A 144,179-nucleotide genomic window follows, 5' to 3' on the forward strand; every position below is an offset into this window, starting at 1 on the left:
ACAGCTTGATGTCGTCCATGTAGAGGAGGTGACTTATGGTGGCCCCGTTCCGGAGTCGGTATCCATAGCCAGTCTTGTTTATTATTTGGCTGAGGGGGTTCAGACCTATGCAGAACAGCAGTGGGGACAGTGCATCTCCTTGGTATATGCCACATTTGATGGATACTTGGGCAAGTGGCTTCCCATTGGCTTCAAGTGTGGTTTTCCACAACCTCATCGAGTTTGCAATGAAGGCCCTTAGAGTTCGTTGATGTTGTACAGCTCCAAGCATTCAGTGATCCATGTGTGTGGCATTGAGTCATAGGCTTTCTTGTAGTCGATCCAGGCTGTGCACAGGTTGGTGTGTCGCATTCTGCAGTCTTGGGCGACTGTTCTGTCTACCAGGAGTTGGTGTTTGGCTCCTCTGGTATCCTTACCAATGCCCTTCTGTGCATCGCTCATGTATTGACCCATGTGCCCACTTATCTTAGCGGCGATGATGCCTGACATGAGCTTCCATGTTGTGGAGAGACAGGTTATTGGCCGGTAGTTGGGTGGGACAGTACCCTTTGAGGGATCCTTCATTATCAGGATCGTTCGCCCAGTGATCAGATACCCTGCGGGAATAATAAGGTGGCCAAAGGAAGAGATACAGACCACAGATGTTAAGACACGAAAGCTCCTCACCATGCATGGAGGGTTCCACCCCAAATCCAGCACCCTGAGACTGTACGCTAGCCGCAAGAAAGGAGGCCGAGGACTAGTGAGCGTGAGAGCCACTATCCAGGATGAAACATCCAAGATCCATAAGTACATCAAGGATAAGGCCCCGACAGATGACGTGCTGAGTGAATGTCTCAGGCAGTGGAGAACAGAGGATGAGATGCTGGAAGAGGGACCATCATGGGAGGACAAGCCCTTGCACGGGATGTACCACCGGAACATAACTGAAGTGGCTGATCTCAACAAATCCTACCAATGGCTTGAAAGGGCTGGGCTGAAGGACAGCACAGAGGCACTCATCCTGGCTGCACAGGAGCAGGCCCTAAGCACCAGAGCCATAGAGGCCCAGATCTACCACACCAGACAAGACCCAAGGTGTAGACTGTGCAAAGAGGCCCCTGAGACGGTCCAGCACATAACTGCAGGGTGTAAGATGCTGGCAGGGAAAGCATACATGGAACGCCATAACCAAGTGGCTGGCATAGTATACAGGAACATCTGCGCGGAGTATGGACTGGAAACCCCGAGGTCAAAGTGGGAAACACCTCCCAAGGTGGTAGAGAACGAGCGAGCCAAGATCCTGTGGACTTTCAGATCCAGACTGACAGAATGGTAATGGCGAAACCAACCAGACATTGTGGTGGTGGATAAAGAGCAGAGGAAAGCCGTAGTGGTGGATGTGGCAATACCAAGCGATGGCAACATCAGGAAAAAGGAACATGAGAAACTAGAGAAATACCAAGGTCTCAGAGAAGAACTGGAGAAGGCTTGGAAGGTGAAGGCCACAGTGGTGCCTGTGGTGATCGGAGCACTGGGGGCAGTGAACAGAACAATAGTCCACTGAGGTAAGTATGTTTGAGCTGTGAGGTCACTGCCTCCACATGCTTTTGTGATGTATTACCCAGTGGACAGGACAGGTTTATATACAGTATCATATATTTGTTTAGTGTCACATGTTTCTTTCACATTCTAATTCTGACTCATGTTTCTTCTAATTCTGCACAAGTACTACATGCCTGAGCTGTAAACATGTACATGTGTAAATGTAGGGCCGTTATTTTGAAACGGCCAACAGGTGGCGCCGCGGCTGTAGTGGGGCTAGGAGCGCGCATTGCCCTTCGCCGGACACCATACTCCCGGGCCCGTTGTATTCTGGGTGCCCCGGGAGTTTTCCTTACGTTTTCTGGCTTTCTGTTGAAAGGTGAGCACCTGCGCGGGCACCTGGTGTCCTCTTGTAAAATGTAAAGTTAGCTATTCGTCGGGGGCATGTATTAAGTGTTATATTTGTATAGGACATTACACCATGTTTTGTTATCTGAATTCATGCGTTTGCACTAATGAAGTGGATCAATGTATTGCCTAATTAGTTGTCGCACAGAGTCATCTGACCGTAATTTCCGGCAATAAAAGCAGGGCCGTATATCTGAATCCTCAACGTGTCTTTGTGCCGCCCACACACATCAACTAACGACCAAAAGACAGAGAGGCATGTATTGTTTTTTTATGCTTGTTTTTTTCAATCCTGCACAATTCCTTTGCTGTCTTCATGTGGATGTTCCAGCAGTTGAATTTTGCTGCTGTGGGATCAATAACGTTCATACATACATACAAACATACATACATACATGCATATACACATAAATGTTGTAACTTAACACGCAACGCATGTAAAGTATTTTAATTAGGTTTTTATTTAGAAATAGCCCGCATACTGTTAAACAAATTCTGAGTCTGCAATCAATTCAATTCGTAGATTCAAAGTGTTCCGTCAGAACATCCTTTCTTCCTCGCAGGCTCCACGTGTCTCCTATTTCACTTTCAATTAAACAAAATCGCCACCTAAACACACCACAAATCCTGTTAACGCTTCTACCCCTTATAACGACTTGCATCGGGACAGTGTTTCTGAAGCTCTGTTTTTTATACATGCACCGGAGTTTCAGTTTCAACCAGCCCATGGATACCAAAAGTTTCTGTCACTTAGAAACTCGGGAATCAGTCTTGTCATCCAACACAACACATATGGGGGGAACTGTGGAAAACACAAATGCCTGACTTTGTGAATGTGACATATATGTGTAAACATACACTTTGAATTGATCGTCTTTAACTTATAGACGTGCATAAGACCTATACAATCAGTACAAAACAAGAAAGAAAATCAAAATTAATAGCAAAAAGGAGTCTGCGAATCGGCGATTGATGGTGACCGGAAGCTGTAGATGAATCACTTTTCTGCTAAGCTATAATTACACGAGTAATAGTTTTGGATTTACCGTTCGTTCACAGCGGCCACAGCCTCATGAAGCGTAACACAGATGTGATTCAGCACCTGTGCACGCAGCAGCGGGAAGCTGCTCCTCCTTTCCACCATCAGCAGACACCTGAGGCACGATTCTAAGGTAGGCCCGTGTCTTCAGCTCCTTTAACTAATAGAACTATTTCACCTAAACTGGGTTCATCAGCTCGTTTGGCTAACTAATCTAGTTTAGCTAACCCACGTTCATCAGCTCCTTTAGCTAGTTTAGCTCATCTACAGTAACGAACTAATCTAGTTTAGCTAACCCACGTTCATCAGCTCCTTTAGCTCATCTACATTAACGAACTAATCTAGTTTAGCTAACCCACGTTCATCAGCTCCTTTAGCTAGTTTAGCTCATCTACAGTAAGGAACTAATCTAGTTTAGCTAACCCACGTTCATCAGCTCCTTTACCTAGTTTAGCTCATCTACAGTAAGGAACTAATCTAGTTTAGCTAACCCACGTTCATCAGCTCCTTTAGCTCATTGACAGTAACAAACTAATCTAGTTTAGCTAACCCATGTTCATCAGCTCCTTTAGCTAGTTTAGCTCATCTACAGTAACTAACTAATCTAGTTTAGCTAATGTTCATCAGCTAATATAGCTCGTCTAACTAACTAATGTAGTTTAGCTAATCCAGGTTGATTAACTCGTTCAGCTCAAAAATGAACCCACAGGTTGTTGATTCTTCAAAATCTTTAAAACGAGAAGTTGCAATATATTTATACCCCAGGTATTCTCCATAAAACATGTTTGTGACATGAGGACAATTGCATTGTTTTAAACAATTTTTCATTAATTTTGAGAAATTGCAGTTTTTGTATCACTAGCCCCTCTTCCACAAGTGGGGTCAAAAATGACCCCAAGCAGTTGCTATGGAATCTTCTATGAACATTTAATTCTTAGCAGCTCTGACTGTCCCACTTACATATCTGATGTGCAGTCTCAACACCCAGGGCATCATTTTTCACAGCAACATATATGTAGGTACTACCTCCATTTATGAACGTATTGTTCCATTGACCGATTATAATGTGTGATCAAATTAGTGACCAAACGTGAGATGTTATCAAATTAGCCCAAGTTATTGTTAGCTAACAGTGTTGTATTTAGGTACTGTATTGTGTTAGCTAACAGTATTAAGGTTAGGTTAGTTGTGTAGTGGATTCAGACACACAGGTTGCAACATTACCACTGACAACTTCCTCACCAGTGTGCCTCTCGTAGATCATCTCCTGGAGAAGGGTCTGACTATTGTGGGCAGAACAAGCCAGACATTCCTCCAGTCGTGAAGGCTTTAAGGTCCATAGAGGTCCACAGCACTGAATTTGGGTTCAGTGGCAGCATGACCGTGATCAGCTATGTGAAAAAAGGGAAAGGCTGCTTAGAACAGTGCACCACAGCAAGATGGTGGATGAAAGCAGCCCAAAGTAAAAAACAAGAGTTCCTCTTTCACAATCAGACCAAGGGAGGAGTAGATACTATGGACCAGATGGTTGGCAACTACACCTGCAAACCCCAGACGCAGAGGAGGTGGCCCATGGTGCTTTGCTACATGATTATTGTCGCCGTTTTGAGTGCCTATCCTCTTTTCAGGACCCCACACAGTGAGAGATGTTTGTGTGTGTACATATGCATGAACAGTGTTATGGTTGATGGATCTGATGAATGTTCTCTGTTCTTCCTCCAGACATAGGGACACACACACATGTTTTGACGCCTGATTGATTGATTGATTAAGTGCTAAAATTTGAATGAAAGGTAACCAAATGAAATTACTGTTTGAACAAAATATATTATCTTAACCAAAACAGGAGAAATGTTTTAGTTCAGTTCATTGCAAAAACACATACATTTTAATTGTGTTCATTTTTGACCCCACTTGTGAAAGAGTGGGCTAGAGATACAAAAACTGCAATTTCTTAAAATTAATGTAAAAAATAAATAAAAATGCAAATGGCCGCAAGTCACAAACATGTTGTATGACGAATACCTGAAATATGAAAATATAACAACTCTGAGTAACAACCCAGTTTATTGCAAAAACGCATTGATTTTAATTGGGGCCATTTTTGACCCGACTCATGGAAGAGTGTACGTACTGTATTGATACGTATTACTGTGCATCCAAGGGTTAATCAGATTTGAAGAAATAAATATTGCAGGTCTCCGGCGCTTAGCGATAATAAAGCTAACCCAGCTAAGGGTTTTGACGGTTTTAAATTCTGCAAGTATATCCACTGACAGATATGCTCAGTGGTACATTATAACGATCATGAAATGTATTATTTTCAATAATCAGGCGCATTGGTATAACAATGTCTTACATGAGTTTTATGTATAATAAATAAATGGATCCAGTTCAAATGGTTGAATTTACTTTAGGACCAAAGTAATACAGTAAATGCGCCTGTTGTCGATACGATGTAATTCCTCATGCTTTCCACATGACGGCGCTGTTTACGTTCAGTTTAAGGTGCAAACCAAAGCTGTTAGAAATACTAAAATTTTCATTCATTCAAGCATTCACTTCTGTCTCCACGTCTGTCTCCACCTGAGAAAAGATTCAACTTGTTAATGTTGTTTTAATTTCACAGATATAAACTGAGCTAACTTAATAAGTGGACGTCTATTTGTTCTGTCCACAGTTTTATTTAATTTGTGAGGGGAAATTGAATTTTAAAATGCAAGAAGAAGAAGACCACGTGGTTAAATGCCGTATCGTATCTTGTACATGCATATTAATTTTTAATGATTTTCCAAACTGACACAGCAAATTGTTATTATTATAACATTATAATTAGGCGGACTGAAGATAAAAGTGAAAAAAGTGAGCTTGTTCTCAGACTGAGCCTCGGAGGAGCTGTTTTATGACAGGTAGATGCACTTTTTAAATGCTATATCCTGTATCAGTGTAGCTAGAGAGTGAAGCACAAAACAACAGATCGCTTAACACAGGGGCTTTAATTAAAGTAAACAAAGACTATGTTTGGCTGCATATTTGAACAAATGTACAAAAACTAAAATACCTTTTTTACATTTACCTGGTGACACAAACACGTGTGGGTAACTTGTCCAGTTCTGATGCTCACATCGTGCTTTCATCAGTGGACAGAAGTCTTTGGATCCTCTGATCGGGCTGCTAATGGACCTGGCCCGCAGTACCAGGTTTGTCCACACTGGGGCGCCGTCCATGCATTTATATTTTCAGCAGCTCTGTCTCCTGTGCAGGAAAAGTCTTTTAAAAGAACCAACTCACATTAACAGAGCACACAGAGTGTTTCTATTTGTAAAGAGCCTTTCTTGGAGGTTCTGCTCCAATTAGAGAGCTCGTCTCAGGTTCCACCACATTATACTGGGCCACATTTTACATTGATGAGTCAAAACTTTGTATTTACAATCGAATGTTATTAGAATTGTCAAACCCTGTAATTGTGGAGCATTTCGTTATAGTGTTTACAGCTTTTGTTGAGACTTGAACCATGTGCTACAGCGTTTTTGGAGAAAGGTTTCGGTGTAAGACAGTATTTCATTCCCAGGATGGTTCTGTGAAAATCCTGTGTCTCTGGACCCAACAGTTCTTCCAGCAGATAGCTTGTTGTAGCTACTTCTGGATATTTTCGAAAGTTCTGAAAAATCGGGCTGCACTTCAAGGAGTGATTAGGAGGTTGTGGGGTGATTGGTCGATGAGGAGGTTCTATAACAGTTGTCGTAATTAACAGGATCTCCATGGAGACGACTGTGATGCTGAGGTGAAACTCAAGGACTTTTCTAAATCATTTGGCTTCTCGAATGGTTTCTAAGTTATTTCATAAATGTTGAAGAAATTCTTCAAGGATTTTCCGGATGGAAATGGAGGGTTCATATTTAACAGGGGTTCTGGTATAGGGTTCTAGGGGAAGGTTCTCGTGATGTTAAGTGGACGTGTGTCTGTAGTGCATTAAAATGTGAAATTGTTGTAATGCAGGTGTCCGTTCTGAGGTAAGGTGATTTCTAATAATCTCTCACGCGTTGTTATTTTTTTTTTATTTAAAAAATGTAATTAAATATTTTGTCGCTTATTTTATAATTAATTACATTTATTAAACGCCGAATGCTGCTGACTATCAAAATAATTTTGTAAAACGTGCGGAAGAGCCTGTTGCCGCCTGGTTTCTAATCAGGCCCTCTTCATCTTCCTCTTCATCGCCAACATATTTGCAGGGTCTCATTGACTTTTTCTCTCTTCGCATAGAAATATTTTTCCAGGCTTTCCAGACGTGTGTGTCTCCCTGGAGGAAGCGCCGCGGCTAAAGGAGGATAAATATTTAATCAGCGCTGCTCTGGAGTTTTTGCTTAATTAGAGGAATTCTGCTCCCGCCACGAAAATGAACAAAAATGACTGCTGGAGATGTCAAGCCCCAAAACATCGGAGCATCATCACACACATCCGCGGTTATTGTTATTAGTTATTATCAACAACCGCTGTTAGTGTTGGTGCAGCGCTGTGTCGCGGCCCTTTGGCTTAAACGCCCGTGTGGAGTAAAGCAGTTCCTGAAGCGCGGCCTATTAGCAGCTCTCTGTGTGCGCGCGCGCGCGAGAGAGAGACAGAGCGAAACCCAGCGCCATATGTCCGTGCGTAAAAGCGCAAATTGGTGCCAAATCCACGCGCTGCTTGTGTCAGTCAGACTGAACGCGGATGACAGAGGAGATTATTCCACATGAAACCAGTTAATCCCCGCAAATCTGAAGAAGTCTGTGAGGCTGGAGGTGTGAATACAGATTTGCGTTACTCATTGGGTTCAGTATTACAGTCGCGTAACGGCGAGAGGCCCGTTCTGCAGCCGTTCTGTCAACCTCAACAACTCATTTAGTCCCAAACTCGGCCACAAAACCACAGACTTGTGTCAGCGTGTCGACTTGTTCGCGGCGCGTAACAGTCGCTGCTGAATTCACTCGTGATCGACGCGTACGTCGGTCAAACTTGACTTGAAGCTAGAAGCGGTTATAAACTCGCCACAGCTGCGGGTTCTGACGAGGTTTCAGGGCTGTGAACCTGACTTGGACATAGTTCACTTCCGTCCTGTTGAATTTCACGTGTCAGTTCAGTTTATCCAAACATTTACATCTCATACATGGACCGTTTGTCTCATTAAGTCTAATGTCTTCGCGTTTTTATCCACTTTAAGGCATTTTAAAAACAATTTCACCGCATTTCTTACAGCGTGCACAGCCGAACACGCGGAAACCCTTATTTGGAGCGAGCGTTGGAAAAACAATGACGCAACGCGCGCTTTCGGCCAATGAGACGCCAGAGGTGCGAGCAGTATTCAAAGGAGCTGCCCTTATGTGGTCACGGGCCCGCCCCCTCCCGGTACGCGCCGGTCCTCTGGGAACTCCAGAGCCTCGGACCCCGGGAGAAGCAGCTCTCCGCCGGGACAGAGGAGCCATAAAGAGCCGGGGAGGGAGGGGATGAGATTTCTCGCTACCCAATCCCCCTTTTCCCCCGGGAGCCGCAGCCTTCCACGGTCCGTCCCTCCCTCTTGTTTGCTAATCATTTCATTTTACTCCTTTTTGAAGCCGTGGCTTGTTTTTTATCCCACTTTTCATTTTGCACAATCCGCGGCTGCTCGCCTCCCTCTGATCCCGGCTCTGTCTGCTCCGTTCTCCCGGCGTCAGGCACTTCGGATCCGGCTGATTGTCCTCCGCCTCGCTCTCTCGGCTCCTCTGAGATGCTCTCCCAGCTCCTCGCTTCTCTCTCCGCCCTCTTTTAACTTCACACAGACGCCAGTTTAAAGCCCGGGCCGCTGCGAGCCGGGGCTGGGATCTAAAACAACCCCGAGAAACCCACAGGGATCCGGGGCTCTACTCTGGATCAGGACCCGGTACTTTGGGGAAGCTCGCTCGCGTGTCCCCCCACCCCTCCTCCCCCCTTTTCCTCCTCCTGATTGCTCCTCTTTTCTCCACCTTAATCCAGGTGGTCCTTTGGCTTTTTGAGTGGCTGGTACAGGGAGGATTATTCTTCTTCTTTCTTGTTTCTGGTGAAGACAAAGCTCCCCAAAGGACACTTTGATGTTCTCCATCCAGGACAGCCTCCCCCGGGGGGCCCTGACCATGAAGGAGGAGCCGCTCCCCACCGGCATGACCCCGGTCCGCTCCTGGATGCAGGGCGCAGGGATTTTGGACGCCAACACAGCGGCCCAGAGGTAAACGCTTCCCAGACACGCTGAAATTAATCAGTGGATTAATGTCAGTTAGCGAAGGGTCCAGCGAAGGTAAAAGTCATGCTCGCGAACAGAGAAAGTAAAAACGTAAAGTTTGTGCAGAAATAGTTTCAGCAGGTGGAGTTTCTGTAACTAGGAATAAGCGAGACAGTCAACAGCGGTTTATCTAAAGGATTTAGAAAGAAGCGCCTAAAGTCAAAGCAGCAACAAAGCATCAGCTGGCGTCTAAACAGCGCGTTTACTCCCCGTCCCCTAAAAGAACCAGGATCCAAACACCGCGTGTCCAATGAGTTGCCTCGAGCAGCAGCGCCCTGCTGCCGTCTCCCCGTCTGAAGGACCCGGTCCAGCAGCTGCCGGTGCCGGCCCAAACAGACGCGGAGTCCTCGCAAGCAGCGGAACTAAATGAAACGTTCACTCGTGTCACTTCGTGGCTCTGATTCTTATCAAGCGAACGTAAGCCGCGGTTCGGTGCCGCGCGGATACGCAGCGCGCAGAAAGGCGACGGGAGCGCGGAGCGTTTCATTACATCTTCGTTAAAAGCAACGATATAGTCAACAAAATGTGAATTTTAAATTTAAACTGTTTCAGTGGATCCACTTTCAAACGCGGTGTTTTTTACTGAACAATTTGAGAGACAATAAAGTGGGTCACAGGTTCAGTGAAAAAGTTCTAGAAATTTAAAAAACAGGTTTGTGTTGGATCTCAGCTTCACTTGCGCACAATGAGTTCATTAATTTTACCATTCAAAAAAAACAAATATAAAATGAGAACAACAATCTATGAGAACAAGCGTATCCGTTTTTTTGTTTTCTAAGACGTGTAATTTAAAATAAAGCCACTATAATTATAGATTTTAAGCTCGTTCTATTTCTCAAATGTTTGGTTAATTTTTTGAGAGAGGAGCTGAAGTTAAATTTATACCCGCAGCGCAGCCTCAGATTTAAATCACCTGAACATGAATAGAGAAAATCCATCAACGCAGTTGGATTAACAACCAACCACGGCAGGTCCAGGTTCGTTCACAGGGTCAGAGTCTGAGTTACCCGAGACGGTGACGGTAGAAAAAGACGAAGCCAACGAAGTTCACGACACAATAAAACCAAACACGGCACAGAAATTAAAATACAGAAGTGCCAAAGTGTTGTCCTGCGTTTGTCCTTTAAATCTTAACTAATAAATGTAAAACCCGTTACTGCTGTTTTGTAGATAATATTTAAAAAAACAGAGATGTCCAGTTTTTATCAGGACGCTGCGCTACAAATACAATTTATAAACAATCTTCAGTTATTGGAAAAGATTTAAATTCAAATGTGTTTGAAACAAGAGAAGTGTTTCTCTGAAACGCGTTGAAGATGAATATAATGACACAGTTATTGTTATTAAATAATGTTTGTTACATTTAATACAAATAGTTCACTTAGGCCACAAAAGCTCACTGGTGGAAAAAGGACAAAGCTGCCATGACTGATGAAGAGTTGCATTTAACTTCTTGTTTCCTTATGTAATTCATGTATGTTTGAATAGAAATTGGCAAAAATTACAAAACTGAGGAAAAACAGAGAAATCAAAATTATAAAACAAAAACACACAGCATCTGTGGTTCATCTTCACTCGACTCAAGATGAAGAAAAACTCCACAACAAACAGACTGAAGCTGCCAGGAGCTAAAAATCAATAAGCGGGGTTCAGACATAAGCCGTGTAAATAATCGTGTTTGTTAGAGGCTGAGTTTCAGCTGCTGAGTGTCTGAAAACATTTAAGGGTTCAACCTGCTTTTGGACGTTGGTGGTGAATCAGTGAGCTGAAACGAGTCCGGCTCCTCCGGCTGCAGCCGGACGGCGTTCACACACCTGCAGATGAGCGGAAGCAGCCAACACATGAAGACTTTCTGCACTTTGTGCTTCACTGTGGTGAAGGTGTGAGAGATCACATTTAGCAGGTTTCCCACAGAAGGATTTCAATCTGTGCATCAGGTGCCACGCAGGCTCTCTAATAGGAGACCTGGTTGAAGTGAGGACACAGCTGATGCAAATAAGGCACGGCCACGACGAGAACGGTGGCGAATCTGTTAATCTGCAGTTTCTGAGGGAAGCTCAACGTTTTGTCTAACTCTGCTGAAGTTGGCTGATGAATCAAATCGGGTTTTTGGGTCGGCACAGCGCCAACCTGCTCCTGAGAGTCCACACTGAGATTAAAGAGAGCCAGAAGCTCGGTGTGTTTGTGCAGCCTGGAATCTCACTAGGATTTCACAGGAAGGTTCTGCTTTGTCTGGTTTCAGGAGCAGCTCAGTCGATTTGACTGGTGCGTCAGGTTTGACTCCAGCACAGTGATGCACAGTTAGAGAAACTCACCTGTGATGCACATGTGGGCAGTGGAGCTGGAACCTCCACATCCTCAGCACCAGGTTCATTAAGATGCACTCAACCAGTCGCGTGTTTATACTGAGGCGCGATCAGCACTGAGGACATGACAGCAGTGTGTGCGTGTGTGTGTTGTGATCTGGCAAAAGACAATGATTCAAAGGATTAAACACAAAATCTATGACATAAAAAATTATGTATAAATTGAAACATTTGAGAACAGTTTGTTCAAAAGCACAAACATTTATAGCAGCTGAAGAATATTTAGGTTTATTATGTGACGTCCAGTGCCACAGACGAAGATTTAGTTCAAACATCCAAGACTAAAAGATTTTCACTGATGATCAGCTTAGTATTGATGGTGGAACTAAAACGACCAACATAAATCCCAGACGTTATGTGGGGAAAAGTGTGGCAATAAAAACACAAAGTCAAAATAAAATAATTGTTTGACAGAATGATGTCGCACGTGCAGACCCGCGGGCTTTCCAACGGAACCTGAACACGTGGGAACATGAGAGCAGAGCAGCTGAACGAAGCAAATGTAAAGCTCCGTGAGCCGGTCCTTCCCTGACTTCCTCTGCAGTCGGTGACAAACACGCAAACACGCAGCTCAAACTGAATTCTCACATGATGCACACGACTGTTCTCAGGTCTGTGCGGAAAAAAGCACTTAGAACCCAGAAGAACTGGTCAAAAACAGGAACATGAGCGTTGGTAGAAAAGAGTCGGGGGTGTCAGGAACGTGTAAGTAGTTCCGGTTCTGAGGAGATGACGTGACATGAGTCCAGTCCTTCATATCTGACTCCACTGGATCGGGTTCGTCCTGAGGTGGCTGTGGTCACAGTTGGTTTCCCTCGCGCCGCGGACGGATCAGCTGATTTAAACAGGTCCATGAAGGAGGCAGCAAACGCATGGTCAGGAAATGAGCAATCCTAGAGTCTCCCAGTGAGGTTGGGATGCACGGTGTGTTTGAGGTCAGCCCGCTCAGACCCGTCCAGCACACAGGTTCTAACTGCGGATCGGTCTGGTGGTCTGTATTTAGGGGTCAAAGGTCAGTTTCACCCGTTCGGTGCTGTTTTCCTGGAAAGGCTGTGGATTATTTATCTTTAGACAAATAAATAATGGAACTGAGATCAAACTCCTGCATTGTGAGCACACGGTTAATTAAAGTTGCGGCATCTGAATTAGTTCATAGTGAAGTCATGACTGTACTTTAAATGTTTCAATGTATGAATCAATGCATGAAAAATGAAGGGCAATGTCTAAATGTTAAAATAAGGGTTGAGAGTTTTGCACAAATGCTGTAGAAATAATCCACCAAAACAGGGGAGGTGGGTGTGAGGCGCCGCCGGACCGAGGCAAACGCTTCCTCACTGCAGGACTCCACCTGAAGGATTTATTTAAGGGAGGACGAGGCATTAATTCACTGGCATCTAACCCGAGAGCAGCGATAAACATGTTGTGTTGCTTTTAACAGGAGAAGCTGTGGATTATTTATCTGAACACACATAAATAATGAAGCTCTCTGATATCTGTGTCTGTGCTGTTGTTACAACGCTCGGATTCACACGGTGAACTGACGACTGAGGCAAATCAGCATTTGTGTCTCCGTGTTCAGGGCTTGTTGTGCAGCTGCAGGGAAAAAAGAAGCCGGATCTCATGGGGATCTGGACGGACGCTCGGACGGATTATTTCCATTATTTCCTGTCCTCGTAGATTATCAACGCGTTTACTCAACCTGCATAAACATGAAACTGTGTGTGTTTACGTGTGTTTATGTGCGTGTACGCGCATGTACGTTTGTGTTCATGTGTGTACGCGTCTGTGTATGCGTGTTTACGTGCGTGTACGCGCATGTACGTGTGTGTACATGTGTGTGTACGCATCTGTGTACGCGTGTGTACGTGTGTGTACATGTGTGTGTACGCGTGTGTACATGTGTGTGTACGCGTGTGTACATGTGTGTGTACATGTGTGTACGCGTGTGTACATGTGTGTGTACGCGTGTGTACGCGTGTGTACATGTGTGTGTGTACGCGTGTGTTTACGTGTGTGTACGTGTGTGTACGTGTGTGTACGCGTGTGTGTACGCGTGTTTACGTGCGTGTACGCGCATGTACGTTTGTGTGTACGCGTGTGTACATGTGTGTGTACGCGTGTGTACATGTGTGTGTGTACGCGTGAGTTTACGTGTGTGTACGTGTGTGTACGCGTGTGTGTACGCGTGTTTACGTGTGTGTACGTGTGTGTACGCGTGTGTACATGTGTGTGTACGCGTGTGTACATGTGTGTGTGTACGCGTGAGTTTACGTGTGTGTACGTGTGTGTGTACGCGTGTGGGCGTGTGTGTACGTGTATGTGTACGCGTGTGGGTACGTGTGTGTGTACGTTGGAGTAGAAACAAGGCGCCTGTTTAAGGACGAGCTAAGTGTAAGACAGGGTTCAGGTTATTGGGTCGGACCCATCGCCCAACAGAAACATCCCGGTTCTACAGGTCTTATTCCTCCAGCTGTCGTTTCTTCAGAGTTAAAGCAACTAATAGTTTTAATGAATAAGTTCAACATTTAATGACAGACGTGAAGGAGTGAGATCATTTCTGTGGAGGCCGTTCAGTTGAAGGCAGAGATTTGTCTCCTAATGCTGGCAGCGGTGTGTGTTCAGATTTCCCTGGACCCTCCCTGACATGACTGCATCCAGAACCAAGTGACGGATCCTGAGTTCCACGCCCCGTCTCTGTCCACTGTGTGTGGTTACAGACTCCAGCTCCCACCTCAGGCTGCGTGTGGTAGGGTCAGGTGAGGCGATTAATGGCCAACTGGGGAGTTTGCTCACTTCATCGGTGGCATCGTTTGTCACCTGTTCAATCACGGAGACTTTGGTGTTTCAGCTGCAGCTCCCTGGTGGGTCGAAGGGGGAAACTCCTCTGTCTGCAGAGTCTGGCACTGATGGATGTGAGCACTGATGAGAATGATGTAGAGATCAGTCCAGTCTTCTTCTCCCTTTTGAAGACAAGTTGACAGATTTCAAATCAAAATTTTAAACCAGTCGCCGTATGTGTTTAGCTGCTGTGAAGCCCAAATCCTGTGCAAGTGATTGTTTTCTATAGGTGTGACCTGGAGACCACAGATGAGTAATGGGATGCAGTGAGAGACCAATGAGCAAACGGTTCCACGAGAAACGGAAACATGAAAAGAAAATGACTCAGATTTATACATTTTAAAAATAAACCCAGTGAAAAAATACACAAGATAAAAGGATAGAATAAAAATGATTCATAAAATAAACCCAGTGAGACAAAATCATCAAATGATCGCAGCTACTGAACCTACTCAGATAAAAACAGAAATCATTCAATATGACATGACGTGACCTCACCTGCAGCCGCTAAGTCCTCAACCCGAGCAGAGCGGGTGCCGGATCGGCTCGGTTCAGCCCGCTGTAACAGGCTCAAGGGTGTGTGCGAAACGGAGCGGCGTGTGCAAAATCCAGGCAGATTTACTGATGAGTAATATTGTTAATGACAGGTCCAAATGTGACGCTGTTCCTATCTCTGTTCTGTTTAACTCAAAATTTTGTTAAAAATGTGTTTTTGCAGATTTACAGATATTTTACACTAGAGATGCAACAAACCTGCGGTGCTGTCACCTGTTTGAACTGATCTGATTGCACCAGTGAAGCCATTCCTGGTCTGGGCCTCAGTGGAGCCAAGCCAACGGCAGTAACGAGGATCGTGGCCCGAGCCTGTTACAATTACTGAACTGTTGGTTATTGTGATGTTTCGCAGTAGAGTCGGCTACGGGTTGGAGTTTGACGTCTGTGAAACCTCGTCTGCGTTTACACTTGGATGCGTTTTCACGCGTCCAACACCTCAGAACGTACTAATTAGCACACGTAGCTCGCGCCCAGGAGCGCATGCAGCGGCCTCTGTCTAAAGACTAATTTGCTGGTAATTGCTGCATGACAGGAGCAGCCATTCCAGCATTAGGCCACCGCTTCCCCCAGCCAGTCGCCCTAATTAGGAATGACACACACTATTAAGGCGCACAAATGGAAATCAGTCAGCGAGCGTCTCCGCCTGGTGCCGCTGCCTCCGAGCAGAACCACAGCAGAGGATCGTCTGGCTGCACCTCCAAGCTCCTTACGCCATGTAGCTGTAGCACTGTGGTACTACAGTAATTTAGTGGCAGTACTGTAGTTGTAGGACTGTAGTAGTATAGTAGTAGGACTGTAGTAGTATAGTGGTAGGACTGTAGTAGTTTAGTGATAGGACTGTATTAGTAGTGTAGTGTAGTATAGTGGTAGGACTGTAGTAGTACTGTAATAAAGTGGCAGTACTGCAGTGGTATAGTGGTAGGACTGTAGTAGTACTGTAACATACTGGCAGCACTACAGTGGTATAGTGGTAGGACTGTAGTAGTACGGTAATATAGTGGCAGTACTGCAGTGGTATAGTGGTAGGACTGTAGTAGTACGGTAATATAGTGGCAGGACTGCAGTGGTATAGTGGTAGGACTGTAGTAGTACTGTAATACAGTGGCAGTACTGCAGTGGTATAGTGGTAGGACTGTAGTAGTACGGTAATATAGTGGCAGTACTGCAGTAGTATAGTGGTAGGACTGTAGTAGTACTGTAATACAGTGGCAGTACTGCAGTAGTATAGTGGTAGGACTGTAGTAGTACTGTAATACAGTGGCAGTACTGCAGTGGTATAGTGGTAGGACTGTAGTAGTACTGTAATACAGTGGCAGTACTGCAGTGGTATAGTGGTAGGACTGTAGTAGTACTGTAATACAGTGGCAGTACTGCAGTGGTATAGTGGTAGGACTGTAGTAGTACTGTAATACAGTGGCAGTACTGCAGTGGTATAGTGGTAGGACTGTAGTAGTACTGTAATACAGTGGCAGTACTGCAGTGGTATAGTGGTAGGACTGTAGTAGTACTGTAATACAGTGGCAGTACTGCAGTGGTATAGTGGTAGGACTGTAGTAGTACTGTAATACAGTGGCAGTACTGCAGTGGTATAGTGGTAGGACTGTAGTAGTACTGTAATACAGTGGCAGTACTGCAGTGGTATAGTGGTAGGACTGTAGTAGTACGGTAATATAGTGGCAGTACTGCAGTAGTATAGTGGTAGGACTGTAGTAGTACTGTAATACAGTGGCAGTACTGCAGTGGTATAGTGATAGGACTGTAGTAGTACGGTAATACAGTGACAGTACTGCAGTGGTATAGTGGTAGGACTGTAGTAGTACTGTAATACAGTGGCAGTACTGCAGTGGTATAGTGGTAGGACTGTAGTAGTACTGTAATACAGTGGCAGTACTGCAGTGGTATAGTGGTAGGACTGTAGTAGTACTGTATTACAGTGGCAGTACTGCAGTAGTATAGTGGTAGGACTGTAGTAGTACTGTAATACAGTGGCAGTACTGCAGTAGTATAGTGGTAGGACTGTAGTAGTACGGTAATATAGTGGCAGTACTGCAGTAGTATAGTGGTAGGACTGTAGTAGTACTGTAATACAGTGGCAGTACTGCAGTGGTATAGTGGTAGGACTGTAGTAGTACGGTAATATAGTGACAGTACTGCAGTGGTATAGTGGTAGGACTGTAGTAGTACTGTAATACAGTGGCAGTACTGCAGTGGTATAGTGGTGGGACTGTAGTAGTTGCCCACACACAGCTACTTGTTTAGCTTTGTTAGCTCTGATATGAGTGATTGATTCCACTGTGAGCTTCGCTCCAGTAGAGTCAGGATAATTCTGACCAACCTTCACACTGCCTTCTCTGATGTTCCGTCCTTTAGCGCTCAGAGGTCCAGTGGGTCAGTGTGAAACCAGAAGCTCTACGGTTCATGTAAGATGATGAGTGTCGACATAACCAGAAAATGGCAGAGGAAAGCTGGACTCATTGTTCTGGAAAATGGAAAATATACATCTGAACACATCTTCATTATTCAATAGAACCCGGTTCTGATTTCTTGTGGACGGGTTTGGGCCCAGTCGAGTGAGGTATGACCTTCCAGGCTGTGGTCGTAGTCTTCATGGGTTGAAGATGTTCACCCTCTGCCTGTGTGTTCTGCCATGAGATCCGCTACGTTTCACGTCTCTCAGAGACTGAGCTTCAGGGCTTCAGTAGCTGTTTGGGTCAAGTTTGAGCAGAACCAGAGGAAGACGCTGACTCCCACACCCGTTTCAGGCTCTGAACTGAGGCCTTGGGTCTGAGGTTTGGCGTTGGGTCGTTGGCTTCTCGTGTTTGTTCTCTCTGTGTGTTTTGTTTTTTCCCTCTCTGGCTGCTGCCGTGTGATTTACACTCCGGGCATGTTCGAGCGAGACGCGCGCCATCGATACTGTTTTTATTACACCTTGTGCCAAGTGCTAACAGCCGGATACGAGCCGTGGCGACGAGTGGATGCAGCCGCAATTAGCATAATTGAAATAATAATAATGCTAACGAGCTTTCTGAGTGGAGGCAGAGCAGAGAGGAGAGGATGAGGGTGGCGGTGGCTGCGTCGGGGTGGCGATCGATCGCTGTGTGTAATTGGGATAATGGGCTGCTTTAGTGGTAGAAGTGACGCTTTTGATGGCGTTCAGAAGGAAACAGGTGCCAAATTCACTAGTGTTTGTGTTTTGGACAATTTCAAAAACTACATTTTATTAAAATCCAGAGTCAAAAAAGCATCATCAGAACCGCCTGCTAGTGTCAGGCACTGGAGGTGGTAGAACGACACCAGAGTGGACCAGCACAAACCTACGACTAGAACATATAGACCTGGAAACTCTACCAACTACTAGTAAAAAGTGACACAAGCCACAAATAGTAAAATATCTATAAAAAAACAATTAAATGTTGAACCAATTTTAAAAAACGGATGTGACGCTATGATTGAGTATTTTAGTAAAAAGAGGTTTTTCTTCTCTGTGAGCAGAACAAAATAAAACTGATGTCTTTGTTTTTGTGCTATTTCGGTTTGGTGTTTTCTGACACTCAGCACTTTTCTGTCTGACCTGGCACACCTGAGCTTCCGGCCTCCTGCTGGAATTCCTCTACAGACTCGGCTCCGTGTTCCGTCCGGCCAAATGCAGCAAGTCGAAAGAATTAGCTTTCAACAAACTGGCCTACAAATGAGGCATTAAGCATCGGTAATGGGGGTGCAGAAAGGTCACGGCTGTATTAATCTGGCGTCGGGGGAATACACCCCTGAGCCGAGGCCGAGAGAGAGAGCAGGCGAGTCTCCAAAACAAACCCTGCATGAATAAATATTTCTCCTCACGCTGCCAATGCTATTGATCATAAAGTGTTTTAGGAAACAAAACCAGCCGCGAAATGAGATTGATGTAAAAATATTCGCCCGTTGTTTTGAGTGCTTCCTCCTCAGACACTGTGAGCTTCTCTGGCTGAGAGCGGAGGTCGCTTCCTGCACCAACATTGATTTTTCAGGATCAGCGAGGAGTTTTATTTGCTTTTAGTGAAATCAGCAGCTGTGATGATCTCACTGCTGCTTTTTTGCTCAGAGTTTAAACATTTAGAAACTTGTGATTTGGCATTAAATCAAGTGTAGGGTGACCTCTGACCTGCTTGTTACTATAAGTATAAATAATCAACACTATGAACTGACATTTATCTTCCAATAAAAGAATGATTTTCCTTTTTTCCTTTTCCAGTTTTAGATTAAACTTTAATCTGAACGTAATGAAACTAACAAGCTGATTTATTTATTTTAGTTTAAAGCCACTTGATCGTCAGCGTGGAAGTTAAATTCATAGCAGCTAAGCCCAGAGGACTCCAACGCTCACATATCTCTTCACATGCCTAACATCAACTCTGAGATAAGGTGCAGTCAGGCTGAACTTCTTTCATGTGTGTGGTGACACACACCCAAAATATATTTTTATGGCTTTAAGATTTTCTTTTGGACTTTTCGTGCACTTTAACCTTATGTAAAAATATTATAATGAACAATGGTGACAGTGATTGTAAATCAGACATTGTTTACGTATCGTGGTCAGAATCTTTTATTTGAAGCACTGCTTTAAAGTTCTGCATTAGTTTTAATTGATCAGCAGTGAAGCAGGTGATGACTTTTTAAATGTTATTGTTTGGCACTTTTTAGGCAAAAGCTTCACAATAAAGTAAAGCAAACAAGTAAAAAAGCAGTTTCTTTAAACTGTAAATACATTAAATGGAAACCTTTATTCTGAAAGGCCCAATCACTTGTAGTGAATATTGTAAAGCTGTTCTAGGTCAGTTTGCTTGTTTGTGACGTGACGATGAGAAACCTCCTCCTCATCAGCTGTGTCTGGACCTAAGGACTTGGCCTTTACCTAAATTCACTCATAAATAAGCTGATAAATTATTTTTACCAGATGTGTTGTGATGCACACAGCGTCCCCCGTGGTTTGCAGCTGTTTGGATCTTTACAAAGGTGTGTGTGTGTGTGTGTGTGTGTGTGTGTGTGTGTGTGCGTGCGTGCGTGCGTGCGTGCGTGCGTGCGTGTGTGTGCGTTTCAGTGGCGTGGGTTTAGCCCGAGCTCACTTCGAGAAGCAGCCTCCATCCAACCTGAGAAAGTCCAACTTCTTCCACTTCGTGCTGGCGCTGTACGACCGTCAGGGTCAGCCGGTGGAGATCGAGAGGACGTCCTACGTCGACTTTGTGGAGAAAGACAAGGTGAGCTCTTCGTGTTTGCTTTGAAGCACTGATGTGAATGCACAAGGTTTTGCCTCTTTCGTGTTTGTCTCAAAGCACAATGAAGATCTTCTCATGGCACTGTTTAAAACACTCAAACCTAGATTTAGTCTTAAGTAACAAGTTCAGTCCGTCTTTAAATATTTCCATTTCTTGTGGTCAGATTTACTATTTGCTCTGAAGATAGGATGAACCTTATTTATCCCACAGTGGGGAATTTATATATATATATAGTTATTACGGTCTGACCGACTCGTGTCCTGGCGCAGAAGCTGCAGCCACGTTGTTTCTAGCAGAGTCTCCTCCTGCTGCTGCGTTTCTGTGTTGCTCAGAGTCCGGCGTCTTTTCTCAGGCCTCGTTATCTCACACTGTCCCTGTTGTTTACCATGACATACATGTAAAGCAGCGATGTCCTGAGAGAAGCATGTACGATGTGAAGAAACATCAGACTCGTCCTTTAATCATCTCATGGTTTAAACCTTTTTCTAATGAGGCTGAGAAGAACAAAAATCTGCGGCAGGTTTGGGGCTGTTTGTTCTTTGATCAGTAGCCAGCTGGCACTTCATCCTCGCCTCCACCCACTCACTCAGCTCACCTCTGCTTTGACCTCTAGTCTCTCGCCCTGATACCCCCGACAACACACACTGGGACTGAGCCAACACTCTCAGGCACAGTTGGCACCGAGCGGCCGCCCGACGGAGGCTCAAACTAGATGAAGAGAAGGCTTGGGAGGAATGAAAGGTTGAAAAGAGACAAACAAAGATCTGTACAATTAAATTGAGTCCAACGTCAAGCAACAGCAACAAATGTGTCTGAAGCTTTAAGGAAAGTAAGAAGCATCAGCAACAGTTTACTGACACCAGACTCCCAGAAACAGATGCTGCTGTGCCAGAACATTTTCCAGAGATGCTGATTTTAGTTAAACCTTGAATATAAAGATATAAGAGAAAAAGACGAAGTGATGACAGAGACTTATAAGAGGTGTTTTCTTGTTTTCTGACCTTGGGCTTTTTTTCCTCTTTCCTGTTTTCTGGCTCATAAGGACAGTATTTAGTACTTTATAGTTGGTATTGAATGATCTGTCTGTGTGTTCGTGTGACAGGAGTACAACGGAGAGAAGACCAACAATGGCATCCACTACAGGCTGCAGCTCCTCTACAGCAACGGTGAGGAAAGCACATTTACAACACGTCATTTAACAGGTTAAAGTCTCTGAGCCGCTGCTGGTGGAAACCACCCGCTGCAGCCGTGGGGACGTCTGATCTTGGCTGCTTCCACTGTAGGTCAGAAGACGTTCTAGTGGCTAGGAAACCCCTGGAACAGACCCAGGAAGCACCGGGATCATATATCTGGCCTGGGAACGCCTCAGCTTCCCACCGGAGGATCTGGAAAATGTCGACGGGAGGAGGAGTATGAAGGAACTCACTGCCGCCACCACACGAGTAGCAGAAACAGTCTCTGACTGGTCCGACGCCTGAATCCTCGTGTTGCTAGAAGTCGCTGTTCCATTTCCTACCAAACTGATTTGTTTGAGTGCAGAGACAGTAGCGTCCACGTCAGCTTCTGTTCAGTCAGACCAACTGACAGTCGGCTGGCTGCACAACAAGGCCCTAAAGTATAGGACAGCATCGGGGGAATGACGGACAGGAGCAGGTCTTCGTGTCCTCTGGTCACCATGACGACCTGAGCACAGAAAGGAGGACGGAAATGCTGGTGTTTTGCTTCTGGCTCTTTGAAAAACAGGATGAAAGACCACTGCAAACACGGAAACGTGCATCAGCTACAGAGATGTCCCACATAGAATCATTAACGTCTCCATCATTCCTGCTGGTTTAAATCTTCTCGACGCTCACGTCCCACTGACAAAGGTCCAGGTTCTCTTACAGAAGGTCTCCGATTTAGAACATGTTCCTGTTCCTGCAGGAAGGAGGCTCAGTCCCAAACCTTTACACAACCATGTCTTATTGATTGATGCAGCTGAGCTAATGACGGTGTCTCCCACAGGTGAAGCCGGCTGCGGCAGCTTGCAGTTGAACTTTCAGAGCTTAGAATTAGCAGGGAAGGAATTTATATTAAAGGTCACCTCGCTGGAAAAACTTTTTCATTATGAGCAGAGGGAACGGCCGAGCTGGCTGCAGACATCTGGAATATTTGACAACTAGCCGACCCCGAACTCTGTTTTGTCCATCGGGGGGGAAGTGAAGGGCTCTTTAGCTGATTCAAAACACACAGCTCTGCTTTGTGTTGGCAAGAGTCCAGAGCTGCAGGAGGGGGCGGCGGTAATGCTCTCCGACCCCCGCAGCAACACCAGATAAAGTGGGACATAAAAGAGCGTTTTCTTCTAAAGGGGGATAAATCTCTCTAATATGAGTCGGCGTCGTTGGATTAGCATCGTACGGAGGTAATTGACCTCATCTGCAACCAGGACGAATAGCCGCCATTTAGTCTGCACACCGCTCAGCGCTCAGCCGCGGAGCTCGGAGTGAATCATGTCAATTAGGAGCAGAGACGGCAGCGAGGAAGCGGCCTGAAACCCACAGCATCCAGTACAATTAGAGCTACTCCGCCACTAACAGGTGCTCGCTGCAATTTCCTCCACCCCATGTCGTGTTTGTGTCACATTTACGCTCCACTGCATAGCTAATAAAGGACAAGCAGCCCTGATTGATATTTAATTTGTCAGAGAATGAGGATTCCTCGTTATCCTCCAGCAAAAAGGCAGCGAGGGGAGGAGCGCTGCAGCCTATGAATAATACACAGCTCGTGTTTGTTTTCGCTGAGGGGCAGCCACACAAACAGGAAGCATTGGTTCATGGAGCAGCGTTAGGAATCAGTCCGTACTAACACAAGCAGCTCACGCCCATCCCAGTCTCAGCCCGGAGCAGCAGCACCACTCCAGGACCAGATGAAGGCTGCGTGTCCACAGGAACAGATGCCAGTTCAGTTAGAAGATGCCCAGCTGATTTCCCTTGAGATGTTTCTGTGACGACACGCACTGGAATTCAGATTTTGACTGGTCTCAGCGGATGAATAACCAGGAAGTAGAAGTCAGGCTCCAGTTTGTGATGGTACTTTGTCTTGTGTTTTCCAGGCATCAGGACAGAACAGGACCTTTACGTTCGGCTCATAGACTCAATGACCAAACAGGTGAGGCACAGACACAGTTCAGTTGCAAAGGGCAGAGACGGGTGGAGCAGAGTGATGACAACGCTGTCACAACCTCCGCTGCCTGATGACTTCTCCTTTCTAGCTGTGCAGCTCCTTTCACTGGATGCAGGTCCTCCCCTTCTTCCCACGCTTCCGCTTTGCACTCACTCAGAACCTCCTCTAGATCTAAGTCTATGTGACTCCTCTGCCAAGAAAAGCCCTCAAATATTTCCAAAGAGCCTTTGAGCCTCAGTCCTCTTAGTCCTCTCTGTAGAAATGTTCTTCTTTCTCCCACCTCTTCTTAGGAACGAGTCCCTCATACCGTGTAGAGTTGAATAATAATGAGTTTTGCTGATCGATCGAGGGCGTGTTAGTGCATCATCACAGCTCCAGCGCCTTAACTGGCAGCTGCAGCGTCATGTGTGTAGCTGCCTGTGGCTGCGATGACCCAACATGGCACCAGCCGCCTGAGCTCAGCACCACTGGAAAGAGGAAAACATGTGGACCCGGAGCAGGTCCTCACTGAGACGGACAAGTGTGTGTGTGTGTGTGTGTGTGTGTGTGTGTGTGTGTCTGTGTGTCTGTGTGTGTGTGTGTGTGTGTGTGTGTGTGTGTGTGTGTGTGTGTGTGTGTGTGTGTGTGTGTGTGTCCCTGTGTGTGTGTGTGTCCGTGTGTGTGTGTGTTGCGTTTACATGTATGAGCGTGCGTGTGTGTAAGTGTGTGTGTGCGTACGTGTGTGTGTGTATGTGTGTGTGTGCGTGCGTGTGTGTGTGCGTGTATGGGCCCTGGTCAAAGTGGAGCATTTTAATCCAGAGCTAGAATCAGGATCAATAATGCAGAAGTGGCCGTTATCCTAAAAGTATGGTCCCCCTGGGTGGGTGGGGGTTTTGGGGGGGTCTGTTTTGACTATAAAGGTGGATGAGGTAGTGGGAGGTTGTAGCTGCACAAAGGGAGGACACACACACTCACTGCAGTTCATTTACAACCACCAGGGTATTACAGCACACGCCTCTCAGTGCTCATCCGTCATCCGGACGCTGACATGACAGCTCAGTGGGGGGTTAGAGGGGTCGGCACCAGCCTGGAGCGCCGCCCACCATCTGGCAGGGGATTCTGGGAAGGACGGAGGAGGCGCTGGTTGGAGGCCATGTTTGCTGTCTTAAAAAGCACCTGCATGAATTAGCTCCAGGTGCTTTCGTTTAAACAGAACCAGATTATAAAAGTTTATTATTGGCCATCGGTGTCGTATGTGGAGTATTAATTACTATCTCATTACTGTATGAAACACCACTTGTACTAATAAAGATGTAAACACCTGCGTCTGTCCCGGCAGCCCATCCTGTACGAAGGCCAGGACAAGAACCCGGAGATGTGCCGTGTCCTGCTCACGCATGAGATCATGTGCAGGTGAGATGCTCGCGTGTCCTCCCCCCTCATCAACTCTTTGGGCTCTGAAGCACTTAGAGAAGTAGAAACTCAATGGTTCTGATTGTTAGTTTCTCTGTAAAAATGGCTGCAATGACATGAGCTGTGAAAGACTGGGGATCTGAAGAAATGAGCTTCAGCTGCCCGGTTCCTCAATAAACGCTCGTCTGTTCTGAGGATTTAATAATAGTTCAGTGAACTGCTTCCAGCTTCTGTGGTGACTTCACACCAGGTAGCGTGGAAACGTTTGTGTTTGTTTTTGTGTGTCAGTAAGAGAAAGAACGTGCAGCTGTTGGTTTGTCGTTCACACCAATCAACACGTTTCCTGCCCTGCTTTTACTGGTTTACTGGAGCTGAGAGTGAAGAAGAAGATGGAGCCAGGATAAAAATAGCCAACACACGAAGCCAGAGTGGAAGCGCTGGGTCCACATGTTTGTGCTGGGATGTTTAGGTCAGGTGGTCGAAGGTGTCGGACTTGCTGTGTGGAACGCTGGATTTGGATGGGGAGGAAAGCAGTGACCCAAGAAGTGGACGCGTTCTGGATTACTAGAACAGGAAAGTTGTTTTGTGTCTTCGCTCTTTGCTTTTGATCCCAGTGTTGATGCACACGCGGAGGTGAGACCGGTCTCCAGAATCAGAACCAGGTCTGACATGTTAATCCTTCCTGTAGTTTGACCTCTGTTGGTTTATCTGCAGAGTCCAAACTTCCCTGAGGCTCATTTCCCCGTGTGAGATTCCTCCGAGTCGAGCTTCATTTGCATAATGACGACTGGCTGTCTGCGTCTCTGAGCCTCAGTCATTATGTGATTGAGTGTGATTATTAGGCAGCTTCCCCCTGATGGATGCTGTGTTTCCATTTGCTAATGAGTCAGAGAGCGGTTGGCTGTTTCCACCGCTCCGTCTCTTCTGCCTCTTCCCAGGTGAGCTCGTCCCTGTTGGTTTGTGGGCTGCACCTTCGGGTGCAGCACCGGGTTCAGTCTCTTCTATCTAGAGTCTTTGTGTTTGACAGGAAGAACCCGATTACACTCCTTCAGATTCATTGAAGGTGATCTGGGGCCTAGGGCTTCTGTGCGGCGACAGGTCTGTGTTGGTTTTATGCACAGGTCAGAGGTGGTTCCGAGCAGTTAAACTAGCGTTGGTGCGTCATATCACTGGCACATCTCCGTCCTAAACGGGATCCGCCTGGTGACAGCAGCTAGGTTGGCTCAGCAGCACGCCAGCAGGCTCCAGGGGCCCGTCGCTAGCTCTGGCCGTGCCCCCGCCTCGCTCGCCCGCCCGCTCGCTCGCCCGCTCGCCGCCGTGCTGGAGGAGAGGAACCCGCTCTCGGGCCAGATGGCGCCGGCTCGCTGCTGCCAGGCTGGAGCGTCCTCCGGCCCGGCCGCCGCTGCTGAGGCGTTCCAGGCCTCGGGCTAATTACAGCGCTTACCCTTTGAGAGCGCGGCCCGCCCGGCTCGGTCCGGCTCGGTGCGGCGGCGCTGCTCCGTCCTCGGGGAGGCTTTGAAGGAGGACGTGTCCACACGAGCCTGCTCTTTGTGCTGTAAGTAGACTCCACTTGTGGCGGCGTCTGAAGTGGCTGCTGAGCGGCGAGGTGGAGCAGCCAGCGGTAATGATGCTTGTGTGGCCCGGCCCGGCCCGGTCCGGCTTGGCCCGGCCCGGCCAAACTGGCTCCTGTGGCCGAATTATTTCTGGATCCTGAGTGTGAGCGTTTGTGTGTTCGACCAGGGACGAACACTCGGCCAAAACGAGTGGCAGCGGCAGCAACACTCACACACGCTTTGTTTTCTTGTTGCCAGGTTTCCACTCGCACACAGACGGACACACACTCCTCTCAGGTCTGCGTGTTGTTGCTCTCAGTCATTAGCCGGCCGTGGTGTTAGCCTGTTCGCGGCCCGGGGGGAAACGCCATTAAGGCGATATTGTGGACGCTCAGCCAAGGTTTGTTTTCGTCTTTGGAAAGGGGCCCCGGGTCCCTGGAGGGGCCCCGGCAGTGCTCCTGGGGTCCAGTTTGTTTATAACACTTCTTTGGCAGTTTGGAGGAGGTTGTCACCACAGCAGCACCAGTGGGTTTCCAATGCTAATTGGTCTCCTGGAACTTTCACTAATGGTTCCAAGTAGCTGGGGGAATAAATTATGGTGGCGCATTCTATGGCAACAGTCACACATACACATCCATACAGGCACCGGGAGGCAGCGAGGACACAAACACAGCGCTTAGTTTATGATTTTTCTGTACTTACAGATCAAACGTCGTGATAAATGATTCATAGCGCTTCTCATTTGGCATTCGCTGCCTCGATTTGACGCTTGTTTGTCAAATGGCAATTTGATTCAGGACAGCATGGGGCGAATGCAGGAGCGTAATTGGACGTCACGGGTCATATGCAATATGATTAATTTTTAAGAATTACCGGAAGATATGTTAATGACCCTCACAGCGATAAGAGGCGAAGTTGAATGTGCCGAGCAGGTCGTCAGCAGTTGTTTTTAGTGATAGATGGATCAGTTCAGTTTCAGCGCACGCTGGTGTTTGGTGACATGAATTAATTTAGACAAATATTTTTTACTTCTGACTCTGACTCTGATTCTGGAAAAAGAGATTTTCTGGACCACTGCAGTAAGAAGGAAAAGTGTGAGCTGAGTGTGTTTACTTTGTGTGGTTCTGGTCTAACTGTAGCCAGAGTTTTAATACTCTGATGCTACCACACACACACTTTTGCTTCTACTGTAACACTCAGTATACCAGTGTTTATTATATCGAGCGGTGCGTTCACTGACAAGCTGCGTCTGTCTGAAGCTGAAGACTCGCCTCCTCCTGATGGATATTAATGGGCTGGACTCAGCCTGCTGCTGTTCAACATGCCAAACTGAGCCACAACACCAACAGCCTCATTTGGCTCCACCCGCCCCCTGCAGAGCTGAAACTGAAACCCAGCGCTCCCCCCTCCTTCCTCCGGATGCTTCCACAGGCTGTGGACCGGCTCCTGGTTGTTGGATCGGACTCGCTGGACGGTTTGCCCTCTGGCTACCTGGTCGGCTGCTTGGCGAGCAGTGGCCCGTTCGGCTGGCTGCTTGTCAGGGGCGATGGCGCTGGGGCTCATCTCAGGGTGGGGTGGGGGTCAACACCCTTGGGCAGCGGCCAACTGTTTTTGACCTTGGCTTGGCCCCCACCCAGCTGGACACTGAAAGCAGCCTGTTTTTCAAAATAAAGCCCACAGATTTCTAACAATTAGTGGAATGAACATAGTAACATGTCGCTCTTTTAAGTCTTATTTTAAGTCCTTCTACACATTTATACCACAAACAAACAACGGCCTGACTCTGCATCTGTTTCTCTTGCAGCCGGTGCTGTGACAAGAAGAGCTGTGGAAACCGAAACGAGACGCCATCCGACCCCGTCATCATCGACAGGTAGGAGGCTCCCTGGCTTCTTGTGTAGACAAGTGTTTTATTGAGATCTTAGGTCATGAACTGTGATCATGTCTTGAGCTAGTTTTGAACTGGTTGTGTTGGAGCAGATGATTCTTTGAGTCTTTGCTGATCGTTTCCAGTTTTTCCCGCTGTTCAGCAGAATTGAGGGTAATAAGGGTTTTAGGGTAAAGCATTCTTAACATGCAGGATATGTTCACATCCCAGCGTTAATGATATGGTCTTTAAACTGCCAGTGGAATAAAAAGCAAATTTCAGATTCTATACCTTGACTGGTTCAGTTATGGTCCAAGCCAGAGACCGCCTGCAACCTGGGTTAATAACCAAAAACCGCAGCCATGCTTTTCTTACGTACACTGGTTGAGTCTGAGGTTTGGTAAATGCTGTACGGACGTGTTGATGTGCAGCCGTCTTCTGTACCACCATCCCTCTGCCTTCTTTTGTTTCTTCTCTTTTCTGGCGTCTCACTTGTTTCTCACCTCTCACTTCCGACATGAGACTCAAATGTGTGAATTGTGTCATCAACACCAGACGGAAAAGAACGTTTACCCGCTGCAGACGGAGCTCAGTCTGCACGAACACTCAGGCTTGAACGAGAAGGATTTGATGCGAAGAAGGCTCCGTTTACTTCCTGCACTGTTGAAAGACTCGTGGGTGGACTTCTGTTTTCCTGAGCTTTGCCTTTCAGGCAACTTGCAGACTCCTGGAGTTGATTGAATAATCACACTAACCCTGTCTGTGTCAATTTTAGGGAGAAAGAGGTTTCCTTGAACAGATATAATATGATCTGGTTTAATGGGACGTGCATCACATTCCAAGGATCCTGTGACACCATCATATTTGCTCTTTGGTATCACAGTGTTTTCACATGTTTTTTTGTTTGGGGTTAAATTGTGTAGATCTGAGCTGACTCGCCTCTGGCTCTGACGTGTGACTTGGATGAAACGGTGAAATGTCTTTTAGCATGAGCAGCTGATAAAAAGTGAACTGGATCAGCTGGTGTCTGACCAGGGTCGGAGGTAGTGTGATCTACCTGTGGACACTGCAGTGTAGCTCTACCCATGATGCATCATGATGCATAGAACCCATCTCATGTGTGACACCAACACACTGAGGGGTGACAACACCTCTAAAATCACCCATCAAACACACACACGTAGCCTGAGGTGAGATGCGCACGTGTGTGTGTATGTGTGTGTGTGTGTTGCGTGGACATGTATGAGCGTGTGTGTGTTGCGTGGACATGTATGAGCGTGTGCGTGTGTGTGTGCGTGTGTGTGTGTGTGTGTGTGTGTTGCGTGGACATGTATGAGCGTGTGTGTGTGTGTGTTGCGTGGACACGTATGAGCGTGTATGTGCTGGTAGGTTCACGCCTGCTTTAGTGTTGGGCTTAAGAGCGCGCGTCCCCACAGAGACAGAGCTTCACCCGGACGTGTTTGACTTTGATTTACTGCAGCGAGATGTGAACGCACAGCATTAAACTGCTTTACAGTAGCTACTGAGCGGCATCATTTGCATGATGGGTTACTAAGCGCACTAAAACACACTGACACATGCGTAACCCTGTGTGTGTATGTGTGTGTGCATGCGTGTGTATTTTTGAAGGTTTACAGTCATAAATTATGACTTTCTTAACAGTCGTTAAAATGCAGAGAAACAAGCAGAGCAGCAGCAAATCAGCAGTGTGTCACATACATGTTACAGTGTGTTGGTTCCTGTTGGTGTCACATGCATGTTACTGTGTGTTGGTTCCTTTTTGTGTCACATACATGTTACTGTGTGTTGGTTTGTGTGTGTCACATACATGTTGCAGTGTGTTGGTTCCTGTTTGTGTCACATACATGTTACTGTGTGTTGGTTCCTGTGTGTCACATACATGTTACTGTGTGTTGGTTCCTGTTTGTGTCACATACATGTTACTGTGTGTTGGTTCCTGTTTGTGTCACATACATGTTACTGTGTGTTGGTTCCTGTTTGTGTCACATACATGTTACTTTCTGTTGGTTCCTGTGTGTCACATACATGTTACTGTGTGTTGGTTTGTGTGTGTCACATACATGTTGCAGTGTGTTGGTTCCTGTTTGTGTCACATACATGTTGCAGTGTGTTGGTTCCTGTTGGTGTCACATGCATGTTACTGTGTGTTGGTTTGTGTGTGTCACATACATGTTGCAGTGTGTTGGTTCCTGTTTGTGTCACATACATGTTACTGTGTGTTGGTTCCTGTGTGTCACATACATGTTACTGTGTGTTGGTTCCTGTTGGTGTCACATACATGTTACTGTGTGTTGGTTCCTGTTGGTGTCACATACATGTTACTGTGTGTTGGTTCCTGTTGGTGTCACATGCATGTTACTGTGTGTTGGTTCCTGTTTGTGTCACATTCATGTTACAGTGTGTTGGCTCCTTTTTGTGACATACATGTTCCAGCTTCTAGAATCCTTTTTGTGCAGTAGCTGGGTTTCACTCTGGGCCGGTGTCTGAGAATTTAAATGTTCTTCTCAGAGGTCGCTTTGTTTCCTCCGTTTGCCAGTTAATGGGCGAAATCCTGCCGAGGCAGCGGAACGCTGCGCTGACGGATCGCCGTAACACTGCTGTTATGACACGCTAATATTGCAGTTAGATGGGGGCCCAGTCGCCTGAGTGAGGCAATAAATTGCCTCAGAGTGTCAGAGTGGACGAGGAGGCCGGACTCTAATTACCCTGAAGACACCTCCCCCGCTCGCCCGTCTGACCATCACCCTCCTCCTTTAATGGTCGGATCTAACATGGAGGTCGCGACCCGGCCCACGTCGCCACTTCCTCTAACGCGTTTTGCTGCTCAGATGTCCTGTGTAGAAATGTGAGTGGAGAGTGATGGAGGCGGATACCCTCATCCCCACGCATGTGAGGCAACACCTGGACCACATCCTCAGTTGTCTGCAGCTGATTCTGCTGCTGCTCTCCCAGAAACCAACGCCTTGAACTTTTAGTTTTAAAAGCTGACAGTTTTGAAAATTAATCATCGTTTGCACAAAGAAACTCCTGCACGACGCCTCGGTCTCACAGTTACGATGCTTTATTGTCCCCTGAGAGCTGGAAATGCAGGCGGAGCTGCAGAGCAAGCATCAGGCCTGAGGAGGGGAGGTTTGATTTAAAGACACCATTCAGGAGGAAACACGCAGCGTTTTAGATAAGAGTCCCTTTTAATCACTCACATTTCATTCTTTCATTTTTGTTCAGGTAAATAGAAATCCCAAGATGCATTTGGCTAACTAAGTTCAAGTTAAAGTCCAGCCTCAAAGTGAAGATGTGAAGTCGTGATCATCTGGAAGCTCCACAGGGAAGTGTTGGGCTCGGGTGGAGGTGGTGAAGCTGTTATCTGCCCCCGCGGACCCTTCCCAGCAATAGTAGCACATTGATCGAGGAGTGAGGCCCATCGGAGCCGGACAGATTAACAGTATAGATTTACAATAAAAGCAGGACATTACAGAAGCAGGGGGGTCTGAGGCACAGAGGCTTCTGGGTGAGGGTGACATACAGTACATGCAGGTCAACTGCTGCACGGAGGCTTGAGGTTTATGCTGGTTATTGAATTAAACGGATGTTTCAACAACGTGTTGGGGCAATGCATCATGGGTAAGATGCATTAAGGTGGTTTTGTATCAGACAGCTCGTGGTTAGTGGTCTGTAAAATACAGAAGAACTGCAGAGAAGGTGCTGTTTAGTTCCTGATTTAAGACAGAGATGCGTTTTTTTTCTGTGTACTGATTTATGAAGAATCACACAATCATGCTTAAATTTATGAGTCAAACAGCTGCTGTTGCTTTTGATTAATACTAATTAATCCTGCTTGTTCATGCTGCTCCTTCGTGTTTCAACCAGAGGCTTGTTTGGTTGCAGATGTTTTTGCATCACTTTAAAACTTCACTGAATTAGTATTAGGTCAAGTACCGTTCTGTTTTTAAACTCATGTTTACGTTATGTGACCAAGATGAGAATAGCACAGAGGGATCACTGCCTGTGTTTAAAGCTCTGGGATCAGCTCTCATGACGGAGGCGGAGTCTGTGCTTCTCATCGGCCTGTAGCCCCCGATTCGCCCTTTCCACGTTTGTGTGTGTCCATTAGGCTTGAGGGGGCCTCCAGGCTCAGTCAGGTTGGATGTGTTCACTGGCCCCAGGTGCCACCACAGGGGAGGAGGTGGTGGTGAACAGCTCGGTTTGGGTGCTGTTTCCACACCGAAGAGTCAGAAATCATGAATTAAACACACATCACTGTGTTGAACTATAAATTCAAGATTCAAAAAACTTTATTATTCCCAGAGGGAAATTATTTTCACTTTGATCGCTGTCACAGATGGAGGTACACACAAGAAGGTAGGGAGATTAAAACTAGAATGCTAACACATCTACACACACTCACATCTAATTACTAGCTTAAGTTTTATCATACATGTTATTGCCCTGATGAAGATCAACCCTTCCAGACAGAGCAGGAGTTGTACAGACTGATGGCACCGGTAGGAAGGTTCTCCGCTGGCGTTCTGTGGAGAACCTAATACTGATCAGCTGTGGCTGAAGGTGCTCCTCTGTCCAGCCACACACTGTGTGGGGGTGGAGGTGTTGTCTATAGAGAGGAGTTGGACCAGCATCCTCCTCTCAGCTACAGCATGTAGGGGGTCCAGCTCCACCCCAGAACAGAACCAGCCCTCCTGATCACTTTGTCCAGTCTGTTACTGTCTGCTACATTCATGCTGCTGCCCCACAGACCACAGCGTAGAACACTGGACCCACAGACTCATAGAACATCCTCAGCATGGAGCTGCAGACGTTAAAGGACCTGAGCCTCATCAGGAAGTACATCCTGCTCTGAGCCTTCTGGTTCACAGCTGAGGAGTTCTTTTTCCAGAATGAAATGAAAGCTTCCAACCCCTGCACAGTGTGAAGTGCTCGACCACAGGCATGAAGACAGGTACTGTCTAGGTCTCTGTCTGTTTCTTTGTGTCTGGATGAAACCAGAGCAGGTGTTTTTAACACTAACAGCACACAGTGGTTTGTTTGTGTTTCCAGTTGGTCCCTTAACCTTTAACCTCTGACAGCAGCCACACCTAAATCTGAACACTGAACCTGAACATGAGTCAAACACAAATGAAGGCATCACCAGAACCCGTCAGAGTCCTGGTCCAGGCTCGTCCCTCACGTCTCCCCTTCCTGTTGACTTTAATTGGACTGAGGAGTCAATGTGATTACATCACCACCTGCAGCTTCGTTAGCCGCCTCAGTGTCAGCATCCAGCGGTGCACAGCTGGAAGCTCCCCCCTGACCCAGGGCACTCACCGGGGGATCATGGGAACTTTGAGAGTCCTCCCCACTCATTCTCTCCTTCTTTCCTCTGCAAACCCCCCTCCCAGCATGTACCCCCCACCCCACCCGTTAATCTGACACGCACACACACACACACACACACACACACACACACACACGATCCTCATTGAGTGATGTCACTTACACTTCCCCCCTTCAGTGTTCAGTGTGAGAGAAAAGTTATCGATCTCTGTTCACTGATCCCCTTGTTGACATCCAACATCAGCAACAACTGCTGCTGCTTTCACAGAGGAAGGGGGAAGGGGGTGTAACCTGCTGCTGCGAACACAAAGCCAGGTCCGTAGCACTTCCTGCTAATTACTGTGTCGTCCCACTTCTCCCGGTTCTTTTACTGGCTCCTGCAAACTTTAGAGTTGGGGCTGATCCACTGTAGCGTCTGATACAGCGTCCTGCAGGTGTTGCAGGTGTGGGTGTCACCTGTGGGTTCTGGTGCAGGTGAGACCCTGGAACCAGTTCAGAGTCTGAGTGTACCCTGCACTCTGCCTTCCTTTAGTTTGGATGTGGAGGCCTGGCTCGTGGGACGGTGAGAGGAGGTGAGCAGCGTTGAACGTGTGCCTGAACAACCTCACTTATCAACTCACTGGGTTGTCAAACAGACTCAGGACCGGAGCTCAGGGAGGAAGTCTTTTTGATGGAGAATCCTGTTTAGAGTCCTGATGGAAAATGCTGTTTAGAGTCCTGATGGAAAATCCTGTTTAGAGTCCGGGGATAAATACTTTCTCAACTAAAATTTTCCAGACAGGACTTTTACTGCAGTCTCTGATCTTAGTTGTGTTGCAGAGCTGAACAAGTGACATGTGTGATCAGAGCTGATGGTATTCAGAACCTCAGCATCTCCTCACGCTCTCTCTCTTTTTACCACTTGCTCTCAAGCTCGCTCGCCCTCCTCCCTTCCTGCTAATCACTCAGTGTTTCCCCAATTAAGAATGCAAAGATAACCTTCCATCACACACACACACACACACACACACACACACACACACACACACACACACACACACACACACACACACACACACACACACACACACACACACACACAGACACACACACACACACACAGTGTGGTGTTTAATCAGGAATATGAGAGCGGTGTGGCTAATTAGGGACGACCATCCGTGGGCTCCTACTTCGGCAGCAGACGTGGGGGAGGTGAGTGTGTGTTCTCTGCAGCTGCAGCCATGTTGAAGCGGTTCTGGTTCCTGTCAGATCACTGCGCATTGGTTCCACGCAGTAGTGTCTGTTCATTTTGTTATTAAAGCACCATTACTTAATGTTATGCTGTTTATTTAAACATGTATTTAGCTTCTGTAGTCGGATGTTTGGACCAGAGAGAACAGAGCAGTGTCATGAACGGCTGTAAATATTCTGGAAGACAGAAGGATTATTAAAAATAACTAATCAATGCAGGTTTATTTTCCAGTCCTTTATAAATAAAACATGATTTTCAGTTTTTGCTCGTTTAACCTCAGAAAACACAAACACACAACCTGAGGCGGAACAACCACAGCGGCAGCTCAGTGAAAGGAGAGTCTAGTTTCCTTCTCCTGCAGAGATAAATTAATAAACCACTGTGTGCGTGTGCACGCGCAGAGTGGGTGAAATCTGAGGCCAGTCCAGACATGACAACTGGAGAAAGAAAGATAGAGAAGACGGGTGAGGCTGGTGCTGGTGGGAAGTGTGGAGGTGGGGGAGGAGGTGGGTGATGGAGGGGTGAGAATGCGATAGTTGGGGGATGGGGGTGTTGAAGAGAAGGAGGGCAGATTAGGAAGGTATCGATTCTATAAAAAGATGGAGGGATGTGATAGGAGAGGAGGCCTCTAGGTTACATAACGGCTAGAACACTGTCAACCCGTCTGTAACTCCACATAGCCCGACTCTGGGTTAGACAACAGCTACATGTTGTGTAGTGGCAGTAGAGGATGAGGACTGTAGTTTGCTCAGATCATCTTAGATCACCAAATAACCCAAGTCCACTCAAGCTGCCACAGTGAGGTCAAGTTCACACTGTTCACTGTTCAGGGTTCACAGCAAATGTCCTCACAAACATAGTATTACGATTAAATTTGTCCACACACTCATGGAAGACGCTGCAGTGACAACTCATCTGGACCCGGCTGTGTGTGGAGGTGAAGTTGATGGACGCCTGCTGTGGTGTGAAGGGATTACACAGCTCCATACTCTAAGTATTCACACTGTGTCACACTAACTCAGTGGGGGTTTTAACGGGCTCTGATTACACCGAATGAGAAACAAACACAAGAAGTTTACTAACAGACTGACATCATGTAAACTGGGCTGTTTCTGTGCTAAGGCTAAGCTAGCTGCCTCTAGCGGTCCCTGTGCTAAGGCTAAGCTAGCTGCCTCCAGCTCTGTCTGTGCTAAGGCTAAGCTAGCTGCCTCTAGCTGTCCCTGTGCTAAGGGTAAGCTAGCTGCCTCCAGCTGTGTCTGTGCTAAGGGTAAGCTAGCTGCCTCTAGCTGTCCCTGTGCTAAGGGTAAGCTAGATCCCTCTAGCTGTGTCTGTGCTAAGGCTAAGCTAGATGCCTCCAGCTGTCCCTGTGATAAAGGTAAGCTAGCTGCCCACAGCTGTGTCTGTGCTAAGGCTAAGCTAGATCCCTCTAGCTGTCCCTGTGATAAGGGTAAGCTAGCTGTCCACAGCTGTATCAATGCTAAGGCTAAGCTAGCTGCCTGCAGCTGTCTCTGTGGTAAGGTTAAGCTAGCTGTCCACAGCTGTATCAATGTTAAGGCTAATCTAGCTGCCTACAGCTGTGTCAATGCTAAGGCTAAGCTAGTTGCCTGCAGCTGTCTCTGTGGTAAGGGTAAGCTAGCTGTCCACAGCTGTATCAATGCTAAGGCTAAGCTAGCTGCCTGCAGCTGTCTCTGTGGTAAGGGTAAGCTAGCTGGCCACAGCTGGATCAATGTTAAGGCTAATCTAGCTGCCTACAGCTGTGTCAATGCTAAGACTAAGCTAGCTGCCACCAGCTGTCCCTGTGATAAAGGTAAGCTAGCTGCCCACAGCTGTGTCTGTGCTAAGGCTAAGCTAGATCCCTCTAGCTGTCCCTGTGATAAGGGTAAGCTAGCTGTCCACAGCTGTATCAATGCTAAGGCTAAGCTAGCTGCCTGCAGCTGTCTCTGTGGTAAGGTTAAGCTAGCTGTCCACAGCTGTATCAATGTTAAGGCTAATCTAGCTGCCTACAGCTGTGTCAATGCTAAGGCTAAGCTAGTTGCCTGCAGCTGTCTCTGTGGTAAGGGTAAGCTAGCTGTCCACAGCTGTATCAATGCTAAGGCTAAGCTAGCTGCCTGCAGCTGTCTCTGTGGTAAGGGTAAGCTAGCTGGCCACAGCTGGATCAATGTTAAGGCTAATCTAGCTGCCTACAGCTGTGTCAATGCTAAGACTAAGCTAGCTGCCACCAGCTGTCCCTGTGATAAAGGTAAGCTAGCTGCCCACAGCTGTGTCTGTGCTAAGGCTAAGCTAGATCCCTCTAGCTGTCCCTGTGATAAGGGTAAGCTAGCTGTCCACAGCTGTATCAATGCTAAGGCTAAGCTAGCTGCCTGCAGCTGTCTCTGTGGTAAGGTTAAGCTAGCTGTCCACAGCTGTATCAATGTTAAGGCTAATCTAGCTGCCTACAGCTGTGTCAATGCTAAGGCTAAGCTAGTTGCCTGCAGCTGTCTCTGTGGTAAGGGTAAGCTAGCTGTCCACAGCTGTATCAATGCTAAGGCTAAGCTAGCTGCCTGCAGCTGTCTCTGTGGTAAGGGTAAGCTAGCTGGCCACAGCTGGATCAATGTTAAGGCTAATCTAGCTGCCTACAGCTGTGTCAATGCTAAGGCTAAGCTAGTTGCCTGCAGCTGTCTCTGTGGTAAGGGTAAGCTAGCTGTCCACAGCTGTATCAATGCTAAGGCTAAGCTAGCTGCCTGCAGCTGTCTCTGTGGTAAGGGTAAGCTAGCTGGCCACAGCTGGATCAATGTTAAGGCTAATCTAGCTGCCTACAGCTGTGTCAATGCTAAGACTAAGCTAGCTGCCACCAGCTGTCTCTGTGCTAAGGCTAGGCTGCTTCTAACTGTGAGTTTAACAGTTTGGACCCGATGTCTACTGGACTTCAGTCTGAACCTTCTGCAGCAACGTTGCTGAAAACAAACATAAGGAACTAAGCCTTACTCTGGCATCATTTACAGACAAAAGTATAGTAGATAAGAGGCAAGATAAATGTTTATGCATCATACAGTGGGGAGTATTGTGCTTTTGTTTGTGTGTGTGTGTGTGTGTGTGTGTGTGTGTGTGTGTGTGTGTGTGTGTGTGTGTGTGTGTGTGTGTGTGTGTGTGTATATTTATATATATACCTCTCCTGTCAGCTTCAAACTGTTGCCAGACAAGCAGCTCCACATTTTTTATCTTTAAAATTGTGAAAACAATTGAGCAGCTGAACTGAGCTGTATCCTCTGCCACACACACACACACACACACACACACACACACACACACACACACACACACACACACACACACACACTGAAGCTCACTCAACCACAACACAAATCAATACCAATTTATAATTCAGGATTGCTGGAGTTTGGGTTTTAGGGCAGCCTGGCTTCCAGCCTTCATAAATATTACAGTGTTATTGACTTGATCTCGATGAATTGGAGATTTTCTTCTTCTGCGTTTTTTTTCCTCCTCTTCCTCCTCCCACCCCCTCTTCTTCTCCTCCCTCCTTTTCTTTTGGGTGTTTCTGGAATGAAGTCTTCTTTATTTATTCTCTTTGAGTTGGAGATGAGACGACTAACAGGCGATAACGTGATGGCTAATAGCTGACGGACAAGCTGGACCCCCCAACTGACCGCCCAGACCTTCAGAGCACACACACAGTAGGACCCAGTAGAACATAGTGGTATTCTGTAGTGCTCAGTAGTACATAGTAACACACAGTAGTACTAAGTAGTACAGTGGGGCTCACACAGACAGACCTGTCTTTGAGATGATCTCACGGGGATGTAGTGGACGAACGTCGCCAGGATCACTGACGCTAGATTAACAGGTTTAGCTTGTACAGTACACACATCTTAATTTAAAGACACGGTTCTACCCAGAATTCTCCACCCCTGTGTCTTTACTCCCCCCCATGCAGTAAAGATGGATGTATTGATTTTCCTCCAGACCACCAGTACAGTTTTCTTATTTTTCTCGCAGCTGATTCACCTGCCAACAGACACTAATGACACAGTGTGTGTGTGCTGAATAGTGATTTGGGACTTTTAGCAGAGTGCAGCTGCAAAAAGCATCTTAAAAAATGTTTTCCCCTGAATTTATAGAATGGACCAAATCAATACACCTCCAAAATATAAGCAGAGCAGACTGGGAACATTATTTTGAAAAGCATCAGAGGCTGTAATTGGCGTAGACACTGGTCCTGGAGGAGGAGTAATATTACTGTGAAACTAGTCGACTGTACGTCTGTGTCCTCCACAGTGTTCACACCTAGTTCATCAGTAGGTCTGTCTTAAACAAAGACTAAAAGTGATGACAACATGGCAACACCGCAGCAACGTACAGGTCTGTTAGACCTGTACTGGTACCTGGTTACAGGCCTGCTCTTACCTGAGGCAGCAGAGTTGGTTTGGGCCTGCTGATCCTCCGGTTCTGCCCTTTTGGCTGATAACAGATCATCTGCTGCAGGATAATCATGACTGAAATATTGAAGCGTTGTCGCATTGGAGGAGAGTGGAGCTGAAATTTGGCTCCTGGCATAGCAGGAGGAAGAAGGAGGGGCAGGTTTGAGTTCATCCTCTTCCTTCAGCCCGCAGTAAAACCCCTCTTAGTGGGTAGTGCCATCTGGCTGGGGGCCCCTGGTGGAGGCGTAACGGGGCCCAGAAAACTCAGGGTCGCGATGCTTTACTGCCCAAGCCTGCTGCCTGCAGATGGCAGCGGGCGTGCCGCTGGAAAACGCCAAGGTCGCAGAGGCATGTGGTGTGGTGAGAGGAGAGCTAAATGGCAGAGGGGACGGGTGGTGGGGGGCGGGGGGGGGGACCACTGGAGCCATAGCAACATCAGGGCCACGCTATGCTACATTAAAGAGCAGCGCTAGCTCGCCATATGGGACGGCTGCTGCTATCAAAGCTAATAGCTATGTCAGCTTCACAAACACAGGCTGGTCCTGCTACAGCAACGAGGACGCTGATGGACGCGATGCCTTCAGGCACCGTCCGGCACCCTGACCCCGGCGTGAAACCACGGCCCTCATAACCATGCTAATAAATAAAAGACACACATGTTCGGTGAGGTGGCAGCTGGTGGGTGAACAGACCCAAGTACAAAGGAATTTAATTAGAGAACTGAAGCGTGTCTACTACCTGTCTGTCAGCTCTTCATCGCTAGTTTATCACACATAAGCGTTCTTCTCACATACGACAGGTAAATGTAATCAGAAAATTGGCTGGATTTTATTGATCCAAACTCTTTTTTGCTGAAATGTACGCGTCTGTGGACGCGTACATTTCTTATTCTCATTGTCCCTGAGTGAACCACAAGTTGGACACATTTGGTTTCAGAGCTCACTTCATGACAGTGAACGTGACATGTGGTTGATTCAGGTCAGCAGTGTCTGCCTGGTCCTACCTCCTTTGTTTACTCCTTTGTTTTAACGATCATTAATATGTCAGTCTCCAGATGAACTTACATACACATTTTGATAGTGATCACCGTTAACCTAAAGACTGGATTTACATATTAAGATTAAACTTTAATTTCATGAGCTGATTTTATTTACAAACTGATCTAACAAACAAATGTTTTACTTCTGATTGAATGATGTTGTTTAAATACAGTATAATAACCACACTAAATAAAACATTTTTTAATATGTTAAAGTGTTATGTTGCCCAGTAAACGCTGAACTGAATTCAGGTCAGTTGTTGCACAAAACCAAGAGTCTGTTTTCAAGGAAAACAGTGGGGAAATTGGTTCTCTGCATTTTGACCCATCCACCTGAGTGGCGCTCGGGGAGCTAGCGCAAAGTGTCTTGCTCAAGGACACACCTGCTGCCCAGACGGGGGATCGAACCGCAGCCCTTTTGCCTTCTGAGGCTGACACCCTACCAACTGAACAGGCCAGACACACACACACACACACACACACACACACACACACACACACACACACACACACACACACACACACACACACACACACACACACACACACACACACACACACACACACACACACACACACACACCTACCTTGCGGCGCTATAAAAGTGGGGCCCCACCATATCACAGATAAAGGCAGACATCAAATCTTTGCTCTAATACAAACCAAACCTCAATTCTAACCTTTGCCCTAAAATCACATCTTGAAAAAGGCACACCCCGTTAATCTGACGCGCGCGCACACACACACACACACACACACACACACACACACACACACACACACACACACACACACACACACACACACACTCTCTCTCTCTCTCTCTCTCTCTCTCTCTCTCTCTCTCCCCCTGTTTTTGGATAAACCTCCGTGTCTCGGCGCCGCCCGTTCTCTCGCTTCTGGACTCTCACCTCCTCAGGTAAATTGAGTTTTCAAGGTGAACGTCCCATTACAGGAGAAGGTTGACAAATTAATTTGGTGGGCGCCTTGTTGCAGTGTGGGTAGCGATAGTGACCAGCCTGTCAATTTGAGAAATGAGGTGTAGCTCAGACAGCCAGATGGGAGAGAAATTGAACAGCACATTAGCTAATTACTTATGCAAATCACCGCCACACGCTGCACCTTAACTTAAGCAGGCTGGATGACACTCGGGGAGGCTGTGGAGAGTTTTAGCTAATGCTAATCCAGACGTACACACCCCCAGCGTCTCCCCTTGTGCAGTCGAGCAGGGACCAGGTCTCAGCACCTGGAACCAGCCCAGCAGAGCGTAGAAACCAGGCTGAAGTCAACCTGTCAGGAGGAGCTTGGACACAGTCTAGTGTGTGCAGCAAGTCAGTCCAGAGAGAATCCAAGTGCCACCGAGTCCAGTCGGCTTTTTATTAATAGAAGACTTTTCTGACTGACAATAACACAGAACATGAATTAGGGTAACAATGCACTTCATTCCCACAAAATGGATCAGAGAGAAACTATTTGAAATGATGAAAGGCACCGATCGCTAAACATCACATGCAAACAACTTTCTTGGGGGTCCATTAGTTTATTAGCTCTCCTTCATTGACCATCAGGAGCCTCCTGTGAAGCTGATCCCTCCCATCTGCAGCCTCACCACCACCCAGCATCCCGGCCGGAGCCGCGGTGGCCAGGTGTTCATTTAACGCCTAACGGCAGCTCGGTGAGGACGCCCCTGAGTCCGCTTCACGCTGCTGCCAGCCGAGCGGAGACCGGGCTCTGCCAAAAGTCCCCTCTTCCTATAAACCTCCTGCCTCGCTCCCTCCATCCTTTCCTTCTCCTCTTCCCTCTTTCTATTGTTCCAATGCTGCTGTGTTCACCTCCATCCTGCTGCTGATGAACCCACATGCAGCAGCTGGAGCTTTACAGGATGCAGAACCAGACGTTTCCTGCATGAAATGACTGTTAAACTGAGGAGAGGACGACTTCAGATGTTGTTAAAGTCGGCTGCAGGTTCATGTCAGGTTCTGCTCAGTCACACTCTGTGACTGCTGAAGGCTGCTAATTTGGCCTTTATTTATTTAGTGACAGATTTTGGTTTTAATGGACAATAACAAGAAAATGAAATCTGCTCAGACACATGAATGTAACACAAACTGCTTCTGATTAATTAGTAATAATCAATAATCACTTTATGTGCAGATTTAGTTTTTCATGACAATTTAGCCACTTTTTTAAGAATCTTAGCGGTTCTGAGTCAGAAGCATTGAAGCAGCGCAATGGGTCACCGTGGTTACAGTTGCGGGGTGCATCCGATGATCTCTCTCCCAGCATGCACAGCATCCCCTCCCCAGGCTTTACAGGGGGGCTTAGCGTTTTGTACGTGGATGGTCTTCCTAGTCACACAGCACTAATCCAACCTGTCAGAACCAAACCTTATGCTCCAATCAAGAGCCTGAGCCCCCCCCCTCCCCGCACGCACACACACACACACACACACACACGCACACACACACACACACACACACACACACACACACACACACACACACACACACACACACACACACACACACACACACGCACACACACACGCGCACACACACACGCGCACACACACACACACACACACACACACACACACACACACACACACACACACACACACACACACACACACACACACACCTCGCCTCCACCCTCCTTTAATTAGCTCATCTAGGCCTCAGCAAGAGGATGCTGGGAAAAAAGTGAGTGAAGGAGACAGAGTAAGTGTTGGAGTCTCCTCCTGGTTCCTCTGGAGGCTCCGTGTCCGTTAAAATCGAGCTGAGCCAGGGGCGTCAGGCCACCTAGTTCGGAGGGCAGGTGTGTGTGTGAGAGAGTGGAGCATTGATCCATCGACCGGTGCCGGTGCGGCCCCTGAGCGCCGCCAGGCTTAACCGTTATTACTGCTGTGGCCGTTTAGCCGTCAGTCATTAATTAATGCACTCACGCTAGTAGCTCTCCCAGCTGTCAGTCACACACAGCCGTGAACTGGACTCCCGTCGGTACTGTCTAACACCAGAGGAACCAGAGGACCCATGTACCTTTACTCCAACTGTACACTGGTATGTACTTGCATTAAGCTGATGCAGGTCTTTAAAGAACCACATAACCACATGCTTTCTCATGATGTTTGTGACTCACCAACGTAAAAAGCATTAAAGAATCCAAAGCGAGTAGTTTACTTCAGGAACGTCTCACAGCTCCGCCGGAACCAGCTTCTACTTCACTCGGTCCGTTTAAGTGTGATATGTCCGTCCTGGTTGGGACCGAAACTCTGTCCCCGCTTACTGAGACTGGTCCAGTTCGTTCAGAACCTTGAGGCATACTGTGTTTTCACAGTAAACGAGCGTGTGCTCCAGACTGAAGCTCGTCTTCATGTCACATGTGGAAATCCCCTGGGACGTCCCGACCCGCTCGGGGGGAAAACGTGTGCTTCTCATAGACACAGCTCAGGGAGGCTCGCCCCCGTGTCCTGGTCCTGCTGCACCACGTGACTGGCGACCTTGAGTTTCCACCCACTTCACATCCAGGCTGCGACCTGCAGCCGAGTGTGAACTCGGCTGTGACCGACCTGCTCCCTGTGCTGATGTCAGCAGAACAGATACAGAACCAGAGGCTGGTTCCACTTGGAGCTTGGTAGCTGAAGGCTCTGCCTTCCATTACACATAGAACAGTGTGGCGTAATGAAAATCCCATAGAAGGACTCCTACTGTAACCTCATTGTCCTGATATGTTTTTAGTGCTGAACGCCCATCAGGAGCAAACGTGAACCAGCGCCAGCAGAGAAACCTGTCAGACGAGCTCGTGTGGGTTCAGAGCCCCACCCTCAGCAGCTCTTCTGCGTTCTGGCATCGCCCCTCACCTTCAGCTGGGTCCCGATGACATTTAGCTGATCCTCAGGCCTGTGCAGCTTCCGCTTGGCGAAGGAGCGACATGTGTTCTCTATTTGACGACAGTGAGAGGAAGTGGATGATGGGAGTTTCTCTTGGGAAACCTCGCTTCTTCCAGCTGCTTATAGATGTTGCGCCACTCGTTAAATGCCCCCTACCCCTGCTCTCCCCCACAGCCTGCGACCTCTTGACCTTTACACAAACTGTCGACTGCAGCTTCTCTTGCTGTTTGTCTCAGACACTAAAACCCGTCCAGCGAACATTCACGTCCCAAAGCAGTTGATTCGTCCCAGATGTGGAAAGTCATGCAGTGAAGAAACGCTTTGCTCCTTTTTCTGCATGTGGGATAAATGGAGCTATGGTTTTTGAACCTTCTGTTGGGTTCGAACAATCAAATGTGTAAAAGTACCACTGAGGTCGGTTCTGGGTCTGTCTGCATATAGAACACAGTTCACACTTTGTTTTTGTTTGTGACTAGTGCAGAAACGGGTGACTGACAGCCCAGTTCTGGTCCAGTGGACCTGTTTGTCCTCGGTGTCCTCTCCCTTGGCTGCCAGCTCCTTCTCTGTGGGCCGGGTCGACCCGCCCTCTAAGGCCCGGGTCACACAGGTTCCCTGCCAGCTTGCTTTGAGCAGCGTGCAGTCGTGTGAAGGTTTTAGGTTGTGGTTCCTGCTTTGTCATTCAGGGAATCGTGAGCTACCTAAAAACCGGTGTCTCTGAGGAGGACGTGTGGCTGTGATCTCAGTTCATTAAGTGACTCTGTCCTCCAAGGTGTCACATCGCTCTATCACACTCGGCTGCTTTTTAATTAATCTTTATTTTTCCTCGGGACCTTTTCTTCCTCAGCGTGGCTTTGGCCTCATGGCTGCTTCTCTCGGTGCCTCTACTTGGTTGCTGCTCATAAACGTGTTTCTGTGAAACCTACGTTGCCTCAGAAGTAATGGAGGCAAAAAGATGTTTCCTTCAGGATGTGTTTGTTGTTATCTGTGGTTAAATCAGACGATCAGAGCGCTTTGGTTTAACCGGTGACTTCACCTGTAGCGCTGAAAGTTGATTATTCCCTCTAATGTGTCTGAAGGCGTTCATTTCAAACAGAAAGACTAATACACTGTAAGTGAAGTTCATTGTTGGCCCCTAGACGGCAGCGCCAGGCTTTCATCTCCTTGAACGGGGGATGGAGCTGATCTGAGACCAGCGCAGCTCCTCCAACATTAAAAGGCCCAACTGTCTAAAAGCAGACGTACAAATTTAATGACACCTATTACCTCAAAGCAGATAAATGTGCTTTGTAGTTCACCTCCTCCTGCAACAACACTTCATGTGATAGTTCTCTCTGGACCTGTTTTTTCATTGAGTCCTTCCTGTTGAGGTCAATCTCAGCAGTTACCCATATACAGTACATGTGGTCTAGTTAAAGTCTAAATATTAAAGCGACCTGTTACGTAACTGAATAGATCCACAGCTACATCTGTGCTGCAGGTCCGTGTGTTGATGGCAGCGGCCGAGGTGCGCTTGTTTCCCGCCGTGTCACACTCCTGACGCTGCAGTGTCACCGCTGACGGCTTGTGGCCAAAGGAGCCGTGAACAGAGGCGTCCACGTAGCGTGCAGCGCGTGACGAGCGTCCGCGCTCAGGACGGTTCTCACCTGCTCCGGCAGCAGCCGCGCATATGGCCCGCCAGTTAAAAATAAAGACAATGTGCATACATTAGCATACGTAATGTGGAGCGACCCCCATTTAATATGCAAATTCCTTGAAATATTACTGAACACCTTCTGTTCGGAGCGAATACATTTGAATTTGCAATTAGAGTTTTCCTGTATAATTAATGAAAAGCGTCAATTTTTGGCTACAAGCTAATTTGATTAAACATGTTGATGAGGCGTTTAGAGGCGCCGCCGGATCGCAGGACAACAGAGATGTGGATCAGCTGACCAGGTGAGCTCGACTCCCTGCTTCTCGCTTCCTTTGATCCCTGTTACAAACATTTATGATGCGTAGAGCACATTTTTCTGGTCTGTACGCTCTTAGGTCTGTGTGTTGGTGAAGGGACTGTTGTGTGTGAATGCTGCTTCCTCACAGGTTCTCTGGAGAACATACATGTATAAAAATAGCTTTTGAGGTCATGTGTGTTCTGTGATTCAGAACTGACTTCTCTTTGTGGACTCCAGCATCATGACCCTCTGAGGCAGATTCTGGAGCTCCCAGGATCTTCCTCATCACTTCTGCTGACGCGGTGGGAAGCTTCGTCTGTGTCTCCATTAACTGTGAATGAGTTCATCAGTAATCCACTTACATGAAAAGATGGATGCTGACGCCAGGCCTCTGCCTGGATGAGGTGTCGCTGTCGGCTACTTTGGGGATGACAACGATGAATGATGTAATGACGTATGTGTGTTAATGCTGAGCTCGGTCCCACTGACAGCTTGAGGTTTGAACTGTGAATCCTTGTGATGCACCAGGCTTGTGTGTTTGTGTGTGTGTGCCTGCGTGCTTGTCTTGGGATGGGATATATTGTTGAAGGGGCTTCAGACCTTTATCGTCTCTCCACAGTTTGCAGACCATTGTTATGTGGTGACAGTAGATGGTTTTCCAGCGGTTGTGCGTCGAGTGATGACAGACCTACACAGCATGTCACAACTGAACTGTTGCACCACAGAAGGATTCAGGTCAGAAGCTGCAGATTTACCAGCTAACATACTTCTCTGCTCCGTTCTCCCAGTTCCTGCCTCAGATATTAAAGCTCCGCCGGTGGAGTCCGGCCCAAGGTCGGGCCAGATGGTGCGGCTGGCTTCACCTTGCTGCTGACCGCTGGTCCCAGAGCAGCAGAATGGAGCCGCCGCCAAACAGATGGAGAATAGCAGCGAGCTTTAAAACCCCGAAATCTGCAGAGGAGATTCAGCACAGTCCACATAAAACGCTTTCTCTGAGCTGTTTGTGCCAATTAGGTGGATTTTATTCCTTCAGTTGTGTGTGTGTTGAGTTTGGCCACAGCAGTAACGCGTTTTGGTGTCGACTTCAAAGCAGAGTAAATTACATTTACTTTGTAATGCTTGCATCATTATTCCTCGTCTTTATCAGCAACCAATCGTGTGTGTGTGTGTGTGTGTGTGTGTGTGTGTGTGTGTGTGTGTGTGTGTGTGTGTGTGTGTGTGTGTGTGTGTGTGTGTGTGTGTGTGTGTGTGTTAGTTCTTTCTTCTCTCCATTAGCAACAGATTAGGCTTTGACCATGTTCAGTATCAAATGTTAACATCTCAGACTAGTTCCATCCACACATGTACTACGTGTTTCACAGGTTGGTGTTAAAGGCAAATAGTATTAAATCATAACTGCTTGACAAATGTGCATATTTAAATATTCAGTAATGTGCTTTTTGTCACTAATACTGTGTTTTGTTAGTCCAGGCATTTGATGCTGTGTTTCCTCGTGTTTGTCTCGGTAATGAATGAATCTGTGAAGGTTCCTGTTCAGGTGATGCGCTGCTGCTTTTCTCTCTTCACTCTGAGCTGCAGCAGCAGGAAAGGTTAAAGTGGCGTGAGGAGATATTGAAATGGAATGGTTGGAAGGCAGGCCCCAGGCGTTTATTCAAATCCCCCCGTTTTTTCTTTAATTTGGCTTCAGTAACGCTGGACGTTGAGTCATCAGCAGTCAGACACTTAATTAAATACTTCAGCAGGAGAACGAGCTGTGTGGAATAGTAATGGACGCAAAGAGAAACATTTGTCAGACTGATGAGTGAGAGATAAACGTGATCCCATAAATAAAGCAGGAGGTTCCAGCTGCAGCACCTTTGGTAACTGACGTCGGCTGTTAGTTCTGTTATGGACAGAGCTGCAGTAATGATGACGGCAGGACGATGGAGGAGCGAGCCTCCGCAAGCCTCATCACAGGATGGAGCAAACGTTCCAGTGACGTTAAACTTTAATTAAGATGGTACTTTTCTCTCTGTGGTTCGACCACAGCAATAATTAAATCATGTACAGATTAAGAATTTAGACTTAAATGAATCATAGAACTGCAGACGAACACATTTCTCGCAAACTATTACTGTCACTTTAAACCCGACCTTCGGGTTCATGTAGCAGCAGATGTGGTGATGTTTGCTTCTCGGCCAAAACAGCTGCTTGTCAGGTCTGCTTCCTCAGACGGTGGTTGGATGGTTCCATTCCCAACTGTGCCCTTGGGCAAGATACTGACCCCTGCGTTGTCAGGAAGCCTTTGACATGAGAGCAGCTGGGGTTAATCTGCTGCTAATCTGGTCTTCACTCTGACTCTATTATTCATTCTTTGCAGCTCAGCGGCGTCGCTTCTCGTTTGTTTTATGAAGTTGCTATTTAATAACTCGCTTTCTGGCTGTTGTCTTGTTTTAAACATGAGCAAAGCTGCTCCTGCTCCACTTTTGTTTACTGGAAAGCCTGAGTTGAGTTCCTGAGCTGCCGAGGTGCTTTTGAGCAGCCGCGGTGAGCCTTGTGCTACAGTAACGTGTCAGGATAGAGCTGGCTACAGCGTTTAGCTCGTAGCTTGAGGCGCTGTACAGTTTATCTGTTTGTCTGCAGTTTGTTCATTAGTCTTCAACTGGAAGGAGGACAGAGAGACAGAGAATAACGGAACCGGGAGGAGGATTTCACGTGACGGTGGTGATCAGATCAGGGTTTCTGCAGGATTCACAGAAGTACCTGGAACTACCTGGAACAAACACCGAGCAGGCTGGCTCTGACAGGGACTCGGCTCAGCCCAAACACACGCTGCCAACAGCCGACTTATTAAAGTTAATAACTTAATGAGTCCTGCCTTGTGGCCAGCGCTACTTTGGAAAAGCTTTCATTTGTGTTGTGATGGACCTCACTGATGCTGTAGCTTAAACAGTAGCTGGCAGATCAGCCAGGATAATCTTTACGTTGCTGAGTAGAATTCTACAAAGATTTAAATGAACATATTGAGCCCCTGGAAATCCCTGGAAGACCCTTGAAGCATGCCTGGAGTTTGCTGGACTACAGTTCGAAAGCCACCAATTATATTTGCATATTTAATAGAACAAATTGCAGGTGGTGTTTATAAAAGAAGCTGCAGAGTCAGTTTTAATTTAGGAGTCATGTTTGAACATCAGATGTTTTCTAGATGCTCAGTTTTAAACCGAAGCCGGAGACGACTGCTTTTCCAGGATGTTTCCAGACTCGCTCTCCCATATGTTGATCAGGTGGCAGCTGCTCACTCGACGCTCCCTCTGTTGACAATATGCTGCCAAGCTGCCCACATATACTGCTCAATGTACACTACATCTCCCATGATCCCCTGGGGCCTCAGCTACTACTGAGTGGTGGTGCCTCAGTAAACACAGGCTCTTTGTTTACTGACACACGGATGGACAGAACAATGTCGGGCTCCTGGTCATCCTTTAGGTGGTAGCAGCTCCTGTTCTGCCGTCGCCTGATTCATTCCATGTGCAAGTAGAGACCCTACTTTAGTAGCTAAAGTATTGTTGTGGAATCTGACCCAACCACAGTTTCAGTGTAACACTGATCACGACCACAAGCCTCTGTGTCTGCCTCATTGTCTCAGAACATCCTTGTTGAGATTTATGGTCCCTGACCATCCCGCATTCTGGTTCTAAGTATTCTGGTTCTGAGCTTCCTGATCCCCGAGTGTCTCCTGGTTCTGAACGTCTGCTGGTCTCTGAGCATCCTGGTTCTGACTTCATGCCCCCCCCGAGGATCCTGGTTCTGAACATTCTGGTTATGAGCTTCATGGTCCCTGAGGGTCCTGGTTCTGAGCTTCCTGGTCCCCTAGCATCTCCTGGTTCTGGGTCTCCTGGTCTCTGAGCATCCTGGTTCTGAGCTTCATGGTCCCCCGAGAGTCCTGGTTCTGAGCTTCCTGGTCCCCGAGTGTCTCCTGGTTCTGAATGTCTGCTGGTCTCTGAGCATCCTGGTTCTGAGCTTCATGGTCCCCAGGGTCCTTGTTCTGAACGTTGTTGTTCTGAGCTTCCTGGTCCCTGAGCATCTCCTGGTTTTTGAATTTCTGCTGGTCTCTGAGCATCCTGGTTCTGAGCTTCATGGCCCCGCAAGGATCCTGGTTCTGAACGTTATGGTTCTGACCTTCACGATTCTCCGAGGGTCCTAGTTCTTAGCCTTCTGGTCCCCGAGCATCTCCTGGTTCTGAACGTCTCCTGGTCTCTGAGCTTCATGGTTTCTGAGCGTTCCTGGTCCTGAGGGTCCTGACACTTGGCTGTGAGTGCGTTATCATGTCTGTGATCGACAGCACACCCGTTTTCCACCTCATTGTGAAGTCATGATGTCAGACCGGCTGCAGCGTTGCATCACAGATGATCACTGAGACAAACAAGATGGTTGTCATAGCAACGCAGCTAAAATACAGCTGGGGTATGACCATAGTTTACATTATGGGGAATGAATGAAGATGAATGTTTCCACGGTCACCGGCAACATCTCGACGTCAGAGGTCAGACTCAGAGTCCGTTCATGAGCTGTAACTGGAACTTCACACGTCAGAAGGCGTCAGTGTAAAGAGCCAACAAGCGCTGCAGCTGAAAGAAATGCCAAGTGTACTGTACGTGACAGAATACGAGTCATTGTGTATAAAACCCAGCAGACGTGGATTCAGCCCTTTGTTAAAACATGACAACTTGCGTTTTTGTGTTGAAACTGGTTCAGTAGAACAAAAATCCCCCCCCCCTCTCTCTCTCTCTCTCAGGCAGTATGAAATAATTATGGGATGTTCTGTTCTTCTCTGTGCTCCAGGAATTCAGCATGTGTTCTTTTATATGTGAATACACAACATTTGTCTGACCCGCAGAAATCAGGAAGCAGCCGAACGGCAACAGGAAGCGTCTCGGAGACTTTCATGTTAAAAGCGTCTCTTCTGTCGGTGGAGCTGCGTCTCAGCCGCCGGCGTCGTGACGGAGACTGCGCTCGCTGTGTTCTCATCACATGGAACACGTCTTAGTTTATGGGCGTTTGTCACATAAACTGACTCAGGTTTGAATCTGTCACCTGCTGAGCTCAAGCACTGACTTTTTACGGGTGATCAGGTCAGACGCGACCGGACGTGTAACTGGGTCGTACCTGCGGGGTGTGTTTTCAGGCCCGTCGTGCGTCAGCATCGGACCCGTGCTGATGTTCGGATCACAGCGGCTCCAGACCTCGCGCTCCCTTTGTTCAGTGCCACGGCCTCCTATCCTTTGCTCTCGTCACTAGCGACGTGCAGCCTCCCACAATGCAAAATGACGGCGCTTAATATTTCAGATGGAACAAATGAATTGCACGGAGCTCTTTTAGCAGAATAAACTGCTTTTGCGTGTCAAGACAAAGTCTGGGGAATAAGGGAGCGAGGACCTAATGTGTTGTGACAATAGACAGTGGAGGCTGTGTGTGTTTGAGACAGAGGCATATCTGTTCCAGGGACTGTTTTAGTGCCTCATCAAATATTTAGCTTGATTGTACATGGTCCTGTAATTGCCATCTTGGCTTGTGAATTATTGATGGTGTGTAGCAGAGCCAAGGAGCGTCCTCACACACACACACACTGACACAGAGGCAGACAAAAGCAAACACACACTGGTGCTGGGGCCAGTGGATCATCATGTGATGGTAATGGCCATGAAGCTGCTCTTGTTTCATATCCTAATTAGCTTCAGTGGAGCATCATCTGAATTCCTCAGTAATTATTCGGAGTGTTTCAGCAGCGCGGCAGAGTCAATATTAGGCTTTACTCGACCTTCTAATGAGGCGGCGCGTCTCCTCCTCCTCCTCCGGCCTCTGATGTTCTGCCTGCGAGCCGCTGCTCCTCCACGCTCTGTTCGTTAGCCGCAGACAAACGAGATGTGACGCGCGGCGGTCGGCGGCTTAACCAGGACGGATCGGCGGGAGCGCGGCGGTGGCCTCGGCTCGACACGCTTGCTTTGCGCTTTATTCCACTTTTGTCACCGTGCGAGGAGCCGCTGGAGGTCAGGTGGTGAACAGGCAGCGGTGGCTCCTCGCAGAGAGGCTCCAGCTGTGAGGCCCGACGGCGGCTGTAAAAATACCCCTGCTCAAATATTGATCTTTCTGCTTTTCAAGCCTAACGTAATAAGTGAGAGACTCCAGGGAGAGAAAGAGTGTGTGTGTGTGTGTGTGTGTGTGTGTGTGTGTGTGTGTGTGTGTGTGTGTGTGTGTGTGTGTGTGTGTGTGTGTGTGTGTGTGTGTGTGTGTGTGTTTATCAGGGCCTTGTAACTTGAGCTTCATGTAATTGCTTCCCATAGTGCACTGGGTGTGGTCAGGGATGACATCATTTTAAGTGGCCACAGAAAACAGTGATCCCTCCTCCTCCTTCTTCCTGGACCTCCTCCTGCTTCTCCTTCCTGGACCCCCCCCCCCCCCCTCCTTCCTTCCTGGACCTCGTCCTCCCCCTCCTCCTTCCTGGACCTCCTCCTGCTTCTCTTCCTTTCTGTACCTCCTCCTCCTCCTTCCTGGACCTCCCCCTGCTCCTCCTTCCTGGACCTCCCCCCCCTTTTTTCCTGGACCTCCTCCTCCTCCCTGGACCTCCTCCTGCTCCTCCTTCCCCTCCTCCTTCCTGGACCTCCTCCTCCTCCCTGGACCTCCTCCTGCTCCTCCTTCCCCTCCTCCTTCCTGGACCTCCCCCCCCTTTTTTCCTGGACCTCCTCCTCCTCCCTGGACCTCCTCCTGCTCCTCCTTCCCCTCCTCCTTCCTGGACCTCCTCCTCCTCCCTGGACCTCCTCCTGCTCCTCCTTCCCCTCCTCCTTCCTGGACCTTCTCCTCCCCCTTCTCCTTCCTGGACCTCTTCCTCCTCCTCCTCCTCCTCCTCCTCCTCCTCCTCCTCCTCCTTCCTGGATCTCCTCCTCCCCCTCCTCCTTCCTGGACCTCCTCCTCCTTCCTGGACCTCCTCCTCCCCCTTCTCCTTCCTGGACCTCTTCCTCCTCCTCCTCCTCCTCCTTCCTGGATCTCCTCCTCCCCCTCCTCCTTCCTGGACCTCCTCCTCCTTTCTGGACGTCCTCCTCCTCCCCTCCTCCTCCCTGGACCTCCTCCTCCTTCTCCCAGGACCCAACCCCTTTCTCCTCCCTTGGTTCTACACTCTGAGTTTTAGCCTGGATCACTGTTTTTATCTATTAAAAGTCTTTATACTAACGCTTCATAATGCAAAATCCATGAAGCCATGAAATAGCAAGGCATCAGCTCAGAGACCAGAACCTGAGACAAATCGCATCTGTTCACTGAGGGAGGTTCCATCTGGATTCAGCTTCACTTGTGTGGATGGTCTCAGTAGCCCTGAGTGTACTCTGTGTACTTTGTGTACTTTGTGTGTACTGTATGTTCTCTGTGTGTACTGTGTGTGTACTGTATGTACCGTCTGTACTGTGTGTACCCTGTGTACTTATTGTGTACTGTATGTTCTCTGTGTGTACTGTGTGTGTACTGTATGTACCGTCTGTACTGTGTGTACCCTGTGTACTTATTGTGTACTGTATGTTCTCTGTGTGTACTGTGTGTGTACTGTATGTACCGTCTGTACTGTGTGTACCCTGTGTACTTATTGTGTACTGTATGTTCTCTGTGTGTACTGTGTGTGTACTGTATGTACCGTCTGTACTGTGTGTACCCTGTGTACTTATTGTGTACTGTATGTTCTCTGTGTGTACTGTGTGTGTACTGTATGTACCGTCTGTACTGTGTGTACCCTGTGTACTTATTGTGTACTGTATGTTCTCTGTGTGTACTGTGTGTGTACTGTATGTACCGTCTGTACTGTGTGTACCCTGTGTACTTATTGTGTACTGTATGTTCTCTGTGTGTACTGTGTGTGTACTGTATGTACCGTCTGTACTGTGTGTACTCTGTGTACTGTGCCTGTACTGTATGTACTGTGTACTGTGGCAGTGTGTGTGAGCCTGGTCTTGTCTCCAGCTGGCTTTTAATTCAATCCGTATCGATCCATATCAGCTCTCTGAAGGACTCGGTATCATCTGAACGGAGCTGCTCCACATTATTCTGTTCACTGCCATAAAGGGCATTAGAGGCTCCAGAGCAGCAGATCAGCTTTCAGTCGATATGGACACACACACAGCGCCTCGCTTTGTCTCTGTGAAGGCTCAGCTCACCCACAAGTGTGAAAACTAAAACATCAGCTCAAATAAGGAAAATGTGAACACATTGTGAATGAAATCATCAAACGTGTCACAATAATAAATCTACATTAATCAGTGAGTGGCGCTGAGTTGGGCGGTGATGTAGACTTAGTAGTGATGGATGATCTCTTCATGTCAGACGTTATTCTAGTCACAGGTGGAACCGGTTTAAAACCCTCAGGTTTAAAACCCTCGCTGTGCCTTCACCAGCTTCAGTGAATCGTCAGGCTTTGCTTTGTTAACCAACAGAGTTACTGTGTGTTTTAAAAGATACTGTTACTGTCTTATTAGGGAGCAAATCGATGCGGACCTCGGCGAGGCCCCCGGTCCCAGCATGCCTTGCACAGCGGTACAATGGGAGCCTGGTGTGGAGGTTATCCCCTGGTTAATGTGACATGTCTGTCTGCGACCTTGTCGCTTGTTAACTGCCCGGATTATTATTGTGATAATGTGGCAATTAAAAGGGAACGGGACGAGAGGGGGCTTATGGTCCGAGAGATGGATGTGCACAGATTACAAGGCAGTGGGAAATGCATTAGAGGAGCCATCCATCCTGACCCCCCTCGTACTAAGGTGTGGTTATTACTGCCGCCCTCATTGATATCCATTCCCAATCAATACTTTTCTGCTGCCGTAAAAAATGCTGTAAATCAGCGCAGCCGGTGAGAGATGGGACAGGAGGGGAGGGGAGACGCCATAAGTCTGCAGAGGCGCCCACCGCCACCGGAGGATTGGAGGCGTGAGGTCACACGCTGGAACCCGGAACCTGCCTGGTGTCTCTGTTCACATCCACTGGTTTCCTATGAAAGCGCAGCAGTCGGCACGCCCTTGAGGAGCCTTCTGTGTAAACTACTGCTCACAGAGACGCTTGAGCAGCCGCAATAAGTTTCTTTACTGTTTTCTTTACCGTTGTGTAAGTTGGTTCTGAGCTGCTTTAAATGAGCTTGATGAAGACCAGTGTCCTGAGCCTGGCTTCTCTTAGCTCCACTCCTCCCTCTGATCCAGGATCCTACGGAATTGGATCTGGTTTAATCACCCTGGGCGTCTGCAGCATGGTCAGACCCAGAGGAACGTGCTCTGCCACTAATCCACCGTGTCTTTGTGTTCTTCTGCTTCCAGATTCTTCCTGAAGTTCTTCCTCAAGTGCAATCAGAACTGTTTGAAAAATGCAGGAAACCCTCGAGACATGAGGAGGTTTCAGGTGAGAACGTGTATTGATGAGTGGACACCATGGAAACCATCACACAATCCATGCTCAGATGTGTGTGTGTGTGTGTGTGTGTGTGTGTGTGTGTGTGTGTGTGTGTGTGTGTGTGTGTGTGTGTGTGTGTGTGTGTGTGCAGGTGGTGGTTTCCACTACAGTCAACGTGGATGGTCATGTGCTTGCCGTGTCGGACAACATGTTTGTGCACAACAACTCCAAACACGGGCGCCGAGCCCGACGCCTGGACCCCTCTGAAGGTAATGTCGTCTTCGTGTTATCCCGTCCACTTAAACATCGTTTTCCAAGCGACGAGCGCTTTCCAGCAGCTCGGGCTGCTCACACTCCACCTGAACAGCTTCTCCTTCTGGTGTGGTGTGTAGAAGCAGTGGAATGACCCTTTAATGAACACCTGAAATCCAATCTGACGGGTTCTACATGTTTGTAGAGTGGCTCTCCACCCGCCCCGTCGGGAGGCGATGGAGAACAAACGGAAAAAAGTTTCAATGAAGTTATAAACTTTTCCGTGTCGCTCCAACAACTCGGCCGACAGCAGCACGTTTCCAAGACCCGTGACATCAGCCTCTGGTTAGATTCGTTTTAGGTGGAGAACCAGGAGGGTGGAGCTGTACCAGCACCATGTTCCTTACATACACATCTTCTATTCTTCTTTTAATGGAGGCTTGGCTGGATTGAACTTACTCTTTCGTCGTTTTAGTGTAACAGTTGAGTTTATTAAACAAACTTCAAACGCTCTTTGTCTGAACTTCATGACCAATTTTATTTGCAGGTTGGCTTAACTAAACCCCACCCTGCTGGGACGTACTACATAGTAAAGGAAATCAGATTTCAAAACTTCCTCCAAGTTTCCTTTGCAATTTCCATCTGGGACTTATAAAGTTTTTTTACTCTTGAACTGAATTCTCTGGAGTTCTGAGACGTTTTCAGGAGCCAGCGATGTCATTGTCTTATTTGGTTTAACCTACTTGCAGCACCAGACGGGTGGTGTTTATCACAGTGGGGCCCATCACACAAGATGAGGTAGATGATCAAAGGAAAAACAGAGGAACCCAAACCTAAGTGACTCTCCTGTTCTGTAGCAAACCCCACCCGTCTGCGCCGCCTGAAGGGGTAAAACAAATACTGTCTGACACAGATCTGTCATTCAGCAAACAAAGAGGTTCTTTCTCACCTGTGAGAACATCTCGAGAAGGATCAAACTTCATCAAATGAGCATTTAAACATTCATGGTCCTGCAGGGCGGCAGGCCCTTGTTTCGGCTCCTTATCTCAGCCGCTGAGGAAAGCTCGGGGCCTTTCATGTCCTCCAGCCTGGGATGTTTTCAGAGGCGATAAAAAGCCCCAACATCTGCTCCCGCCTTTGTCACCAGCCCTCATGCCCACGTCTCCTTGATAAAACTTTCCACCGCCTGCTCCTCGCCTTTGTGCTCTATTCATTTGATTGGAAAGCCCCCCCCCCCACTCCCCCCGACCCACTGGACTGTTTGTTTACTGCTGCCACAAAAGAGGAAAATTAATAAGGAGATGACAATGGACTCCTCTGAGCAGGAGCAGCTCGACCCGCAGCCGCTGCAGGGTTCTGGGAGGCCGAGCCGCGCTTCGCTTTTATCTGGAAACTCGCAGCGACTTGCAGAAGTTGACGCTGTGACTGGAGGGGCCACGAGGCCGCTGGAGTCTGTGGCTTAAAAACTTTCACTTTGTTCCTTCAGCCGCTGACTAATTAGACGCTACCGTCATGGGTCATGTGCACAGCAGTGTGAAGCGCCAGGGGCTTTTGGACTCTGGTGTCCGAGTCGTGAAGCATCCCGTCGTGATGTTTGAGTGCGTGAGCGCTATAAATAAAAGATCCTCTCGCCCTCTGAGCGTTGGCTGCCAGTAACTTTGCTCTGCTAATAGTGGTGAAATTTGTACCTGGAATGTTTAATAGAGCCTGAACGCAGCTGTATAGATCAGATCACATGGTAAACAAGAGGAGGCTCTGAGCTCTGACTGGAAAATCCAGCCGGTCCGGGAAGACGCTGTAAACCTGCAGGGCTCGTCTAGCGTCCGACGCCGACTCTGTCCGGATCCAGTCTAGTCCACGAGTCGCTCAGTGCAGAGCAGCTTATTGATCTCTGTGGCATCAGGACGTGAGGAAGAGGCTGTGCATCGGACAGAAGCTACATACGACGGCGCGAGTGTTGACAGTGAAGCTCTGACACGTTTAGTCTGTTTCTAACTGAATGCCCGTGTTTCCGGTGTTTCTCATGTTTCCTTGCCTGTGTTTCCGAAGCAGCCACTCCCTGCATCAAAGCCATCAGTCCGAGCGAGGGCTGGACGACCGGCGGCGCCACCGTCATCCTCATCGGGGACAACTTCTTCGACGGCCTGCAGGTGGTCTTTGGCACGATGCTGGTGTGGAGCGAGGTGAGCTGCCTTTATCGGAGGCTTCCTCCGTGCTGATTGTGAAAGCACAGCTTCCACCTGTGTCTTACACACAAACATCACTGCGCTCAGCAGCTGCACATGCTGTTCATCATGGTCGCAGTGGTAGAAACACCTGCGTCTGTATCTGTCGCACGGCCCCAAAAATATGTCGAGGAGGAGCCGCGCACGTGGTGCAGCATGAAATATTGAAGTGGGTCCAGAGCAGCAGAACACCTGGTGGGGAAGGGGGAGAAGGTGTGAGACAGACAGATCCACCTCACTCCTCCTTTGATCAGCGCCGACCTAGATTGGAGCATTTCATTACATTCATCATGTATTCATCCAGTCGCCTCAGTTTGATTTATATGGCACCAGTCCACAACCAGAACCCGCAAACCTGTGATGATGTCCTGCTTCTTTTTCACCTGAACATCTTGTCTGTTGCTTCAGCTGATCACCCCCCACGCCATCCGGGTCCAGACCCCCCCTCGCCACATCCCTGGGGTCGTAGAGGTCACGCTGTCCTACAAATCCAAGCAGTTCTGCAAAGGAGCTCCGGGCCGCTTCGTGTACACGGGTAAGACCACGAGCAGCGCCCACACGGCTCCACCTGCTTCTGATCACCTGCTGATGGACGACTTCAGTCCTGACCTGCTTCAACACTTTGGTTTGCACTGGTGCTTTCAAACAACAGGCTAACGGGTTGACTTCCCTTTAGCAGCGTTTCAACTTACACAATATGTCTTCGGCATCAAATCAAATATTCTACACGTCTCTTCTTCATCTCAGACATTTGATGCGTTGGAAAACCAGCGTGAGTTCATTTTGTTTCTGGGTTTCTACACAAGATTTAAGAAAAGGTTTAAGGTCTTTAGAGTCGAGTCCTGTTGATGCCAAAGGGGTGAGGTTTATTTGCTGTAAACAGTTTTCTACATGCTGAAGGTGAAGCTGCAGCAGTTTTTGGACCAGCAGAGCCTCATTGCCTTTGACTTTTCAAAGTTTACTTTGTAACTTTACTCATGACGTCGTCTGTAGGCCGGAGATGATGCAGCGAAGGTTCCAGTGTGAGGCTGAGCAGCCGGACAGGGTTTGCTTTCTGTAGTGGTCACTGTTTCAATCAGCAGCTTCCTCACGTGGCAAATCATGACCAAGGTTTCCAGTAAACTAAATACAGAAGTCTTAGCAGACAATGAGCCATGCGTCACGTGTCGCCCCATGTATCATATCTGTCTTTGAATCAGTGCTTTTACTGTCCTCGATTATTCCGTCATAATATCCAGATGTCATTCAAAGTAGCAGAAAGGTCAGATTGGAGACACTTCAGTGCGATAAGTAAATGTCATGAAGGCAGCGGCGTGTTTCTGTTTAACACCGCTTTATCGCCGCCTCCTCCTCCGCTCTCGTCTTTGTTGGAGGCGCTGCCTCCTGCGTCGTGGGCCGAGTCGGACCTTCACAATGGATGGCCAGGCCTCCGCCTCCTTTTGCAATGCTAATATGTGATCCCGTTTACAGATAGGACTGACAACGTGGACGTGTGATGTGAATAGAGCCTGATGTCAACCTTCATGTCCTCATCCAGACACACACATTCTGAGGCAGGTGTTACATGATGGGACCCGAAGAAGGAACAGGAATCAGAAAATAGATGTTGGATTAAATGGTTGGAATGCTGCCGTAGTGACATGATGTGGATGTAGGACAAGCCTCAGCTTCATCCTCCTCTTCCTCTCATGTTGGAACCCAGATTTCAGAGCATGTGGGAGGACATGAACACCCTCCTCAGGCTGCACAGAGCTGACGGCTCAATGTGGACAGGGTTTTCTTCTGACGAAAACTCAGTCCCACAAGGTTCTGCTCTCATGTTCTTTAACAGCACCAGACTCGTCATACGTCACAACTGTGTGGTTCTTTCCTGAGGCACCTTTGAATCACTGATGTGGGACTCATTGCTGGTTTCTGACCCTGGTCCAGTTGAGGTCTGACAGTTTTTCTGAATCCTCATCCTTAGTTGGTCCTGATACCGTAGGACCATGAGCTGCTGTAAGTTCACTTCGAGCTGCTTGTGGTGATTGTGAGCAGGTTTCATTGTTTTCCAGATGCATAATGAGCTTCTAGAGGACTACAGGAGTTAGTCCAGGTACTTAAGGAGGCCCTTGAGGAACCGTAGTGGTTCTTCGTGGAAGGCCTGAAGGTCTGAATGATGTTCCCTGGAACCTTAACGACTGTTCAGGGCCTTCAGGAGTTTCTTTGACAAGCTGTGCTCTCCGGAGGGTTTTAATGAGGTTGGTGCAGCTCCTAAAGTGTTTTCCAGGTTCTCTGTGAGTCACACTTGTGACCAGCTGACCAGCAGTTTAATAATTTAGCCTGATTTAGAAGCCAGGTTAAATCGTGGCCCTGAACCCTCCAGCCTGAGGAGGAGGAGGTGCAGCTGAAGGTGAAGTGACGAGCAGTAGGAGCTGAGTGTTTTCCCAGACTTCCTCTCAAACCTCCACTCTGTGGCTTAAAGCAGCTTCAGGATCTGATCCCAAGGCTTCGCTTCCAAAAACTGGCCACAGGCAAGAAACGCTGAGAGGAATGACAAAAAGCCTGCGAGGAGGCAGAGAGGGCTGAACCCGCCTCTCATGATCACAGCTGGAAACAAATGGGAGTCGTCCTCCACAGGCTTTATTCATTTGGCTGCTGAGGACTGAGTGACGGGTTGGGGGTTGAGTCATAAACCCGTTGTACTTTTACATCTTTCCAACATGTGCCACTGTTTTTTCATCACCTTCTCTGGTCAGCTGTTGGTGGTGCTGCTTGGTCCACACCGGCGGCCTCACAGCTTGTAACACACGGATCAATACGGCCTGTTCAGAGGGGGGGGGGCGTTGTGGGATCGATGGGTGCTGGGGCTTATTGCGGCGCTCGGCCACTGATTTTTAGAGAGCTGTGTTTTCCCAGGAAAGTCAATACCTCCAGGCTCCTCTCATTAATTTCAACCCCTCCTCCGGCAGCTGCACCTGGGATCAGAGGGAGAGAGAGGGATAGGATGAAGTCAGAGTAGAAGGGAATGACGGCGATGAAGAGGTGTGAACAGGCCGCACTGGACCAGTACCAGTACCAGACGGCTCCGACTCCACAGCAGTTCTGCTCCTTCCTGACATGTGAGAACATCTCAGCTCTAGGTTCCACTCTGTGACGGCGCAGCTTCTGTCTCCAACCTCCAACCTCTCATGAACCCGATGCCACCCCACTCACCTGGTCAGAGACACTGTGGAACCGTGACGGATCCGTGGAAGTCATGGCAGCTCGTCTCGGCCTCGTGTGGATTCATCTTGGTCTCTTTCGAGTCGCTTTGTCTTTTTCACATGTTGATTATTAACGGTCCAGGTTCTGTGGGTTGTGCTGTTTGGGCATCCATTCCTCCGGGAGCATCTCGTCAGATGACGCTGCTCAAAGGCTCCAGGTTTGGGTGTAATGACGGGGGCGTCCGCTGGATTTGGGGGTCACGCTGTGTTTTCACTCTCTTCATCAGGCATTTTACCATTGAATCATAGTCAATTATGTCATGGATCATGGTTGAAAGTTCATTGGTTTATGTGTCTCACTGTCAAAGTTAAAACTATTTTAATATTGATCATAGAATAAACATTTTTACAAGCAATAGCACAAAATGTTAATTAATTAATTATAATAATTTTAATTAATAATTAAAACAACAATAACTGACATTATTTAAGAGGTTGTGTGCCAGCTGGGTCTGGCCCTCTCTCAAACATCTTGGCATCAGAACACAAACTTACACTCAATGATGTTATCATTTATTGTTTTATGAACAAACTAGCGGCTGAAACGCTTCAGTTCGTTCCTCAATAAAACACTTTTCTTAGGGAACCATTGAACCGGAGCCCATTGCGTACGAGCAAACTGGTCCTGAGCCAGTTCCCTTTGGCTTAGGGAGCACCACACAGCGCGGCCCATGTCTTCAGCGGAACCAGACGCTTGGCTGCGTTTGAGCGTGAGCCTTCAGGAACCGAGGCAGGTTCAAGCAAGTGACTGGAGTTTAGTTTGCTAGCGCTTCTAATAATGAGCAGAGGTGTGTTCTCATTAAAGGTGCCGTGTTGACGGCACCTGTCCCACATCTGTCTGAGGAGATAAGTCCATCAGACCGGCTCATCGCAGCTGCTTAAACTGTGATTGACAGGAAGCTCAGACCCTGAGGAGCTGGGCACCAAAATGTCCCGGCTCCTTGTTCAGGACTGGATCAGAACTGTGGGTCCGTCTGGCCCATCATGGTGCGATACAGAGGCCGGCCCTTCGTGTTAACACCTTTAATCATGCACTTTCAGTACTTCTTGAACCCAATCTTTCAGCTTTTATTGACCTTGAAACATTTTGTTGTGACTGCGAATGGTTTGAACCTGAAGATGAGTCTGGTCCACTGTTCAGCATCGACCTGTCGCCGGCGGTAGAACAGCACCCGTGGGCTCTCGCCTTTTAATAGACAGCAGAACCGTGTCTCCACCGGGAGACGCACATCCCACATATCAAAGCCACAGCGGCTCACTCCACTCAGGGAGCGGCCACTTGTGGAACTAATGTCGGGTAATTAGCTGTTTCTGCGGGGGCATCTTCCACCGACACTTCACAAAATAATAACTTCTCAGGTGGGGGCCTATTTCTTTGAGGCACTCTGAGCTAATTATTCACTGATTAACGCGCTCTAATCACACGGCTAGTTGCGTCACGGCGACTCTCGGAGGAGGAAGCTGAAGGGGAGTGGGCGTCCTCCTGTCGTTCATCTGGGTTACGGAGGAGGAGGCGTCTCATCTGGAGCCGCGGGCCTGACGAGCCACAGCGGGATCCGGCAGAGCCGCGGCACATGGACCCCTCATCAGGAGCTTCACATGGTGTCTGCATGAATTCTCTGCTCGAACCTTCAGCAGCTGCACATGAAATGGAAGAAAACATCGAAGCCTCATTACTGAAGTAAACCTTGATTTGTCCCACAGTCGGGTTGTTGAGTACAGTACTGAAATGAAAAAGGAAGGAGCTCGGCTGGTACAGGACAAAGCTATACTTAAAAAAAACTCTTCCTATTGTTATTACTATCGCAGTGTCTTTAATCAGCTGCTAGTTAAGCCTCGTATTTTAACCATGGACTCGTAGACGTGTTTGAATGTTCAGATGAACAGGCTGAAAAGTTGGTTTGGATCAAAGTTTGAGCTTGTTACAGTCGGACTGGCTGGATGTTGACTGACTGATGAATTGGACGTCAGAGGAGCAAAGCAGCCGATCGATGAGACGCTGAAAGGAAGCATCCAGGGTGCTACGGCTGACGCTGGTCGGCCACTTGACAAGCAGCCAAACAAATGAGCCCGTCCACTTCAGGCTGGGCTGATGTGCGTCTGTCAGCGCGTCCGGCCCTGGAGGGGAGCGCTGATGTGCAGGCGGCGAGGCCGAGCGCTCGCTGACCTGCGTCAATCACGCAGCCGGAGAGACGGCAAATTGTGACACATGTTGAAACGTGTCGGGGGAGTCGGCGCCGCTTCATATGGAATATAGAGTCCATTTGCTGTGATGAGTGTCATACAGGAGGAAGCCACGACTAAAGGTGAGCAGGGATCCCCCAAGTGCAGATTCCATCTCCGGCTGGTAAATATGTACAAAGCAGCCACGTCTCGGTGAGAAGCAGCAAATGAGAAATAAATGTAAACAGCGGCGAGGAGGAGGATGTAAACAGAGGCTGTGCAGGCTCCTGTGAAGCGTGGAGGCCTGCTGGATGTGAGCGGGTAATGAGCCTGCAGAGATGTTCCACTAATCCAGCGTCCTCCCTCCAGAGCGCTGATCCTCTGATCTGATATCAGCCGGCATCTGAATTATCTCAGCCTCGCTTCATCCGTCCGGTTTCACTGGGAGCCGTGACAAACGCGTCGTCTGGAAACCTGCAGGAAAGTCTGCAGGAACCGGGACGCTGTTGCGTGGAGTTGGAGACTCCTGGGATTAACTGCTGCCTTTCCTCGTCATGCTCGGTGTCATTAGACATGTCAGAGGCCCCGGTGTCATTCGTTTAGAGACTCACACACAGGGACCCGGACGCGTAGATGTACAATGACTGTGACCAAACTAAGCTCAACTGTTCAACATTAGTTAAATAAAGTAAATAATGCGCCTGCTTCGAGTGGACCTTGGTTCAGTGTCATCCATCAACTGTTGCTTCAGGGTTTGATACTGAGCAAAGCTGGACAGGATTGAAACGTGTCAGGTCTGAGACACCAACCCACAAACAGCAGAAACGGCTCATTTGGCTTCAACACATTATCAGCCTTATATTCTTTGCTCATTTCACCCAGAACAGAACCTGAATCTTAGGATAGTGTCATTTCTGGGTAGAACCTGGATTTATTACCTAATAGTTCAGATTCTTCAGGCGTTGTTAATTAAAGCGGAGCTTTTCCATCACGACTCCAGATGTTCCAGTTTCCACATGTCACAAACGCAGCTGAACAACACGAGGTCTGACCTGCTGTGAAGCTGGCGTCAAATGACTTTTCCTTCTTCCTCCCCTCAGTCACTTAGTCGCCTAATCACAGAGCGCCGCCATCGGCAGGACGCCGAGCGACCGTTTGATCAGCCTCACAGCCAGCGAGAGAGGAGCCAAACAGGGGGCGATAAATACTTGATTAAATATAGAAAGAAGCTTCTCTTCCTTCTGTGCCTCCTTTCACCTCTGAATTATCCTCCTCTCCTTCTTCTCTGATTTATAAGGAGCATCAGACAGCGGGAGAAAACGTCCTCACACGGAAAGAGAGAGAGAGAGAAAAATCAATACAAATTACGATGGAGAAAGTGGCACTGATGCCTGGAATTGCAGCATATGTTTACACTAAATCAGGCAATCTGTCTTCATATGGGTGGTGTAATGTGTGTGTGGGGGGGTCAGGGTTCGCTCTGCCAGCCGCCGCTCTCCAATTACTCGGGCTCTTTGCAGGGAGGCAGCCGGTATCGATTGGCTGGGAGGGGCGCGGGGCCCTGCAGGCAGCCAATAGGAGGCCGGGTCGAAGGGCAGAGATTTTAATAACAGGAAGTAATGGGTGAACAAAGATCTCACTCCTCCGTGCCTCTGACGAGGGTGCTGGTTCAGATCCCAGCAGCTCACAGCAGCAAATCCCATTGAGTGCTAAGAAAGGAATGAAGCAGGAGATGTGTGTGTGTGACTGCTGGTCCTGCTTCCAGTAGGCAGGACTCAAACCACACCAAGATACAGCAGCTGCCAACAGATAGAGGCTAATTATCAGCCGCAAGACAATGACCACACCACAGTTATGATCTGATCGCACGGCGTCGCACGGTCGGCTCAGCATCAGACCCGACTCCTTCCTGCTGTAGTCAAACACGTGTAAGTGGGTTTTATTCAGAGCCTTTGACTTGTTTTATAGCTTGGGACGTATGTACGCATTGGGAGGGAATCCGGTTTGGGATTCTGCTGATTGCTGCGCGTGTCGCCCCGGTGCATTATCTCCATTCATCCTCTGCTGCTCTGCATCCCCCCAAAAGGTCTCCTTGGGATCCAGCAATGAATCCCTCTTTCATTGACGGCGGGTGGAGGTAATGGATTCAGGCCGCGCGGCTCTTTGCTTCCTCTCAGGGAGGCGGGAGGCAGCGAGGGCCTCGTCCCCTCCAGATATCAGCCCCACCCCTGTCGCAGTTGAAAGCCCTTTTCTCCTCGCTGCCGCTGCTCCAAACTGGCTCCGACAAATTTGATTTAGCAGCTCGCGGTCGCCGGTTCCCGAGGAAAGAAAACAAATATTGTTATAATGGTAATAACATCTATTTGGAGCGCGGGCAACAAACGGCGGCGGGGCCCTTTGAAGGAGACCCCTCTGTGCCGCCTATAGCTGCCTTATTCTTATTCATGAAAGCCACGGTTATGCATATTAGCACAAACTAGCTATTCTACTCACCGGCATTTGGTGTGTCAATCATCCTTACAGGATACAAGAGGCAACGGTGACAAAAGCCGAGTGGGCAAGATCGGCTGACAAATTGTCCCCAAAGTCAAATTTGACAGGCTTTTATGATTAATGGGCTTGATTATGGAGAAGTATCTCCTCCAACTCATTTCCGGGTGTTTCTCCATCTCTGCTGGTCGTGTATGGAGAGCAGAAGAAGAGGAGGAGGAGAAGAAAGGGCTCAATGGATTGAATTAGCGCTGAAAAGGCAGAGCGACGGGGACAGGTGGAGTGTGCGGTCTCACACTTAATGAACAGCAGCTCTCTGTTGTGTGTGCAGCCAAAGCCGCCACGGAACCATCAGCACAGCGTGACACAATAGGTTCAGTTCATCCTATGCAACCTGAATTCTGACCGCTGTCCCTCTGTGTGCTTGTCCCGCAGCCCTGAACGAGCCCACCATCGACTACGGCTTCCAGCGGCTGCAGAAGGTCATCCCTCGCCACCCCGGGGACCCTGAGCGGTTACCTAAGGTCAGTGTACGGTCTGGCAGGCCCGGCCCACAATGCACCTGGCTGTCAGAGTCGTCTGAGCCTTTAATCGGGTTTTACAGCCGCATTAAAGGCTGATTTCAATCTGAAGTGGCTGTTTGTCCCTCTGTGGCAGCCGTACACCACCTGCACCGCATGAATTTCAGGGTTTCTTGTGGTATTTAATGCAGCACAGGACCAAACTTGAATTGCCTGATTGGATTTGTCGGTTCTGCTCGGCACACTCTTGGCACAGCTCGGCCCTGCTCGCTGCCAGCCGGCCAGATTGTTCCTGATCCTTCAAACAGGAAACAGCTGTTTATGGGAGCAAATTCTGCCGCCGCTGCTCTGGCTGCGCTTTGTTTCCCCTTGGCTGCTGAGGAGGTGGCGCTTTGTGGCTGGGAGGTAAAGTCTGACCTGACGGAGCGTCGGCTCAGTTCCTGTTTGTAAAAGTGAAGCAGCTAAAATGCTGCAATTAAGGAAAGCCTGAAAGTCAGAATGAAGCCGACGTGTGGACTGTGTGTGAGCGGAGGTGGGGAAGGAGCCGAGACCAAGTGCAAGCCGTAGAATAATAAAATAAATAATAAAAAAATAATAAAAACAAAGGAAGTCAGCAGCTAAAAGTACAACTGTCGTTTAAATATTTCTGTTAATACTGAATTCTCATCAGAGGAATAAAGTTGCTCATTTTGGACGTGTTTAGTTGCCGCCAGCGAAAGGCAGCTGTGTGACACGGCCGCCGGCATCTGCATGCGCGCTCCGCTTCGTATGAAGAGATTACGGCGGCGGCTGCCGGCAGCGAGGATAACTGAGGCAGATCCTGGGAGGCAGCGAGCGGCGGCGGCCGCGAGCGGCGGCCGCGAGCGGCGGCCGGCGCCAGCGTCAGATGGACCCTGACACTCCAAAGCAGCTGCCAAATTGAAACCATTTATCAAAATCTGACATCGGAGATCCAGCCGCCAAAAAAGCAGTTTATTTGTAAATTGATACTAATAGTGAGCAGGCATTGTCTGCCCCCTTTGATGCCCCCTCCCAGTCTGCCTCTTAAATATTCATTTATTCAAAGAAAACTCAATAAGAGCCCCGTCCGGACAGCACAGGAGCATGTGACCGAGCAGACGGGCTAAAGCAGCCTGTCACTTCACTTTTGTTTTCACCTGCAGCCGCGGGACCACGGGTGGAGAGAGATGTTTGGACGCGGCGCTTCTGGTTTGTAGACAGGGAGCGACACACAACAAATGGATTGGTTGTAGAGCGTCGGCTGGAGAAAAACCAGCAGCTTGATTTAAACTGAAAGATGGAAAACTGGGTTCCAGCAGTTTGAACAGCTGAAGATCATTCAGATAAACACTTAGATTTAGTTGTGGATCGTCAGGTTTAATAAAGGTGAACCCACCGCCCACTGCCTGACCCTTTAATAACCATTAGGGTAAATGTTATTAACATTACTTTAATAAATGCTGTTGATCTTAATAAGCATTTATTACTGATTAACCTGTAGTTCTCATAGTAATAAACGTCCTGGTGATTAGTTGTGACCGCCCACCTGGACCCAGTCCAACCCGCTTCATGATGCATGTACTCTCTCTGCACCTCATAGGCACTAATGTGGGTCCGGTGAGGAGCCGCCTCCTCCCGCTGCTGCTCGGGTCCATCCATATTTTATGGGGATCAGCGCTGGTGCGGGGGGGTGGGGGGTTCGGGGGGCTGCAGCCCTGCTGCCGGTGATTTATCATTGTTAAGGTCGCTGTCTCGTGGCTTCTCCTCCAGGGTCACGCTGATCCCTGTTCGCGCTGCACCTCCTCAGCCCGGGCCCTAATTAAGCCCCTAGAAACCCACGGAAGAAAATAGAAAAGAGAGGGGGGAGAGGCGTGTGAGAGGATGATCAGGAGGAGGGCAGGGGGTGCGCTCCTAAGAAGTTATCTCTGTTTCATCTCATGAGTGAAGATACAGCAGCAGGTCTGGACATGGACGCGCTTAGGGCCCCGATCGGATCCAAACGGTCGCCTGCTTTTGGCAGCTGTGTAAGGTAACGAGCGTTAACTTACACAGCTGCCAAATGAGCAGCGTTTACGCAGTGGGATGTTTGAAGTATTCCTGACCTTTAACCTTTAACCTACAGCTTACGGCGCTGCTTGTACTGAAGGAAAGAAGGTTCTACAGTATGTAAAAAAAGTAGTACCATCAGTACAGTAGTGGTAGACTTACTAGTAGTAGTAGTAGTAGTACGATTTACTAGAACAATTTAATCCTGTTGAAAATGCCAATCCAAATAATATTGAGCATAAATCATGATGACGGTGTTTCTCTGAGTCAATCACAGCTGAGCTCCTGAGCTCCTTGAAGGAAGTCATCCAATCAGCTGCCTCCATGGCTGAGCCGCTGTTGTCCCTCCTCCCCCGCCTCCACCCGTCTCTCCCAGCTGATCCCTGCTCCATCTCCATATTCTCTGCCCTCCCCTCGGAGGTGTGGGTCAGTGATAAGAGATGATGATGATAACCGGGAGCCAGTGCATTACCGCATCGATCGGGTCAGGCCTTTCAGCGCCGCTAAAGCGCCCGGCGCTCTGATTGCCGGCACTCGCTCTGACAGGAATCCGATGGCGCTGTCTGTGTGTGATGGTGTGAACGGGACGCATGGCGTAGCAGCAATTAGCTGCTCTGACACGCAGCAGCAGAAACTGGATCCGAGGCATAAAGACACACGCCTCCGTGTTTGGTCAGAGCGGTAGTCACACACTGGACCTGGAAGCAGGAATTCAACCAACAACCTGTGACCGCTGTAGGCTATGGTGGCAGGATCATGATGAGGGGGAAGTTCTTCTTCACTGTATGTTTTATCATTTTTCTCTGCAAGTTTCACTTTCTCCACAAATTAATCAGTAGCCTCATTTGAATAAATTCATCCATAACCTAAAGAATCATCTTTTACACTTTAATATGTAATAGATGCAGTTTTTTCATTAACATATAAGAAGCAATAGTATGCTTTTTTTGTTTTTCTAGTTCTGCTGAGGTTTTCTGTATTTTAGGTTCAGGGCCTGAAAATATGTGGTATTTTGTCCGTTTCTGGTTCTGCTTCCTGCTGTGAGGCTGCGTAAATCTAATCACACGACACATCGGGGACAGTGAGTGAAGCGATCACAGCTAATAAGCCGATCAGTTATTCGTGCTCTGGCCTCAGCTGATTCCGTGTGTGTGTTTGTCGTTGTAGTGACGTGTGTGATTCACAGATCAGAGCGAGAGTCCAGCGGCGGCAGCGAGGCCTCGGAGGCGTCATTAACTGGAGGAGACTGTTGTGTCTGTCAAGACCTAATGAAAGTAGAGGGAGCGTGTGTGTGTGTGTGTGTGTGTGTGTGTGTGTGTGTGTGTGTGTGTCTGTGTGTTTGTGTGTGTGTCTGTGTGTTTGTGTGTGTGTTTGTGTGTGTGTGTGTGTGTGTGTTTGTGTGTGTGTTTGTGTGTGTGTGTGTTTTTGTCTGTGTATGCGTGCATGTGTTTGTGTCTGTGTTTGTGTGTGTGTATGCGTGTGTGTCTGTGTGTTTGTGTGTGTGTGTGTCTGTGTGTTTGTGTGTGTGTATGTGTGCGTGTATGCGTGTGTGTGTGTCTGTGTGTATGCGTGTGTGTGTGTCTGTGTGTATGCGTGTGTGTGTGTCTGTGTGTATGCGTGCGTGTGTGTGTGACAGGCAGCTGCTGCCTCGTGGCGTCTCGCTGCTGCAGAGCGAAGGAGACGTTAACTAACTTCTGTTTTCTAATGGAGATTAATGAAGCCAGAGCAGAAGCACACGCAGGAAGACACACAGCACAATAATGGTTCCACTATTTATTACCACGGCTCAGTGACAGACGGAAAAGGAGCAAACGGCCAGCGAACGCATCAACGTTCCAACAGTGGCTCCGTCTGGGTTCGTTCAGAACCCAGCTTTGATTGACAGCAGGCTGCTGTGGCTGAACACTGGGTTAAATGTGGCGCTGTTGGACCTCGAAGGCATCGCCTGTTGTGGGGAGTGGGAGGCTGAGGCTGCTTCTCCTCTGACTCTCAGAAATGTGGTGGTGAAAAGTGTGATGGCCACTTTAGAGACGGAACCGGTTGATTGGGTCAGTGCAGGCTGGTCAGGGGAGCAGAGGCCTGTGCTGCCTACTGTGCTGTGGTACCGTTAGGTCATGTGAGTAAAAGGACTCACTCTGTGGCACCCCCCCCCCCTTTCTCTCTCTCTCTCCCTCTCTCTCTCTCTCTCTTTTCCTCTCTCTCTCTCTCTCTCTCTCTCTGTCATCCTCTCTTTCTCTCCCTCTCTCTCTCTCTCTTTTCCTCTCTCTCTCTCTCTCTCTCTCTGTCATCCTCTCTTTCTCTCTCTCCCTCTCTCTCTCTGAGTGAGGCGGCGTGTGAGAATCGTGAGTGTCGACGGAGCGATTAACTGGGTTTTGATCTACATTCGACTAATAATTTACTTTTTGCTCATGAGGGTGTTTTCGGTGAAGGTTGGTTTATTGTTTTTGTGTGCACATATCGAGGGTTGGGGGTGTTTTTGAGGTTTTTTCCGTGTTTTTCGCCGCCAGCGTCTGCAGGTGCAGACTTCCGGCCGGTGCTAGCATGATGCTAACCGAGCTAACGCGGAAGCACGGCCTGAGGATCGCCGCTGCTTCTCGCTTTTCTGTGGACGAGTGCGCGGTTGTTGTGGCTGCGGTGGTCGGTCCGCTCAGCCTAAAATCAGCTGCAAGAATGCAGGAAGCGGTGGTCATTTTTCTGGACAGTGTTGACAAAGTCCACAAAGTCATCGAACACGGCATTACTATCAACGGTGATTCCATCTCCGTGTCTCCTCTCACGCAACCTGCTAAAAAGGTAACGGTGTCCAACGTTCCACCTTTCATCAGCGACGAACTGTTGAAAAGACAACTGTCCAGGCACGAAAAAATAGTCTCTCCCATTAAAAAGTTGCCATCGGGCTGTAAACAGTGGGAACTGCGTCACGTGATTTCTCACAGGCGTCAGGTCTACATGGTCCTTAACAACAAGGAGGAAGAATTGAATCTTGGCTTTAGGCTCAGAATTGATGACTACGACTATGTTCTGTTCATAACGTCAGAGACTATGAAGCGCTTAATATGTGGCAAAGAGGCACATTTAGTCAGAGCCTGTCCAGACAAAGCTGGGGGCGACTTCCACTCGGGTGCAGATGGCCGTGCAGCCGCCTATGGAGGAGAGGCCCAGCGCGGAGGAGAGGCCCAGCATGGAGGAGAGAGATGGATGGGAGGACGGTGGAGGAGGTGCAGACCAGCAAGAGGAGGCCGGTGGTGGTGAAACAAAAGTAGTGAGTGGAGACACTGTGGTCGAGACTGACAACGAGCGGTCTAAACAGGCTGAAGTTGAGACTGTAAATGGAAGCGAAGTTGCTGCTATGTCAACTGTGGGAAGGCAGAACAGAAATGATATAGAAATGTGTAATCAGGACCCAAATGTAAACAGTGCTGTAGCTGCAGAGAAGGCAGGGATGGGTGATGGTAGGAAAGAACATACAAAGAGAAAAAGCGACACTACTGTTGATGACACAGATGATCAGTCAGGAACTGGGAAAAAGGTAAAGAGCCAAAAGACACACAGACGACCTGTGACTCAGACCTCAGTGAGGATGAGTTTTCTCTCAGCTCTGACAGTGAAATGTCTGACTTTTTTAACAAGTTTGTCACCATGCTGCTATGTTTTTTGTGTGCTTTGTTCCTGTGTATTTTTTTGAGCTTTTTTGAAAATTATTATCTTTTTTTCATTTTAACCCTGTGCTGTCATTGTAATTTTTTAAACTATTCTAGTCATACGTCTATTTAAAACTGACTAATAAAGTCTTGTGAAAAATCAAATCTGTCATCCTGTCTTTCTCTCTCTCTCTTTTTCTCTCTGTCATCCTCTCTCTCTCTCGCTCTCTTTTTCTCTGTCATCCTCTCTCTCTCTCTCTCTCTGTCATCCTCTCTTTCTCTCTCTCTCTTTTTCTCTCTGTCATCCTCTCTCTCTCTCTCACTCACTCTGTCAACCTCTTTCTTCCTCACTCTCTCCCTCTCTCTCTCTCTCTCCGTCATCCCCTCTCACTCATCCTCTCTCTCTCTTTTTCTCTCTGTCATCCTCTCTCTCTCTCTCTCTTTTTCTCTGTCATCCTCTCTCTCTCTCTCTGTCATCCTCTCTTTCTCTCTCTCTCTTTTTCTCTCTGTCATCCTCTCTCTCTCTCTCACTCACTCTGTCAACCTCTTTCTTCCTCACTCTCTCCCTCTCTCTCTCCGTCATCCCCTCTCACTCATCCTCTCTCTTTCTTTTTCTCTCTGTCATCCTCTCTCTCTCTCTCTGTCATCCTCTCTTTCTCTCTCTCTCTTTTTCTCTCTGTCATCCTCTCTCTCTCTCCCTCACTCTGTCAACCTCTTTCTTCCTCACTCTCTCCCTCTCTCTCTCCGTCATCCCCTCTCACTCATCCTCTCTCTTTCTTTTTCTCTCTGTCATCCTCTCTCTCTCTCTCTGTCATCCTCTCTTTCTCTCTCTTTCTCCCTGTCATCCTCTCTCTCTCACTATGTCAACCTCTCTTTTTTCCTCTCTCTCTCTCTCTCTGTCTCTGCCTCTGTCTGTCAGGGTCTCTCGCCCTCCGCTGTAATTCCTCAGGGAGCTCCAGCAGAGGCCTCCACCTCCCCACTGCAGCTCCTTGGGGACCACGTGCCCCCTCCTCCTCCTCCTTCCTCGTCAGCTGATCAGGCTCAGCTTTCTGTCTGTGATGTGTTCGCACCTGAGGCTGTGGTGTGAAAAAACACCTTCATTCACACTCCTGGGATTTTATCTGCTTTGGTTTTTCTCCCTCTCTCATTGTTGCAGTATTTCCTTTTCTCTTTATATCCTTGTTTGTCTTTATTATTATTCTTCCCCCATCTTGTCCTTTTTTCATTTGACTCTGTTATTCCGTCTTCATCTTTTTATTTCTTCCTTTCACTTCCTCGCCTCTTTCTGTCTTTTTCTTTATTCCTTTTATTCATCTTTTGTTTCCTTTTGTGATTCTCATTAACTTCCTTTTCGTGCTTCCTTTTTGTTTCCTTCATTCTTCTGTCCTTCTGTCATTAGTTCTTCTGCTTCCTTGTTTCCGTTTGTATTTTCCTTCCTTCCGTTCTGTTTATTTCCTCTTCATTCTCCCTGTGTTTCATCTGATTCTCACTCCTGTTATTGTTATGAAGCTGTGGATGCTGCTCAGACCGGTCGTTTCCTCTCCTGTGGGCTGTTGAGAAAACAGCCCCAGGGCATCACACCCGGAGGAGGAGGGGGGTCCTGCTTTATGTTTCATCCTGTGATTCTGACGCATTCCCCTCATTTACACTTCTGTGTTCACGTTTCAGGAGGTGCTGCTGAAGCGAGCCGCTGACCTGGTGGAGGCTCTGTATGGGATGCCACACAACAACCAGGTGAGTCACCTTTGACCTCTGCTCTCTTCCTGGAGGGAGGAAACTCTCCAAGCTGTTTAGCTGTTACTAACAGTTGTGTCCTGTGGTTGACCCCGGTGATCTTTGCTCTCCATCCGTGCAGGAGATCATCCTGAAGCGAGCGGCCGACCTCACCGAGGCGCTCTACAGCGTTCCTCGCAGTCACAACCAGCTGCCGTCGCTCACCGGCTCCGCCGCTCACTCAGGGATGATGGGAGTGAACTCCTTCAGTAGTCAACTTGCCGTCAACATCTCTGAGGCTTCACAGGCTGATCAGGGTAAGAGCTCGTCACCGGACCCAGACACCAGGACTAATCTGAAACACAGTACAACAGCTGATCTCACCTGACCTCATGTGGTTTAAAGGACAACACGCCTCGAGCAGCATTGGTACCGCAGAGTCCAGTAGGCTGTGGTCCAATCGAGATACAAGGAGAACAAGAAGCATAGTACAACTACTAGTGTTTCACTAGATCTGGATCTTCCTGGTTCTGGTCACTGAGGTGTGAAGTTAAAGACTTTGTCTCTTCTTGTGGTTCTAATGGTTGTAACTTTTCACAGGTAACTGGGTCAACTGAGTGTTTGTTTGCGTAGCTTGGACTCAGCCGGCTTTTGTTCTGAGAGAGCTGCCCCGTCTGGAACATGAGGTCATGGGAGCTGAGGCTGCAGGCCTCCTGCTGCCGTGGATGGTGTGGTGATTAAAGCATTAATAAAAGCAGCGGCTCTGGAGTCTTATCAGACGGACGAGCCAGGTAATTTATGGGACTAATTCAGCATCGTCACGTCATCGGTTTCATCCTCTGGACTTTGTTCTGGTTCCTCTGCTGGTCACACAGCTAAGTGATTGATTGTTACCTCAGCGAAGCTGGACTCAGAGTTTACGTGGCATCTTCCTGTAGCGGCCTCTGTAGGTGGAGCATCTGGTACCAGGCGTGTCTGTGAGCAGGACTCTTCCCACTAGCTGCCCTGGTGCCACCCTCCCTCATCCTGAGGGGATGGGTCAAATTTCCCCAAGGGGATCAATATAGCATGTATCCTGTCTTATGTATTCATAGCAGATGATGAGCTAACATCATGCACTGGTGGTGCAATGATTGTGGATCAGGTGGAACACGTGGTTGTTTCGGGTGGGAGTGAACCTCATTGCCGGTACTGAACTGAAACGTGTGGCTCAGACCCGCGAACCCACAGGACTGTGCTGGTTTGTTCTTTCCAGGTTCTAGTTCCAACACAGGTTGTTCTTCTGTGAGGCTGCAGTAAAACCCAACTCCCTAAATCAAACACACGTTTCCGTTTGTGCCGTGTGAGGTCGGAGGATGTGATCTGCATTAACTGCTTCCCACGCTGCTGGAGCAGCAACACACCAGAACAAATAGGACGAGATGCTTTTTATTATTAAAGAACAGTCGGATCATTGAGCGACGTGCTGCAGCTCTCGACCACTCACGCACTCTTCCCTTCACATGTGTTTCCCATCGCCAGACTCCTCGCCCTCATCCCGGGCAGTGCTCCATCAGCCGCTCCTGCTGGGAATTGCGTTGGCCCGAATCAGGAAACGGGGGAAAGTGGACGCGGGAGGAGAGGGGAGGCTGTGCTGGTGGTGGTGGTGGTGGTGGTGGGGGGTCTGTAATCTGCTACTTGGCGCTGTTGGCTCCGCTCAGCGCGGTCGGTGGGAACTAGGGAGCCTCACGAGGGGTCAGAGGTCAGGTTGAGTGCTGCAGGGAACATTGGTATTCAATGCATCTTGGATGAGGGTCAATTCAACAGGGCATGAGGGAGGAAGGCCGAGCAAGGTAAGTAGAGCCGAGATGTGAGGGATGAAGGTCAGTAACAGGGCAGCTATGGCTCCGCTGCGGACGTGAAGAATTGATCAGAGCTCAGATGAAAACTTTATGGTGTTTGCTTATTGTTTCAACCATCTGTGGCCCAGCTGATTAATCATCAGGTGCTTCTCTGACCTGTCCTCCTCAGGTTACTCCCGTAACTCCAACAGCGTGTCTCCACGCGGCTACGTGCCCAGCTCCACGCCCCAGCAGTCCAACTACAACACCATCACGTCCACCATGAACGGCTACGGGGCGGGAATGACCAACCTGGGCGTCCCCGGATCCCCCAGCTTCCTCAACGGCTCCAGCGCCAACTCTGCCTACGCAAGTGAGTACGAGTCAGACGAAGCACAGCTCCTGAGACAGTGACGGTGCGTGACTGCGCGTCAGGGCAGCGTTGACTCCACTCATCCATCAGACCCTCGCCTCCATCCAGTGCAGACGATGCTCTGGTGGCTCTGAGCCCGTCCACGCTTTGTCTAGCATGGATCTCCGCTCATGGCTGTCACTTAGGCCTCTGCAGTGGATGGACTGTGTTGTTGCTGCTGAGCCTCTCGTTCATAATAACAAGTGTTGATGCTTCAGTAGTTTTTAGTCCGGCTCGTTGTTCCTCTGCTACTGAAACTTCCCGCTCGGCTCTGGTGAACACGCCTGGAGTCGGAGCTGCTGCTTGGAAGCGCAGGTGTGTTTTGCAGAGCGGTAAAGTCTAAACTCGCCCGCAGGGAGCGCTCCATTGTTTTGGCTTGTGTATCAAAGAGCTCAGCGAGTCTCAGCGAGACTCGTTTAGAAGGTAGCAAGCTCAGACCGCGTCTCGGTGCCAGGTGATGTTGTTGTCCCTGGCGACTAAACAAAAGGTGGGCTCACATCTCGCCTGGCTGAGCTACAGTTTCCCTCCATGGAGGGATGTGTGTGTGTGTGTGTGTGTGTGTGTGTGTGTGTGTGTGTGTGTGTGTGTGTGTGTGTGTGTGTGTGTGTGTGTGTGTGTGTGTGTGTGTGTGTGTGTGTCAACTGAGCAGCACCGTGCATTGTTCACCTCCTCCTCTGTCCCCCTGTCCATCCTCCTCCTCACCTCCCTAATCCTCCTCCACTAACCACACTAACATCCTGACTGCCTCCTCCATGCATTCACACATTCACGCTTTGGGCCCAACCCATTCATATCATCTGGAAAAGAAACCGTAAAACAGGCAGAAGGAGCCAGAAACGGCCCCGGACCCAAAGATTTACCCACATATCAGACACAGTTCTAGATCAGATAATTGATCTGCTTGTGAAACCCAGAGGATGGATCTGAACACACGGACGTGACGAGTAGTCTGTTAGTGGTCGCTCTAGATCCTTTGGTTTTATTTGGTTTCATTTTTAACAAATAATTCCACTTTAAGCTCCGTTTAGTAGCTTCTTCCCTCCATTCCTAATCCAATACAGAGTCATCATTGGGAAATGATGCTGATGTGGATGATGATGATGATGATGATGATGATGATGATGATGATGATAATGACAATGATGACGATGATGATGATGATGATGATGAAAAATCAGAGTCACCTGCGGTAATAACCGTGTCTTCAGCTCAGATCAGGTCTCTGTCAGACGATGGGTTGATTATAGTTGAAGCCTCCTTCAGGTTATGGATCAACTTTGCCAGATGTTTGTGCTGGGAGCATGTCTGTTCCCCCAAAGCTCGGCCCCATCCTCCTCCTGCATGACCCACCTCATCCACGATCGCTCACCCTCTGTGCGTCTGCCTGCTCGTCGCGCCACCGCCTCCCTCCTCTCCCTCGTCTTCCTCACCTCTTCTTCCTCTGCTCCCTTATTCATTCTCTCCTGTCCATATGGTTTCTGCAGTCAAACAGAAGAGCGCCTTCGCCCCTGTCGTGCGGCCACAGACCTCCCCGCCCCCCACCTGCACCACCACCAATGGCACCAACCTCCAGGGTGAGCATCCCACCCCCCTCCTGCCTGTCAGCATCCCCGTGTCCTGCCGTCCTCGTACGCAGACGTCCAGCGTCACTGTAATGATCAACATTCATCTGTTTGTTACATGTTTAAACCAGGTTTTAAACATTTGATGGTCAAAGTTGATCCATAACTTCTGGCACTGTTCAGGGTGGAGGGTTAGAGCCTGGGCTTTACCTCCAAGTAATGTTTGTCTAGTGTCGGCTCCTACATTCAGAATCTTAAACACCTGAGTCACACAGTAAAGGTAAAGTGACCAGCTGGTACCAGAGAGGATCTGAACGCGGTGCTGCGGAACCCATTTGACCCGACGGGCTGAAACTTGGCAGGATTCTCCCGTACGTTGTTGTGACTGTGTCCTTGTCTGGTCGTCTTTCAGCCATGGCAGGTCTTATCGTCCCCCCCATGTGAGGACCACGCTCGACCCGGCCCGGCCCGGCCCGGCCCGGCCCGGCCTGGCCCGCCAGCCAGCCCAGCCTCCCTGGAACCACCTTCCCATCATCCCTCAGTGTGACTAACCCAGAATTCACCACAGCTACTTGGCAGACGTTCAGCAGGCAAAGGTGAAGCCACTGCAGACGTCACCTCAATGAAAATGTTCTGATGTCTGCAGCGGCTCCATGTGGAGGCGGCCCCGCCCACAGAGGTCAGAGGTCAGAGGTCTGGAACCTGAACTGTGGGTGGGAGGGAAGGTGTCCGCGCTACTACGCAGAACTACCTGGTACTACACAGTATTACTTGGTACTACACAGTATTACCAGGTACTACACAGTACTACCAGGTACTACACAGTACTACCCTGTGATTGAATAGGTCTCAGATCAGTGGAGCCACCGTCAGCGTCTTTCACTCTCCTGTTTGTTCCACCTTTAATTGGAAACGAAGCAGAAGACGTTAACGTTAGCGCTAAGCGACGGTGTCCAGGTTTGTCCTGGGACCCATCGAATGGCTGAGGCCGATCAGTGGACACAGAACATGAGCTGGACCAAGTCCAGGAACCGTCAGACGGTTTCCTTCCTGTACCATAGCTTTGACATACGTCTGAAGACAAGGAGCTGCAGACGCCACACTAACACGTGTCTGAACAAACTCTAGGCAGTTTGGTTCATTTGGTTGTTTTTCCTTTGGTTCTGATCCGCAGGTGTCGTGTGGTAGCAGTTTTACTCACATTAGGAACCAGATTTTTTTTGTTCTTCTTCTGATTGTGCTTCTTTTCTATGTATTTATAAAGGATGTTTTGGTTCCTTTGGTGATTTAGGCCTGAATATACATGTAAACACATTTGATGTCTTAATACATTTTAGATATTGTAAAGAGAGTGAAGTGAGAAAAATCGGCCCTTTTGTAAAAACCAAATACATCATGATACTTCACCCTGTTTTTAAGAGCAGGACGCAAAACGCTTTGCTCACTTTTGTATAAAAAGCTTTTCCGATACGATATTTAACTTTTTGTAAAGCATCATTTGTGTTTCCCCTGGTTCTACTTGTCTTTTGTGTATTATTGTGAAAGTATATTCATGGTTATTACTTACTGCACTATTTTATTTTATGGGGCACTTAATAAGAGCAAAAAAAGACAAACGCTAAAAGTTAAAAAAGATTCAAGTTGAGACAATATGCACCCGTATGTTTCTGGCAGAAATCCTCGTTATGTGAATTTTATCTTTCAGAGGCTTCTCTTACTTTTGGACCGAGTGTTTAGAAGGGAGCATTTTCTCCACCTTAATGTTGGACCCGAACCGTTTTTCTTTCTCTCTTCTGTTTGTTTGGGTGAGTTTTTGGGTCACGAATCTCAAGGAAACTTCCATCAATGTCGGTGTTGTTGTTGATGGTGCTGTTCTCCTCATTTACTTATGCAACTGTTGTGTAACACGAGCTCGTGGAAACGTTTGGGACCTTTAAAGAACCAGTAGTTTGATGCCTTACGATTGATCACAGTCCAACAAAGTCTGCTTATTATCTCAAAAGGCTTGTTTCATTTCGTTTTTCCAGCTGTTCTTCTGTTTGTCCCTTGACAACAACCTAAAGTTTCAATCCTACAATGAAATGAAACACAAGGTACGACCCCACAAATCGCTGGTCTGGTCCCACTGCCCAATAGTCAATGGGCAGGAATCGAACCGATTCAACTTTATGCAAATCCAGCAGGAGCGACAGAAGCTTCCCCTGAACATCTGTGCAGTGTCTTTGGGAAAAGCCATTTTCAGCTGAACTAGTCAGGTTCAACACGAATCCGTCTCCGCTTGCTCGATCCTTCTTTCTGTCACAGTTGTAGAAAGTTTTCTTCACACTCGGGTTTTTAGCCGAGCTTTTAAAAATTTCAGCGTCAACTTTGTTCGATGTTTTACTTCAATGTGAAAGAGGCAGAGGTCCTTTGTGAAATATGAAATATATCATCAAAGTATATCAAAGCACAATGTTTAATTAATGTCTTTAGAATACGAACGGGTTTCTTTGTGTCTCGGGCCATGCTGTACATAGGTGCATGTTTCTGTTCCGTTCTTCCTGTGATCCAGTGCTTTTTGTACAGAAACGGTCTAATAAAGATACATTTGGCTTGAGCTCTGTCGGTTCCTGTGTCTGTGTCTGTGCTGCTCTCTGGGCTCATAACGCCTCGGCTCTATGTTAATGTTCTTTCCTCATTGTTTGGTGTCTTTGACTCACAACACGTTCACTCCTGCTTCTAACCTTGACACAGAATGACGATCGAGAACAGCTCAGCTCCAAGGCCCCAGACTCTTAGGGGAGGAAGCGAGAAGCTGGTTCTGTAGGTCCATCTGCCAGAGAGGCAACGCATCACAGTCAAGCTGCAGAACCTCTAAACTGGGCCCAAGGACGACTGAGGTTTGAAGTTTGAAGGAAAGAGAAACATATTTTGAAGGACTGGTTCATCAGCAGCAACAGCATCTGAGCAGTGATGGAACTGTTGGCACAGGATCCAAAGCAGCAGCTTCAGTCACACCTGGAGCAGGTAAACAGTTGGTGTCTGACGGTTACAGGTGATGTTTTCATCACGGTGCCGTGAGAGCTGTTCAGGTTCACATTCATAACATCCAACACATATTCCACTAGAACCAGCTCAGTGGCGGCACTGGTCAGTTACTGTGTTTGAAATGAAGGAAGCAGACAGATGAGCATGTCCAGAGAAACAATGGAGCAACAGCAGCATCTACACGACGGCATCACAGAGCGACAGACCTTCACATCAGGCCAAGACGGATTCTACAGTCCCGGGTTCAACAGGTAAACTCACACACCTAATCATTAATGGGATAAATGAACTTAATGTGGTGATTTGACCTGAGTCTTAGCTTGGTTCTGGAGGTTCTGGCTCAGACCACAGTGATTCGGGTTGAGCAGGAAACCTGGTTTCCAAGGAGGAGGACTACAGAGACCATTAACTCTGTCTCTACCGTCAGCACCAACCTTGATGAGCTGAGAAGTCAGTTCATCAGATGCACAGCGCTCGCTAGTGCGGAGCTGCATGACTTCACAGATATGCAAATGATTAAGCTGAACGCAACCAGTGTTCAGATGACTTATTTGGATATTTTAGGCCAGTGTAGGAGAAGCAGTGTGGAGGTAGTGCAACTCTGCTGCAGATCCAGTGTTATTACAAGCAGGGCTGAAAGAACCGGATTTGGGCCTCGTGATGACACCGGAGAATTCTAGCCTCGTAGTGGACACAACACCAGAACCAATACAAAGGTTTCTTTATCTTAGCTGTAAGTGCTGTCATTTATTATTATAACTAATGTTTATGCTTGTGATAGATGCAATATTGTACATCACAACTGTTATTAAGTATTATTTGATTATGTGTAATATATATGCATCGGTGTATGTATATGAATGCATTTATATATGCACACGTTATCAGTATTAATATATTTATTTCACACCATTACTGCAATTATTTACTTAATGATGGGTTAATTGTTTAACTACAGTAAGTTGCATCTTCTTTTTATTATATTATTTTTGTTGTGGCCATTTATAATTTGTTATATTGGTTGCACGCACACACACACGCACGCACACACACACACACACACACACACACACACACACACACACACACACACACACACACACACACACACACACACACACACACTCAGCCTGTTCACCAACTCCCAGGCTGATATCACAAGTATTTAGAAAGGACTGATAAAATAACCATTAGCCAAGAGCAATATGTATATTATTTACACAGTCCCCTTGAAAAAGCAAAACTGTCCTTCAAAATATGACATTCAGTCTGATACTTGCTGATTAACAGGACAAAAAAAGAGCTGCAAAGAATCTTTGTACAGTAATTCACTGGTCTGAAGGTGGAACGAGCTGAGTTTGCTGGAGAGGACGACGGTTCCACGTCTGAGGAGAAAAGTTTCACAGGTTTCAGGTTATGTGTTTCAGGTGTGTGAACTGGATAAGTTGCCACTGCAGCGAGGACCACGAACATCTGATGGAACACTTCCAGATGTGTTACAGGCTTTAACACACGAGTCAGCGCTCTTCAGCCTTCTCGAGAGAGGCAGATGACCCACATTCTGCTCTGTCCATGAATGCACCAAAGAGGTTCTGATGTCATCCAGTGGACACCAGCGCTGAAGTCACACAATCAGACTGAATGAACAACCTGAAGGTTTGACTCCTTTAGGAACAGTGAGCTCTAGGGGTTCCTTAGCGTCTGTTTGATGCTTTTATCACATTTGTGCAGCAGCAGCTTTATGAATAAATCAGGAAATGTTGCTTATACAGACTTAACAACTTCAACACGGTGTCTAAACGTGTGTGGCAGGTGTTACAGGATCCTTCTCAATGTTCGTCAGGTTCAATAGTGGCTTTCACAGTTTGACTCAGTCTAGTCATGCTGTCAATCAGAAGCCTCTACAGCTGCCGAACCAGATGTTTCTGCATGTGCCCAACAACACTTTGGACCATATTAATGGAAAGAAGAACAGAATAAACTGTTACAGTAGCTTCAATCCAGATTCACACACCAAGGCTGCGTTTATTACAACGCAGACGGATCAAAGCTCCCCAATACAGGTCCCAACAGAACCGAGTCACATGACCAGGATCTTTCAACACAAAACATGACAAACTGGAGGATTTAATTCTGGATCTTGGATCAGGCCAACTGAAAACTTTCAAATTCAGGCCTTTATTTTGAAAGGTCATTTCCATTTTTTTCACATCCAAAGTTACTGTGCTCTGATTGATTTCACCTGTGCCTGACGTCCTGTTCTCTGTTTTTTCTCCACATCCTGGCATCTTTCTTGCCATGTGGGTTTCCTGAAGTTTTCAAGTAAGGAAGTACTGTAGGTCTGTAAAGTACTGACATTTGAACCGGCAACCTCAGCACCATGTATCTCTCTGAAACAGCTTCACTGTTTACTCATGAGCCACCTGGTCCATCAGACAGGAAGGGGGTGCGGGCGCTCTACTGTCTCTTCTGTCCAGTGCGATGGTTGGGTTTCTCAGAGAAGCCCAGGACGCAGACTCTCCATCTTCAGCCATCATCTGCTCCATGACCACCTCATTGATACTAATCACTGATTAACATGAAGTATAAGACGACTCTGAAGCGACAAAGAAACCAGATTCCCTGTTACATCGGTCCATGTTTGTAAAAGTCCCACAGCCTCAGAAACAGTGGAGCAGCAGAGCTGAGATGCTGGTTTACATTTTACACCTGCTTCCCTTCTTCATCTGTCTTCATTTTTCTGGAGGACGCAGGATGTTTGGCTTGGCTGCGACCTGCTCCGTGACTTAATCTCTGGGTGCTATTGTTCAATTTTTGGAGCAAAACCATAATGAGAACCAAATGCAGTGGAGGGAGCCAGTGTCAGGTTTCAGGGCCTGCGCTTTAACAGCAGACGTTTCCAGCTCATCGAGGCCAAAAAACTCACTTATGTTTCCCTTGTAATATTAGGCCAAACATGAGATCTTTACTTTGTCAAATCTGGTAAGTATCAAACCAACTGTATCAATAGGAAAACAGTTTTAATAAGCATTCCCTGGCGAGGGCTGAGGAACACCTCTCACCTGGAAGCTATTAGAGCCGACAGGAAATGGAGGCAGAGATCGAGTGCTTCCCAATAATGTGCGTCCCTCCGGACGGAGGAAATATGTAGATTCATCATAAAACATATCTGAGAGCTTGGACTGTAACAGAGGAGAGAAAATCAGCAGAGACAGCTGCTACCTTCAGCCTCCAACAGAATATTGCACTAACATCTGTGGATGCAGCGAGCAGATAGCGTTTCATCGCTCATGTCCAACCTTCTCTCCTGACAGTCAAACCGTAAACACCTTCTCCAGATGGACGGCGCTCACGAACGGAGCCACGCTCGGCGTCACAGGGATGAGATGCAAACGTTCAAACTATGGAGTAAAATCTTCACCTGAAGCCCAAGTTAGGAAAAAAAAAACACTTCATAATAAGCTGTGATGAAGTGAAAACTAAAGACATCAGCAGTAATGTTAAAATTGTACAAGGTTTAAAAACAAAAATTTTGTAAAATGTATGTCAAAGTCCTGTTTTAGGATCCCTGCTTCCGTACAGTTCTGGGGGTTCTGACTGATTAACGTCCATCTCGTAGTGAAGTGAATCCTGAGACAGACTCATCATTGGGTCGTCAGCTGTGATAAATCACTCCCCAGTCTGAGTGAGGCCGCATCGTTCCCTCTTGCTAAACAAATGGGTCCAGCATGTTTAATCAGGATGGGAACGTGGAAGCAAACATTACCTGTAATGATCTCTGCAGACTGAAACTCTGGTGCCTGTCCAGAACCACCGGTCAGGGGTGTTTGGACGGTAGCATGGATGAAGATGCTCCTCTTGCGGCAGGATTATGGCTTCGCCTCATGTCATGAATTAGTGAGGCGGTGCAGCAGCATTACAGGGAACCCCGATGGTACAGTTCCAACAGAGGACTACTCAGAACCCGCTGCTTTGCTTCCTTCGAATACCTGCCAACACATTAATCCCCAGCTGCTCTTTATATTCTGTATGGGACACACTGGGGAGAGGCAAAGGGCCTCTAATCCATAGGGTTAGAGGGTCCTACCGAAACAGTCTTTGTATGAGGTTGACCAACGCCTCTGGAGGCCATTGACCAGCAGCAGCCTCCACTGATCTGACGTCAGCAGGAACAGAACAGACTGGAGCCACAAGGAAAACCCTAAAGCCACCTGGAAAACGACAAAAAAAAGATCCAGATTTCCAAATCTCAGAAAAGGTCTGGGAGTTTTGCTACAGTCGTCATTAGTTGTATGCATTTTTGAATCATTTTTACCTTTCTGTTAAGACCTCGCCTTGTTGTACGCCACCAGTGGTTGGTCATGTACGTTCGCGATCAATAAAGGGGTAGTTCACCGCTGTTTAAATTGATGGTCTATTTCAGAGGTCCACAGCCACATGCGGCTCTTTCATCCTCATACTGCGTGGCTTGGAAACATAACTTGAAATTTATGTAAAATAAATTCTTTCATTGCTAAAATTCGCATCGCTGCCGCTCCTTCCTAGTTCACGCGCCTAACGTGTCCTCAATGAGCGCGATTCCAGAATGACTGGTGACCGACTTCTTAATGCTGCACTGGTTGCTCTTACAGTACTTGTTAGAACTGTTTAATGGTCTCAAATATTGTGAAATTAGGAAAAATATTTATGGCATTTGACCCCACTGCCAGTGCAGCAAAATAACATTACACTCATGGCCTTAACCATCGCACCACTGAGACCTCACTACTGAGCTGACATCATGCAGGAGATATGACGTACATAAAGACGCTTTTTCTAAACAGTAGCAGACAGATCACCCCCCCACCCCCTCGTGCAGCTCCCAGTGTTCTTTTTTCTGTGGAAAACGGGTTCAAATTACTATTTTGGTGTTTTAGGTTGCTGGCTGAAAAACACCCAGAATGCACTGTGATCTGATGAACATCGCAAGCTGCAGTGATTGGACCTACCTGATCCATGGGGTTACTCCTTCGCTTTACAGACAAAGGTTCGGACATTGCTTTATGTTTTTAACAAAATGTTATATTTTAGGCCTAAACCCTCTTCTTTTCTTCATCTGCTGTTAGTGGCTGGCAAAACAAGACGATTGTCTCTTCCAAGAGTCTCCGATATTACCTACGAAAGGATGAAATGAATTATTGAAATAATATTGGGGTTGCTGCCAGCCAAGCTAACTTTAGCAAAGGAAGCTGAACGCTACTGTACCCCAGACAATGAAAACACACAGGCATCAACTTTACGCAAACTTCACGGCACGAGTTAAATGGTCGAATATATTACCTACTCAGTGCTCACTTGACCGTTCTGTCCTGGCTGTTTTTTCCGCTTTCTTTCTCTGCATCCTGAAGCTAGTTTCCCGCGCACCTCTGATAAGCCCAAAATTGATGACAACAAATGCACATAATGGACCGAGCCAGTAAGTATGAAAGCCACAAGTCAATAACAATCAAAAAGTATTTATTACAAAAAAGGGTTCCTCCAATAGATGCCCATTGGCCAACATGACATATCCCCAGCATGCTTCACCTATCAACTCACCCCCTCCAACTGAACAAAGGGAACTTAAATACAGACTTGTTAAAACATGTCTAACTCCAAAAAGGGAAAAAAAGAACACAACAGAAAATTATTATCTAAGGCAACAAAACAGAAACAAAACAAACATTATGCCAGTACACATTAATCAAAACCTAACCATAAATCAAGTTATGAATTACTCAAAAATAAAATAAATAATAATAATAATAATAAATCAATCCATAGCTACAATAAGTTAACAAGTCCTCCCATGATCAAACAGTTGGGTTCTGCCCGTGAGCGCCAGCTCCAGTACTAATAATGGCTCCACCCTTTTGCCACCTCTTTTTCACACCAGGAAACAGGTAAGTTGCAGGTAAGTTGCAGAGCTGTGTGGCCGGGGATCCATGTGTCATGCCTAGAGATGGCGAAATCAAAGCCTTGTGAGGCACTCAGCAACTTTGACACAGTAGGGCTGAAATCGACACATTGCTCAACACTATTTGACACATTTGTCAGAACAACGACATCTGCTGATTGTTTGTCTGAACTGCATTAGAGGTGATCAGGATCACAGTCTATGTTTTATTCTCAAATAATAGGTATATATAATAACGGTGTGTAATTGTGTTTCTCTGTGGATAATAATAATATATCAGTAGCATTGATATGGCAAATATCTTTGAAAGTCAGATGTTAACACTTCAAGGCTTCTGCAGTCTTGTTTTCTACTACATTGAAGAGACATGTTTGTCATAAAAGATTTTTTTAAATTCGTTTCAGCAGAATGTGGCTTTAATCTTCTTATCACCACCCCCCCAGCTTTGGTATGAGCCGTTGGCACGGCGCTGATGTCTGAATTTTTCAAGCGCTTGTATGAAGACTGAAGCAATTGATAACACTGTGATAGCGGGTGGGGGGTTAAGGTTAGGGTTAGCTAACACAATCAGCTAGCTAGCGGCTAAGTTATGCTCGCTAATATGATCAAAATCAAAAACAGTCGATCCTCTCGTCTAACAATGACCACTCTGGTTCAGTTGATTTAATCATCCAAGCCGTGATCTACCTTTAAGGATAGATAACGATGACCCACTCACCGCTGCCAGTCGGTAGATTGGTACCTACTGGCTCATACGTACACTATGGGCTGATAACCAATGATAATGAACCATTGAATGGCATGATAACGTCCAAAGCCGCTCCATCATTGTGCTGTTTCTACTGACGGAAGCACTGTACTGTGAAAATATTATACATATAATATGAGTCAGCTGAAACAAATGCACAATACATCAAAGAAACACTGGAAAAGAAACAGTGCTATTTAAAAGGTGTTAAATAATTGTTTTGTTATTATTCTGTTGTTTGAGGCCAAAGGTTTAATGGAAATTATGTCATTACCTTACAGTATGTATTAAAGCTCAGTAACATAGTTTAATGGTTGTGAATGCATTTGTGTAGTATTAACACCCCCCCCCCCCCCCACCCCATCCTTCCAACCACAGTGTCCATCTGTCTCCTGACCTCACTGTCCTCATCATATATCAGTGACGATGAGAAGCAGGTCCATTGCAGGGCTACAACCACTCAGTAAGTAAGGAAGGAGGAAACAGGAAGGGAAAGCTAACATCCATCCATCCATTTTCTAAGCCGCTTATTCCCTAATGCGGGGTCACGGGGGTGCTGAAGCCTATCCCAGCTGGCTATGGGCGAGAGGCAGGGTCCACCCTGGACAGGTCGCCAGCCCATCACAGGGCAACACAGAGACAGACAACCATTCACACACACACTCACACCTACGGGCAATGGAGAGAGTCCAATCAACCTAATGCACGTCTTTGGACTGTGGGAGGAAGCCGGAGAACCCGGAGAGAACCCACGCAAACACGGGGAGAACGTGCAAACTCCACACAGAAAGGCACCAGGGCCGCCACCCAGAACCTTCTTGCTGTGACGATTCTACCCATCGCACCACCGCCCGGAAAGCTAACATCAGAGAGCTAATATCAGCCAAAAGTGCTAACATCAGAAAACTAACATTAGCTCAGAGGGCTAACATTAGAGAGCTAACATTAGAGCTAACATCGCAACCAGGCATTACCTGATTTCACAGTATCCAAAGTGTGCTGACTGCTGCAGGATGAGTCACAATGTTAAACACCAGTTGATTTTAGCAGCTTGACTGTATTAAGACAGCAGCCATTCACCAGAGGATTTTATATGTACCTGAGCATAAATCTACCTTTTAATAAGCAGCTCCACAATCAGTGTTTGTCTGCAGGAGAAGCTAATGTTTAGCGGAACTATTTGGTCTTCAGGGTGAAGGAGTTTATTTTTAAAGGATTAGGCTTCAAGTGATGATATTTGAGTAAGAACGTGTTGTAGGCGTGAACGTCCCCGGAGGCACTGCCCAAGACGCCACAAGAGAACAGACAATCATAACGGAGCGCACAAATGGATTGAGGGCAGCTGGCTCGTGTCCATTATCCTCTGCAAAGCGCTTTGCCTGCTCTAAGTAATTGATTGGATAATATGGCCATCGAGCTCATGTAAGAAACTCATTGTTCTGTGATTCTGTGATTGTGGGCAACAGGTCCTTCAGCACCAAGGTCACGACCTGCTGGGCTGCTCTGAACATCCCCAGTCAGCAGGGCGGCCCAGGGCCCGGTTCTGTTTGTAAATGCAGCAGAGCTCTTTAGTAAATACCGTGCCCTTTGACCTTCTGCTTCCCAGTAGCCTTTAAATGTGGCCCAAACAGAAGATAAGCACAAGTTTATTTCACACAAAAAGCTAACTTTCAATCACAAAAAGGATTAAAAAAAATTACATTTCATTTAATTTATAATTCATATTTTTAACTGTTAAATTATGAAAATGTATCCTGTAAAATGCTGTCCAGCGCCTCAATGAGTGACCATGACGCGTCAGTGCTGTTCACCTGTCAGGAGCATATTTGATCGGTGGAAATACCTCAAACGTCATTTTAGGTGTCAGCTTCTCTCATGCTGAGGCGTCACCATGACCTCAGCTGCTGCTGGACCCTCACAACCAACAATTTATTTACATTCACTATATTGTTAAACAGACTCAGTGCTTTGTGTGTTACGCTCATATGAGCCTCATTCAAGTCCAGACTCAAAGTTTCCAAACGTTACCTCATGACGAGAAGAAATTGCTGCTTTGATTTAATCGCAGCAGACAAGCTTTGTTGCATCACAGACTTATTAAGGCTGTGGACGGCTTTACACTACATCAGACCCTTTTACAAGACATCTGATCAGATTCAAGTAGCAGCGGCTAAATATTTACCTGCAGTGTGTCTGCTTCCATCTGTCCGGCGCTGCTGCTACCCTCACTTATTTCCCTGTGGGAGCTGTGAAGATGTAGCAGCGATCCAGGCTGGACGAGCCTCTTATTAAAACAATGAAGCTCATAATTATCCTGGAATTCCAAAGCAGTGCTATAGTCGTAATGAGGTCACACAGGAGCCGGCTTATAAAGAATGAACGTAATAAATAAGCCATTAGATGGGCAGTAAAAAGAGGAGGATGTAAAAAACACAACAGCCTGAAATGAGTTCAGACAGGTCTTGTTGTCTCTTGATGAGCACTTGGAGAAGTTTCTATTTTGGACCTTTAACATTGTTTGTTCCTGCGGCTGCTTTAAAAACCTCAGCACACATCAAAGTTCCTGCTGTTTCCTCATATGTTTAATGAGAATCATCAGCGAGCGATACTGTACCTGTAATGTCATAAAGCGCCTACGTGACCATTGTGTGCTGTCAGCTGTGGATCAGTTGGTTTGTGGCTCCTCCACGCGAGGCACAGAAGGCAAACGGTCCAGTCCATTGGGTTACTGTACTTGAACTGCTCGTATCAGGAGCTTTAGATGCAGCAACTGTTGTTCCTCAGCTGGAGTCTTCACCAAATTATTTTATCCCTGTTTTTTATATGTGAAATACACTTCCAGCTGTTTGATTGTGAGGCGGCTTTTTTCTATTTGCTCTGAAGACGAGCAGACAAATACCAGCGTGTCTCTGTGGTGCCTGTTTCTTCTGCCTGGCGCCCATGGTTCTGCTGTGTCTTATCAGAGCCTTTTTCTTCTTCTTGGTCTCGGCAGAACGCGTCAGATCAGTGTTTTCTCATGTGCCATTGTGAGTTGGTTTGATAAAGAAGAATACTAATAAGATGCAGAAACGTTTTCTCTGATAAACAATTTAACATATTTGTCTTTACCCTCTGAAGACTGAGTCCGTTATTTGGGAGCCTGTGGAGGCCTGAGCAGGAGCGAGGCCTCATCTAACCTGCGCCACAGTCAAACTGTCCTGTTTCAACGGCTGCGTTGAAGTAAAAGAATTATCATATTGCTGGAAGTATTAAAGTCCCCCAGAAGGAACCCTACAGTTTTATGAGTTTTACAGCCGCTGTCTTTTTACACATTTGACCGCCTGTACAACAGCAAAGTTAATGGAGAGAAAGTCAAAGGCAAAGTTGTCTGATTGTAGCTATAACTCCTGCAGATACTAATTACCAGTGGCTGTAAAATAAGTCAAACTGGTCATCCTAATGAGTCCACCAGAGACCCCTTCTAACTCCATTAAAAAGATCTATTTCCTTTCTCCTTTTTATTTGTGTTTTTCCTGCTCCGCTGTCAGCGCCACGTTATCGAGAGCAACCACACAAAGTCCGGTTTTAAAGGTCAGGATGCTGCCGACACCCAAACGCAGCAATTAATGAAAATGAAGCCTGACGTAAATGCTACAGATGCTGTTTTACTGTGTTTGAGAAACCACGTGCCATTAAATGTTTTCTATGTGGACAAAGTCATCTTCACATTAGTTCAAACATGTTTGACCTTAACAGCATAGGCAGGGGAGCCCAGAACTACCCAGAACCGTCCAGTCTGGACTCCACATCAGAGAAACACTTTGACTAGGGTTTGTCTCTGCTTATTTGTGATTCTGTCTGCGTATTTGTAACCTGTGTTTTTAACCCGTCCGGACTGGACTGGCCGGGCCAGGCCGGGCCGACCCTCTGACAGGTTCCTGCATGTACATATTCAGCATTGTCTGGTGATGAAAGGCGGATCATCGGGGACGGAGCGGCTGTTATTTTGGCACAACTCTCTAATGTTGCTCGCAGCGCTATATGCCATCCATCGCCGAGCATCCTGGGACTCCCGAGGCGGCTACGGCCCTGCAGGGTGGGTAGAATCTAATAAAACGCACTTGACGTTTTAATTGCATTTTCCTCATCAAGGAGTAATCTGCAAGATGGTTGTGGCGTTTCTGTTGAGACCAATAAGCCTGATGTTATGATCAGTCATTTCTTTGATAAACACGCCGACGCCAAGCTCTCGACTGTGTGAGGAATACTGAGTCTAAGAGGCAGCGTCCGACAGTTGGAGCAGAGACAACGTGCTGTGGTTCTGGACGGGTTCTGGCTGCAGTGTGACTGTACGACCATGTGGCCCATGACGACAATCAATTAGCACATTAATGAACATTGGTTGAGGCTCAAATCACTGGTTTGATATGGACCCGTGCCAACAACGCTGCATTCGCTACAATAGGTATGAACTGTTTAAAATCATCAGCACAAACAAAAGGAACTTTTACTCTAGCTTCAGAGAGAAATATTTACTCTGAAACCTTTGTTTAGTTTGGCAGAATCAACCAAGCTTCACCTGCATGACGGTAAACATTTGAAGCTGGTGGTTCTGTTGGGTTCCGATGGTAATGCGTGGAGGTCACCATCACCCTCCCAGACCTGTTAACACTGTCCTCCCCCACCGGGTCGACAGCTGTCCCGTGGCCCCTTATTCGGACGGGCCCAGAACCTCGGACCTGCAGCCTGATGTCTGTGCAGCTGTTCACTTATTGTGACCCACTCAGCCTCATTGTTTATCGTCATTCTTTGCGTCGCTTTCAATCGAGTTCAAATTGTCTGATCAACTGCTGTTGATCCAAAGAAAACACGGCTGCTCATCTGGTTTTGGCTGAGGGGTTAAAACGCTCCCTCGTGGCTTTAAGTGTAGCAGGACGACGAGTAATTGGATGTAGTGAGCTATAGCTACAAACAACCTCCCTCTCTTCCCCGAGATTCAAATGTACAGTTTGAATGGCAAAAGAGAAAAAGACGATCTTTCAATAACGCCTATTCTCTTTTCCCCGATCTCGGAGGAAATAGTTATCATTTTAATGACGGCCTCCATTCATTAAAACTCTCATTCCTCCCTCTTTTCCCTCTCTCCTGTGAATTGGAAGCAGATTCTTACAAAAGCCCTGCTTCAATTACCTGGAGTTACCCCCGCTCCCCGGCGTGTGGCCCTGAGATCCCACTGCCACAACAGGGGAAACCTGAAGCCCGCCGTCAGCCAGGCTGGTAAACGTCATGTGTCAGCATGAGTCCTGGTGTTCGTCAGGAGCCGGGTCAAATGGAGAGAGTGGTCCGGTTACCTTCGTCCCAACGTGCATATTCCACATTTCCTTCACTACATTCCAGAAGGAAATACTGTATTCAGAAGAGGAAGTTCTCAAAGGGTCAGTCTGACCGTTTCCAGACTCACTGGAGGCGTCTACACATTGTTTTTCTTAATTTATTTCATTTTGGAAAGTTCTATAGAGAACCCAACAGATCCCACTGAACAGCACCAGGATCAATGTATTCGACTTGCTTTATAGTTATTTTGATGTGATAAAATTGTTTCTGCAGTGTTTTGTGTTCTTTTGTGTATTTACATCCCTGCCCACACAGGCCCCTGCGCCCAGGCTTGGTAGACCCCGCTGGTTTGGGTTCTTCTCTAGTGGTATTTGTATACTGGTGTTTTCCCGCTGCTGTCAGATCTCTAAATGATACGAACAGACCCACGACCACAATTATGATGAAATCAAAGCAGTTTGGCTGTTTCTTTTTGTTCGAGTCTCTCTTTAATATGAGATAAAAGGCAGACATCAAAGAGAATCCACAATCAAACCATGATGAGCATCTCCATTCGCTTGCTTCTCTGCATCGTCTCCATAAAGAAACCATCCAGCTAATTGCGGATTTGATGTGCGGCTCATTTGCATGTTGGGGAAGTCTCAGTGTGTTTCTGTGAGTGAAGGAAGCTGCTTCTTCTCACCTGAGGGCCAACACTGTAACACCTTTTAAAACGGCAGAAACAACATTTGATTAGGAACGAGTCGGATTTTGTAAGAGCACTTAATATTTCAGGCTCCTTCTCCGGATGCAAATGAGCACAGCTTTAATCGCAGCACACATTAGGAAGTCAGAGCACAGCCGAGTGCTTCTCAGTCTTTTTTCATTGTGTAATTAGGGCCCAAATGTTAATGAATTATGCTAATTTCTAACAATTAGCATATAATATTGGAGACAATCAACAATTAGCATGTGCTGCGCTGCAGACAATCAGAAGCTGCTGCAGTCCCACATCGACGCTGGGCCTGACGTCTAGGAGCCGGCCGGAGCGCGGCGGGCGATCTGATTACAAGCAGAAGCAGCATGCTCATTACCACGGCTCCGCGGGGGAGGGGCGCCCACGGAGGCGCTGGAGGCACGGGCCTGACCCGTGTCGCCGGGTTCGGATCCAGTAGCTTCCTGGTGCGGGATGAACGTACAGTACGTCTGAAAGTCCTGCACCCCAGACGTGGTCGTCATGGAGCAAATCAGTGGTCCTGTCTTTGAGCAGAACTCCCACAATGCTTTCTGTTTCTCTTCAATTGAGTTTTGCTCATTTCTGATTATTTTGGCGTCATCTTGTTCCAGGACTTCAACCACAGGAAGCAAGGTGAAAATCAGTGACGCCGGGAGCAGAGCCTAGAGATTTCCACCATCAGACATGAGCTGATGCAGCGTTCAAACAAAACCCTTGAACAAACACAAAACTTTACAAATGTGTAATAGTGTCCGGTCATCATCTACAACCAAAGGGCCTGAACCGTCCTATGTTCAGAGACACGGACATAAACTCCTGGCGTGTTCTGGCTCTATTTAAGGTGTTGTCATCTGGACATGGAGCGAGCTAACACCGAAGCAACAGGAAGTCTTCACTTCGCTGATGTCATGAAAGCTGCTGAAGAATTTTAATTGTTTGGATGCTGTTTGACTTTCTACTACATGTTCCCATGGTGCTGGGCTCTGGCTCTGGGGCCCTCACAGAACTCAGTTGGCTGCCGGCCTGCAGGAAGGGAGTGGAGCCTGAACCTGGGTCCCAGATATCCATTTGGACCTCATTAAAGATCTCCAATGGACAGAGCCCCGGTTCCCACACCCTCCAGAGACGTCGCACTGTCTGAGCTCATTTACAGAGTGTCCTCTCCTGCTGACAGCCTCTAATTCGCATTTAAATTTAGGTCACATTGATCTGGGCCTTGGTCCAAAGCCCAGTCCCACAGGATCCCAACCAGCCAAAAACCAGGCTGGCAGCTAGTGAGAGGAAGCGTCTTCACCCCCCCCGTCTTTCTCACCCCGGTCGTCTCCTCTCGCTGTGGTTGAGCGGCGGTGTGGACAGTCATTAGCCACAAACAGGCTGCAGCGCTGCAGGTCTGGACGTGATGGAGTCCGACGGCGACCCGATGCTGTGCTGCTTGGAGCTGAGGTCAAAGCCGTAGGAAGTAAACACAGTAAATGTGACTTTGGCTTAAAGACGCTACAGTAAAACTTTTACTGTGGAACTTAGAACGTGAAGAACTGAACAGAAGTTACAAAAATGCTCCAACGTTCTGATGTGGAAGCAGGGAGGTCACATGTTGTCTGGACACGTCACTAACCGGCGGGAGACCACCAACCCAGATGCCCACACACACGCGCGCACACGCACTCACGCACACACGCACACAGATTGAGACACACACGCGCGCACACATACACACACATGCACACACACACGCACACACACGCACACACGCACACACACGCACACACGCACACACACACACAGATTGAAACACACACACACGCACACACACACACACACCTGCCGCTGCTTTAGGATCAGTTCAGCAGCTGAAAGCATCATCACCATCAGCCTGAAAACCGCCATCGCTGATGGCCCCGCTTTCATCCACCTCCATCTTCATCGCCTCCGACTGAGCGTTTAGTTGAGATCTGCCGAACAAACGCTTACATCATCACCTGCAGCTGCTGCGAGGGCGCGGAGGCCGCTTTGACATTCTGTAATAAAGAGCCCTTCAGAGGGAGCTAAATGCCTCCTCCAGAGTTCTCCCTCCTCATCCTCCACATTAGATGCTGCTCCTCGCATTTAGTTCCTCAACAGATTGCAGCGAGGAATTAATGCATGTTTCAGAAGCAGCAGCAGCAGCAGCAGCAGCATCAGGCCCGGCTCGCATCTCTCAAGAACTCAATTACTCTCAGCATTTAAAATAAATAAATTAAAGGTGTCCTGCACCCAGCAGCTGCATCATTACAAGTGCTCCTGGGAGACCAAATTAAGCCACAGAATGTATATCTAATATACAACCTCACTAATGATATGTGTTAAAGGAGCCGCCATGTAGGCGCTGCTTAAAAATTACACGGGTCATTACAGCGAGTTGAGACCAGATTTATCTGCTGCCAACAAAACACATAATTAGTTTTACCTGGTGATCACACAGACCAGCTAATTACACATGCACAGGCGCTGCTCTGAGGAGAGACGAAGGTTCACACAAACTGATTTTACTTTCATGAAATATTCGGGTGTTTCTGTTTATGGCTGCATGATTTTATTTCCCCACTAAAACACAAGCTTGCTGTTACATCACATTTGTTATTCTCACGTGCAGAAACAACACGTTTGATTCTATTTACGCTGGTGTGATCGTGGGCACTTTAGGAGAAACAGAGGCCCTGGGCCCAGACTGAAGTCACAAAGCAGCCGTAAAGCACCTGCAGTGATCTTTAACATCATTTAGTGTCAATGACTAGTCACATTTATCAGGTGTGTGAAGCGGAGTGGGTTGATTTGGAGTTATTGTCATTTAATCTGCATTACAGGACTACAGCAATGATTGAAACTGTGTGCTTGTTTTGGTTCCTAATCACATTATACCAAATGTGGAATGAACAAATGAAAAAAATATGAGCAGTAAGTTAAGGTTATTTTAAGGCAACAGGTTCTTGGATCAGCACAAAGTCATGAGTACTGTAACTGAGATTAATTAATTGTATAAGACCTGGGCTTTTTCACGAAATTAATATGAGTAAAGACTTAGACTAAGTAAAAACAAAGAAATATAAGTAAAGATAAGTGAAGACTTTGTACTGTAACGATAGAAATTAAAGCATGTGTTATTAGTTAAAAGTCAATTGACCTCACACACTCAGAACAACTCATACCAGAACCTGCAGAACCAGCAGACGGTCACAGTCTTCCCCCAGACTGTGTCTGAGCTGTACTCGCCACTCACATAGAGCAAGGACTCAGTGAAATATGTGTGCTGCAATTTTTTACGCAAATAATTTATGTATATAACTGTAATTAAAATGTAAATAATGTTCCAATTCCATCAGAAGGCACGAAAAGACGGAGTCAGATCGTATGTAATTCTGTGTTTGTCCAATGCAAACCTGGCAAATAAAACTGATTCTGATTTTGCTTTTGTTTTTGGTGCATCTTGTTGACCTTGGCTGTTTTGCATGAAGTGCATTAGTAGTGGAGCCAGAAATGCATAGAGTGAGTTGCCTCTAGTGGCGCTGGACAGGATATGATTTTTGAATACTGAATGAAACGTATTGCTGTTGGAGTGTTATACTGTATATCTGCTGTGTGATCTGGTGCATAGTCCATCATGATTAATCTTGGCTATTATTTGTTGGACCACGACGTGAGGCAGCCAGTCAGCGGTTGGTTGTTCTGGTAGTTAGAAGAATAACCAACAGCAAGTTCAATAAGTTAACAAAATGAAACATGAACATACATGAACAAATCAAAATCAGCCAAACTAACATGGGAGTGACGTCATATTTGACATTTGCTAGATGTGTGAATTGTTTTCTTTGACTTTGCGTAAAACTCACAGGCAGAGCTGAGTTTGAAATAAAACACATCTGAAACAACAGCTGACCGACAGAAGAGTGAATATTTGCAGCTGGTGTTTACAGGTGTTTAAAATGAAATCATATTTAAACTGCTGTTCAAACTGTCTGGCATAAAAATCCCAATAATGATTGTGCAGCATGTAAAAACATTACATTTACTGGACATTACAGACCTACATCTGCAGATTCATATCACACCGCTTCAGCTTTTAAAGATAAGATTCTTTAGTTTCCACTCAGTCAAATAATGAACTCCTCCACAGAGGTCAGAGCTGCAATTTACTGTATGTGTGAAACCTGTAGATTCATTTCCAGGATCAGGTTTCATTACAGTTCAGTCATTGGTTTCTACTTTTGCTGACATGAAGAGGCCAAAGAGAAAAAATGTTAAAACTGTGATTAACTGCATGCTTCCAAATGAAGATTGATATGGAAATTATAGTTAATCGGCTGCAAACTGATGCATGATGATGCTTCTTATCAGCTGAGGAGGAAACTTGCAGTTTATTTACGCTAAACATCTGAAAATGAACAGACTGTGATGAACGTGGAGGAGAAGCTGAAGTTGACGGTGGAAAGTAAAAGTGAGGCTTGATTGCATGGACGCATCAGCAACATCACGGCCAGCATCTGCATTTTAATCCCTTTGGTTTCCTCCCTCCACGTCTTTCAACGTCATTAACTTTATTGGATTGGACATTCCTTCTGCAAAAACAATTCAGCATAATCATTTGCTCTTCAACTCCCCAAGTGCAAGATGCAAATGCTGCCTGCGCCTGTTGCCCCAGCCGGGCAATTACAGGCTGAGCGCAGACACCGCTCCGTCAGAATGAAGTCAAGGCTGCAAATAATGTGATTACTCAGTCATTACATGCTGGAGTTCATTCATTGGGGCAGCAGAGGATTCTGGGTATTGTTGACATCATGCTGAAGCTGAGACATAGCAGCATGTCCAGACCATAACGCCCGTAATCTGGTCTCGTCAAAGTACAGTGAGCTCAGGGTGGATGTTGATGAGAGGAACCGTCAGAGCGCCAGCACCCCTTTAGCATAACTCTGATAATGAAAAGGTCAAACCTGTCAAACAAACCACTGGGAACTGGGTCAGTTAGAAGCAGGTAGAGAGAAAATCAGGATGTGTTCTCACCTCATGCTCTAAGCAAAGAGCAAATACAATCCTGTTGTAACAATAAGTCACACTGACGGGGCCGAAAACCGGACATGTTCTGAAGCTCAGGCTCAGCTTGCATCAGGCTGCAGTCTGCTGAAATGGAAATGAAGACTGCTTTTTTCATATGGTGACGAAAAAGAAATTATAAGGTGAGCGCACTGCCCTTGATTCCTGCCGTGACATACAAACACGTCAAAGCTTTGACTCAGTGCAGCTTTAAACTGTGTCAATGTCAATGTTTCGAACCTCTGCAACGAATTAAAGAGCAGTTTAATTTAGCAATTTGCTGCAATATGTTAATGTGTGAAGAAAGAAGGATTCATCCCGTAACACAATCAATGAAATGAAATCACTTTTCTGAAAGTCTAATTTTTCTTTAACACACATTATTATTATTTCAATCCCAGTAATTGAAACTGCAATCCAGGCAACTCGTATTAAATTAGATTGTGGCAAAATTGCACCTTAGCTTTGCCAAGGCTGACTGAGTCCGTGCATCAAATGAATTTAATTATTCCTGTAGCCCATATATTATTAATCATCTATATTGATTTCTGAACTCCCAGACTGCTTGTGGATATGCAAATGCAGCTGCAGCAATATCGGGATGGGCTCATTTGCATGGGAGCCCATTATTATTTTATAAGTAAATTTTAATGTGGACTCAATTAAAACTCAGCCAGTGGAACAGCTAAATTGGCCCAAGGTATGAGCTTTCTGAGATTCATGTGTGGAGCCGGGATATATCAATTAGTAAAGATCAAACTTTGGCTCCTCTGGAGGGGAAAGAAAATGTTGGAATTGAATCAGAGCGGCTCGGACTCTCCGGGTCCATCTTTGGTGGGTTTCTGTCTTTTTTGATTTGATTCCTGTGGAAACGGGCCAGGCTGTAATCACATCTGCCAAATGGAATTATAAGCCGGAAAATTCCTCCACTCAGCTGCAGTTTCAACGGGGGAACGGGTCACCTCACTAGCAGATCACCTCAAACCTGGTTCCAGCACATCTGCACAGGTTCTGTTAAACCTTAGAGTCAGGTCAGAGATTAAGACACATAATTTATTTGTTTGCTATTAGAATAGATCAGAACCAACTGCAGTGAGTTTTCTGACCAATAGAACTATTTTAGTTCTCATTCTCATTTGTCAGCTTATTGAGGTTGTTATTGGTTTCATCTTTTATCCCAAAACTTCCATAGTGTCTGAAAATAAATGTCAAGATGCTTTGACTCTGGATCAGATCTGTCTGGGCCAGAACATCAAGGAAAGCGGATTCCAAATCAAGCAATTTCTAGTTGAAATGTGCCTAAAGGATCTTTAACCGGTGTTTGTTAAAGTTTCATGACAAAACTTTTTACAAACAGACACAAACCGTTCAACAGAGAAAAGATGATGAATGTAAATAAACAACAGAACACTGGATGTCAGAACGTACTGGACCCGTAGAGAAACTCAGTAAGCGGATCCAGCAGGACGGGCTCTCTAGATTCTCCACTACAGCTTAAACCTACAGTAGAACCCGGGACCTTGAACTGGGTTAAATTTACACCTTTATAGTAACAAATGGTTGTGATCTTGAATCCAGGTCTGTTGAATTGAAACAAGGATGGCATCTGTTGTGAATGTCACATCTCTGGATTGTGTTTGTACTTTTTTTATAACAAAATGTTGAGTAAAATCAACTTTGCCTTAAACAATTTTCACAGAGAAGACCATTATGTCTGTTTGATCTATTCCCCATAATTCCCCATGACTCAAGACAGTTCTGGTGTCTGTAGCAGCAGCGATTAACAGGTTTTAATTTTTACCCAATCGGTCCAGAACCAAAATGGACCCACTCTGGTTGTGTTGGAAACAGAGGCCAGATTATCTGGTGCAGATTTTAAAAGGAAACATCCTGTCTCTTTCTGATGCCTCTAAAGAACTGAGCTCTGAACAAACTGGTACTATTTCTTACTGGAAGTACTGAGCAGCCGTGTTTGTTTCATGTTAATCAGCGTCAGATTAGTGGCGTCACAGATCAGAGAGAGGACGGTGGTCTGGAAGACCTCAGCGCACCCTTATCACCACTGTGCTGCTTTTAATGGAGCTCTATCATCATGAGGACATTGAGCCCGGACCTTCAAAGGGCAGGTTGGGTCTAGTCACACTTCCTGGTGTACAGCTGGACATCACCATGCCTGTTAATCCGACAGCAGAACAGGAAACAGCAGAACAGATGAGAACAGAACCAGCAAAGTACTGCCGGGAACGTGTTGGAGAGTCAACAAACTCAGAACTTGATCTATGTCAATGTTCTCTTATATCAAACATGTTGGACTGGACACAAACTGAAAACAAAACACAGGCATGTGCAGAAGCATGGGATTTTATGAGGAATAAACCCAGTAGAACGGATAAGAGCACAGCTAACAGATCTTCCATGTTAGGATCTGTTGAGATCTGTGTGATCTGTGTGATCTGTGTGATCTGTGTGATCGTCCACCCTCAGTGACACCTGTCCAGGTACCTGGGGAGCGGCTTCCTGTCTGCACGTCCTTCTCTCTTCAAGCTGAGGACAAGCTGCTGATTAGTTATTGGCATGGAGTGATTATTGACCAGGTGCCCTGTTAACTCTGGAGCGCTGCAGGGTTTCATTGGCCAGTGAAGCTTTGACATCACCTTCCTCCTCCTCATGGATACAACACAAACACAAACACTGTTTGTTTCCTGTGTGGGCGGTCATTGAATCTCTCCGTCGGACCAGTACCCTCTCCTCCAGTAACGTTTTTGCCTCCCTTCTCCAACGCATATGCTTTGCAGTTGGGTTCGTGTTGCCTTTTGTCATTGTTGGCTCTTCCTTACTTATACACACATTGCTACAGATACTACTGATTCACTTACAGGTATGTTTAAGTTTCCTCTGTTTGGTTTGTGCTGTGTTTAATTGAACTTTTAAAGTAGAACGGTCGTGTGTGGCCCTCTTCTACAGTATTTGTCCTAAGAGCCAGGATGTGACACAGGATTCAGCATTCCCACATCACTGGCTGTGATCCAGCCGACCTGGAAGCACCGCTCCAGACCTGACACAGATTCACCATTAGAAGAAGAAAACCTTTATTAGTTCCACACTGGGGAAACTGCATCTTACAACGGTCATGTAAAGTACAGTTGAAGTATCTAAAGGCCAATAGAGCCAAAGACAGAGCCAAGCTGGCAGACAGATGGATGGCCAAAGTGAGCTGTGTAATGGAAGTGTCGACACACGGAAGGCGAGCTTTGCTAACACAGGTTCATGATGGCTTCCACCTCTTACTTAATGCAAGTGGATCCAGCCTAAAGTATCATCAATGATACATTCATCCTGCTGTGTTTTGTGTCATATGGACCTTCCTATAATATTGCTTCATTCTCTGTTAATCAACTCTCCATAGCAACAGGATCTGTTAGTGCCTCGTCAAGTTTTTAGTGTTTGATCAGCTTCTAACAGTGTGTGAGCTCATTCTTCAGACTATTTAACCCCACGTGTTCCTGTCCAGCATGGTTTCTGCTCATATGAACACATCCATGTGTCCACCTACAAATGTCCTGCCACACCTCTACCCACCACAACGTGTGATGGATTCCAGATGGGTTTGTGCTGACACATCCATCCTCCTCACTTACTCTTCGAGGTGAGTGGATTTTTGGCTGCACTGCACTCCCCAGACTCGACTGAAGGACGTCACAGGAAGAAGAGCAGGCGCAATATTAATGTCTGAGCGCCGCAGCTCATCCGGCCTGATCCGGCCAGCGAAGCACAGATACAACAGGGCTGGCAGCACAGTCCGAGTCAGGAGATGGACACACCCAATGGACATGACCAGGGCCACCCTCATGATACCCAGGATCAACTCTGGCATCTCAACTGGGAGAACATTGTTGTGGGGAGCAAAGGGTCTCTGGTTCGATCCTCGCCTTTGCCACCGGGTGTGTCCTTAAGCAAGACACTTCATGCTAGCTCCCTGAGGTCACCTGCTGGGATCAGGAAAGTTTCAATTAAATTTGCATGTGCATGTTGCTAACATAAGTCTGAGTCTTTAAAGGTGTGAGAACCTCCAGCACAGACATCCACCATTGCTGCTGTTTCATTGACTTCCCTGGAGTCAGTCAATCTGGGATTTGTTTGGCCGTGGAGCTCAACAAATCCTAGCATTTAAGCAATGTGGAACCAGATCCAAACTGAAACCTGTTCTCACACACTGTAAAGACACACAGTGAGATCTCTGATGAACTGTTTCCTTTCTCACCCACAAACCACCTCCTTGGTGTGAGTCATATCTTTAATCCTGAGTGGAGCTTGGGCTTGGATCCAGACTTGGCTTCCACTAAAGAGCTGGTTCCGATCCACAGCGTGGCCAAGCTTTTCTGCATCCGATGGAAGATGTTTTTAGTTTCATAAGAAACAGCAAACAACACTGAACTTGGTTTGTTCTAGGACAAACTGCTCCTATTTGTTACACAGAATAATCTCAATCTGACCTTTACTGCTTTGTTTTAATTTTTAAATTAAATCCAATGTGTCAGATTAAATTGCTACACCTGGATCTATGATGAAGCCCTGTCCTCAGAAACATCAGTATAAGGTACAGAACCACCAAACAACCTGGACCTCATCAACCAAGGTCCCAACAGAGCCTCATAATGTCTTGTAACTTCTAGCAAACCTACCAACAACCTATTATTAGAACCAGGCAGAACACCAGCAACCTGGATCTTCCTCCACCTTGGTATCCAATTTAATTGAAACTCCCCAAATCCAGCTCAGTTACCTCAGTGGTGCCACCAGAACCAGCTGAAGGAGATTTAGTCTCCTAAAGTGACCACATCTTATTGGCACCTGGTCCCGTCCCAGGATCACACAAACCTGAGCATTGGAGAGGCTGCAGAACAGTTCAGTTCCCCCTGGCACAGACCTATCAGAATAAAAGATTTGTTACAGCTCAGTAATTTAAACACAAAGCATCATGACACTTGATGGAGGAAATAATATGGCAGCTGTGACATGTGTCGGAACATTAACTGTTGGCTGCAGAATATTGGGGGATAGTGGTCCAGACCGTGACCCAACTGATGACACCGCTGATATAACTTTTCTTAGCATGTGGAGCATGTTCGTTAATGTAATGACACACGCTGTGTAAACATTTCATCTGGATGACGGACATCGATGGTTACAGTATTTTGCTCTTGGTTAGTGCGCAGTTCATGAGAAAAGACAAGATGATTTCAAAGTTGGTTAGAAAAACTCTTGGTTCTGCTCCAGAAGCTGATCAGTTGGTCCTTTCCAGCAAATTTCAGAGAAACCAAAAGACGTCGAGCAAAGAACATGGACAGTCAGAACCGAACGTACTGTAGGAAATGTTTGTCTCTGATAACGAGCTCCTGACGGTGAGTTGAGGAGCTGCAGGTTGTTGGTGTGTAGATGAACCACGTTCTCTTGGCACTGCTGTAACAGCCTGTGCTGAAAATGACATATTTAATAAGCTGCGTCTTCACATTAGTAACGTTAGTTTCTCTTTGTAGATTTGTCCAACTTCAAACACTGCAGGATATTTCTGTTAAAAGTGTTTATTCTGCAACTGGTTCGTTTCTCTTTATCGTTCTCATTAACGCCTTCCTACAAGAATATACTGACTGGATGAGTATTTACACATTGGCTGGAAAGAAAACTTTGGATTCTGCTAAATTATGCAGAGATTTTGCTAAAGGCCTTTTTAGGAGTTTGTTGGAAATATGATGCAAGACTTTCATTTCGTGACATCAATGAGACATTCAGATTCTTGAGCTAAGAATCTGATTTCCTCAGCTCGCTGGAGTCAGATCCGATTTACTGAGGATTCCTAAAATCTTCCTCTGATTGTTTGACTATGAGGAATAAGGTTCACTTGTTTCCTTTTTGTGGACAAGGAGGTCCTGCCTTTTCAGTCCCAGCAGCTCTGGTGTCATCTATTATTCATACGGTGTAATGGACGGCTGATATTTTGGGAAAACACCATTTGCAAAAATCAATAGGACAAATAATGAGCAGCTGGTGTTTAAGCTGCAGCTCAAACCTGAAATCCTCACTGACAGAATTTTAAAATGAGTCCGAATCAGGCAGGAAAGGTGCTGGGAAGCAGCTAGATCATCTGATCTGAGTCCAGAATTAAGGCTGATTAATAAATAAGTAATGTGCCCCCAACAAAAAATGAATTATTCAGTTGTTCATCCGTCAAAGAAAGCTTAATAAATGTTGGCCCACATATTGAGATGCACATTTTGGGCAGCTAATGACCTGAATCGAAACAGCCGTGTGTGAATATCGACGGCGAAGGCAGGAACTGACCTCCTTCCCTCAGTTCAGTCACTTTCTGGTGATTTCTAATCAAACCTAATTCAGTACTGTACTGTACATACATCAAGAGGAACAAACCGTCTTAAAGCTAAGCCAGCTTCACGGATGGCTCCAGAGGAAATCCAGCTGTTTGTCCGGTGCAGCAGAGAAAAAGTCACATTGTACAATAGATGGGAAGCTTTAAGTGGTTTAATGCGATTGACTGTAACTCAGCACAGGACTCTAATGTGAAGCACAACTGGCTGAAATGTCTCACAAATTAAATATGTCATCAGCAAAATTGTGCCAAAATTAGGAAGCTAGAAATTTAGAAATCTGTTTGCTTCTATTGCTTTGACTGTAAAATATCTGCTTGTTTATTATAAGAATTAGAGGTAGTGTTTACATTTAGAAATCCCCAAAACAGTAATTTATGCTACTAAAACAAAGGTGTTCTAAACCTATGGACTAAATTTGATCACAGACGTTAATTTCAGTAAATCATCTGATTTATGCTTTAAGGTTGTAGAAACGCACCAGGGACTTGGGGACAGCAACATGACTTTATCATCGTCAAAGAGACCACAGTGGCTCTGAAAGCAGCTGTTCAGGGCTCTGGATCAAGATTTGAGCTTGTTTTCAAGTGTCAGAAATCACAGAGCCGATTGTGTTATTTGACTGGAAGGCACTTGGCATCGCTTTAGTGTTTAGGTGGGTCTGGAAGTGGCCCAAAGACCCAAACCATAAACACATTAGGTCGAGAGCAGCTCCACATTCCTGCTCCAGTTTGTGTTGGAAGCAGCTTCGTCTGGACCAGACTTCTGGATGGTCACATGGTGGGAGGCTACATGAACCCCTACCCCCTTGTTGTGTATTTCCCTCCAGTCTAGTTCAAATGCTGCAGGTGACTGCAGCTAATCAGTGGAATAGAAAACATGCCTAAGACGTTGTCTACCCTGAAGAGGTAGGAGCCCCTGTTGTACCAGCGGCTTCGGGCATTATCACGCCATTCAATGGTCATTATCAGGGGTTATCAGCCCATACGTATGAGGCGGTAGGTGCCCATCTACCTGCTGGCAGCAGTGAATAGGTGCAGTAGATCGCTGTCAATGATCCGTAAGGTTGATGACGGCTCGGACGATTAAACCAGCAGAGTGAGTAGGGGCGCTGTTGAGCGGTTGTTGTTCAGACGGGAGGATCGAAGTTTTTGATTTTGATTTATTAGCGAGCATAACTTAGCAAGTAGCTAGCGGTATTGTGTTAGCTAACTGTAACCTAAACCCCCCACCTGTTATCCAGCCCTAACCCTAACCACAATAACCTCTAAAGCTGCTTAACATAGCAACTTAGCTAGCTGTTAGCTGTTCGCGAGGAGGCTGAGCAGGCACCTACCGATCCGTACGAATGCGCTGATAAGTTTTGATAACATCCGAAGAAGGGGTTTGTACCACACCGAGCAACTCTGGAAATGAAGAGTTCAGGAAGAATGAACATGAGACGCTTGTGTCTTACCAGGCCTGAGAAAAGCACTGGAAAGGAACACCTGAGTCAAAGGAACGGATGTGACTGTGTTGGTCTTCAAACCCTCACTTTCCTTTATGAGGACTGATCTGTACACTGGTTGCTTTCTGACCGTTTCGTGTCACACATTTGTCAGACCTCTGCAGATTCAGGGTAACGTTCATGAAGTCCGAGGCGACCTCAAAGACGAGCCTTTTTACGTCTCAGCTGTCGATCTTGATGCAGAGTTCTGGTCCTGGGCATCTGGGCCTCTCTAAGCCTGTTGTGGTGGTGCTTCTGTCCATAGATCCAATCCAACACATTAACTCTTCTCTTGACAGCCATCAGTCTTGGCTGAAACACTGATTTATACAGACTGAGGAAAGACCTTGTCCACACAGAAGAACGAGGACGTGAGCGTATTGCTAGATTACTGATGATACTGTACGAGTTTCCGTTCAACGGCAGGGTTTTAATCTCCAGCCACAGGTCATCAGGTACCTGCACGATCACCTCCCAAGGAGATCCAATCAGGAGCCAGTACATTCATGCGTCCCCTGACTGGTGGGGTAGTGGTGGGCTTGCCTTCCTGTGGGGCTGATAGAGGCTGAGAAGGAGCCTGAAGGAGCCCTCGCCTCATCAGAAGAGGAAACTCCTTCACTGATTCACTTTCTGAGTGGAGGCTTGATCCCACCAGAAGTTAATCTGCAGCTTTCAGGTCCAACACTGCAGAACCCCAACAGGTTTGGGTCATATTTTGTTCTGACCCAGTTTGGTGACCAGAAAACAGGCTCCTGCCAGTTTCCTGACTCTAACGCTCATTTAGCAGCTGGATCTGAAACATTCACAAGATTGTTTTACTGTATGTGGTGAGCTTCCTGCTTCTTGATCCACTTTTCACGGTTTCCATGACATCTTTTTCTCTTTCTTGGTCGTTGCCAAGAAGCAGAGGATGGACCTTCAAGGTCTTTTTGTCCTCTGCCCGCTCGGCCTTCCTACCTCTTCTATCACCTACGCGTCTTGTCCTGAACCATGTCTTGTTTACTGATGTTTTTGGCCTCAGGAACCCACTGACCAGGAGAATCACGTCTAAACATCTACTGTCTACTCTCACATTCAGCCATTCTGATTGAAGTCGGGTCCAGTGTGTTTTAATCAGACGAGTCCTGTTGGGTCAAATGTGCATGCTGAGTTTTAACTTTGAGACCCTGAATCGGTGCCGTTCAGACTTGGCTCCACTGAAGAGTCTCAGAGAACCAACAGACGAGTAAATTGATAGCGGAGAGCATTAGTGTAGGTTCCTCAACTGATGGAATGAAATTAAGTGGCATAAATTCCATTTGATACCTGTGTTTAGAGCTGAATTGAACCTCCAGCTCTCTCGTTAAAAATTGGATGCTTTAAAAAATGTTTTTGAATGAAAACACATCTATGTTACTGTATTACTGTGACAATAAATATGGAAATTAATCAAAACATGAGGACAAATGTTGCATTTCAGACTAAAACACTTCAATTAACAGCTGAATAAAAGGCCACAGACGCATGCAAATAAGCAGATCTTCCTGTCGGAGGCTCTTTATCAGATTCTTATAAACAGACATGTCACAGATTAGAACCTGCTCCCAGAGTTTTCACAGAGCTGAGGTGAGAGATGTGCTGTCACAGGCAGAATTATCCTGTAAGACAAGTGTTGGAGCAGGAGGGAAATAATTACTGCAGCAGTAATAAGCAGACGAGGCTTAATAGGATTCAGAGTTTGTTTGGAGCTCAGTTAATGTGTCTATTATTAGAGCTGAGATATTGAATCCACTGCATGTTTTTTAGGATAATTGTCTGAGCTGCTTCACTGTGCTCCAATAATAAGATGTAATAATGATCATCACTGTAGATCAAGCCACCGCATGTGAAGCACTTACACGAGACATGATTACTGATGTCTCACGCATCAGGACCACTGTGGTTTCCGCATTATTACATGGTTCAGTCAAAGACAACAACACCACGCTGAAACATTCCTATGCTCACAGTTTGGTTCTGAGCTCATTCTTTTTTATTCCTGTTTTTTCCTCAGACCCGCACACTGAAGCTACAGTATCGGGCATCTTTGCTGTTGCTACAGTCGACCAAAGACGATGTGATTGTAAAGATGAAGCAGAACATTCCAGGTATTAATTCATCCTTGTTTGCTATATTTGATCGTACAAGGCAGACGTAAGGATCCAACCTGAGACTCGCCCCCTGCTGAGCATAAAACCACATGCTGCTTGTCTGCAATGAGGACTTTGTGCGTATCAGGGGACGTGCTCTTATATTAACCCTGCTGTGAGGGTTCAGAGGAGGATGAGGTCGCTCCACCTTCTCACTCCTGCCTCACAAAAAAGGGAAATGGAATGAAGAAGAAGCGAGAAACTGGAGTGTGAATAAAGGTCAGTCCGACGCAGCGTCGGTCCTGAGAGGATTCAGGCGTGTGCAGACATGGTTGGTGGGTTTTTTGTACAAAGGGTGGAAAAAGGAAGTGCATCTGAAGCAGCTCTGCAGAGAGCTGCTTATAATACAGAAGCTCAGAGAAATGTGTACAGTGACAAGTAAGACGTAAAGATGAGAAGAAAACTGTCCAAGCTCAGCTGCACCTAAACATCATGTTTCATAACTTCCAGGTGCTTTTTACTTAAGTCGATGTTTGATTCTGAAGCTGGACCGTGTCCAAGAGACGTTTTCCTTCTGGGACATCAGTCTCATCTTCTGGCTGTTTTGAGCGACAACAAGGCTTTTCATTCAGTGCTTCTTCAGGAGGTTCAAGATGACTTGTAGGAGCTTTCAGGGTGGCTTCTGCTGGCTTCTGTGTCCCAACGCTAAACATGAATAGATGTGCAGTAAGTGGTGGTGAAGCCGCAGCAGTTTCCTGTCCTCAGCTGGGTTGGATCTGCCAATGGCGCTTTACTTGAATCCGGGGGCCATTCTGGCTTTCTTCCTTTAACCAAAGAAGAGGCAAATTATTTTGGTTTAGATGTTCACTGGGTCTCAGAGGTGTAATGTGGACATAAAGTACAGCTAGCAGAAATGAGGAACAGGAAATTCCACTGTGAAGATCAGCAGCCAGATTCAACAAAAAAAACATCCATCTGCTGCTTTAAGTTTGGTCTTTGTCAGTTAGTTTTGGACTGTGGGACAAAGAAACCCTGAATACTTTCTAAGGACCCCTGGAACTCAAAGAGGTACCTGTACTGTATATTTTCCTAAACGTAGTCCATACTGTAGTTAAGAACCTATGAAACCTTATCGTGGGCTGTACTGTAGATGTCTCTCAGATTTCTCACAGGCCTTTAAAATAATTCTCTTCTCTTCTCCTGAACCTGCAGCCCCTCAGTGACCAACACATTTTCTTCCCCTCTCTGAACGTCACAAGAGCCTTTAGTAATTTCTATCAACCATACCCAGGTTAGGATAGACGTTCCACAATTTGCTTGCTAGTACTGTATAAAATTCCTCCAGAACCTCAAGAACCAGGCTCCAGAACCCGTAAGAAACCCCTCCCAGCCTGTGAGTAGATCGACACGGTCCCCAGACGCTTTCAAGGTTTCCTGTTAAATAACCCTCATCCCAACAGTAATCCAGAAAGAAAGTGGGGACACGCACATTTCTTTGAGAGTGGCTGGAGGGAGGCAGCAGGGAACTCTCACATCACTGAGACTATTCTAATGCTTGTCCATGTCCTCCAACCCCCTCAAGGATCCCGGCGACCCTTTCAATCACCCCTGGAACTCTGTAATCTTACATAAATTCCTGCAGTAAGGACAGTCAACATTTGTCCTTGTGTATATTTTATCATCACAGGCCTGGACTCTGAGCTGTGTGGATACAACAGCACCAGACTTCATGTCAGAAAATGTAAATGTTACTGTAAATGTTTGTCTTGCATGAGGCTGGATATTGAAAATATGAACTGTGTTATTCTTATCAGGCAGAGAAAACACTCCTCGAGCCTCCGGGGAACCGCCGACTCTAACAGCACATCAGACTGGAACATGATTTATCTGAACAGACGCTGTATTTTTAGAAAACAGAAACTTCTCAGAGGCTGAAACAAAGATCCAACAGTAGAGGAAGAAACGCTGTTTCCTTTACTTTCTCTGACAAGGAGGAAGACTCCAGAGACCGAACACCTCCGGGGCCTAAACCAAGCTTCGACAACATCTAATATGGAAATGAACACGGCTGTTTCTACTGTAACGTGTCAGGTTTTTTCTGCTCCTTCTGCCTTTAAAATGAGCCCAACACTGTTTTCTTTTGATGTTATTGTGTTCTTCATTTCTTCATCGCCTCAGACGATGATGATATGTACACGTTGCTCCCCGGTGACAGTCGATATTAAAGCAATGGCGTGAACACGATGATGAAACACTGTCAGAGAAAAGAAAAGCTGTTAACCTCCATCAGCTGCTCAGCGTTTCAGCTGCTTTAATATGCAGGCCAATGAACAAAAGGAGGCTGGAAGGTTTTTATCACTTACCATTCACTGTACAAACTAAACAGTTAAATTCAGAAGCATTGAAATACAGTTCCAGTGTACTGCAGTTGTCCAGTGTCCATGTGTGATATGTGCTGTAGTGTGCTTTTATTGTGATATTGTAAATATACCCTCACTGTTGCTACAGTGTAAGCTTGTGAAAACCTGATCCAATTCAATTCAATTTAATTTTATTTATATAGCGCCAAATCACAACAAAGTTACTCCAAGGCACTTTACAAAGTAAGGTTTAAGACCTCACACAACTAAACCCAACAAATCCCACATACAGTACAGCAAGCATTTAATTTGACAGCAACAGTGGAGAGGAAAAACTCCCTCTCTAACGAGGAAGAAACCTCCAGCAGAACCAGACTGGATGTGGGCGGCCATCTGCCTCGACCGGTTGGGGTGAAAGGATAGAGATCCAGAACATCTTTAAATGTTTCTTATCAAGGAACACCAGGGGCAGTTGCGTCCTCAGATTCTAAACATCTCAAAGGTTCATCTTCTTCTAGCTCTTGGCTAATACTCTGGACCTAAAACTGAACTGATGAACCTGCACTTGCTAAAACCCTTGTTTCTCTCTTATCTAATGTGGGAACCGAATGCTGAACCTCTTGTCTGGACTTCTTTGTAACACCTGTACCTTTCAGGAGGATTCTGACCTTTAACAGTTTGCTGGATAAACAGTGTATGGGTTATGAGCCATAGTTCTGCCCCATGACCCTTGCGACTGAGATCAGAACTCTACTCAGCGTTGCTACAGTATGGGATCATCTCTTGGCTGCAGACGGGACCATAGTGAGTTTGAGCCACCGCTGGAGTCGGACAGTGGCTCAGCGATGCCTGATAAATCCTGAAGAACCTGCGTCTGGCTGCGTTTCAACAGGTGAGGCTGGCGTTTAGTGGTGTACTATGGTATGGGCAGATGTAGAAATGTGATCTCCCTCTAAAAACGTGGAGGAGGAGTCATTACATGCCTGAGCAGCATGATCGCACATAACAAAGAGTCAGAGAAGCGCTGAACGTCCACTGGTCGCTGTGGATGTGGATTTACTGGCACTCGCCTCAATGCTTCTTCTTTTAAAATATAGTGAGTGAGTCTGAGAGCAGTGGTGCTGGATTTATGAAAGGAAATGGCTGCACAGCGCTTCTTCTGTTTTATTTTATTTTCCAGGGAAAGTGTCACGTTCCAGCACTCGGTGGGAACTGGACACAGGAAGCGGGATGGGGAGCCGATGACAACATCTGGTTGTGATTTCAGAGAGATGGCAGTGAAGTATGAAGAGTGAAGGAGGGACACACAGACCGCAGCTGCTGAAGGTTAAAGTGGAAGAGTTAGAAACATGGAAAATCTGCAGAGTTTTATTCCTGTTAAGACCAATAAATAAAAATGTAACACAGGTTCACAACCTTTGTTGCTCATAACTCGGTCACATGAAACCACGACTGCTAGTCGTAGGTCTGAGTGGTTTCACTGTAGTGGGTCCTTGGTGGATTCAGGCCTTAACAGGCTGTGTGTGTGTGTGTGTGTGTGTGTGTGTGTGTGTGTGTGTGTGTGTGTGTGTGTGTGTGTGTGTGTGTGTGTGTGTGTGTGTGTGTGTGTGTGTGTGTGCGTGTGCGAGAGAGAGAGAGAGAGAAAATTAGACCATGCCAAAATCACGTCATTGTCCAGAGCTGTTCTGTTAGAATTGGAACAAGCACAGAACATTTGTAACCCTTAGAAAAAGCAAGTTTCCAAACAGTGTGACAAAATGACTTCAGTACCAATTTAGAAGTGACTGGATGAGCCTGTTGTGTAACACAGACGAAGGAGTCGGTGGAGCCTGTAATTGTGTTTCTACAAAAAACAAACAAGAACAAAGACGCGTTTCTGTCACTCCCTGGATCCAGTCAAAGCCCAGTTTCAGGCAACATACAGTACCTCTTTCCTACAGCAGGACAGGAAGTGACGCCATAGTCCCGCTGGAATAATAGCCAGAGTCGAGGGCTGAGCAGAGCCTTAACTAAACAAGCTAATCATGTCCCTGGTGGTGTGCGGTCTTCAGTACTCCACTAGAAACCAGCCACACACAGTCAAACATGCAGGTCTGGATGCCAAAGGGTGGGTGGCTGTTTCTCAGAACCAGTGGCTTTGACTGGTTCAAATCATTGAAACCAAATTTGAAACGACCCAAAGGTCATTTCAGACCAGACAGAGCAATCTCTCATCTAGACCTGTACTCTGGTCTACGTCCCTCATGCACATGGAGGAGACCCTGCTCCCATTCTGGACCAGAACCAGAAGAAAATGGTGTTTTTCACATAGAGCCTAGAACCTAACCATAACTATACTGAAGGCGTGTGACTCATTTGGGTTGATCTTCAAACAGACTTTAATGCTCTGTGTGAACATGGGACAGTCACTCACGCCCCTCATGGCTGCTCAAACCAGCAGCTCATAGTTTCAACATCACTGACGTCTCTCTTCCTGAGACCCATGTGGACCGAGAACTGCACCGTGTTTAACCTTTTGAAAGCATTTCTGTTAATAAGAATAAAAAGAATTAGAATAAGAAAACCTTTAATAGTCCCGCAGTGGGGAAATTACTTCTCACAACAGCAGTACAGATGAGCGAGAATACAGGTACAGAACAGTTTGTGTTGGCAAACAGTTGTGTGGTGGTTAGCGTTGGTGAAGTTTGTGTCCAGGTTGCCATCGTGTTTGCATTGGGTTGACCATTACTCTATGAACTCTACAAACCCTTTCAGCCTGTTTTTTGTTCAACAACCTTCTTATTGCAGCTGACTCTGGTTTATTATCCATTCTTGTCCTGCTCGACCTGAGTGCGGCTTTTGACACTATATCCCACCCTATCCTTCTCCATAGACTATCTTTAATAGGTATGACTCACGCTCCCCTCCTCTGGTTTCATTCCTACCTTTCAGGTCATTCCCAATTCATTCAGCTCAAATCTTATTGTTGCTGGTCCTCTCCTGTCACATCGGGGTCCCCCCAGGGCTCTGTCCCCGGGATCCTACTTTTTATTACCTACACCTTGCCACTATTTTAAGAAAATTCAACAGTCAGTTTCACTGTTTTGCAGATGACACCCGGCTCTACCTGGCCACCTCCATCCTTTTTTATTTTATTGGGACTTAAATAGCAACAAAACTGAGCTGCTCATTGGTACAAAAAGCACCCTCTCCAAAATTAATAGCGCCACAGTATTTCCATCCTCCCCAGTAAAGAGTCTGGATGTCATCCTTGACAGTACTTTACAGTAGACAGTACAGGTACACAATATAAATCGCCTCCGTCCCTCTCTCACTGTCCACTCTTGTTCCATTCTCGTCCACAGTCTCGTTACTTCCCAAATAGACTACTTCAATTCACTTCTGTATGGTCTGTACAAGACTCTAACTTGTTCAAAACACAGCCGCACGTATTATTACTAGAACTCTCTTCACCCCATCTCACCCGTGTTACAGCAACTCCACTGGCTCCTAGTTAAAAGCAGTATTGATTACAAAATTCTTCTATATACGTACATTTAAGGCCATCCATGGACTCAGCCCTCAAAATTTGGCAGATCTTCTGCATGTTGTCACCCCCTCCCGCTTCCTCAGATTCTCTACTTCCATTCAGCTCTCTGTTCCCTCAGCTCGACTCTAGCTCAGCTTTAGAAACATTGACCCTCTCTCTGTCTTCAAATACAATCACAAAACTCACCTCTTTAAATAAGCATTTTTCTTCGAATCATTGTGTCCTACCTTGTATTGTTTTCCCTTTATTCTCTTGTTTTATTGTTTTGCTAGTTTTAACTGTTACTTTTAAACTGTACAGTGTCCTTGAAAGTTTAGAAAAGTGCTTTTGAATAAAATGTATTATTATTATTGTTATCAGCATCTCAAAATGAAGCGAACCCAGATTATTTTTAGTGGAACATGTAGGCTAAAGTTGGATAAATGGCCTCCGTGTCCCAAAATGTCATTGTTTAGTCTTTGCTTTGTGGCTTCGTGTGGTTGATTAGTAAAGTGAAGGTGCTTTTGGTGCAGCCATGGTGACAGTCCCATATAAGCGTCACTGACTACACGCTGGTGGACGTCGGTGCTGCGGAGGTGTACTCACCAGCACAGTCCTATCCATGTGTGCGTATGTGATCACTTCCAGCCGTGCGACTGACCCTGGGCCTGATGAAGATTTAAAAGGGGTCAAATGCGTCCGTTTGTGAAAAGCATCATGTGTTTGCCATTAGAGCGAGAGAAGCAGTGAAAAGGTGTGAGTGACTGCCGGCTGCCGCGACCACCTGCAGTCCTAAATTGGGCAATTAGAGCGGAGAAGTGTTTTCTTAGCGAGTAATACAGCGTAATGAGTTCAACAGTGCAAATGTGGCCAGGCCCCACCTTCACCCCTTGTAAAGACGGGGGAGAAAACACTCGACAGCTCAACGTGTTGGGCCTGTCACTCTCTCTAATCTCCGACTTCAGCAGAAAACACTCGGCTCTTCTCTCCTCCCGCCTCCATGTGATTCATTGACCGGATCCCCAAAGAAGCTCAGCCGGGTCGAGTAAATCCCCTTCTCTTAATTAAGATTTCTCTCACCCCTCATCCCAGCGCTGCCTCCCCTCCTTGCTTCCCTCTCCCTCACCCTCAGCCGGGCTGAAAACTTCTGCGTCTGACAAGAAATCAATGCATCCAGGGCGCTGGGGCTCAGGTATTGGATTGCAGGTGGGCCCTGGAGGAGGCCAGCCGGCCCCGGGCCCCCAGCTGCCGCGCCGAGCTGTCCGCTACCGTTAGCCTCGGCTGCAGCCAAGATGTGAAGCCTTTGGCTGCCGGATAAAAATGTCAAGCACTAATAGGCTCCATTGTGATTAGTGGAGATGGAGTTCACAAATCCTCAGTAGAAAATCTGTTAGGAGCGATCTTTACAAGGTCTTAGGGTTTGTCGGCCGCCCAGCTCCTCCTCTTGTTTTTATCCACCTCTCTGTGAACACTGAGGACTGGCCGCCATAAATAAATGATTGTCTGAACTTTCCGTCAATTAGAAAATAAGAAAAAGTGGACTTGTTGCAAAGCTCCACTCAGAATATTCATGAGCTGCTTCATTACCTCGGGATGCTCCTGTTTTCAGGGATTTCTCTTAACCCCACTGAAAGCGCTCTCAGGTAGAAAATGTTATTTACAGTTGGAGGATTTTTGACTCTCAGCTTCTGTACTTTTGTTATTTTGCCTTGGAGTTGCGAGCGAGCTGGGCTGGGAGTCGGACCTCTCTGAGCTGGAAGGCAGAGCGAGCGAGAGCATCATTTATTTAGAACAAGGCCTGTTTCTAATCACCTGGAGATGGCTGCAGGACTCGGAGGGTTTACCTTAACTGTTCAACACCTGCAGTGCAGCAGCCTAGACACAGAGTTTGGGTCTCAAGCGCTGATGCATCTGCTTCAAACTTCTCAAGTTCAACTCATAAAGTCAGAGAAGTGAGCGCACTTAGGTTAAGTGGCGAGCTGGTTACAGATTCACATTCTTTCATTACAGATTCAGGTCTACAGACAGATCAGATCATAAGTAAAAACAAAACATGAGGATTTGCAGTAATGTTCCTGCTCCGGTGCAGAAAATGATCTGAAAACAATAAATCCTGCCCAAGACAGTCCTATTCTAATGGATAACAGTTACTGATATTTGGATAATATTGATAAATATGTTGTGATTACAAATGCTTAGTTCAGAATTAGTCAGTAGAGCATCAGGTTATTCCACCGCATCGTGTGCTGGAATCAGCAGCATCTTCCACACAGACTCAGTCCGCTAAGTTTGTTCCTTGTGTTTGTCCTTGAATCAAACCCAATCACTTGTAATGAAGCTGACGTCTGTGGTGGCTTGTCTCAGTCAAACCTGGGCTTTAAAAACCAGAGGGAGACCAGACCAAACGGAGCAACAAACAAACAAAAGATTAGCAACAATGAATGTTGACGAGCAGAAATCCTGAAGGATCCAGTTGGAAACAAACCGCCACCTGATTCTTCCAAGTTTGAAAAACCAGACGCCCCCAGCTGTGGAGGCTGGCCCGACCTCAAACCCAGCGATTAGAAGCCGCCATAGCCTGCTTGCAAATGGCTTCTTGTCCTCCTGCCTTTCTCCCACAGATTAGTTTGTTACACACTGAGCGTGTCAGAATGAACCCCCCCCCGCCCTCCAGTGCAGATGTGAGTCCATTCCCAGCGGGGTTATTCTCAATCAATACAGCAAGCGCGGTGGTTCTGGAGCCTCTAAACATCCAGGCTTGGCTGAGCGGAGAGCGGCTGCCTGACCCGAGCAGCGATCCGTTCCATAATCACCTCGGACCGGCGGATTCTTTTACAGCCGCTGGAGTTTCCCTCCCAGGCTGCTCTGCTGCTTTTAATGAATTTCCTGTCTTACGGCCTCAGAAATGTCAACACTCAATCACACTGTAATTGAATTTCTCTAGCAGTTCAACATTTTTCCTCTTAAAGCAGTGCCATTAAAACATTCTTTTGTTTGCGCTCTGGAAAACTTGTAGCAGCTCTGTTTTATTGTTGGCGGTGTTTGCTAATGTGTCTAACATGTGTTGGGACAGAGGTGCTGGTGGGGGGCCTGGACCGGCAGGAGGTGCTGGACAGAACGCGAGGAGACCGGACATGTTTACAGCTCCAGTAATCATGTGTCATTACAGCCTCTTCTTCTTCTGCCCGTCTAATTACAGTTCAGCGCAGCAACATGTGTTAACGCTCGGGCCGGGTCTGACACTCAGCTGAGCACAGGATTGTTTGCATTTTTTGCTGGATCAGGATCACGTTACGCTGCTGCTTGAGGCCCCTCGTTTCTCCTGCTGCATCTGTTTCTGTTAGACCTGCAAAGAAGTAACTAAATAAGATAGAAAATAAAAGAAACTACTGTTGAAGCTGAAACACAAATAAGAACTAATTGGATTTGAAAATGTTGACAAACAAAGTCAGATTACTTTGGTTCAGCGACTAATTATTCAACAGTGATTGGAGGACGTGCGTGGCTGACCAGGTCTGACGGTGGTGCCGTACCATATTAATAAAAAAGATTTCGTCACCGCTGATGGTTTAAACCCTGATGACACTGGATGTGATCAATAATGTTTTTTGCAGATGATGGTTTCACTCCCTGCAGCCGGAATCTCAGCAGGTTCTGGCAGCATCAAACCCTCAGCTGTGTTTTCACATGGACTAAGACGAATGAAAGGAAATAAATCTAAAGGGTGGAGCCTCCAGAAAGGCACCAACACTGTGGGAAGCTTTTAATTTAACGTTTTTCATACACTGTTTGTGTTTAGTGAGTAGTTTCACCTCCATCTGCTGGTTCAGCAGGTGAAGCTCAGCGCTTTCATGTGATGCTGGTTCACGTCATGTGGACGGGGAAGTTTCTTACTTTATTGGGAAACGTGATCATTAAGGCTCATACTGATGAGCGCGCTGTGACCGTGACACACGTGCAGCGGTGCTGTGAGCTCAGCGTTTCTTGCTGCAGTCACTCTCCACTCTAATTGTGTGAGATTGCTGATTTGTAGCTGGAGCTGAACAGCACTGAGGTCTGCCGCCGACCCAACAAAGGCCTCGCTCGCTCGGACCAATTTAAACCCAGCAGCCGTGTAAAAATTGGGATATAAAAATTGGAGGGAGTAAAAACAGCAGAGCTGACATGAGCCTTATTTATGCTTTACAGTCCCGTGTTTTCCATTTTATCCTCTTTGTCTAATTGGCGTGCTGCTGGCTCCGTCTCAGGGCCGCTGCGGTGAAACTGGCGGCAGGGGGCCCATTCCTGTGAGCGGCCCCAGGTCTCCAGGGGGGGCTGAGGGATGAGGGTGTCTCTGGACGGCCCATAAAGGCCCAACTCCATCCCGAGGCTGGAGCTCTCCTACGTTTGCAGCCCCGAGCTCCTCTGTGGGCACTTATCACCTGTAATGAAGAGAGGAGAGGCTTGACCCCCCCAATGCCAGACGCTACAGCTCCTCCTCCTCCGTCCACTCGTGGGTTTATAGGGGGACGGCTGGTAATATTTCTAGAACTCACATTTCGAGCCTCGCCTAATTTCAGCGTGGGGCATTAAATGACATCTCATAACATGACATAGCTGCTGCTTTAGGCTTGAATCCATCACAGATGGGTTATGAATCCACAGGACACAGCAGGAGTCCCATCTCTTTCTGAGCTTTGTCGTCTGATCGGTGGCTCAGGCTACATACATTACATCTGACCTTAAAAGTGCTGTGTTCCATAGGACCAGTCTGCACTGGTTCTCCTCAGACATGAAGTAAATTTAATGTTCTTTACTGTTTTATTGATACTTAAAGTTAAGGGTTAAGTTAATCTGTTCTTCCCTCCTCCGGCCTCCGATCACCAAACCTTTTCCAGGACCGAGTCTGGACTCGCCTCCTGTTTTCTTTGGCCCCGGCCGACTCGTATCAGCTCGACCCAGCAAAGGAAAATCAATCACTGCAGATCGAGCTCAACCTCTTCAATATGAACTAATTTGATTTCGGAGTTATAAGGCAATAAATAACTGCCATAAAACAACACTGCTGGCCCGTAGCTTTTTTCCGTCCTCAGGACAGAACCTGTATTGTCCCGGCCCTAATTGACTGCAGGTTTTTGGGGATACTGTCCATCTGCACCACCCGCTCACATTCCAGCATGTTTTATTTCTTAATGAAAACGAGACGTACGGACCCAGTGAGGGCGTCAGAACCACTGACTGCCTTCTGCTGGCAGCCATCCATGTTTGGACGGGTTCAGGGTGGAGTAGGGCGTGGTGGGGGGTCCCTAGGGGTCACTTCGCTATGTGTAACCTGATGTAATTGCAGGCATTAAGTGCAGCGACGCCCTGAACAATCTCCTCCTCTGTAAAGTGAATTAAAGAATATTAGCTGCTGCAGCCGCTGCTGCTAATGGACAGAAAATGGATCGGTGTGCAGTTTGGGGGGCGCTAGAATATAAAGCTGGTGTTAAAAGGGGGCTCATCGCTGGCTTGAATCCACTGTGAACCCTGCTACTCACGCTTGTAAATCATGTGGTGGAGCTCTGCTCAGGATGAAGGATGAGCAGAGGGCCCGACACCTGCTGCCTGTTGTTCTACCACCGCTTCTGCTCAGTACAAACCTTCAGCTGTGCCGAGAAAAGAAAGACGGGCCGCCACCAAACAATCTGAAGCTGGTTAACAATGACGTTGTTAACAATGAGCTTCATTCAACCTTTAGAAACATTTTAAAAGCTCCATCTTTGTTTCATTAATTGTATGAAAACAGCCTGTTTGAGCATCAATTAACGTGGATCTGCTGTAAATGAGTTGTGGTAGAATATTTGTGCTTGTTTTGTGGCAGAGGTGGTCCTCCATATTTGCGGCGTGTCCTTAGGAGTGATGAGATAATAACCTGGTGTGTCTCGCTCTGTCAGCAGCTGAAGGTTATTCAGCTTTTCCCTTTTCTCTGCATCTCGGTGGGCGATCCTAATGTGAAATCCAGAGAGTTCGAGCTGGCAGCTCCTGGCTCCGGACCAGGCTCGGTGGACGTGCCCCCGCTGTTCTCCACAGTCCTCCATTACCTCTGCGTCTCCTGCCAAAGAACACTAAATATCTGAACCTGCGTTCCAGAAATGTAAGAAAGCAGGAAACTCTGACTTCCAGCTGTAAAAAATGTAGCACTCCAGTTACAACTGGAAAAATGGATACAGAACCAGGACCGTATTTGTGGTCTTGTGGTCTGATCTTGTGCCAAGGTGGCAGCGTTGGTGGTGGAGACATTTTCACGTCCTTTGATTGTATCTTTACAACAAACAAAAATATGCGGCTGTCTGTGATTCTGTTCCACCCACTGGTGAAATGCTGCCAACAACACGCGCCAGGTTTGTGCCGCAGCTGATAAACCTGAACCAATATCTCTTTATTTAATTGATTATTGCAGAGGATCTGAGTAAAGCCAAAGTTTGAGAGTGGGATGCTGTTCTGAAGGTTCCGCAGTGCATTATTCCAACTTATTTTTCTCTTTACTAACTTCTATTTTCTTAGATTTCAACATGTGCAACATCATTGTGTCTGCAGAGCAACAAAAAAAACACGTCCCGACCCGTCAGAACAGGAAGAAGGTAATGTCACATCATGTGTCAAACCAGAGGAGCAGTGGTGGCGTGTGATCGCAGTGATTTACTGCGTAGACGCTGACGTTTGGCAGATGAAGCCGTAATAATTCTCTCCAGCACAGTCATGTGGGGAAGCCAAGGTCCAACTGAGCGGCAGAAAAATACAATGCTTTGGCAGGAAATGTTCAGTGAAGTCACTGAAGCTGCCTCAACATTTCCTGTAACAGAGTACGCTTCTGACCTCCTGGAGCCACTGACCTCCTGGAGCCACTGACCTCCTGGAGCCACTGACCTCCTGGAGCCACTGACCTCCTAAAGCTGCTGACCTCCTAACGCCGCTGAGCTCCCAACGCTGCTGACCTCCTAACGCTTCTGACCTCCTGGAGCCGCTGACCTCCTGGAGCCGCTGAGCTCCTAACACCGCTGACCTCCTGGAGCCGCTGACCTCCTAAAGCTGCTGACCTCCTAACGCCGCTGACCTCCTAATGCTGCTAACCTCCTAACGCTTCTGACCTCCTGGAACCGCTGACCTCCTAACGCCGCTGACCTCGTAACACCGCTGACATCGTAACACCGCTGACCTTCAGGAGCCGCTGACCTCTTGGAGCCGCTGACCTCCTAACGCTTCTGACCTCCTGGAGCCGCTGACCTCGTAACACCGCTGACCTCCTAACGCCGCTGACCTCCTAACGCTGCTGACCTCCTAACACCGCTGACCTTCAGGAGCCGCTGACCTCCTAACGCTTCTGACCTCCTGGAGCCGCTGACCCTCCTAACGCTTCTGACCTCCTGACCTCGTAACCCTGCTGACCTTCATGAGCCGCTGACCTCGTGGAGCCGCTGACCTTCTGGGGCCACTGACCTCCTGGAGCTGCTGACCTCCTAACACTGATGACCTCCTGGAGCCACTGACCTCCTAACGCCGCTGACCTCCTAACGCTGCTGACCTTCTGGAGCCGCTGACCTCCTGGAGCCGCTGACCTCCTAACGCTTCTGACCTCCTGGAGCCGCTGACCTCCTGGAGCCACTGACCTCCTAAAGCTGCTGACCTCCTAACGCTGCTGACCTCCTAACGCTTCTGACCTCCTGGAGCCGCTGACCTCCTAAAGCTGCTGACCTCCTAACGCTGCTGACCTCCTAACGCTTCTGACCTCCTGGAGCCAATGACCTCCTGGAGCCACTGACCTCCTAAAGCTGCTGACCTCCTAACGCTGCTGACCTCCTAAAGCTGCTGACCTCCTAACGCCGCTGACCTCCTGGAGCCGCTGACCTCCTAACGCTGCTGACCTCCTGGAGCTGCTGACCTCCTAACGCTGCTGACCTCCTAATGCTGCTAACCTCCTAACGCTTCTGACCTCCTGGAGCCACTGACCTCCTGGAGCCACTGACCTCCTGGAGCCACTGACCTCCTAAAGCTGCTGACCTCCTAACGCCGCTGAGCTCCCAACGCTGCTGACCTCCTAACGCTTCTGACCTCCTGGAGCCGCTGACCTCCTGGAGCCGCTGAGCTCCTAACACCGCTGACCTCCTAACACCGCTGACCTCCTGGAGCCGCTGACTTCCTAAAGCTGCTGACCTCCTAATGCTGCTAACCTCCTAACACTTCTGACCTCCTGGAGCCGCTGACCTCCTAACGCCGCTGACCTCGTAACACCGCTGACATCGTAACACCGCTGACCTTCAGGAGCCGCTGACCTCTTGGAGCCGCTGACCTCCTAACGCTTCTGACCTCCTGGAGCCGCTGACCTCGTAACACCGCTGACCTCCTAACGCCGCTGACCTCCTAACGCTGCTGACCTCCTAACACCGCTGACCTTCAGGAGCCGCTGACCTCCTAACGCTTCTGACCTCCTGGAGCCGCTGACCTCCTAACGCTTCTGACCTCCTGACCTCGTAACACCGCTGACCTTCAGGAGCCGCTGACCTCGTGGAGCCGCTGACCTTCTGGGGCCACTGACCTCCTGGAGCTGCTGACCTCCTAACACTGATGACCTCCTGGAGCCACTGGCCTCCTAACGCCGCTGACCTCCTAACGCTGCTGACCTTCTGGAGCCGCTGACCTCCTGGAGCCGCTGACCTCCTAACGCTTCTGACCTCCTGGAGCCGCTGACCTCCTGGAGCCACTGACCTCCTAAAGCTGCTGACCTCCTAACGCTGCTGACCTCCTAACGCTTCTGACCTCCTGGAGCCGCTGACCTCCTAAAGCTGCTGACCTCCTAACGCTGCTGACCTCCTAACGCTTCTGACCTCCTGGAGCCAATGACCTCCTGGAGCCACTGACCTCCTAAAGCTGCTGACCTCCTAACGCTGCTGACCTCCTAAAGCTGCTGACCTCCTAACGCCGCTGACCTCCTGGAGCCGCTGACCTCCTAACGCTGCTGACCTCCTGGAGCTGCTGACCTCCTAACGCTTCTGACCTCCTGGAGCCGCTGACCTCCTAACGCTGCTGACCTCCTAAAGCTGCTGACCTCCTGGAGCCACTGACCTCCTGGAGCCGCTGACCTTCTGGGGCCACTGACCTCCCGGAGGCGCTGACCTCCTAAAACTGCTGACCTCCTGGGGCCGCCGACCTCCTTGGGCCCTGGCTATGCCCAGTAGATCTGTACAGTAATCCATCCATGAACAGAACTGGCGTGAGGATGAGGCTCTGTAGTAGAAGACTTGGGTTAAAGACTTGGAAACAGAGTTCTGGCTCTGATCCATTCCCACATGTCATATTTCATTTTAATGTTTTGGCTCCATATGTAATAAACAGTATAGATAGAAAATAAACAGCAGTGCTGGCTTTGTGTCGGGGCCCGCTGGGAATGTGGATGGGAAGAGAAGCTGGAGCTGCGAGCCAAGAAATGAATGGCTGCCAAAGCCCAGATCACCTGGTACCATATTTATGACTCTGAGCAGAGACCCTGTTCACTGTTAAAAGTCACTGATGGAGTTCTGCTTCAGTTCTGGTTTGTCTGCCTCCCCTCTGAGTCGGCCACCTCCGATCGGATCCTCTGCGTCTCTTATGGGAGGAAGCTTGGCCGTATTGAGAGACGCAGACACGTCCCAGAGGAGAGATGTATTTTAGGTCGGCTACACGTTCTGCCATCTGTTCTGCTGCACAACTCGGGAGATGCTGAGAGGAAACATAGAGGAGGGAGGACGTGGGGGTGAACCTGAGCTGGCGATGAGACGCAGAAGGATGTAAAATGAGGAAAGCCCTATTTCAACAAGCTCCGAGCTGGTGGCGGTTGAACATTTATCTTCCTCAAGCTCCCACAGATCTTTGGAGTTGGACATAAATGACGGTGGAGGCGGGAAAGTCCCTCGGACACTTATTTACACAGAATGCACGATGTTGAACATCTACGATGTATATGCACAAAAATAAGTTACAGTCACAGAAATATACACAATTGTAAACAAAAATAATCACACGCATACAGATTAAAGCTGCTCTAAACCTCTTTGTTTTCTTCTCTGCTAATGTGAATGTATATAAAAATATAAAAAATTATTAACGTACCATATTTTTCGCCATATAAGACACACCAGCATTTCCGGAGCTAGACCGAAGCCGCGGCCTTTCCTATGGCGGTGACGCGCTCCGCTCCACGGATCCCTGCATTCGCCGTACTAGACGCACCAAGTTTTCCCCTTCAGTTTTGGGGAAAAAAAGTGCGTCTTATACGGCGAAAAATACGGTAATTTTTATATGTGCAAAAACTGACTGTCAAAAAAAATGTGACTTCAGGCTTTTATTGTTGAAATCTCTTCCTGGTTCTAGTTTCCAAGCAACATACTGTAAGCTTCCCTGCAATGTGAAAACAAGCAAATAGGAACATTTATCAGATGGTTCTGGTTTGGTTCTGTAAACTGATGGGGATGAGGAAGAAGGTGCACCAACGCCATCAGAACCAACAGCACCACGCACCTTTCTGGGTGTCTGTTAGCTCTGTGAGGTTCTGCACAGACTAACTGTGGGGGAATACGGAACTAGCTCTGTTGGACTCTCTTCAACATTTTCAGGAACCTTCCTCAGTCGTGGTTTGGAGGGAGCGGTGAAGCAGCCCGGAGCAGCAGGTGGGTTCGGAGAAGGCACACATTGCCCCCCCCCCAGGATGTTTCTGCTCTCTGTGATGGATGTCCCGCCTGATGCTCTTTAATATCAGATGTGTATAGTTGGTTGGAGAGCACACGGAGCCCCTGCAGAGTCAGGTACCGTGTCGGCACCAACGTTCAGCGGAGGTCTGCACTGTTGGGATTTGAGGGGCCCAGGGCCGAGCTGACAGGGGAAAATATTTTGTTCTCTCCAGGGTGCAGCTTAGTTCACATTTAGTTCTGCTTTTACTTCCCTCCCAGGAGCAGAAACTTGGCTAGAGTCATGACGACTTCTCCAGATGTGCACCTCACTACTTCTCCTCCATTGTGAATTTTGTGAACACCACAATTAAAATCTATAAATCATGTCCCGAATACTTCCTGCTCAATCACAGGGGAATATTGGGGAACAGCCCAATAACTCATTACAAATTGGAGGCTTAAAGCAGCCAAAAAGATGAATAGTGTCATGAAAACAGCTCGTACAGGACGAGAGTCTCAGCGTTTTAATGACAGCCCGCTCGGTTAAATTAGAGGTAGATGATTAATAAAACGCTCGACAGTCTGTTTCCTCTCAGCTTCGTGTCAGAAATGAATCTTTTTTTCAGTTCACGATGAAATCCATCACGGGGAAAATTTGCCAGATCCAATTAGTCGACTTCCTATTGACTTTATAAAACACTTTGACAAGTCCAGGGTTAAATAAAAAAACTTTACTCAAACTTCATTATCTTTGCAATAAATAACTTTGTGAAAAATAAAAAACAACAAAGCTTCAAGGAAGTAAAAGGTTTTCTTTCACCTCAGAGTTAACCCTGGACAAGTTCATAGCACAGAAATAAAATAAAATTAGTTAAAGCCAGCGTTGGGACCAGGTCTGGAGGCCCCTGACCTTCTGAGCCCTGGGCCCTGCCCATCTGTATAAAGGCTCCTCGAAACGGCAAAACAATAACAAGGAACAGAGAAGTAATTGTAAGAGTATAAATCAAAAGCTTCTGATCAGATCTAGAGTCGCAGTTGTACTACAGCCGTCACCCACTCTTAGTCTTAGTTATCGCATAGAGACTGCGTCTGCTCCCCGACCAGCTAAACATATACATACAAGTCATATACAAATCAAAGAGGAGTTTGAGACTTACAGTACCAGAATTTGATAAACATTAAAACGGTTCCTCTGTTATCTGACCATTTCTAAATAACTTTGGAATTTACCATAATTTTATAATATTATGCTATTATTTTTATTAGGAAGCAATCTATAAATTTTTTATTGTTATGCAGATGATACTCAACTACTGTATATCTGTCTTTGGAACCAAGTGAAAAAGATCAACTAGTCAAAATTCTAAATTGTGTCAAAGACATCCTGGATGTCCCAAAACTTCCTTCAACTAAATTCAGATAAAGCCATCCTGGATGGCATAACAATAGCTTCAGACTCTACTGTGAGGAACCTTGGTGTCATCTTTAACCAAGATCTCTCTTTTACATCGTATATTAAACAAATGTCTAGAACCTCCTACTCTCATCTTAGAAATGTACAGTAGCTAAAATCAGAAGCATCCTCTCTTGATGCAGAGAAAATGATCCATGCATTTGTTACTTAGTTACTTAGTACACTCTAAAAAGTGCTTGGTTATTTCTGTAACCACATTTATGGGTTATTTGTGCTGGGTCACAATTCTGGGTTATATGATAAACTGTGAACATATTGTTAGGTTGTTCATGCTGGGTCAAATGCCTTTAGGCAATCTGAAACCCTATTTGGGTTAATGTGACCCAGAGTATGGGTCAAATATTTTCCCGCTCTTCCATCGTTCTAGAACTTTCTACAGACATCTTCTAACTCCTGCGGTTAGAAGCTGTAACTGGACAGCACACAGAGCAATAGTAAGTAAAACATTCATAAAATCACAATTTCTATACTATTTAGTCTAACCATCTAAAAACGATATAATTACACGTGCTACAGTTACTTGGTCTTATTAGTTATTTAGTATTTATTTCGTTATTTTCTACTTAGTTACTGTCCCGCTCTGAATGTCTTTTTTCATTGCAGTGCATGTTATTTGCATTAAAGAGCGTTAGCTAAAAAATCACTTTGCTAACATTAGCTAGCCAGCGCATCAGCTAATCTGTTTCAGCTTATCGGCATAATAAATGTTACAATGCTTAGTCAAACGTTGATGGACTAACATGACATAAAGGCGTTTATGTCAGAGTATAAATAGCAGAATATAACAGAGCCTAATTCCATTTTCTACTGGTTACAGCTTTCAAGTATCGCAGACACTTTTCTCATCGACATATTTTGTATCGCTATAAGAAAATGGGGCTGATCCCTTTTGTCTCTAGTTTTTGGTAGTGTATTGTTAAATCAACAATGACTCAAGAGCACCGTAAAATCCATATGGTTGAGCTAATGTGTTGTCATGTTTTGCTGTATTGAAAGTTCGTGCTTCCTGTTTGTTCTGCGCTGCTGCATTTGACGCAGGGCCATAAGGAATAAGTGAGTGTATATTTAGTAGATAACGGAGCAGCAACGATCTCTGCTGTTTGGAGCATTGACGTCCCGGTCAGAATTACCCCCGTAAAATTTGAAATTTCTGAATTTAGTAGTCTGTAGGGTAATAGCAAAACAACCATCTGGTTAAATTAACACGCAAGAAACACGACAAATCCAAATGTCTGTACTAAAAAATATAAACAAAGCCTTTTCTGCACAGTATACAGAAATGGGAACTAAACTAAAAACCTAGAGGAAGAACTACAAGTATGATTAAAGCTATGTAATGGGCTTAACCTTCACTGTTCTATATTACTATAGGAACAGAGTTGATGCAGATGAACTACTTTGACAGACATTAACTGAGTGGCTGCTGGACACCTGATAGAGACAGTTAAAGGTGAGCAACAAAGGTGACTATTTATCATCCAGCTTCATCTCATAGACAGTGGAAAGTGCACTGTAGCCGAATATTAGACAGTTAGATTTTTTTCACTAATCTTCATACTGTATGTATAATCATCAGGTGGGGAGCAACCTAATGGAATCAACCAGTCCTACAAAATCTGGGCCTCTAGGATGAAACGACAACTTCCCAGGGTTTCTGCATTTGTGACTGAGTCATTGCTGGAGGCTGTTTTTGAATGATCTTTTGGTTTTTGAAGTGAACTACAATAAACAAAGAGTTTTACCAGTATCTAGTGTAAGTGTAGTGATGTGAGGTGTTAGGAAGGTATTTTAATTTAAGTTGTACTTTATTAATTTCGTATACTGTATTTAGATTTTGAAGGAAATAATTAAAATGAAAAAGGTTCTGTTCATTGGCAACTGGACTTGCTATTTCTTCTTGAAAATATGTCTTTTTCAATCAAAAGGCTTCTTCATTTCTGAACTTCACTTCTCCATACTTGATGAAGTCTATTGTTTGGATGGTTACATGTCTTACATGGTTACATGATATAGCAAGTCCAGTTGCCAATGAATAGAACATTTGGGGTGTAAGTAATGACATAGCACATAGGTAATATTTAACCCAGCTATATAGTTAATTTTGACTCATCAGATGGGTCAAATAAAACCCAGTGTATAGGTCATATTTAACAAAATAATAGGGTTAATTTGACTCACTGGTTGGGTCACAAAAACGACTCATGCTGGGTTAAAATAGTGTAATCCAGCACCTGGGTGAAAACAACCCAACGTGTGTTCTGTCCAATAGTGACCCAGCAGCTGGGTTACAGTTGGGTTATTTTTTAACCCAGCATTTTTTAGGGTGTAGTTGTTACTAGGCTGGACTGTAACTCCTTACTTGTAGGATGTTCTTAACTTGTAAAGGGCCTTGAGAGGCCTTTGTTGTGATTTGGCACTATAGTATATAAATAAAATTAAATTGAATTAAACAGAGCTAAAAGATGAAATGCGTAAACTGCTAGCCATTTGTTATCTAAAGTTAATGTCAAACATTAACATGCTGTTTCAGAAGATGTTACAATAGAAATGTGGTTGTGTAGCTTTGTTGTGTGTCAGGTGTTAAAAAAGAGGTGTGTTAAATAAAGAACGCTTGCAGCACCTCCAAGGTTCTTTTTCGGTGTTCAGCATCTGATCAATAAATGTGGAAGAGAATGTGATGTTGTCTGTACATTTCAAGGATGTCGCTGCTTTCAGGCTCAAATCAATTCTTCTTCTGCTCCTTTCACTGTGTCTTTAATAACTGGTTAGAGCCTCTCAAGTAACAAAATTCTCTTGACTTCTATCAAGCCGATAAAAGCTTCATAAACACTTTTCTCACTAGTAAATGACTGACAGTTAAATGAGATCCACCACTCGACCTGAGAAAGCCTGGATCAGCCCAGCTCTGCAAAAACCTTGGCTTGTACATGAGAGAGGCTTCTACTGATGTGTGTGAGTCGTCATCACACTGATTCTGTGTATATGAGTACAGCTGCTCCAAGGAGATGTGACGGTTTTCCATTACCATCCCCAGCAGAGCTGAACTGGAAACTTACTGGCAGCAGCTTTCTCGGCTCAGAGCTAAATAATGTACGACTGACGGGTCCAGCTCCTCATTGGGTCTGAGGTTCCAACAGCTTCTAGGGTTGTGGGAAGCAGGTCCTGCATTTACATTAAGTGAATGTACTGATACTAATACATTGAATCATTCTGGTAAATTATAAAGAATGATTTGTTGATTTTCTATATAATGTTCCTACTAATGTTCCTCGACATGACTTTTGTTGTGACTTGGTGCTTTATAAATAAAACTGAAAGATTCAGTTGGCTGTTGGAAGTTGGCTGAATATTATATTCAGTATAAGTAACATTCACGTAACATGATGTAAAATGAATAGGTCAGAGCAGGTCAGGATGCAAAACTTAGCAAGTTCCTAGAGATTTACCTGAAGTAAAGGTAGAGCAGAGATGATCTGACACCGTAAGTTGGATGCACAGTGTAGAGGACGAGGTGGGTTTCCTTTCTATGCTAGTAGTAAAGAGGTCAACAACCCAGTGTGTCCCCTGGACCGCTGTTACTCTTACCGATGTCTTACTGCTAGCTAGCTGTTAGCTAGGCTCGATTTACTACTAGCTAGCTACTTGCTGCTCAGTATTCACCAAATTTACAGCTGTAGTTTTGTTGTTTTGTTCCTGTGACAGCAGGGAAGATAGTAAGATAGCACATAGTAACATTTAGCAACTCCCCCATCTATAACTGATGAAGATGCTAATGCTGCTCATGTGGCTAAAGTGACAGCCTCACTTGGCCTCTCCCTGGTATCTAGAAACAGTGGCCACGTTTGGCCTCACATTCAGCAGGTGGCCTGTAGGGGGCACTGTTTTGCTCATTACACAAGAGGAAGACGACGCGTTTGTCCCCAGTTGTTCCTTGACCGGAGTTGCTAATATGTACAGTGCTTTGAGCTAAACTGAATCCTGACAGAGCAACATCTCTGTCATTTTACTGTGAGAAACTCTGAGCGCCATGGTTACGTGGCCTTGAACCGTCTTGTTCTGGATGCTGAGGAAGAGAAATGTGCTGGGTCATTATCATGGGCAGCAGCTCTTAGAGATGAGAGAGTCGACTCTCACTTTCCCCTCGATGGCAATTAGACGAGTGTGATGGGATGAACTTCACTGTTTTAGCCACGAGCGAAAAACCGTGCTGTCAGGCTGCTGCTGACAACAGGAGGAGAGAGGAATCAGATAAATCTGCAGCTCGGCTCCACGTAATCCGCCGTGAGAGATGGCAGGAAGTAGCCTCTGCTGCAGGACGAGTACCGGCCCTGAATACGCACTATTAATACACATCACCTGCTCCCTTATTAGCATGAACACACAGCCTCAGTTCACATCCCCGTCCTGTCGACACAGCTCCTGTTTGGAGCCTAACGCGTTACCTGAAGGCCCGCTCAGGTGCGACGTCCTTCAGGAAGGTTCCGTTGCTTTCTCCTTTTAGACTCCACATTCTGACGCAGGTGCCGATTAACCAAGTGTTTTATTGTTTCGGATGGTGACGGGACTTCCAGCTGTCTATCTCAGCTGAAGCTGCTCCTTGTGAAAATTGCTTAATTACACATTGAAGTAGTAATAAGGCCTGTGAAGTGCTCTATATTTCAGCTGCGGTGATAATGGCTGGTGAAGGTGCTGCTGCGCCTCCTCCTCTAATCACTGCGAGGCTTTGATGAGCCGCGGCACACGAATAATGGGTGGCATTTTCTGAGGGAAATGATTTAACGGCCTCTTTGCTCCTTCCTCCTCCTTGTTCTCATCCCAGTGGTTTTGATCTATTTTTTACAGCCTGTCTCGGTCATTTATCAAGAGCAGAACGGCCAGTAAGTAATCTGACATTAGCACCCAGGAAAAGAAAACGGGAGAAAGGAGCAGTTTGTCATTTGAATAAATCATGTCTCCATTAAAAATGGAAAAAAAGAGAAAGAAACGTTGGAATTGGCCTCAAAGAGAAGAGGCAGACGCAGGCTTCATTCAGTGAGCTCCATCGCATACATGAAATGAATCATCCGTGTTCGGAATGATTTTACTCTTTATTATATGTTTGACATCAGATTTAAACTCAATGCGCTCGTCATGCTGCTGTGGCAATAAGCTGAGAGTCGTGATCGTTTTGTGACTCACTTATTGGTTATAACAAAGCATTCAACTGGTTTTTCAGACTTTTTAAGCCATGGGTCGGCATGCGGCTCTTTCATCCTCATACTGCGGCTCCGCGTGGCTTGGAAACATAAATTGAAATTTATTTGAAATTGATTCTTTCGTCACCCACTGTCACAGCAGCAAAATAAGCTTGCGCCACTGAGGGATCCCGACTACACAACATTTGCCCTTCAGTGGATCAGCAAATGCCCCCCTGTTTAAAACTTACCTTAGAAACACATGTAAATGAAGAAGGAGCAGCAATCACAGGTTCTTTGGCCCCAGTGAAGTTAGACAAAGCAAAGCTGGAGAAGAGTCATCTCCATATGCCTTGCCTGCACCCGTGGCGCCGGAGGCCCGGCCCGGTAGCAGCTCGCACACACACAGGATTGCTGCTCTGGTTCATGTCCCAAAACAGCTGATGACCGTGTGTGAACTCAATTCAACCAGAAGACACAAAGCAGGAAGTTGCAGATTAATCATCTCAACACACACACGCACACACACACATATGGACACGAGAGGCATAACACAAAACGACTACGACTCCCATGGTGCATTTCAGTAAAGCAGGTCAGTCAGTCGACCTTCCTGCAGCGGGTTGTGCTGCCTGCGTTGATGTTAAAGTCACTGGACGTCATTTGATTGTAGGATTCACTGAAGCCTCCCGTTCTGCCGCTAAATGTCCGTATTTCTCTGTAATTCTGTGGACACACTGGCTCCAGCAGATGGATTTTCTGAAGCTCTGATCCGCGGCGCGGCTTCGTCGTGCTGCCGCTTGCTGTGTGGTCCGGTCCGTTGGGGCCGGCCGGGCCCCTCCACAGGCCCATTATGTTAATGGCATCATAATGTTATTTAGATCAATCGATGGACTCGCTCGCTGGGCGCTGCCAGTCTTAGGTCAGGAGCCGTGGGGGGACCGGTTACATTTGCACAACACGGTGGGGCCGGGCGTCCCGTCGGACCACAAGACGGGCTCTCATCATGGCCGTCCTCACGCCTGCGGCCCCACGCTGAGCCTCCGAGCCGTGGCCTTTTCCCCCCACCAGCCTGTCAGACGGAGGCAGACTGACAGCGAGTCCCAAACCCCCGACTGCTTCAGACATCACTCCCTGCTCGTCTGCTGCTGTCAGACACTTGGATATCACCACCACTTATTCTCCAAACGCCGGTTGCTCTGAACAATACAGAACCAGGAGTCTGGAGCCAACTGGACTCACTGACCTTTTCTCCTCTGATCCTGTGAAAATGTTGATGGAGTTAAATATTGATTTAAAATTTGCCTTTATTACGAGAAGGGAAAAGACGAGAAGCCGAGCTGTGTGGGTTCAGGTCCACACCTGTAACACTGTAACGTTGGCTCAACCACAGCTGTGTGATCCCTGGGACGGACACGGTGGTTCTGTTTCTCCTCAGGTTCTGTGTTGGAGAGGAGCCTTCGCTGATGCTGAATAATAGACGGGAGGAAACGTCTGCATCATCTCGTTTTATGGTTTTCCAGGAGACGTGTTGCTCACACACGTTTGTGTTCAGCACTTTGCTCCATATGTGCGATAAAAATGCTTCCTCTCCATCGCCTCCTCCTGCATGAAGACAATACAACCCCCTCACACTTGTTTGGCCTCCCCCAGGACCCACAGGCGTTGTCGGAGCCCAGCGCTGTCCCCCGGCGCTGCGGTTCACCAGGTGTTGTCTGCAACAGGCAATTAGTAGAATAGGTGTAGCTGTCAATCAGCCGGCTGGAAGATTAGCTGCTTGGCCGTAATTAGCGGGTTAGAGGCTTCTTGGCCCAGAGGATAAAGGCTTTGCCAATAATGGACCCTGGGGTATTAATTACTGAAGGTCGAAGCTGCCGAAAAGGCCAGGATCTTAGCAGCAGCGCACGTAAGATGATTGTTTAAATTTCAAAAATAATACTGGTCTGACAGTTGTTGGGCTCCCGCGGGGCCACGGGTACAAGGTAGCCGAGGTAATTAGTTTGAAGAGGGAAAGGGCATGGTTACAGGCGTGTTTGTGAAGAGAGAGGGAGGGAGAGCAGAGCGGAAAATATAAATGTGAGGAGGGAGGGATGAGGTTAGGAAACACAGAGAAATGTTAGAAAAACAAATGAAAAGAGGAGCAGAAAAAGAAAAAGGGAGGGAAGTAAAATGGAAATGAGAGAGAGAGAGAGCAGCTGATAAAAGAGAAGGGGGGATGCCAAAATGAAAAGATGGAGGAGATGAGCTCAGGAGGAGATGATCTAGCGACATGTGAAGCAAAAACAGGAGAAAGATGAGAGAATTAGATGGAGGGAGGAGATGAGTGGAGGAACGAGAGGATGGAGTTCATCACTGTTGCACATCAGTGATCATTATTGTGCCTTTGACTCTGGGGCCACGCTGCTGCTGCCGCCGCCGCTGCCGCTGCCGCTGCCAGGCTGCATTCTTGGTTATTGTTGTTGTGACTGGACCAGAACAAACCAGGGTTCTGTGGACCGACCCGCACATCCATGAATTCATCTGTAGACAGTCACTGGAGCCCGAGACGAGCCCAGAATAAAAATGATGAAACGCTGAGATGCTGGGCTCGGCCCGCTCCGCTCCCCCGCCACTCGTAATGCACACACACACTCCCAGCATGCACTGCTGCTGTGTTTTATGTTTATTTATGGAGGCCGGTGGGGGGGGGGGGCGGGGCACAATGACATGTTTACAGTGGCCCTCAGATCAGGAGCCGCTGGGGGCCACAGGTGCAGAGTTTTACATGAGGGTAGATTTACAACATGGCCGGTGTGTGTGTGTGTGTGTGTGTGTGTGTGTGTGTGTGTGTGTGTGTGTGTGTGTGTGTGTGTGTGTGTGTGTGTGTGTGCGCGCGTATGTGTGCGTGTGTACGTGCGCGTGTGTTTGTTTGTGTGTGATTGTTCTCACACACACACACGAACTCCTACTCCTAACTTAATACTTGCTCTTAGTTCTGCAGTAGAAGTTTCTGATCTATATCCTGTTACAGGTGACAGACGTGTCACTGATGAGTCAGACCCGTGCTATGGCTCCTGCTGGCTGATCTCAGGTCTGTGAAATGTGTGAGCAGCTTCAGACTTTTGTTTCATTTCCAACTTCTCTCCTTCTTTCGTCTGTGATTAAACACTGAGAGTCATTACTGAGGTCTTACCCCACTGCACACTGATCACGTCATGTAATATGGAACAGGTAACGAGAGGAAACCTGCAGCGTCCTCATTAACCTTTGACCTTGGAGAGCTCAGAATTAGAAGTGAAAAAGGCAGAAAAAGGAAAAGTGAATTAACTCGTCTGCTGATGGAAATTAAATTCAGTGATCGTGTTGGAGAGTCTTTAATAATGATGATCTGCCCTTCAACACTTCAGACTCTTAAATAAATCATGCTGATGTCACATCTGGAGGAAAACCTGAGCTTAGTTCAACCTGAGCTGCTCCATCACACACAGCCTCTGATCTATGGACATTTACAAAGCAGCACTGACACAGCGTCTGTGAGCCTCCCAGCAGACGGAACCAGTCTGGACCCTGCACCTTGTTTAGGAGGAAACAAATGGCAAATGAAAAGACATGAGCTTCCACCTTTCAAGCACAGGTGTCAGGAACAGGAATCAGAGAGGAGAAAGTGGGGAAAAGGAGAGAAGAGGAGGAAGGCAGCGGAGGATGAGCCTCTAGATCCCTAAAACCTGACCCGCTGCTTGTCCGGTTCTGTTGTGGCTGGACTGTTGGAGGACAGAACTCTGCTGTTTCTGTTCTCCTCAAGAAGCTTTTCACCTTCTGCCTCTGGAAAGTAAAAAATTGTAGTTTTGTCACTTTGTCAAAGTGGTTCTGTCACTGTAGTTGCATTTTCTGGGTTGGAGCTTTTGGTTCAGACAGAACTTAACTTCAGCAGAATGTGGCTGGAGTTCTGGATGAAACTAGTACAGTACTAGTACAAATTAGGTGTTGTTGTGTGTTTCTGCGTTTTTGCAGAACTTGTGTGACCCAGACGTGAATATATATATATATATATATATATATATAAGCTCCCTGGCCTCTGGTAGAGGACCCGAGCTTGGAAAGTGGATGAGACCACCCGCGGAGGGTGAGAATAGAGTTTGTATATATATATATATATATATATATATATATATATATATATATATATATAGCTATCCAGTGAGCTACGTGTGTGTGTGTGTGTGTGTGTGTGTGTGTGTGTGTGTGTGTGTGTGTGTGTGTGTGTGTGTGTGTGTGTGTGTGTGTGTACAGTGTACAGTGTACACACTGCTTTAAACACTCACTGAACTGAAGGCCTGACTTTATTCATTGAAGTGCTTCATCTGTGAACATCACCAAACCGCAACCATTCCCATGGTTGATCTGGTACCTGGCTGCTGTACAATCATCCCTGGTCCAATGTGGATCCTAAACAAAGCTCCAATAAAAGAGCAGCATAAAGTTGCATGTGATGAAATAAACGTGCGGTGGAGGCGATGCGTTCACAGGCCCTGGGCAACTGAAGGATGTTTGGAGTCATCTCGTCAATAATGAAACACAGCAACGTGTCAGCAACCCAATCAGAACCAAATGCATGCAGAGCGCTTTCCCTGGCTTCACCAGGCCTCCGTCAGCTCTGCACCTTCAAGCTGTAATGATTTTTACAAACACAAATATCGCCGGAGACGTCGAGCTTCCCTCTGATCCACTTCCCCCCGATGCTGGTCCTGGTCTCAGGTGGAGGCGCTGATACAGTCGATTTACGGATCCGACCGGTCCTGACCCACTCACCAGAAAACAAACTAAAGCCTGAAGGCAGCACGATGCTGTACAGTCCTCCATAATGTCAACACAGCCATTCCAGCCTCTGGTTAACATGTGGTACCAGGTTCTGACTCTGTGGGTCCAGAGCAACAGAACGACCAAGAGGTTCGACACGGGGAGCAAACAACGACTAACCTAACGCAGGTAACCTGCTACTGGTTCTGATACGTTTGGTCCATTACTGACATCATACACGCATCAGCAGGAAGTCACAGCTGATGATGAACCACGTGTGCTGCTAATCTAAATACAACACAGTCACGGTCTGCTCGTCCACCACGGTTCAACAGCTCATGCTTGGTGGATGAGCAGCCTCACAATATCTACAGTTCAGCTCCACACCAGTCTGGTGCATCCTGGAACACCACAGAAGAAGACAGTGGTGGAGCCAGATGATGGACAGCAGCAGTCATCCTCAGACTCTCGTGGTTTCAGAGCAGAACAGGACAAATGCTGCTGTAACTACAGTAAATGAACATCTTTATGAAGCGATTGCTGACGCAAGGACAGAAGACTGTGTTTGTGTCTGTTTGTTAGATCAGTAGATGCAGGCTGCGTCCGGTCGGCACGGCTCACACTCGGGTTGCTATGGTGACGGTGGGTTTACTCTGTCGCTAACGTGTGTCGTTACATCAGGAGGGTTAATCCACATAAATGTTGACAGCCATATTGCTGACGCTGGGACTTAATAAGACTAACAGATTATTAACTTCATAACATTCCTCTGTCATCCGCCGCCGCCTGTCAATCACTGCAACAATGAAATAGTTTAATGAATAAATTTGCATTGGCGGTGGGGGAACATCTGGCCGCGCTGGTTTAATGCGAGCGTTGCATCAGACGCCCATATGGAGGCCGAGTGGAGAGGCTGTTTGATGCTACCTAAATGAAAAGTATCACTCACATTAATTTGGCTCATTTGACAGTCCTGAAAACACTTAGTAAGACAGATTCTGCCCAATTACAACCTGTGCTGCTAATTACGTTCGTGGCTTCCTAGCCTCCGTCTGCGCAGGAAACGGCTCCGATCCGCGGCCACACTTTCCTCCTCGCTGCATCTCAACGCGGCTCCGCTGTGACGGCGCTAAAATGAAATGCAAATTGCCCTCGAACGCTCGCCGCCGTCACATCTGGCCCAGATCCCGCCTGCAAGGCTTCGTGTGTGTTTCCTCACAATTAAAACGAACACGGCTCAGAAGTACAGTTCAAAACAGACGTAATTATCGACTTCAGGATCGTTATGCGGGAGCGAGCACGGACTCTGAGAACAAGCGCGTTCGGCGCTGCTCGGGACCAAGCATAAATATTCATAGTGACAGGAAGCAAAGTTCGGTTGTAAGTCACCGGGAAGTTGGAAAAGTTGTGCAGCCACTACGTGACCGGACCGGACTGGACCCACCGAAGGCTCCGCTGGCCTGTTAACGGCTCACAGCGGCTCTTTGTCTGCTGTGTTCTCGCTGTGGACCGAGTCCCGCTCACATCTGCCGGACTCAGGGAGCGGCCGGACTCTCCCACATCCTTCCAGTCATCAGGGATGTTCTGGCCCGGGTCCACCTCGGCCCACTGCATTGGACACACTGTGCCTTATTGTCCGGCGACTCGGGTTCGGCACTGAGACGTGGGCGTCGAGGAAATGTGAGGCCCAGGTTCCCACTGACTGAACTCTTCTTCACACCGTGGCACCCGGAGGTCCACTTCACGTTACTATTCTCCCGCCTATTGTCTAGTTTGTGTTTGCCTCGTAACAACTGATGCTTAGTGTTGGGTAAAACCAACCCTGGAGTTGGTTGTGGATCCTGCTCCTGGCGTTGAGCAAATCAGGCTGGTCGGGTCCAGACTGTCTCACTGGTGGCTGGTACCTCAGCTCCACCTCCCGGAGCAGCACATCGGCTCTTCTTCCTGTTAATCTGTTTGCACATTTATGGCGCTAACAATGTGTTGACAACACGCTGACATCACCCAGATGTCAGACATCTGCCTTCTGCAGCCGAGCAAATCAAATCTGCATCATTGTTCCTCTTCCTGCTGCTTCTCCTCAGACAAAGAGTGGGGCAGCACCAGCAGCCACAGCATCCGCCTTCATTTGGTTGATCAGCTATTCTCAATGTGAACAGCCTGTGTGTCAGCGCCAGCAGGGCTCTGATCACCAACACCCAAGAGACGCTAGTCATACAGGTGCGGCTAGAACAGGTGATGCTAGTTAATGCGAGTTAATGTCTCTGCCTACATACCTTACCTACCCAGCAGGTACAGTACAGTAACTAGGTCCATCACAGGTCACAGCGGGGGAATAATGTGTAAAGAAACCGTAAAACTTTATTTTAAACTCACCTCTACAGTAATTTGTTTCTTTCACACCCACTTGTACCTTGATTTTCTGCAGGTAACTTAGGCAAAAACTACAATAAAATAAATCCAGAAGCCACAAAAATATCATGTATATCATCATTGATTCTATTAATGGATGTGAGATGTAAAATGCGTTATTAATGCTAATGGTCAAAAAGGTTTAGGCAAAGCCGCTGGTAATGATCTTCCCAACTGCGTTTGGACCTCCAGCTCGGTGTCTTTGCAATGTAGGGTCAGTCAGACCCAGTCAGAACGGTACAGGGTTTAGTAGTCAGTTCACACAGACCCAAATCCTCCTGATTGACTCGCTCCAGTTTAGTTCAGACTCTGAATAAAAATCACATTCACTGAGGGTGAAATTAGCTTCACTGCTTCCAGCTCAGCCCACAGGTTTGACACAGTCAGTGTCTGTGCAAAGTCACTTCATCAAATGGTAGCTTGTTCCGTCAGGGGTCGACACAGCAAATGATTGGCATGATTGATTTGGCAAGTTTGTTTTTTTTACTTCGGAAGCCCTTCCTGACGCCAATGTTGGTGGGTTTTTGGACAGGGCTCAACCTCTCCTCAGCCAGTCCATGCAGGTGGTGCCATCGGCATCCACCTGTCTGACCTGTTGAGCTCTAATTGGCTGCTGGGGCCTGGGGCGTGTCCGGCTTCAGTGTGATGGGAAAAGCCCTGACATCACTTCCTGTGTCTGCAGAGACTTTCCAACAGGCAGGGATGAGTTCAGGCTCAGGAGAAACTCCACACTCCGCTCTGATGAGCCCTAATGTGTTGGGTTAATTGGTGCCGTCAGAGGGTTAATTAGTCCGCACTGTGTCTATCAGCGACCCAGAGTGTTATCAAAGCAACGCTGGCGGCGTGGAGGGTGACGCCAGCGCTCACCTCTTTAACAAGTCGTCGTAAATATTCACCGAGGCAGGAAAAAGGTTCATGTCTCAGCCATTAGTATTACTGCTGGTCTCTGCCCCGGTTCTGACCCAGCAGTTATATGTGAACAGTTGCTCAAATAAGACACAGAACAGACTCTGTTCTCAAGGTCTCGAATCTCCGTGTGTGTGTGTGTGTGTGTGTGTGTGTGTGTGTGTGTGTGTGTGTGTGTGTGTGTGTGTGTGTGTGTGTGTGTGTGTGTGCGCGCGCGCGTGCATTGTGCCCCCCTGTGGCCAGATGTTGGCATCACATACACCCTCAGTCACTGGTTGGCTTATACCTTTATAAATAAAAAGATAATATATCAGCTTTGTTATAAGAAAGGTTTCCTTTTGTATAAACTGTTGTTGAGTTGTTTGACCCCTCTGAAGCTGTTTGGAGGACGAGTTCATAGAGAGCTTTTAAGTTGAAGAGCTCATTATTCATGTCTCAAATGTGTCAGGGCGACTCTTTTATTTCACACTGGTCATTTAATAATAAGGCCTTTGGTTTTTCCTCATGGTTTGATGCTTTAACCTGTTTAATGACACTTGTCACATGTTCAGGTATGAATGTGTCTCATTATGCTGTACATGTTACACCTCAAATGCTTCTTTATTTAAAACTAACTACACAGTTTGTCGCCCCTCAGTCCATTTGACTGGAACGTACAGAGCTGATCAGGAAAGCTGAATGAGATTAAAAAGGTCGTTTGACAGATAAACGAGGTCACAGCGTGTCAACATGGACCACAAACATCTGGACCGGGCAGAACCACCTGTCCAAGGTGACCTCTCCCTCCAACATGCAATGCCTGGAGAGCAGAACCGCAGAACAGCTGCCTACCTCCACCCAAGAACCTGAAGACAACAGGAAACTGTGGAGTCAGAGAAAGTGGAGACTTGGTTTGAACCTATGGAAATGACACAGTCAAGCTGAACAAAAAACAAACTACTGCAAAAAGTGCAAAGAACCCGAATGAACAGTCTGGTCCTGATGCTTTTCATAATACGTTATATTCATGAACATGATTTATAACTATCGGGGTCCAGTATGAGTATGTTGTCTTTGGATATATATCCATCGCGTATCCCTCCTGCTGTCTCACTCGAGCCATTGCTAATTAATCATAAGCAGATAGATAAAGTACCAAGGTCCACTCGCTACCTGTGGCCATCTAGAGGAAGAGGATTTAACTCTTCTGCCTTCTACTGCATGCTGCCCACGTACAGTACGAATACACATTATTTGCTTTCAATGAATAATTGGACCAATCAGGTGAAATTTGACATTTTTCACAGCACACCTGATTATCTCTCACAACACACTAATATGCACAGTGGTTGGGATACACTGCTCTAATACAATAGATCCTCTAGTATAACCTCTCTTCAATAGACCCTGGTCCTTTGTTATGTCTTTTGCACCGTTTTGCAAAAGTTTAAATCCTCTCATCTAATTGCAGACGCGTGCCTGTATATTAATTGTTTGTTGTTTTTTTCCGGTGTGACTAACGATCGTTTTCACATGATTAACAATTTCCCAGTTTCACCTCCTGGTGTCTTCAACAGACCAATACTGTAACTGTAGAGAAGTACTTACTGTACGCCAGCCAGGGAGCTACCGCAGATCTACACACATTTCTACGGTCACGTATTGATACACCGTTGTCATAGGTAAGGACTTACGTCTTGTTTTGGTGCGTAAGCAGCCTTCATACATGAGGCCCCCGGTGCTGAACCTGAACCTGAAGCTAGTGGCTGTTACAGCTATGAAGCCTCTCAACTGCTTTGTTGGACCTGGTTTCTACCCTCATGCAACACAGTGAAGGTAAATCAACGGAGTGAAGCAGGTCTGAAGGAGAGTTTGAAACTTGTCTTACAGATACTAGAGTAAAGTGTGTGAGTCCATCCTGCAATGACTGTAAGCTGCCACAAGAATGCATCGTCCCATCCCATCACAGGGACAGGCCAAAGGTCACAGTGCATTCTGGGAAATGTAATACAGACACCTTATTAGAGAGTGCGTGGTTTGGAGGCTCTAGAATGCTTCAGAAGGTTCCTCACATCACATCCACTCTTAGGTTGAAGCAGTGCGCTGGAGTCAGTTGAGCGTCACTGACAATGTTTGGATCTCTTTAACGAGAAGGTCCTGGCTTGTACGGCCCCCACAGGGTCCAGTTTGCTCTTCAGCTGCTCCACCTGAAGCTGAGAGGTGAGGTGGGTGTAGAGGCGAGAAGGGGCTGTGATCTTATCAATTAATACCAATAAAGACCTTAAGTGACAACACAGAGCGGCATTAGGCCGACAAAGTGCCGCAGCTTGGTTCCTGCGAGGCACCAGCTGCCGGCGCCGGGCCCCGAGGAGCCGCTGCAGCACCGTGTTCAGCTCCGGGACGCGGTGGGCGGCAGCGGGACGACGCAGCCGGGCCGGCCGGGCTCCCCGTGCGGCTGCAGTATTAATGAGGCGACAGCACGGCCTGCTCCTGTATTCATTAGGCATCTGGGCCGACAGATGTGAAGAGCCGCCTCAAGACGAATAAAAAATGACTTCCCATCTGGACGCCCCAAACTGGAAAAGACAAGAGGCAGTTTTCTCTCTGTCACCCGCTCCCTCCCACCTCCTCCCCCATCTCCCTCTGCAACCACACACACACACACACACACACACACACACACACACACACACACACACACACACACACACACACACAGCTCCTTGAAGCAGTTTAAATAGAGGAACCTTGTGGAGGTTTGTGATCTGCATCAGAGACGGATGGTGTATGTGTGTCTGTGTGTGTTCCTTTCTGCAGGCTGTCTCGAGTCTTTTCCTAAAATGGAAAAATTGAAATCCATCATGAGCGCTGAGGTCAAAGGTCATGAAACCTGTGTCCTGTGTCACAGGTTTTATGCTGTTGACACGTTTTCCAAGCATGTTGAACTGAAAGCAAATATTGGAATAATTAAATAGTTCCTTTTTATGAACCTGAACAAGGAACTGATTTCTGTGAATGGCTCTATATTTGGAGTGAATGATTCATCTCATTCTTGTTTAGGTTTGTAGTCATTTGAAAATTTGCAGTCAAATATTATTCAAACTAGAATAGTTTTAGCTTCATGAGCTTATGATGTTTCAACAAGCAACATTTGTTTTACACTCATGATTGTGAGGTTTCATGTCTGTATGTCTGTTTAAGCAGCAGCTGAGGATCTTTACGAGAATCTGGGACAAAGCCACCATTTTAATAGGGCGCGGTAATGGCCCTTACACGGCCGTGGAGGGAGGCGAGGAGAGAGGACAGTCCAGGTTCTGTCTACTGACCTTCACAATGTTCAGGAGCTCAGTCAGCACATTAAATAAAACATAGAAGCAGATGAGAGCAAATGAGCCTTTTAATTGAAGCATTTATAAAAGTACAGAAGAAGAGCGTGAGGAGGGAGGGACGAGGTCAAGTTCAGTGGAATGTTCAGAAGGATGTAAAGGAATTGATTACACTTGGCAAAAACACCTTGAATATATTGTATATTATATATATATATATATATGCATATTGTACTGTTTGTTGTCGCCTGAATCACTGAAACCCCGAAAGACATTTGTATGTAAACATTGATAGTTAGCTAAGCATGCTAGTTAGCTTAGCATGCCAGTTACGGACTGACAGTGGGAACACGCACAGACCACTACACGTTCACTCTAGACATTAATTTCAGTGTGTCAATGTTTGACAGGCTTCCTTTCAAAATGTGCTGTTAATCATTAGGGTATTTTCAGTACTTCAAGCTTCATTTTATCTTTTATTATAGACTCCAGACCTGGATGAGGTGCTGTACCGCTACCTTTTCCACAGTCCCAGAAAGAGTAGCCTGATGAACTGTAACGCATCACGTCCAACATGTTCACACTTTTCCCAACATGCCTTCATCCTGTTCGGCAAACTCCACCAACAAAAGGGTTAGGCAAGGACACAACAGACCATGGAAAATTTGAATTAGTTTTGTTCTAGAACCTCCAGTTTATTACAGGTTGTAGAAAGTTGTAAAGGACGTACAGCAGCTGAGCCAGACGTACAGACAGAGAATCCCCAAAAAGCATCATGCAGGTATTTGTAAATCTATCAATGTATATTATTAAATTGAGTAATCTTAGTGCAGTACTCTAGAAATCATCGCAAACTTTACTCCAAGACAAACGCAGGCTGGCCACAAGCCTTCTCTGCTGCTGGAGACCTGCTCATTTCCAGGAAGGAGGGCGCAGACCAGAATCTGTTGTTTTGGTTGCTGGCCTCTGAAGGACGCATGTGGGGACGCGCAGGTATCTTGGCCTTTTTTTTTTTTTATAGTACGGATGCTTTAAGCCTCCGCAACACGTGGTAGGCTTTAACTTTCAAACTCTTTCAAATGTAGTGGAATACTGACAGAGTAAATACTAAAATATTATATGAAAGACATTTGAAAACGACATAAGTGGAACCTTATTCAACTCATTCACAATAACTCTCAACATTGTTCAGTTGTAACAAAAAATACTACACAATACACTCACTTTTTCAGTTCATTCCTCTTCCACAAATCCATTGCAGCA

General features: G+C 47.0%; 1 protein-coding gene and 1 long non-coding RNA gene across 4 annotated transcripts; both read left to right on the forward strand.

Annotated features, from left to right (window-relative positions):
• The first annotated feature begins 8,432 nt into the window (after nucleotides 1-8,432).
• Nucleotides 8,433-80,157, forward strand: LOC114864247 (transcription factor COE3-like). Of its 3 annotated transcripts, none has more exons than XM_029164971.3 (16): nucleotides 8,433-9,188; nucleotides 20,076-20,232; nucleotides 21,353-21,416; nucleotides 23,342-23,397; nucleotides 24,731-24,804; nucleotides 28,162-28,230; nucleotides 55,399-55,480; nucleotides 55,623-55,740; nucleotides 57,773-57,906; nucleotides 58,357-58,483; nucleotides 66,282-66,370; nucleotides 73,723-73,788; nucleotides 73,910-74,084; nucleotides 75,778-75,960; nucleotides 77,484-77,573; nucleotides 77,974-80,157. In XM_029164971.3, exons 1-16 carry the CDS (start codon nucleotides 9,055-9,057, stop codon nucleotides 78,003-78,005), a joined length of 1,650 nt encoding a protein of 549 aa, XP_029020804.1. In that variant the 5' UTR covers nucleotides 8,433-9,054; the 3' UTR covers nucleotides 78,006-80,157. The 3 variants fall into 3 exon arrangements, with proteins under 3 accessions (XP_029020804.1, XP_029020805.1, XP_029020806.1); XM_029164972.3 differs by having other exon boundaries at nucleotides 57,776-57,906; XM_029164973.3 differs by lacking the exon at nucleotides 77,484-77,573.
• Nucleotides 80,158-111,351: 31,194 nt separating this feature from the next.
• Nucleotides 111,352-112,107, forward strand: LOC129604778 (uncharacterized). The gene is made up of 2 exons (XR_008695976.1): nucleotides 111,352-111,796; nucleotides 111,881-112,107. It is a non-coding gene; the product is annotated as an uncharacterized LOC129604778 (long non-coding RNA).
• The last annotated feature ends 32,072 nt before the right edge of the window (nucleotides 112,108-144,179 follow it).

Source organism: Betta splendens, chromosome 10, assembly GCF_900634795.4.
Source record: "Betta splendens chromosome 10, fBetSpl5.4, whole genome shotgun sequence".
NCBI lineage: Eukaryota > Metazoa > Chordata > Actinopteri > Anabantiformes > Osphronemidae > Betta > Betta splendens.

Coding starts and splice junctions, on each gene's coding strand:
- LOC114864247 (XM_029164971.3), top strand. CDS start 9,055: ATGTTCTCCATCCAGGACAGCCTCCCCCGGGGGGCCCTGACCATGAAG. Junction 24,805..28,161: donor ACGCATGAGATCATGTGCAG/GTGAGATGCTCG, acceptor TTTCTCTTGCAG/CCGGTGCTGTGACAAGAAGA. Junction 55,741..57,772: donor ACGCCTGGACCCCTCTGAAG/GTAATGTCGTCT, acceptor GTGTTTCCGAAG/CAGCCACTCCCTGCATCAAA.